The following is a 110,382-nucleotide window of genomic DNA, read 5'->3' on the forward strand; positions in this document are numbered from 1 at the left end:
GCGTGAGCCACTGCGTCCGGCTGCCCAGCTAATTTTTTAACTTTTTGTAGAAACAGAGTCTTACTGTGTTACCCAGGCTGGTCTCAAACTCCTGGGTTCAAGTGATCCTCCCACCTCGGCCTCCTAAAGCGCTGGGATTTCAGGTGTGAGCCACCATGCCCGGCCTGTATAATACAGTTTTCCCCTCTCTCTCTTTTGAAAGGCAGTTGAAAGCAGACATCAGAATGTGGGAAGAGCTTGTTTCCCCCTTTTGAAAACACGTTCTTGCTCATCGGCTCATCCTCTCCTTGGGTCCCCAGAGATGGGCAGGGCAGGTGTTATGACTAATCTCATTATACGGATGAGAAGAAACCTGGGGCCCGGCAGGGAGAGAAACTTCCTGCAGTCCCAGGGCAGGTCAGCAGCAGGGCTGGGACCCAACCCCAGGTCTCCTGTACCCAGGCAGGACTCCCTCTTTGCCTTTTTTTTTTTAATTAAATTAATTAATTAATTTGAGATGGAGTCTCAGTCTGTCACCCAGGCTGGAGTGCAGTGGCACAATCTCGGCTTACTGCAGCTTCTGCCTCTGGGGTTCCAGTGATTCTCCTGTCTCAGCCTCCCAGGTAGCTAGGATTACAGGCACACGCCACCATGCCTGGCTAACTTTTGTATTTTTAGCAGAGACAGGGTTTCACCATGTTGTCCAGGCTGGTCTCAAACTCCTACTTCAGGTGATCCACCTGCCTCAGCCTCCCAAAGTGCTGAGATTACAGGTGTGAGCCACCGCACCCAGCCCCTCGCCTGTTTTCTTTGTTTGTTTGAGACTGAGTCTCACTTTGTCACCCAGGCTGCCGTGCAGTGGTGCCATCGGAGCTCACTGCAATCTGTCTCCTGGGCTAAAACGATGATCCCACCTCAGCCTCCTGAATAGCAGAGACTACAGGTGTGCACCACCATGCCTGTCTCATTTTTAAATTTTTTGTAGAGATGGGGGTCTCACTATGTTGCCCAGGCTGGTCTTGAACTCCTGGGCTCAAGTGATCCTCCTACCTCGGCTTCCTAAAGTGCTGGGATTACAGGTGTGAGCCACTGCACCCGCCCTTGAATGGATCTTAAAAACCCACCTAGGCTGGGCGTGGTGGTGCGGGTTTGTAGTTCCAGTGCTTTGAGAGGCTGAGGCTGGAGGATCACATGAGGCCAGGAGTTTAAGGTTGCAGTGAACCATGATCATACCACTGCACTCCAGCCTGGGTGACAGAGTGAAACCCTGTCTCTAAACTAATAATAACAATAATTTTTGAAAGTGTTAAAATCCACCTAGAATTTATTTTTGGTGTGATGTGTGATTCAAATTATTTTTTTCTCAAGTTAGCCCGTTATTCAAACACTAAAATACTGAAAAATGCATCCTAAGCCGGGTGCAGTGGCTCACACCAGCACTTTGGGAGGCCAACGCGGGCGGATCACCTGAGTTGGGAGTTCAACACCAGCCTGACCAACATGGAGAATAATAATAAGCCGAGGTCGCGCTATTGTACTCCAGCCTGGGCAGCGAGAGTAAAACTCCGTCTCAAAAAAAAGAAAAAAGAAAGAAAGAAAGAAAGAAAAATGTATCCTTTTCCTATTTGAATTGAAATGCCTTTTTTTTTTTTTTTTTTTTTTTGAGACGGAGTCTTGCTCTTTCGCCCAGGCTGGAGTGCAGTGGCGCAATCTCGGCTCACTGCAAGCTCCGCGTCCCGGGTTCACGCCATTCTCCTGCCTCAGCCTCTCCGAGTAGCTGGGACTACAGGCGCCCGCCACCACGCCCGGCTAATTTTTTGTATTTTTTAGTAGAGATGGGGTTTCACCGTGGTCTCGATCTCCTGACCTTGTGATCCGCCCGCCTCGGCCTCCCAAAGTGCTGGGATTACAAGCGTGAGCCACCGCGCCCGGCCACCTTTTTTTTTTTTTTTGAGACGGAGTCAGGATGGGGTGCAGTGGCGCAATTTCGGCTCATTGCAGCCTCCGCCTCCCAAGTTCAAGTGATTCTCCTGCCTCAGCCTCCCAAGTCGCTGGGATTACAGGCACACACCACCAACCTGCATAATTTTTGTATTTTTAGTAGAGATGAATTTTCACCATGTTGGCCAGGCTGGTCTCAAAGTCCTGACCTCATATGATCCACCCACCTCGGCCTCCCAAAGTGCTGGGATGACAGGCGTGAGCCCCTGAGCCTGGCTTGAAATGCCGTTTTTATCATACACTGCAGACTAATGCATCCTCAGTGTCACCTCCCAGCTTGATGTGGGACAAGCCACCAAGGGTGTCCTCAACAGGGCCCCGCTCAGGTCACCAGTTGGCTATGTTTGCCCCTGCCACCCCAGGCACACAGGAGTCCACGAGTCCTCTCTGGCCTTGCCTTTATCCTGGGGCAGCTGCAGGTGACAACCTCTGGAAGAGACGGTAAGAGGAGCCAGGACACAGGCCAGTCTGAGGGACACGCTCCTCCCACAGTCCTGGAGAGGGGCCTGCATGTTTCTGCACCTGGAGGGCTGGGCCAGTGGGGAAGATTGGGGATAGGGGGGAGGCTGGACCCTGCAGGTTCTTGGAGCTGCGGTCAACCGGGAAGCCAAGTCCCTGGTCTGCAGTGAGGCTGCAGCTGCCAGCCCCTCGAATAGGCACAGTAAGCACCTCCCAGCAATGCCACTGTGCAGAAGAGATGCTGACAGTGACAAGGGGGGCCAGGGCGGTCCCCAAACCAGATACCCCACCTTCACCCTCTGCCATTTTCCTTCTCCAGGTCACCCCTGGGGCCCTGGCACAAGCTCAGGAGGGGAGAGAGGCCATGCAAAGTGATCACACTGGACCCTCTGCCCTAAGAGCCGGGGCACTGGGAACCAGATGTACTGTGATTTAGAAAAATGCGGCTGGGTGCTGTGGCTCACAGCTGTAATCCCAGCACTTTGTGAGGCTGAGGCAAGAGGATCGCTTGAGCTCAGGAGTTCGAGACCAGCCTGGGCAATATGGTTAGACCCATCTCTGCTAAAAATACAAAAAATTAGCTGGGCATGGTGGTGCACGCCTGTAGTCCCAGTTACTCATGAGGCTGAGGGTTGAGGAATGAGAATTGCTTGAGCTCAGGGTGGTTGGGGGAGGTTGGGGGGATGGAAGGTAGAGTGGAGGTTGCAATGAGTTGAGCTGGGATAGCGTACCACTGCACTCCAGCCTGAGTGACAGAGTGAGACCCTGTCTCAAAAAAAGAAAAATAAAATGCATCTTATACCTTGAGGGTCATGGAGACTTTCATACCTGCCCGTGTGTGTGTGTGTGTGTGTGTGTGTATTCAGGTCAACTTCTGGAATTTGTTTCATTCCTTGGATCAATCTGTCTGTTCAGGTGTCAGTACCAGACTATTTTAATCCCTGTATGTATGTATGTATGTATTTTGAGATGGAGTTTTGCTCTTGTTGCCCAGGCTAGAGTGCAATGGTGTGGTCTCGGCTCACTGCAACCTCCACCTCCAGGGTTCAAGCGATTCATTCTCCTGCCTCAGCCTCCCAAGTAGCTGGGATTACAGGTGCCCACCACCACGCCTGGCTAATTTTTGTGTTTTTAGTAGAGATGGGGTTTCACCATTTTGGCCAGGCTGGTTGAGAGCTCCTGACCTCAAGTGATCCACCCACCCCTGCCTCCCAAAGTGCTGGGATTACAGGCGTGAGCCACTTCGCCCAGCCAATCGCTGTATTTTTATAATCTGCTTTGTTCTGTAAATGATCCCTCTCGAGTGTAACTCACTAGTGGGCTGTGTCCTTCTTTGGTGAATGCCTCTTTTTCCCATTAAACTGTAACTCTCTAAGGGCAGGGACTGGGTCTGTTTATCTGTTTAGTTCTCCCACTGAATCTCCAATGTTAACCTAGGGGTCTGGCACAATAGTTGTGTCCAATAATTTTTTGTTTTTTTTGAAGCAGGGTTTTGCTGTGTCACTCAGGCTGGAGTGTGCAGTGGTGCGATCAGAGCTCACTGCAGCCTCGAACTCCCAGGCTCAAGTCATCCTCCTACCTCAGCCTCCTTAGTACCTGGGATTACAGGCACATGTCACCACGCCCATCTAACTTTTAAATTTTTTACTTTTTCTTTTTTTTTTTTTCTTTGAGATGGAGTCTAGCTTTGCTGTCCAGGCTGGAGTGCAATGGCATGATCCTAGCTCACTACAACCTCTGCCTCCTGGGTTCAAGCGATTTTCCTGTCTCGGCCTCCCAAGTAGCTAGGATTACAGGTGCCCACCACCATGCCAGGCTAATTTTTGTATTTTTAGTAGAGATGGGGTTTCACTATGTTGGCCAGCCTGGTCTCGAACTCCTGACCTCAAATGATCCACCCGCCTCGGCCTCCCAAAGTGCTGGGATTACAGGCATGAGCCACTGTGCCCAGCCAATTTTTAAATTTTTTCTGGAGATAGGGTGCTCGCTATGTTGCCCAGGCTGGTCTCAAACTCCAGGCCTCAAGCAGTCCTCCTGCCCCGACCTCCCAAAGTACTGAGATTACAGGCATGAGCCACTGTGCTCAGCCCCAACAATTATTTTTGACAGATAATAGGGACATCTCCTTGCTCTCTGTGTCTGGCCAAGTAGCCCCAGGTGACACTCGTTTTTTGTTTGTTTTTGAGACGGAGTTGTGCTCTGTTGCCCAGCCTGGAGTCCAATGCCGTGGTCTCGGCTCACTGCAATCTCTGCCTCCTGGGTTTAAGTGATTCTCCTGCCTCAGCCTCCCGAGGAGCTGGGACTACAGGCATGTGCCACCGCACCTGGCTAATGTTCTTATTTTTAGTAGAGACGGGATTTTGCCATGCTGGCCAGGCTGGTCTCAAACTCCTGACCTCATGATCCACCCGCCTCGGCCTCCTAAAGTGCTGGGATTACAGGTGTGAGCCACCATGCCCGGCCGTGACACTCATTTTATAGCATCAGGCTGGTGACCAGAATGTCACGGCTTCTGGGCAGAGGCCAACTTCCATGCCGTGTCCGGTCTTCCTAGTGCAGATGTCCCACGCTGCAATGAGTACCAGTGTGAGGGAGTGGGCTCCAGACTCCCAGAGGGCCAGAGGGATGGCCACGCCAAGCTCTGGGGAGTAGACGATTCCCTAGCACCTGCCTGCCCATGCACCTTTGGGTGACTCATGAGACAGGGTGGGGCTCCCACCTGCCCTCTCCCAAAAGGCAATCAGCTATAAAGGCTCTCAGAGGCCCACCCAGCCCCAGGTCATCAAACAAGGCCCCAGCTCCATGGTAACCATTATACCCATTCATCAAGGAGGAGTAGAGGGAGGTGCTTCCTGGTTCACCCCACCCTCAGCAGAGACAGACCCCAGATCTGGGCCCAGGACTTTGTGCAGGAAGGGGAAATGCAGGTGACTCAGCCCCTACTCCTCCATCAACTCAGCCTCAGACCTCTTCCCAGACCCTGATAGAGATCTGTCTGTGATAATAATACCAAGAGGAAAAGGCCCCACGTTCATCCACCCCACCCTGGCTCTGACTTTTTTGTTTTGTTTTGTTTTTTGAGATAAAGTCTCGCCCTGTCCCTGAGGCACGATCTTGGCTCACTGCAACCTCTGCCTCCCAGGTTCAAGCGACTGTCACACCTCAGCCTCCTGAGTAGCTGGGATTACAGGCATGCACCACTACACCTGGTTAACTTGTATTTTTGGTAGAGACGAGGTTTCGCCATGTTGGCCACGCTGGTCTCGAACTCCTGGCCTGAAGTGATCGGCCTACCTTGGCCTCTCAAAGTGCTGGGGTTAGAGGTGTGAGCCACTGCACCCGGGCCTTTTTGTTTCTTTCTTTTTTTTATTATTATTTTGTTATTTGATTTTTATTTTTTGAGACGGAATTTCATTCTTGTTGCTCAGACTGGAGTGCAATGGCATGATCTCAGCTCACTGCAACCTCCGCCTCCTGGGTTCTAGTGATTCTCCCACCTCAGCCTCCTGAGTAGCTGGGATTACAGGTGCACATCACCATCCCCAACTAATTTTTTTTTTTTTTAAGACGGAGTTTCGCTCTTGTTGCTCAGGCTGGAGTGCAGTGGCACGATCTTGGCTCACTGTAACCTCCACTTCCCGGGTTCAAGTGATCCTCCTGCCTCAGCCTCCTGAGTAGCTGGGACTACAGGCACATGCCACCATGACTGGCTAATTTTTCTATTTTTAGTAGAGACAAGGTTTCATCATGTTGGCCAGGCTGATCTTGAACTCCTACCCTCAGATGATCTGCCCGCCTCAGCCTCCCAAAGTGCTGGGATTACAGGCATGAGCCACCATGTCCTGCAAATTGTCTCTTGCTGCATAACAAATGCCTCCAAAACTCTGAGGCTTAAAGCAATGTTACCTTATTTCACAAGGTTCTGTAGGTGGGCTGGGCTGGGCTGGACTCAGCTAGGTGGTTCTTCAGCTAGGTACGGCATCGGCATTAGCTGGGGCTACTCATGCAGCTACAGGCAGCTGGGAGCTGGGCTTCACTCACGTGTTTGGGATGGCCGGAACAGCTAAGGACTGGCTGGATATCTTTCTCTCTCTCTCTCCATGAGTCCCTCATTATTCAGTGGTCCAGCCCAAGCTTGTTTACCTGGCAGGAAGAATTCCGAAAGAGCAAAAATGGAAGTTGCCAGCCCTCCAGTCACAAGTCTCAGGTAGACATGAATTTTGAGGGGACACTATTCAACCAAATGCAGGGGGCTAGGGCTTTTGGGGTGCTCAGTGAGGAGGTTCCTGTGGTCGGCCAGGCAACAGAGCAGAGTGGTGGCAGCGAAGACCCTCTCTAACTTCATTTTCCATCCTGGGGCTGTACAGAAGTTCTAGCCTGAGAAAGGGCTCCATGGCTCCACGTTTTCCTGAAGTTCTGATGCCTTCTGTGCTGAAGCTCAATTGGCCAGACACTGGCTAGAGGGATGATCTTAGAGGACAAGCGGTGGATCCCAAGTGCTACCAGGCACTCCTGCCCTGACCCTGGGAGCAGATGGGTCAGGTGTTTGTGGGAGAAGTTGTCCCCCAGGGCCTGGCTTACGTCCCCCTCCCTGCTCTGCCCAGGATCACCCTCCTTGCCACTCACACCGCCTCAGCCACTGAAGATCTTCCTAAACCCAGTCTGCTCATCTTGCTTGGGCATCCACTGCATGGTCCAGCTTCTTGGGGGTGGCATTCAGGGCCTTTCACCCCTTTCCCAGGCCATATCTCCTACCACACCCTCTTGACCTCCCCAGTTCCACATCCCTCACCCCAGCCAGCTGAGCCTTTCCACAAACCCACTGTGATGCCCAGTTCCTAGTTTGTTTGTTTGTTTGTTTTGAGACAGAGGGTCTCGCTCTGTTGCCCAGACTGGAGTGCAGTGGTGCAATCTTGGCTCACTGCAACCTCCGCCTCCTGGGTTCAAGCGATTCTCCTGCCTCAGCCTCCTGAGTAGCTGGGATTACAGGCGTGTGCCACCACGCCTGGCTAACTTTTATATTTTTAGTAGAGACGGGATTCACCACGTTGGCCAAGCTGGTCTTGAACTCCTCGGCTCAAGCAAACTACCCGCCTTGGCCTCTCAAAGTGCTGGGATTACAGTCGTGCGCCACCACGCCTGGCTAATTTTTATATTTTTAGTAGAGACGGGATTCACCACGTTGGCCAAGCTGGTCTTGAACTCCTCGGCTCAAGCAAACTACCCGCCTTGGCCTCTCAAAGTGCTGGGATTACAGGCGTGAGCCACTGTGCCTGGCTGATGGCCAATTATTTATCTCCTTTCCCTCCATCTTCAATAGGGGCTCCAGCTCCAATGCCACCTCCTCCAGGAAGTCCTCCTTGCATCTCTGCCCCCCATTAGGCTGGGCCAGGTGTCTCCCTTGGGCTCCCAGAACTGCCTGTGTTGCCCCCATCATAGCTCCTCTCCCCTGCACCACACTTTCTAGGCCGGGTCCTATCTGGGCCCCCAGTTCTGTCTGGCAGGGGACTCCAAGAGAAAGAAACACCCAGAGACATTTGACAATCTGACCCTGCTCACAACTCCCCACCCCTCCTGCCCAGCTCAGCCTCTCCAGCCCCCAGCCCGAGTGTCCCCTGACCTAGGGCTCTCCCACTGGCCTGAACTCCTGGAATCAGGGCTGAGACAGGGCTCCAGGCACAGGGGTAGGGAGGGCGTAGCTGAGACCAGAGCTGCCATGAAACCCTCTTGGGGACGTTGGCCCCCCTCCCTTGGGGAATGAAAGGTGGGGGCAGAGGAGGGAGGGAGAGGCCAGGATGATTAATAGGACATTTCTCTCTGTCCCTCAGGGGGAGAAGCCAGGGCGAAGAATGGTTGTCAAGGGCAACACATTCTTTCCAGGCTAACTCTCGAGTCACTCACATCACAGGGAGTGGGGTTTCGGGGAGGCTGGACTGCAGCGTGGGCCCAAAGGGAGCTTGGAGATCTTCTAGGTTGAACGCTCATTTTACAGAGGGGAAACTGAGGCCAGGGGAGACAAGTGTGGTGCCCCGGTGGGGCTTACACCAAAAATGAGGCTTAAAAAGGGGCAACCCTGGGCTGGGCGCGGTGGTTCATGGCTGTAATACCAGCACTTTGGGAGGCAAAGGTGGGAGGATCAGTTGAGGTCAGGAGATCAAGACCAGCCTGGCCAACATGGTGAAACCCCATCACTACCAAAAATACAAAAATTAGCTGGCCATGGTGGAGGGCGCCTGTAATCCCTAATCCCAGCTACTTGCGAGGCTGAGGCAGGAGAATCGCTTGAACCCAGGGATGGGCATGAGCCACCACGTCTGGCCAAGCATAGGAATTTTGAAGGAACGCAATTCAGTCTGCAGCAGGGTGGGTGCCTCCCCCATGAGTGGGGCGCTCTCTAAGGACAGAGACTGGACCTGAGCCCTCCGCTGAGCCCATGGGTCTTAGACTGGGTCTAGATCTGTTGTCCTGCCCAACAGTGGCTGCTCCAGGGGATCAGGGGTGGCTGACAAATGAGCAGTCAGGCGTGTCCCTCAGCTCCTGTTTCTTTCTGGCCTCTTCTCAGAAGGTGGTGTCATCCTGCCCTCCACCACAGTCTGGGCAGCTTCCCAGGCTGCTGTGGGCAGAGATCAGAGGGAGATCTGGGGAGGCAGTGGGCTGGGCTATTGGGGGCCACTGCCCTGTGGTGTTGCCAGGAGTGGAGATGCCCGCTCTGTGCCCCAGCTATGACCCTCTATGGACAGTGGGGAGGCCGATCTCTGCAGAGTGACCTTGTGTCCCCAGGCCTGGGGAGGGGATGGGAGGCTCTGAGGTGGCAGCTGTGCATGGTCAAAGTGACAGCTTAGGCTGGATGTGGTAGCTCACACCTGTAATTCCAGCACTTTGGGAAGCTGAGAAGGAAGGATTGCTTGAGCCCAGAAAGTGAAGACCAGGGTGGGCAATGCAGTGAGACCCCGTCTCTATAAAAAATTTTAAAATTAGCTGGATGTGGTGGTGCATGCCTGTAGTCCCAGCTACCTGGGAGGTTGAGGTGGGAGGACCACTTGAGCTCAGAAGTTCGAGGCTGCAGTGAGTGAGCCCTGATGGCACCACTGTACTCCAGCCTGGGGCAACAGAGTGAGACCCTGTCAAAAAAATAAAAATAAAAATAAAAGAAATCAGCAAAACGAGAGGTGAGTAACAAAGCTGAGGAAAGGCAAAGGCCAGGGCATCTTTTTTGTTTGTTTGTTGTTTTTCTTTTTTTGAGACAGAGTCTCACTTTGTCACCCAGACTGGAGTGCAATGGTGCGATCTCGGCTCACTGCATCCTCCACCTCCTGGGTTCAAGCGATCCTCCTGCCTCAGCCTCCCGAGTAGCTGGGATTACAGGTGCATGCCACCACACCTGGCTAATTTCTGTGTTTTCAGTGGACATGGGATTTCACTATGTTGGCCGGGCTAGTCTCCAACTCCTGACCTCAGGTGATCTGCCAGCTTTGGTCTCCTAAAGTGCTGGGATTATAGGCATGAGCCACCATGCCTGGCCAGCAAACCATTTTTTGTTTGTAAAGTTGGGATCTTGCTATGTTACTCAGAGTGGTCTCCAACTCGTGGCCTCAAGTGATCCTCCTGCCTTGGCCTCCCAAAGTGCCGGGATTACAAGCATGAGCCACAACGCCCGGCCAACGCTCACAGTTTTAAATGTCTAATTACAAAATGAAAAACATGCTGTGAAGGAAAAAGAACACAGCTCTCAGAGGGCTGAGAGTTCAGAAAGGGCTTCCCTGAAGAGAGAAAAGGAAAGGGCGAGAGGAAGAGGCGCCTGGTGGAGGAGCTTTTTGTGGACAGGGAAGGACAAGGGCAAAGGCAGGGCATCCTAAACAAGGGTCTGTGTGGCTGGAACAGTGGCAGCAAGAGAAGGCTTATGGGGGGCATCGTGACTGAAATGATGAACTTAGATTATGTTTTTATTTATTTACTTATTTTGAGCAAGGGTCTTGCTCTGTTGCCCAGGCTGGAGTGCAGTGGAGCAATCATAGCTCACTGCAGCCTTGACCTCCCAGGCTCAAGTGATCTTCCTGTCTCAGCCTCCCGAGTAGCTGGGACTACAACTGTGCAACACCATGCCTGGATAATTTTTTTTCCCCGTGACAGAGTCTCACTCCGTTGCTCAGGCTGGAGTGCAGTGGTGCGATCTCAGCTCATTGCAACCTCTGCCTCCTGGGTTCAAGCGATTCTTGTGCCTCAGCTTCCCAAGTAGCTGGGACTACAGGCGTGCGCCAGCATGCTAATTTTTGTATTTTTTCATGGAGATGGGGTTTCGCCATGTTGGTCAGGCTGGTCTCAAACTCATGGCCTCCGGTGATCCACCCACCTAGCCTCCCAAAGTGTTGAGATTACAGGAGTGAGCCACCACACCTAGCCAATGCCTGGAAAACTTTTTTTTTTTTTTGAGACGGAGTCTCGCTCTGCTGCCCAGGCTGGAGTACAGTGGCGTGACCTCGACTCACTGCAAGCTCTGCCTCCTGGCGATTCTCCTGCCTCAGCCTCTGGAGTAGCTGAGACTACAGGTGCTTGCCACCACGCCCGGCTAATTTTTGTATTTTTTTTAGTAGAGATGGGGTTTCATCATGTTGGGCAGGCTGGTCTTGAACTCCTGACCCCAAGTGATCCGCCTGCCTTGGACTCCCAAAGTGCTGGGATTAGGGGCATGAGCCACTGTGCCCGGCTGGATCTCTTTATGTTGCCCAGGCTGGTCTCGAATTCCTGGCCTCCCAAATTGATCCTCCTGCCTTGGCTTCCCAAGGTGCTAGGATTACAGATGTGAGCCACCACACCTGTCTGAACCTAGATTCTGTTCTTGCAGTGTGAAGTTCCTGAATGTTGGGAGCAGAGGTGTGATGTGATCAGGTTTAGAACCTGGTCCTGGCTGGACGCAGTGGCTCACACCTGTAATCCCAGCACTTTGGGAGGCCGAGGTGGGTGGATCACCTGAGGTCAGGAGTTTGAGACCAGCCTGGCCAACATGGTGAAACCCCTTCTACTAAAAATACAAAAAAATTAGCCAGGCATTGTGGCACACGTGTATAGTCTCAGCTACCCGGGAGGCTGAGGCGGGAAAATTGTTTGAACCTGGGAGCTGGAGGTTGCAGTGAGCCGAGATTGCACCACTGCACTCCAGCCTGGGCGACAGAGCGAGACTCTATCTTAAAAAAAAAAAAAAAAAGAAAAGAACAAAAAAGAACCTGGTCTCTCTGGATACTGAGAGGGGAATGGGCAAGGGGCAGGAGTGGACATGGAGAGTTCAGCTAGAGAGGAGCCACGGACATCCCAGCAGGAGACCAAGGTGGCTCTTGCTTAGGGATTGCAGGGATGATGGAGAGAAATGGGTGGTTTGGACACTCCAGGGAGGTAAAGCGATCGCTGGAAGTGACAGCAAGGGAGGGGTGCTTCCTGGCTGCCTGTGCCCACCTGCTGCCATCCGAATTCCTCTGATATTTGGCCTGCTGAGTCATCTGCAAGTCATTACCCCACAACAGTTGCTGTTTTTCCTTTTTAACAACACATTTGTTTCGAACCATTGAGCCATTATGTCCGGGCCAGTGGATTTTGTGGCATTTCCCCAACTATACAGTCCCGGGGAATATTTTAAATGCCATTTAATAAAAAGTTCTGTACAATGCCGTTCCCATGGACATGTGCTGCTCAAAGCCGTCACGAGCTGGTACTCAAGGGGATGGGGTTCGGCTGAGGACCCTCTTGGGTGTGACTCTGCTGGGCAGAACGCCCTGGCACGGCTCCCCAGGGCCTGATGTGACTGTGCCTGTGCTGGGCAGTGCCCTTGGGTTTGTCTTTTTTTTTTTTTCTTCAGAGTCTCGCTGTGTTGCCCAGACTGGAGTGCAGTGGCGTGATCTCGGCTCACTGCAACCTCCGCCTCCCGGATTCAAGTGATTCTCCTGCCTCAGCCTCCTGAGTAGCTGGGACTACAGGCACGAGCCATCGCATCTGGCTGTTTTTTGTATTTTTAGTAGAGACGGGGTTTTGCCATGGTGCCCAGGCTGGTCTCAAACTCATGAGCTCAAGTGATCCACCTGCCTCAGCCACTCAAAGTGCTGGGATTACAGGCGTGAGCTACCATGCCCAGTCTTGTCTTTCAAAAATATTAACGATGTATTAATGTTCTTGTGGAACACACCTGCCGTTAAGATGACATCCCCAGAACCCCTTTTCCTGGGGCCCTGCCGTAAAGCAAACTGGGGTGGTGCACTCACTTGCAAAGCACAGAAGACCCGAATTTTTGCATTCACACCCAGGCCACATCAGAAACTGGGCATGGCCTCTTCCCTCTGCCTCATCTCCCAATTCCTGCAGCCACCTCCTGCATATTTCTGGAATCCAACTCTTCCTCTCCAATCCCCTTTGTCTGCCCTGGTTCAGATCTTGTTCTTCCCAGCCCACAATCCCTGCTGCCACCCCTTGGCCACCATGGGTGCCACTGCAGAGCAGGACCGTATACAACCCTGGTCTCTCTGAGTAGCTCCCTCTCCTCCTCTCTCCTTCTTTTCTCTTTTTAAAAAAATTTTTTAGAAATGGGGTCTTGCTGTATTGCCCAGGCTGGTCTTGAACTCTTAGGCTCAAGAGATCCTCCTGCCTCTGCCTCCTTCTTCCATTTGCCCTTCAAAATTCAGCTCAAGGCTGGGCATGGTGGCTGTCACCTGTAATCCCAGCACTTTGGGAGGCTGAGGTGGGAGGATCCATTGAACTCAGGAGTTTAAGACCAGCCTGGCCAACATGGTGAAACCCTGTCTCTACTAAAAATACAAAAAAATTAGCCAGGCATGATGGCAGGTACCTGTAATCCCAGCTACTCGGGAGGCTCAGGCAGGAGAATCACTTGAACCCGGAAGGCGGAGGTTGCAGTGAGCCAAGATCATGCCACTGCACTCCAGCCTGGGCAACAGAGCATGACTCCGTCTCAAAAGAAAAAAAGAGTCAGCTGAGAAATAACCCCAGGGACCAGGCGTGGTGTCTCATACCTGTAACCCCAGCACTTTGGGAGGCCAAGGCAGATGGATCACCTGAGGTCAGGAGTTTGAGACAAGCCTGGCCAACATGGTGAAATTTCATCTCTACTAAAAATACAAAAATTAGCCAGGTGTAGTGGCAGGCGCCTGTATTCCCAGCTACTCCAGAGGCTGAGGCAGTAGAATTGCTTGAACCCAGGAGGCAGAGTTTGCAGTGACTTGAGATCGCACTGTTGCACTCCAGCCTGGGCGACAACATCAAAACTCGGTCTCAAAAAAAAAAAAAAAAAAAAAAAGAAAGAAAAAGAAAAGAAAGAAAGAAATAACCCCTAGAAAGCCCCCTTGGCTCTCAGTGGGGGCCAGTAGCCTCCCCTGGGCTCCTGGACTATGATTCAGTCTTTACACCCTAGGTTCCAAGATCTGTTTAGAGGGTGTTTCCAAAGTCAAGTTCCAGGCAGCTCCCGAGGGTGACGGCAGCTCCTCAGTGGGCTCAGAGAGGCTGTGCAGAAGGGAGGGGCAGCTGCAGGCTCACACGGGAAGTCCCTGGCGCTGCGCCTGGCATCAGCACGGATTCTGACAGTAAGAACAAACACAGAAGGGCCCCAGGACATGCAAAAGCCTGTGGCCAACATGGCAAAACCCCAACTCTATTGAAAGTACAAAAATTAGCTGGGCGTGGTGGCGGGCACCTGTGATCCCAGCGACTCGGGAGACCAAGGCTCGAGAATCACTTGAACCCAGGAGGTGGAGGTTGCAGTGAACAGAGATCACGCCACAGCACTCCAGCCTGAGCAACAGAGTGAGACTCCATGTTAAAAAAAAAAAAAAAAAAATGTCATGGCTATCCTGCTCCTAGGTAGTCCTTGAACCCTGGGAGGATTCATTCATCTTTTCATCTTTTCACACAGCAAACCCCAATGGCCCCCTCCTTCTCCCTGTCATACCCCTCCGGGGCCGGGCCCCTAGCCGACTGTCTTGGGTCTGGATAGGACAGCGTGAGACAGTCTCTGCTGGGGGTCACTGATAGGGAGGTGGTCTTTTAACTGTCTTTTTTTTTTTTTTTTTTGAGATGGAGTCTCGCTCTGTCGTCCAAGCTGGAGTGCAGTGGCACGATCTCGGCTCACTGCAACCTCCGTTTCCCAGGTTCAAGTGATTCTCTTGCCTCAGCCTGCCAAGTAGCTGGGATTACAGGCACCCACCACCACACCGGGCTAATTTTTGTATTTTTAGCAGAGACAGGGTTTTGCTACATTGGCCAGGCTGGTCTCTAACTCCTGACCTCAAGTGATCTGCCCACCTCAGCCTCCCAAAGTACTGGGATTACAGGTGTGAGCTACGAGCCCGGCCTGTTCGTTCAAGACAGGGTCTCACTCTATTGTCCAGGCTGGAGTGCAGTGGCGCGATCACGGCTCACTGCAGCCTTAAACTCCTGGGCTCAGGTGATCCTCCTGCCTCAGCCTCCCAAGTAGCTGGGACTAGAGGTGCATGTCACCACCCCTGGCTAATCTTTTTTTAATTTTTAGTAGAGATGGAGTCTCACTATGTTGCCCCAGCTAGTCTGGAACTCCTGGACTCAAGTAATCCTTCTGCCTCAGCCTCTCAAAGTGCTAGGATTCCGGGTGTGAGCCATGGCACCCAGCCTATTGCAATAGTGTAACTTAAAGGGGGCTGGCTCCCCTGGCCAGACATCACCTGGGACACCAAGGCATTTGACTGAATCTGTTTCTGTCTATACCTGGAGGGGTTCTGGTGGCTGGTGGGGGTGCAGGCAGCATGGAGGAGAGGCCTCCAGAGATGAGGGGCTCAAAGGCTTGCTTGGGAGGGAGCACTACCCAAACCACATACCTGGCCCTGAAATGCATGTGTGGATTTTCCTAGGAGATGGGGGCACCTCAAAGTACAAGCCAGGACAGCAATCAAGGGACAGGCTCGGGGTAACCCCATGGGACAGAAGCTGAGCAGGGCCCTGGACTCCCGGTATACATTTCCTGTCCCAGCAGGGGCACCATTCAGGCCAGGGTGGGCTCCAGACCGCATTTATTCACCTCCAAAGAGGGCTGCAGACCAAGGGTCACCACCAGGCGACCTCCGCTGGCAGGGCCTGCATGCCGGGAGCCGTGGTCACATTAGAGGGTCCGGGAGCGCGGCCCAAGGGGGCATGTGCAGCGGCCGTGGACAGAGTGCAGCGGACAAGCCACTGAGCCTCAGTTTCTCCATCTAGAAAATCGCTGCGGCTGTGAGGACTGCATGGCACGCAGTGGGCTCTCAGGCGTGACTGCTCATCCCTCTGGCTTGGCAGAGGGAGGCCTAGAGTCCTGACCTCCACCGACCCCGCCACCATGGCATCTGCTACCGCCTCGGAGGCAGAAGGGGCGGCGAATAGGAGCGCGCATGCGCACTGGCCGTGAGGCGGCCTGGCTGCGGCTCACCGGCGACCCCGAGTGGCGACGACGGGAACCACTGGCGTTGTGCACAGATGGGCGCTTGAGGTTCTGCACAGAGGGTCCTTCCAGGTGATGGAGGCTCCTGGGTCCTGAAGAGCCTACTGGGGTGACGGTCTAAAGGCGTGACAGACCCCCGACAGCAACAGGTCACATGTGGACACGTGGTCGTCTCAGGTCTAGAGAAGGCAGCTCCCCAAGGTCAGGACCGGCTATGCCTGAAGCCCCAAGTCTAACACGGTATGTGGCATACAGCAGGTGCTTAATAAATGCTTGAGGGGGTGGATAAGGGCGAGAGCCAGCCATATGTGCAAGAAGGTTGGAGGTGGCGGCCAGAATTGGTAGTCAGATGACCATGGAGAGTCCCACTCTCAGAAAGGTGCTGTGCCCAGAGGCAGTAGAGACGCCTCTGAATCCTCACCCCGCCCAGCCACTGATGGGTGGGACGGGGGACGGAGGGTGGCTCAGGTCTCATAGGCCCCAGGATGGGCCCAGCTCCCTGCATCAGGCAAAGCACATTCCTCTGCAGGCCTCCTCTTGGGGTCTGGAAGCTTGTGGTCAGGGCGGCCTGTGCACACGGTCTCCAGCCTCCCTCGAAGGAGGTCAGGTGAGACAGAGGTGGGGATGGAGGTGGGGACTGGGTGTTCAGCCTGCCCATGGCCCTCCCCTAAACCCTCCTGAGTGCAACTTACAGATGCTTGGAGAGGGAGAGAAACCGGAAAGGCAGAGGCAGGGGGGCTGGTGCTGGGATTCCAGGCAGGGTAGGGGGTATGCTGGTGGAGGGGAAAGGCAAGGAGCCCTGAGGGGGCCTGTGGGTGCAGGAGCTGGGACAGAGCACCATGCACTCGCTCCGTGCGCCCCACCTCCCCCAGCCCCAAGCACAGAGGCCAGGCTAGGGGCTGAGGCTGGGGAGTGGGTCCAGGCCAGGCTCACAGCCCACCGGCAGTGTGGCGGCCTCGCTGGATGGGATGTGGTGGGTCATGTAGCGCTTGCCCATGAAGGAGCCGATCCGCAGCTGCTCCGGGGCCTCCTCTGGCCACCACAGGCTGGAGCTGGGTGGGGAGAGGAGGAGGAAGAGACGTATGTCCCTGCCACATGGGGCACGTGCTGGGTCAGGGCCTGCTCTCCTCCCTCCCAGCTCCCTCATGTGCAGTCTTTCTTTTTTTTTGAGATGGGGTCTGGCTCTGTCACCCAGGCTGGAGTGCGGTGGTGTGATCTAAGCTCACTGCAACCTCTGCCTCCTGGGTTCAAACGATTCTCCTGCCTCAGCCTCCCAAGTAGCTGGGATTACAGGTACCTGCCACCACACCCGGATAATTTTTGCATTTTTAGTGGAGATGGGGTTTCACCATGTTGCTCAGGCTGGTCTTGAACTTTTGGCCTCCAGTGATCCTCCCATCTCAGCCTCCCAAAGTGCTAGGATTACAGGCGTGAGCCACTGCACCCGGCCTCACTTGCAGTCTCTGATCCCTCCTTCCTCCCTTCTAGAACCAATTGGAGGACCACCTCTCCAGGTGGCCACCCTGACTACCCTGGTGTCAGCTTACTAAACCACCAGAGGATCCACAGAGAGCAGGTGAGGCCCAGGAGGAGAAGGGCCTTGGCTGAGGACACACCGAAAGACAGGGCCCGAGTGAGGCGGGCCCTCCCAAACCTGTCCTCAGAGGGGCTGCTGGCCCCCATCACTGACCCCCGAGGTGCGAGATACTCAGGGTGGGAATTCCCTGCACAGGCCCTGGGAGGGGCGCTGCCCAGCTTGAAACCACAGCATGGGGCTGGGCAAGGTGGCTCACGCCTGTAATCCTAACACTTTGGGAGGCCGAGGCAGGAGGATCGCTTGAGCCCAGCAGTTCCAGACCAGTCTGGACAACATAGCAAGTCCCTGTCTCTACCAAAAATAAAATAAACCCCATGGCATGCCTGGAGGGCTTCCAGACACTGGGACCAATTCAACAGAAGGGGTTCTGGGTGGGAGAGGGGCCCAAGGGGGTGTTCCCACTCACAAGCGCGCGGTAGAGGCTGCCAAGAAGGCCAAGAGCAGGAGGCCGGCCAGAGAAGAGAGGATGGAGGTAATGATGATCATGCTGCCACTTCGCCGCCCTGGCCAGGTGTCGATGGATCCGGGGGTCTTCCCTACACACACACCAGCTGCTCAGAGGTGCTGCCCCTCGACCCCAGGGCTGGCTGTCACCTCCTCCCTCGATCCCTCCCCACCCATGCTCGCCTAGCTTCAAGGTCTGGCTTTCTCATATCCCCAGGCACCCCCCTGAGCCCAACCCCCTGTCCCTCTTCCTCGGGACGGCAGTGCTCCGCCAGCCTGGACCACAGCCTCCACCCTGCTCCTACCTTCTAGGCTGCTCCCACCCACGTGCTCATCCACTGCCTGCTCCCTGGAGCCCAGCAGTCAAGGCCTTTAGATGACAAGACTTCCACCCCACACCCCCTGACCCCTGAAGCCGTCTCCCAGGAGACCCCCACCTCCAACACCTGGGCCGAGGCACTCGAAACTTCCTGGGCCTGGTACATTCACGCTGGCCCCTTGGGGTCTGCTCAGAACTCAAGCTGGCTGCCTCCCCAGCCAGCCCCGACCCTGACCCTGACCTCCTCCACACCCTCTTCCTCCCTCCTAGCAGGGGCTGACACAGGCTGACTCCCTATAGGAGGGGGGAGGCTGTGCCCACAATGTGGCTGGAGCCCAAGAGTTGGCAAATGCTTGCAGATGGGCCGAGATGGTGCCCCTGCCGACGGGGCTGGCTCGGTGCCCCACTCCCCTAGCATGAGGTTCTGTTGGGGGCTGGGCCCAACTTGGACATGGCCTCCGGGCCCCCAGCCCTGTGGGAGCAGGGGTGTGGCCAGCTCAGCAGAGGGTGACGAGGTGGCCCAGGGAGATGGGTGAGTCCACTGGGGGCAGCGCCCCTCCTGCCCAGCGCTACCTTGGTGGAGAGTGATGGGGTCTGACCACTTGGTCTCGGCCCTGGGTGATCCCCTGGCGTCCATCAGGAGGAACTTCACCCTGGGGACGGGAAGTGGTGGGGGAGGAGGGGAGAGCTTCAGAGGCCGGGACCGCCCTGGGCAGGGCCAGGCCCCGGGCAGCTCCTCTGGGCCCCTCCCATGGATGTGGAGTGGGGGTGCCTGTCAAGAGCAGCAGCCCGTGGCCTGGCCCTGCTCTGAGAATCCCCTGAGATGTCTCCAGCCTGTGCTACCAGCCCCTATGCCCCTGAGCAGTTGCTCTCCAGACACCAGACCTGGGCTGGGGATGCTGGTTTAGGTGCCCTGGTTCCTAAATGTCACAAGCCAAAAGCGCAGGTGAAGGTGGCTTAGCAGGGCACATGGGGCAGGGGTCCCAGGCCTCCCAGAGGGGCAGCAGTAGCCGGGGGGCAGGGGGCTCAATCACCAGCAGCCTGAGGACCCAGGGCACCAGGAGCCTCACAGAGAGGCTCGGTTTGTGTCTTTGCAGGGCTGGGAGCTCTGGAAGGTCTGGGCAGCAGGGAAGGACCTGGCAGGTTGGCATTGAAAAGAGTGACTGTGGGGGACAGGGCGGGGCATGGAGCTGGAAGCTGAGCCAGGGTGCGGCAGCGGGGAGGGCAGAGGGTGGACTTGGAGAGTGGGTGAGAGGGCAGAAGGGGGCTGGGTGGAGCCGGGTGCTGTTCCAGCCTCACCATGCCCTGCCTTCCCGGCTTCCCCTGGGCCTGGTCTTCCTGAGGCCACCCCACCTCCTCCTGTGTCCGGACAGTCCTGACCTGGACACACTGCCTGCTTCCCCATCCCGGCTCCACCCCGACGTTGGCAGGCCACTTGACCTCCTGTGCCTCAGTTTCCTCATCTGTAAGAGTGGGTGGGAGCCACCTCTCCTGCTCCCTTCCTCATATCCACGAGACTGGGTCTGAAATCGGCCCCCAAGTTTCCTGCCAGATCTGCCCGTGGTGGGGGCCAGGGACCTAGACTTTGGGGAAGCTGCCCCCTCCCACCTTGACTAAGATCTCGCCTCCCCAAAGTGCCCACCCGCTCCTCCTGGGCCTTGCCCAGTCCCAGCTGGGGTAAGCACTGTTGCTGACTCTACAGTGGAAGGAGCCCAGGCTTGCAAAGGGGAGGACGGGGGTCGGGGGACCCCTCCCTGGGAAGATGCTAGAGAGAGCATCCCTGGTCCCAGCAATGCCTCCGCCCCAAGCACAGCCCCAGTCCCAAGGCCCCGGTGGGGACCACCCACCGATAGGGTCCAGGGCCAGGGAGGGGCGCGTTGCAGAAGGGCTGCTGGTGGCAGCCGTGGTCATGGCCCACCCGCAGCACGGGGGCGCCTCCGCTGCCCACCATGGGGTCGTCACAGGGCAGCCAGTCCAGAGACAGGGGCAGCGTCATGTAGTGGCCGTCGGTCAGCAGCTGTGGGGAGGCCGGGATGTCAGCCAGTGTCTCCGGGTTCTGGAAGCCCCTGGAGGCTGCAGGATGAGAGAACAGATGGAGGTGGGAGGGGAGAAAGCAGCTTTGTCCTCGTGAGTGGGGATTCTGTGTTCTCCCAATCTCCAGCCCTGACCCGCCATGCCACCTCCTCCCTCAGGGCCCCCAAAGATAGTTCAGACCCAGTCGACTTTGTTACCCCTGAAGGGGAGCTTCCCTCTGGCCTTCTGTCCCCACCCAGAGCCAGGAGTGGGGAGCAGCGGGCAGTCCCAACCTGCCCAGCCCCAGCCCCATCGCAGTGCACCGGCCCTGCCCCACAGGAGGCCACATCCTCCCAGGTCACAGCCTCGGTTCCCCATCCAAAGGAAGAACTACTTGGATTCAGAGAAAGGCGGCTGCAGAGCCCATGACAGCTGACAAACCTGCCACTTGCACTACTCCAGGGATTTGGTGCTCACTATGTGTGTATTTTTCAATACACATATTACCCCTTGGGATAAAGCCCAATTCATCCACACCTACCCTCCCAAAGGCCCCCACAGGGGCTCAATCATTGAAGGTGCTTGCTAGTGAGGGGCTCCTAGGGCCCACCACTCTCCTTGGCCATCACCCTCACCCAGGCCCCACAGCAGTCCCCGCACCATTGCTGAAGGCCACCACGAGCCAGACGGTGTCGCTGGGGCTGGCATGCCCATCGAAGACACAGCGCGGCTGCTCCAGGGAGAAGGTGGTGGCTGTGACCTTCCCTTCCAGGTCCCAGGCTGTTATCTGAGGCATGTAGGGCACCAGCTCTGTGGCCACGGGGAACAAAAGGTGAGCCACGGAGAAGGGCGTGGGGGTCCCTGGGGCTGCCTCTCCCAACCGGAGGGGGGTGGGCACCCAGGGTCCGATCACTCCAGCAGGGCCCGCAGCCCCTTGGGTCTGGCTGGACACGTCCATCCGGGACCCCCACTCACCCAGGCTCAGGCTGGGCCAGAGACAGTTCAACGCCAGGAGGAGCATCTGCAGCCCTAGGTGAAGCTGCCCCCAGGGTAGCCCCATGACAGCCTCCAACACCCAGGAGGCTCGGGGGCTGGTCTGGCTGCCTCGGGCTGCACCCCACCCCCAACAGCTTGGCCCTGGAGAAGCTGGTTAATCAAGCTGCCCCAGGGGCTGGAAAGACCTGCAAATGTAAGTGCACCCCACCCTCTTCCTCCCAGTCCAGCCCACAGCAGGGAGGAGCTAGGGGGACTCTGGTGGGAGGCAGGCCAGTGTCCAGCCCCACTGCCAGGGCCGAGGGAGAGGGGCCACTGGAACCCCAGATGCCAGCCAGGCCATCCCGGGAGCCTGGATTGGGGCCCCTCCCAGTCTCTCCGCCCTGGGGAGGCGGGTCTGGCTTTTGGAAACAGGCTCAGGACCACATGCCTGAGATTCCTGTGCCCCAGGTGCCAGGAGCCTCCCTCTGCCTTCTGTCCCCACCCAGAGTCAGGAGTGGGGAGTAGCAGGCAGCCCCAACCTGCCCAGCCCCAGCCCCATCACAGCGTGCTGGCCCTGCCCCCCATGAGGCCACATCCTCCCAGGTCGCAGCCTGGGTTCCCAGTCCAAAGGAAGAATAACTTGGATTCAGAGAAAGAGCTGCAGAGCCCTTGACAGCTGACAAGCCCAACACTTAAACACTAATCCCGGGATTTGGCGCTCACTATGTGTGTATTTTTCAAGATATAACTCACATACCTTCACAGCTCAGTGGCTTAAATATATATATATGTCACCCAGGGAGGGCAGTGGTGAGATCACAGCTAACTGGAGCCTCAAACTCCCAGGTTCAGTTAATCCTCCCACCTCAGCCTTCCCAGTAGCTGGAACCACAGGCACGAAACACCATGCCCCGGCTAATTTTTAAAGTTTATTTAATTATTATTTTTTTAACATGGAGTCTCCTCTGTCATCCAGGCTGGAGTGCAGTGGCATGATCTGGGCTCACTGCAACCTCCACCTCCTGGGTTCAAGCGATTCTCCTACCTCAGCCTCCCGAGTAGCTGGGATTACAGGCACATGCCCCACGCTCAGCTAATTTTTGTATTTTTAGTAGAGATGGGGTTTCACCATGTTGGCTTGGCTGGTCTCAAATTCCTGATCTCAAGTGATCCACCCACCTTGGCCTCCCAAAGTGCTGGGATTACAGGCGTGTGCCACCGTGCCTGGCACCCCCGCCAATTTTTGTTTTTTTATTTTTTTGAGACGGAGTTTTCACTCTTGTTGCCCAGGCTGGAGTACAATGGCTCGATCTTGGCTCACCACAACCTCCACCTCCTGGGTTCAAGCAATTCTCCTGCCTCAGCCTCCTGAGTAGCTGGGATTACAGGCATGTGCCACCACACCTGTCTAATTTTGTATTTTTAGTAGAGACAGGGTTTCTCCATGTTGGTCAGGCTGGTCTCGAACTCCCGACCTCAGGTGATCCACCCACCTCAGCCTCCCAAAGCGCTGGGATTGCAGGTGTGAGCCACTGCGCCCGGCTGGCCAATTTTTAAAAATATATTTTTTATAGAAACAGGATCTTGCTATGTTGCCCAGGCTGATCTCTACCTCCTAGGAGGATCAAGCGAACCTCCTGCCTTGGCCTCCTAAAGTATTGGGATTACAGGTGTGAGCCACCGTGCCTGGCTATTTTTTTTTTTTTTTTTTTTTTTTTGAGACGGAGTCTCACCCTGTCGCCCAGGCTGGAGTGCAATGGCATGATCTCTGCTCACTGCAACCTCCACCTCCCGGGTTCTCTTCTGCCTCAGCCTCCCTGTGGCTGGGACTACAGGCACCCACCACCATGCCCAGCTAATTTTTGTATTTTTAGTAGAGACGAGGTTTCACCATCTTGGCCAGGCTGGTCTCGAACGCCTGACCTCGTGATCTACCCGCCTCGGCCTCCCAAAGTGCTGGGATTATAGGCATGAGCTACTGCGCCCAGCTGCTAATTTTTAAAAATATAGTTTTTGAGGCTGGGTGTAGTGACTGTAGTAATCCCAGCACTTTGGGAGGCCAAGGTGGGCAGGTCACTTGAGGTCATGAGTTTGAGACCAGCCTGGCGAACATGGTGAAACCCCGTCTCGACTAAAATTACAAAAATTAGCCGGGTGTGGTGGAACGTGCTTGTAATCCCAAGTACTCGGGAGGCTGAAGCAGAAGAATCACTTGAACCTGGGAGGCGGAGGTTGCAGTGAGCTGAGATCGCACCACCGCACTACAGCGTGGATGACAGAGTGAGACTCTGTCTCAAAAAAATATAATAAAAATATATTTCTTGTAGAGACAGGGCCTCATTGTGTTGCCCAGGCTGGTCTTGAACTCCTGGCTCAAGGGATCCTTCAGCTTCAGCCTCCCAAAGTGCCGAGATTACAGGCATGAGCCACAGCGCCCAACAGCTTTTAGTATATCAACAAGGTTGTGCAACCATCACCAATTCCAGAACCTTCTTACTTCCCCAAAACGAAACACTATACCCATTAAATGGTAACTCTCCATTCTCCGTCCCTAGTAACGACTAAGCTACTTCTTGTTTCCATGGATTTGCCTGTAATGGGCATTTCATAGGATGCAGTCACACAACATGTGACCTTTCATGTCTGGCTTTTTTTAATTTGTCAAGGTTCCTCCTCGACTGTGATTGCTTCATTCCTTTTCACAGTTGAGTAATATTCCATCCTGTGAACGTATCACACTTTATCAGTGGATGCATAATTTGGTTTTTTCCACTGAGGGGCTACTGTAAATAATGCTGCCATGAGCATCTGTGTGCAGGCTTCTGTGGGCACATTTTCAATTCTCTTGAGTATGTACCTAGGAGCAGAACTGTGGGCATATGCTAATGCTCCTTTTTGAGGGTCTGTTTGCCAAAGTGGCTGCATTTTACATTCCCAGTAGCAGTGGATGAGGGTCCCATTTCTCGACATCCTCTCCAACATTGCTTTTTGTTTTAGTATAGTCATCGTAATGGGCATAATATGGCATCTCATGGTTTTGTTTTTATATACATTTTTTGAGACAGAGTCTTGCTCTGTCGCCAGGCTGGAATACAGTGGCGTGATCTCGGCTCACTGCAACCTCCGCCTCTCGGGTTCAAGCAATTCTCCTGCTTCAGCCTCTCGAGTAGCTGGGATTACAGATGCGCACCATCACACCCGGATAACTTTTTGTATTTTTGGTAGAGACAGGGTTTCATGTTGTCCAGGCTGGTCTTGAACTCCTGACCTCAAGTGATCCACCCGCCTCAGCCTCCCAAAGTGCTGGGATAACAGGCGTGATCCACCGTGCCCAGCCTGGCCATTTATCTTCTTTGGAGGAGCATCTATTTGAGTTCTTTGCCCATTTTTAATTTGGGTTGTCTTTTTGTTGTTGAGGTATTTTATTGTTGTTATTTTTGAGATGGAGTCCAGGCTGGAGTGCAGTGGCGCAATCTCGGCTCACTGCAACCTCTGCCTTCCAGGTTCAAGCAATTCTCCTGCCTCAGCCTCCCGAGTAGCTGGAATTATAGGTGCACACCACCACGCCCAGCTAATTTTTGTATTTTTAGTAGAGACAGGGTTTCACCACGTTGGCCAGGCTGGTCTCGAACTCCTGACCTCAGGTGATCCACCCACCTCAGCTTCACAAAGTGCTGGGATTACAGGCATAAGCCACTCTACCCGGCCTATTGCTGAGTTCTACGGGTTCTTTATATATTCTGGATACTAGATCCTTATCAGGTATGCAATTTGAAAATACTTTCTCCCATCCTCATCCTCAGAATCCTTTCAAGGAGAAGCACCCAAGGCTCAGGCGCCCACCCCAACTCCCGCACTCACAGGCAGTGTGAGTACAGAGTCTCAAATGTGGAACCAGGCTGGGCACAGTGGCTCACGCCTGTAATCCCAGCACTTTGGGAGGCTGAGGCGGGAGGATCACCTGAGGTTAGGAGTTCAAGACCAGCCTGGCCAACATGGTGAAACTCTGTCTCTACTAAAAATACAAAAATTAGCTGGACGTGGTGGTGGGTGTCTGTAGTCCCAGCTACTTGGGAGGCTGAGGCAGGAGAATCACTTGAACCTGTGAGGTGGAGGTTGCAGTGAGCTGCGATGGCGCCACCGCACTCCAGCCTGGACGACAGAGCGAGGATCCGTCTCAAAAACAAACAACAACAAATCAAATGTGGAAACAAACAGGTTTGGGGTCCAGCTATGCTGGGGTCTTTTTTTTTTTTTTTTTTTTTGAGACGGAGTCTGCTCTATCACCCAGGCTGCAGTGTTGTAAAATAGATTTTTTAACAGAGAAAGGGGTCACCAAGGCCAAAGTGCCTCTGCTTCCCACAGCCATGAACGAGGTGGCCCTACCATCCCCCTCTGGTCCCAGGCCCAAACTACTCCTCCCGGACAAGCAGCAAGATCTTGACTGGGGATATCTGATCCTCCTTCCAAGAGGAGGAAGAATTAGAACTTTGAGAATGGTGTCAGATCAACCCTGGCCTGGATTCCACCTACCTAGCCAAGCATTCAATCTGTGTCTTTCTATTATTATTTTACAGATGGGATCTTGCTCTGTTGCCCAGGCTGGAGTGCAGTGGTGCAATCATAGTTCACTGCAGCCTTGAACTCCTGGGCTCAAGCAATCCTCCCGCCTCAGCCTCCCGACCGCTGGGACTACAGACAGGTGCCATCATGCCTGGCTTATTTATTATTTTTTTGAGACGGAATCTCACTCTGTGGCTCAGGCTGGAGTGCAGTGGCACGATCTTGGCACACTGCAACCTCCACCTCCCAGGTTCAAACGATTCTCCTGCCTCAGCCTCCTGAGTAGCTGGGATTACAGGGGCATGCCACCACACCTGGCTAATTTTCGTATTTTCAGTAGAGACAATGTTTTGGCATGTTGGCCAAGCTGGTCTCAAATTCCTGACCTCAGGTGATCCACCTGTCTTGGCCTCCCAAAGTGCTAGGATTAGAGGCGTGAGCCACCGCACCTGGCCTAATTTTTTTTTAGAGATGAGGTCTTGCAATTTTGCTCAGGCTCATCTCAAACTTCTGGACTAAAGTGAGCCTCCTGTCTCGACCTTTTGAGCAGCTGGGATAACAGGCATGTGTCACCATGCCTGGTTCAAGTCATTGCACCTTTGGACCTGTTTCCACATCAGTAAAACAGAGATAGCAGCGGCAATCCTAAGTGAGTGGCATTTTGTGAACCACAACCCCAGGGCCACAAAGGTGACAGCTGGTGCTGTGGGGTGACAGCCCCTGGCACGGCAGGGAGATCAGTGTGGGGCATGTGGAGGCCGCACGGCCCAGCACCGTGGGCTCCTCCATGCCTCGCTGTGGCCTGTTCTTCAGTTATCAAATGGGAGCTGATGAGCCCATGCGACCCCTTCTTGCTCTGATGCAGGAAGTGGGGGGGCACACACACACACACACACAAGTGCGCACACACGCATGCATGCACACACTCAGGACCTGCTGGCTTTGGCTATAGAGCATTTATTGCAAACAAAATTGAGGTAAAAGAAGCTGACCCAGAACCCACGCCCATCCAGGCTGGGGAAGTCTCTACTCACCCCACGCCAGGCCCCGAGCACTGCGGGCCCGAAGCAGCCCCCAGAGGACAGACGGGCCCTGCGCACTGAGGTAGCTGCATCTTAAGCCCCCATGAGTACAACTGCCCAGGGCTGCCCAATTCTCGGAGGGGAGGAGGAGAGAGAGGCAGGCAGGGGGAGCCTCGGCTTCAGGTGGGGCACACCCCACACCCTCAACAAACCTCCCAGCCTCTCGGGCTGGGCACTTCCTGCCTGGCCACCCAGCCAGCCATGGCGCAGCGGGGTGGCCACCAGAGGCGGGCGTGCTGGGGTGCAAGGTCACTGCTGCTCCAGGCAGTCCTCGGTCACCCCCTGGGCAGCCAGCTCAGCCAGCACGTTCTGCAGGTAGTTGGGGTCGGGATAGCCGTGGCCCGTAACGTTGCGGTCCATCTCTGTCTTATGGTGGATCTCGTTCCACACCACGGTGTCCGTCTCACCTGTGGTGCTGGACGTGCCCACTGTGAAGATGAGCCGCCTCTTCCAGGCCACCTTCAGGAGCTCTAGGACCTGCCCGGGGAGGAGGAGGGGGAAGAGGAAGGAGGGGACGGGGAGTGAGAGGGGCTCAGTGAGCGGGCACAGGTTGGCACCATGTTCTTCCCATCCCAGCCCCTCCTAGGTGAACTCATCCACTCCCTGGCACTCACCCCATCTGCGGGGACCCCAAAACTGCCCAATGGACAGTACATTAGGATCCCACGTGAGCCTGGGCTCCAGTGCACCTCGCCTCGGTGCCCGGCACTGCCATCCGTTTGGTCCTGATGCCCAGGCACCATGCTCGAGTCCTCCCTGCTTCCACAGCCGGTGCTGGACGAGTGCGCGCCCACCCACCCTCCCTGGTGGAATCCAGGCCTCCCTGCCCTCTCCCGGCCCTCTCCCTGCCTCCAGCTCCGCCACCTCGAGCCCATTTTCACACAGCCAGAGCTTTTTCAAAGCTCCATCAGCAGCTCCACCTCCGTGGCTTTGCTGGGCGCTCAGAACCAGCTGTACCCCTGGGGCTGGGCTGGGGGGCGGCCCTGTCTTCACACCCACACCTCGCGCTCCCACCCTCCTCGCCAGCTGTCCTGCCTTCCTGGAAGGCTCGTCCCCAGCCTTCTCTGCAGCCACAAAGTCCCTATTCATGTCTCAGTGCAGACACAACTGCTCCAGCCTTCCTTGGTCACCTGGTCTAACACGGCCCCCGGTCCCTCCCTGTCATACTCTGACTTTCAGGAGCTCCTGACCCCACCCAGCAGGGTGCTGGAAGGTGATGGCCTCTCCTCCCTCGAGGCTCTGTGAGGTCCAGGCTGCCCTCCCTGTACCTACAGCAGGTCCCCAGAAAAGAGCAGCAGACACTCGGCCTGGCCTCAGCCTCTGTCCTCCGCTGCAGAAGCAGAGTCCAGTGTGGCGCCTGGCCTCCCGCCGCCTGGTCAGGGCCCCGTCCACCCCTGGGGTGCGTGGTGGCACTCACCTTGCGGCCCTGGGCGTTGTCTGGAAGGTAGCACTGGCGGGGAAACCCTCTGGCAGTGAACGGCTTTCCGGGATTGGGGTGCTCAGGGCCCTGCGGGAGGAACAGACACCAGGATAGGGTGCTCTGAGAGCCCGCACAGGGACAGGCCCCTGCAGAGCTCCAACTCCTCCCCAACTCCGAGATGCCAACCCCGAATGTTCCTCAATTTCTCTCTGAGCTGTGGAGAAGTGGAGGGAAACCAGGGGAAAGGCTCATGGTTCAACAAGACAAAGAGACGCCTCCATCCACCACAGGTGGACCTTGGCTGGCAGCCAGTGCCCGCTGCCTGCTGCCCCGTTATCTTCCCACCCTGCCCCGGGCCCTGTGATCCACCTTGGCTCAAGACAGGAGACCGAAAGGGCCAGGGCCCGTCTGAGTCTCCTCTGGGACCCTGGGGCCTTGTGCCTGGGCTCCTGACACCCACACACCTGGCCCTGCCACTCTCAACCCAAGGTTCCTCGACGCACACCCTGCTGTGGCCCCCCTTCTCCAGCCCCTCCACAGGGTTCCTCCCACTGAACTGCCTGCCCTTCTGCCCAGAACAAGTCCGGCTAAGATGGCTCCTCCTCTAGGAAGGCTTCGCTGGTTCGGGAAAGAGTGGAGGGCCAGCTCTTTGCTGCCACAGCCCTAAGAGCTTGCCCTAAGCCCCAGCACTGCCTCCCCATTCCCAGCCCTCCATGGCCCTGGCCTTAGGGGACCTGGGAGCCTGAGCTTGGCGACATGGGCATCCTCAGCCTTGATCCAGGGGCAGACTGCTGGGACGTGGGCGGGGTGGGAAGAGGAGTGGCCAGGAGTGGGGGACTCCAGGAAGGCCCCTCACCTGGATGCCATGGGGTATGTTGTAAACTATGAGGATGGTCCCGCAGTCCTCGTGGCCGGGGAGCGACATCTGGAACCGTAATACCTCCATCTTTCCCTGGGGCTGGGTCCCTGTCTTCTCTCCATAGATGGTTTTGCAGGAGGGACACTGCAGACTTCCATCCTGACAGAGGCAGACGCAACCCACTGAGCTGGTAGTCTGAGAACACCCAAGACCGTCACCTCCACCGTCAGATGGTAAAGGGCCCTGGGAATGGGCCGGCTGCCATCCCAGGGAGTTGCTGGCAGCCTCCTGCCCAGAAACTGGCTTCCAACAGCTTCCCTGAAAAGCTTTGTTTTGCACCAGCAACTCATGCCATTTTCGTTAAAGGGGCATGCTATCAGGAGACAGGTGGCAAGTGGGAAAACTCGGATCCTGGGCAGAAATCTCCATGGGTGAATCGCATTTGCAGTTGGACAGACAGCCTTGCAGTGCCTGATCTGCAGAGCTGGGCCCTGGCTGCCCAGGACAGCAGACACTAGGGAAGGCCAAGCCAGGCTCTGATGCGCCACATGACTCAGCTCTCTAAGCCTCCAAACTATGCCCATCCCGCCTGAAGGCCGATGCAGGGAGAGCAGCTGGGGGTCGGTCTGGGCGCGGCTCTTCATGTGTAGGCTGCCGTGGGGCCCAGGGTCAGCCCTGCCTCGAGGCCTAGCTCCCACCTCCCAGTGGGGTGACCCTGGGCACAGCCCCTGCTCTGGGCCTCTCCCTCATGAGCACTGTGCTCACTGCACAGGGATGCTGTAAGGAAGAAGGCAGACAGTATCTGCGGTGCTTACAAGTGGCCGAGGGGGAGGCGGTGCCCTGAGGCTCAGAGAAGCCCAGAATCTTCTCAGGCCTGGCTGGAGGGGTGGAGGGAACCAGCCACATTGGTCCTCCTTTCTAAAGTGTGGGGCAGACCTAGGAGAGTGGGGCAGACCTAGGAGGGTAGGGCAGGCCTAGGAGAGCTGGCCAGGCCTTTAGAAAGGTCTTCAAGCTGGCCCCATGCCCAGCATCATCTTTTGCAGAGGCCCATTCCTACAGCCACCCCTGGAACCCTCCCGCCCCTGCAGGGGCCAGCTCAGGACTGTGGGGGCAGGCCACCCGCCTTCGGCCCGGGCCAGTAGGGGCACCTTGTTGCCATTGCAGTACATGGCCAGCAGGCACAGCAGGTGGAAGGCGTGGCTGCACTTGGTGAGGCGGCCCACAGCCAGGGGCCCAACTGCCTTGCTGTCAGTCACATCACTGTATCCAGATGCTGCGGATAGCTTCTCCATGCAGATGATGCAGTCCTGGAGGAGACCAAACACGGGTCATGCTCACCAACAGTGGGCTGGGCTGACACGGGCCAGTCTTGGAAAAAGAGGCTTTCATGTGCTGAAATGCTGGAAGTGTGGTCAAAGTCAATTCCAAGGCCAGGCGCAGTGGCTCAGGCCTGTAATCCCAGCACTCTGGGAGGCCGATCACTTGAGGTCGGGAATTTGAGGCCAGCCTGGCCAACATGGGAAAACCCCATCTCTACTAAGAATACAAAAATTAGCTGGGCGTGTTGGTGGGCGCCTATAATCCCAGCTACTCGGGAGGCTGAGGCAAGAGAATTGCTTGAACTCAGGAGGCAGAGGTTGCAGAGCTGAGATTGTGCCACTGCACTCCAGCCTGGGCGACAGAATGAGATTCCGTCTCAGAAAAAAAAAAGAAAAAAGTCCATTCCACAGGCTGGAAACACAGGTGAGTCACTGGGACCTGTGCCCTTGAAGGGCTTACCAGCAGCACAGGCCCGACATGACAGCGGGAGCCACCAAATGGGGAGGACAGACAGGGCAGGATCCTGGGGAAGGCCCTCAGAGTGGGGTCTTACAAGGGAGACAGGAATTGCCAGGTGGACAAGCACAGAGTGGGCACCCAGGAAGAGGGAGGAGGACATTCTGAACGAGGAGCCAACACATGGGCACTAAAGCTGGCAGGGGGTGGGCTGGGAGCAGGAGATGAGACAGGATCACGGAGAGGCGGGCCCTCGGGGCTCTGGCTGCCACACTCAGGGGCTTGGGGCTGTGTGTGAGTTGGGGGTCCTGCTGGGGGTTCCAGGCAGGGAGTGCTCCCATGATCCACGTCGCGTGCTGGCTGTGCAGACGGCAGCTTGGAGAGGAGGAGCCTGGAGTGAAACGGCCTAGTCACACCAGATGGGCACCAGGGCTGAGACAGCTGAGCGCTGGGCAGATGGGAATGTGGCAAGGGCTTGTGGAAGGGGTGGGACACATGAGGAGGACTTTCAGGCTCCTTTCCAAACCTTTACTTACCAGATTTTTCTCATGGACTCAACAGACTGGAGAAAGACAAGTGAAGAGTCCCTGGGTACTGGGGCTCCTGGCCTTCCACCCGCCCCCAAGTATCTGAAGATCTCTGGGTATTGGTACTCCCGGCCTTCCACCCACCCCCAAGTATCTGAAGATCTCTGGGTATTGGTACTCCCGGCCATTCACCCATCCCCCCAACAGTATCTCCAGGGCTCCCCGCTAAAATCAGGGGAAAGTGGTGCTGCAGCCCCCAAAACGTGGCTCAGCAGAGGTTCAGGTTCTATGGAAGCGCAGCAGGACTCTGACTGGTCCCGTTCATTACAGGAGGCCAGGAGGACAGGGCTGCAGTGAGCTGTGATCACGCCACTGCACTGAGCCTGGGCGACAGTGTGTGCCCCTCTCTTTAAGAATAAAAAAATTATAGGAACCTTGACCAGCTCTCCCAACAGGTGGTGGGCAGGACAGCCACCTGGACGAGCCCACCTCACTTCTACACCAGCATCCGCACGGTGGAGAGTGGGGCAGGCTGGCCCATTCCTTGTCTCCAGAACTCCTGCTCCCAGGACGGCCATCAGGCTATGGAGAGGCCAGGGCCGGGAGAGGAGGGGCTTTGCTCAGGACCACAGCTCCTTAAGTGCAAAGTTCAGACCATAACGATGTGGGTCTCGGGAGGCTGGGAGATGAAACCAAAGGGGCTGGAGCAAGGCCCTGGCACCCAGAGGCACCTGGGAAGCACCCTTCAAGCGAGAAGGGGTGGGTGCCCTTTTCCATCTGGAGTTGTTTCCAAACAGAAACAAAGGCAGCCAAGGTCCCAAGACACAAACCTCATCTGGGGGCACTTTCAGCTCTTCCGTGTAGTTTTTTATGACCTGCTCTGGCTCTGGCTTCGGGGTCGCTCCTAGAAGAGAGAAATACATAAGCAGCGTCCTGAGGAGCACAGGCTGGAGAGGAGGCCAGAGGGTGAGGAAGGCAAGTCAGAGGTCCAAGCTGCCAGGAGGAAATGTGAGAGGGGCCCAGACAGGGAGGCCAGTGTGCGGGACGGGAGAGCTCAGCGCCAGGCACAGAGCCCCGAGCTCTGTCGGGCAAAGCCTTCCCCAGTCCCACCGTCCGGGGACCCGGCTCAGCCCCAGGAGCCATGGAGGATGCAGAAGAGCAGAAACAGCAGCACAGTCTCCTGGGAGCCGCATCCCCGCGCACATTCAGTGAGGAAACCGACCCCGGCGCTTCTGAGGCTGCGCGGAAGAGTCAGACAGCAGCTTCCGGCACAAACTACTCCAGGGGGCGTTGTGGCAGCACGATTTGATTCAACTTGCATTACCCTGGCATGTACATTGCAGGGAGAAGGGAGTCTGGGGTCCAGCATGTACAGGCAGCTGCACGCACGCTGACCGCCACACCGACACTGTCCCGGGAAACGCCCGCCACTGACTGGGAAGGTCTGTCATGTGCTGACTAGCTCCTAAGTCCAGCGACTCTCGGGAGGGGCCAAGACGTGGCAGGAGCCCACCCTGACGGCGTCACTCGCTGTCTGTGCACATGTGCACGAAGCTGGAGGGAGAAGGGCTGCATCTCCATAAACACCGAACCCCGCATCCAGTAAAGCCTCTCCTACGGACAAGAAGCTCCCCGAGCTGGTGAGGATCGGCACGGCCCGGGGCTTTCTCTAGGTAGCGGGAGTAGCAGAATCACAGAGGCCAGCAGCCAAGCCGTGCGGGGGTGAAGGAGGGACGAGGAGCCCAGTGCCACCCGTGGAGGCGCTCCTGACAGGGGCTCCACCCCAAGGTCATGGTGGGGCTGCGGTCGTCCCAGACGCCAGGACCAGAAGGGGCTCTGGTTTGAACCCAAGCTCATGGCCATCAGGGGCTGCAGAGAATTCTAAGCCTGAGGGCTCCCAGCTGCACCTGCTGAACTCCCTTTACACCAAAAAGGGCCAAGGAGGGGACAGTTTGGCAGGGAGGTGGCGTGGTGGGGTGGAGGCTGGAGTCGGCATGGTTTGTTTAATTCTGGTTCTCTTGCTGTGACTGAATCATGCCACCTCTGAGCCTCGGTTCCCTGATCTCAAACGGGAAAGACGAATATGTAACCAAGCTGGAATTGCTGTGATGGCATTGGCTGCTGTGACCTGGAGGGAAGCTGCTGGCAAGACCACACCCTCCAACCCCCATCCACACACCCCACACCTCCACCCACACCCCACACCTACAGACACCACACCTACACACACACCACACACCCCAATCCACACCCACACCCCCCCCACACCCCCCACACCTCCACCCACACCCCCACACCTACAGACACCACACCTACACACACACCACATACCCCAATCCACACCCAAACCCTCACACACACCCAACTCCACTCACACCCCCACCACACACCCCACACCTCCACACTCCACACTTCCATGCACCACACACCTCCACACACCCCACACCTCCACCCACATTCCCCACCTACAGACCCCACACCTACACACACACCCCAATCCACATCCACACCCCCCACACACACCCCACACTCTACCCACATACCCCACACCTACACACACCCCACACCTCCACATATCCCACACACACACCCCCAACTCCACCCACACACCCTCACACCTCCACACCCACCTCCACACCCCACACCTCCACACACCACGCACCTCCACATACCCCACACCTCACACACCCCCACACCTGCACACAACACACACCTCCACACACCACTTCCACATACCCCACACCCCACACACCTCCACACACCCCACACCTCCACACACCACGCACCTCCACATACCCCACACCTCACACACCCCCACACCTGCACACAACACACACCTCCACACACCACTTCCACATACCCCACACCCCACACACCTCCACACACCCCACACCTGCACACCTCCACACACCATGCACCCCACACACCCCGCACCTCCACACACCTATACCCCACACCTCCACACACCTATACCCCACACCTCCACACACCCCACACACCACACCTCCACACATCACACACCTCCACACTCCACACCTCCACACACCCCACACCTCTACACACCTCCACACACCCACCTCCACACATCCACCTCCACACCCCACACCTCCACACACCCCACACCTCACACACCCCCCATACCTCACACACCCCACACACCTCACCCCTCCACACACCTCACACCTCCATACACCCCACACACCTCACCCCTCCACACACCTCACACCTCCATACACCCCACACACCCCACACCTCCATACACCTACCTCCACACACCTCCATACACACCCACCTCCACACACCCACCTCCACACACCCCACACACACCCACCTCCATACACCCCACACACACCCACCTCCACACACCCCACACACCTCCACACACCCCACACACAACCCACACACCCCCACGGCCCCCACACCTCCACACACCCATACAGACTGCCTGAACCCACACTCCAGTCACTGTGGCGAGAACGCCAGACCAGAACGATGGCCCCCAGCTCAGGGTGGCCCTCCGTGTGGCTGGAATGCCCTACTCAGGCTGAGGGGGGCCTTTTCCTTTGGAAAAGCCTGCCAACTCCAGAGCCATCTCTGGGTGAGCCTGGGCCTCACCTCTGCCCAGCCCTGGTGAGGCCGGGCACAGCATCCCACCCCCGCCCACCCACCCCAGCCCTTGCAGCTTTTCAGAACAGAAGGGAGCTTTCCATTAGCCACATGTCTCAAAAGGGGCCAATCAGGTGACCCGCCAAGAGCGTGTCCTTCCCAGGCAAACCCGAGTGCCACAGAAGGTTGCCAGCCCGGCCTGCCAAGTCCGGCTCCTCCCCCAGGGCAGGGGAAGGGCAGGGCATGCAGAGCCCTGGGCTGGGGGCAGGAGCTCGAGGCCCACCCCTCCTTGAGCCCACCTCCTCGCCTGTGGCCTGGAGGTCGGACACGATCGGAAGCCACCCTTGCCACATGCCAGGCGCTTCGAGTAATTCCTAGTCCTTGCCAAGCCCCTCTGCTAAGCGGAGGCTCCAAAAGTACCTGCTGAGATGACACAGCCACTGAGAGCCAGCAGGGCCATGGCCACTCTCCCTGCCCGCCACCACGCCCACTCAAGAGCGTCTGGACTGGCCGCAGTCCACACTTCCACAGCCCAGGGGTGGAAGCAGGGCCAGCACCCGCTCGGGAAAGGTTCAGAACTTGACCATCACAGGCTGCTCTGAGCAGGTCTTGCTGTAACTCCCTGGACCTGCTGTGGTCCTAAAGCCCCTTCTTCCATGGCCATGCACGAGCAGGGCAGGGGTCACCGAGGGACCCCTCTCAAGCAGCCCACGTGGCGGCCACACAGGGCTGGGGGCCAGGGCAGCAGACCTGGGCCGCTGTCTGGGGGCCTTTCCCGAGACACATGCTGGCCCTGGTGGAAGGGACGGTTGTCCCCGCATCCTGAGCTGGGCGCCGCCTCTCACCTACAACTTGTTGCTTACAAAAATCACAAAGTCCTCAAGAACAAGCCCCCCTCAGGCCAGCTGTGACTGGAGGAGAGGAGCTGAACTCTGGGGCTGTGGTGGAAAGTCAGCTTCCAGGGGCCGCCTCTGCCGCCAAGCAGGGGCAGGGAGAAGGGCCACTGAGCCCCTTCCCCCAGGAGACAAGGAGCAGAAGAAGGAAGAGGGTCTGTGCAGAAGAGTCAGAGGCAGCGAGGCTGGAAGGAGGCTTAGCAAAGGCCAGAGAGCTTTTGGGAACAAGAACTACCTTTCACGGACATTTTCCTCAATCTCTTAACTGAGCTGTGACTTTTAGAAGCCAGACGGGAGGCGGGAAGGCTGGTGGGCTGGGGTGCGCGGCTAAGACACACGGGGAGTCCAATGGCTGACATCAGAACACTCGTCATGCCTGCACGGGTGTGAGATCAGACACGCAGACAGGGAGAGACATTAGAAGACTCATTTGGCATGTGACGCCAACAAACCCTGCTCAGGCCAAGGACGTGACACCATCAATGGCCACGGGGATGCACAGGTCTCCCTGGGGAATGTGGCCTCTGGGGGCTGCCAGGACTACCCAGGCCAGGAATCAGAGGGTGGGGCAGCCTGGCTCATGGTAGCCCTGGCCCCAGAGCCCACAGGTTTCTATACAAGCAACAGACAAGCCTGTGCCCTCAGTGTGCAGGTGGGGATCAGGGCAGGACCCATGACTTCAGGAGAGCAGAGGGCGGAGGACGCCACTCCAGGAAGCCGCCCAGGGCATGGGGTCTCCTGGGTGGGGCTGGCTCCAAGGGCTCAGCTTCCCCAGGAGGCCCTGGGACCTCCTGGCTTGGGGTTACTAGGCCTCCAGCCTCCACTAGGCGCTGTGTGTGCTCCATGCCCCTCCTGGCTGATCTGGGTGCCACAGCCTTCAGCGACAGTGCTGGGATGGATGGGCAGGAACATGGCCCCTGGGCCTGCTCCCACACTGCAGCATCCCCATCCTGTGAGGGCTAGGCTGCAGCAAAGCCCCAGGCTGTGGCTCTGGTGCCCTCGGGCAAGGGTGGGCCTGTGGCCAGCAGCTATGCTGAGATGGACCGGCCACTCTTTCCAGAGCTCACCGCTGCCCGATGCCTGCAGGGAACCCCACACTTGCCCTGGGGGACTCTCCTCTGACACTGCTTCCTTCGTGCTCCCTGATGACCCAACACTTCCTGGTACCCAGCGTGTCCTGCTGGACGGACCCGTTCCTGCCACACCCTCGGCCTACCCCGCTCTCCATAGTGCCAGCTCCCCGGTCCTCCCTGTCATCGGTCAGTCAGGTCAAAAGCACCTCCTCTCCAGAGAAAGGGGAAGCCCAGAGCTCCTTAGCCATCCCTTAAGGTGGCTTCCAGGGTCTGCAGAACCTGGCTCAGGAGCTGGGCACAGCCGGGGGCCAGGGGAGTTGGTAGAGATCCCAGTCCTCCTGGACCCCACTCCCCATCCAGGAACAGATGGCGTGACTCAGGGGTGAAGGGCAGCCAGGCCAGCCACTGCGCCCCCACTAGAAGAACAAAGCTTCTTGACTCGGCACATGTGCCTGGCTGTGGGGACAGAAGCGGAGGCCAGCCACCAGCCTGGGCGGCAGAGCCGAGGTGGGCAGGGTGAGTTGCAGTGGCCGCTCAGCAGGAGACACCAAAGCGTGCATCAGAGGACAGAGGTTCGAGCCTGGGAGCGCAATGCCCCCAACATCCCAAGCTTGTTCCTGGGCTCAAATGCAGCTCCTGTGGGAACTGAATGTTGGGTGGAGAGAAGGATAAGCGGGCGTGGGTGGCAGAGAGATGGGAGAGGACAGGGACAGGTGCAGTTTTCCTGAAGAGAACCTGGTGCCTCTGCGCTGCCCACATCCTCTGGGAGGACCAAAGGCCAGGACACGTCTCCCTACCCAGTGTTCTCCGGCAGCACTGCCTCGGCGGGCAGGCCTTCCCTGAACACTGCCTGATGGGGCCTGTCCCTCCAAGCCTCCTGCCCTGCCCTGCTGGACTCCTGCTTTGCACTCCCCTCTGTTTCTATGGCCTGTCTTCCCTCAGCACGAGTTCCATGAGGTCCCACCCACAGCTGCATCTCCAGCGCCCCGCCGGGGCAGTGCCTGGTTCCTGGGAGGCCTGCAGCCCTTTGTGTTTGCTGAGGAATTAAGACATCCTTGGGCCGCCACCAGCCCCCAGGAGGCCGCATGAGTGACACATGTCCTTTTCAATGCAGGACCCACTCCCCTGAATTCAAATCACAAACACACAAGTTTCAACCCAGAAGCCTGGAGAGGAGGAGGGCTAGGGATAGCCCCCCAAACTCCTGACAGCCCCCAAATCACCTGAATAACTCAGAGGGCCACAGCCTTTTTCTCCACCCAAATGGGAGGATTCCCACTGTCAGAGCCCCGAAGAGTGAAGCCCCCACTCACTGACTCTTACTTCCAATTTGCAGACACCCCTCCTTCTGACACCCAGGACCAGCGCTGAGATCCAAGCCTCTCTTCTGTGCACTCTGACCTCCCCAGCCTGAGTTCAAGCCCAGTGCCAGCCCTCACCAGCTGAGCAGTCCTGGGCAGGCTGCTGACATCCATCCCTGCCCTGGGCAGCAGTGTGAGCTGTGGATGGACCGCTGCTGTGACCAGGTGAGGGGTTGAGACCCTGGCCCCAGCCTCACAGTCCCTGCCCCCACCCGATAGAGGGAATGGGCTATGCCACAGCCAGGGGAACTGTCACCTGGAGGCACTGTCACCTGGAGGCACTGTCACCTGGAAGCAGTGCCTCCAGCACCCAGTCCTTCCAAAGCATGACCTCCTGGTTATAAACCTCCCTGAAAAACCCTGTGCACAAAGGCTCGTCTCCGCAGCCAGGCCTGGTATAATTCCTCAACCCACAAGCACACCAGGGTGATAGGACGCTGCTCTCCAGCTCTGGCTCCGGGGTGCTGGCCAGGCTCCTCTCATTCCCTGCTCCCCTAGACAATGCTCCCCCAGTAGGTACCAACACTGGGCCTTGAATTGGGGTAGGCAGCAGTCCACACAGCCTCCAGGCTCTCCTATTTCCTTAGGCCTGAACCAGCTTCCCGAATCTGTTTCCCCACAAGTAAAATGAGGTTAAAATACCTGCTTTAGCTCCAGGATTGCTCTGAGAGCCATGGGGACAGAGAACAGGATGGACAATTTGGGATGCAGCCTGGACAGGACCTTCAGCCTCAAGAGCAGAGGAAGGGGGCAGGTGCTAACTCCACACCCAGGGCACTCAGATCTGTGTCATGGCCTCAGAGGTTGCTCACTGTCAGGCCTGGCCACAAAGGCTCGCGAGAGCCCCAGAGCTGGAAGGAGCTGGGCCATGAGGAACCGTGTGGAGGCCCCGTCTGTTTACCCGCAACCTGTCTCCAACGCCACCATGGCCGCACACGCGCACACGCACACACGGTACGCTGTGACTTTCCTAGGGCGCCGCACGGTGACTTCAGTGGGCAGGGACTTCCTGGCCAGTGTGTCTTGCTAATTCTGTCTCCCCTGCCCCACTCCAGCTCCTCTCCCTCCTGCCCCCACCTCTCTCTGGCTGCTCCTTCATTTTCTCTTCAGGCTCCTTTTCCCGGAGTCCCGCCCGCGGTCTCTATGGCGCACACGCTCCCATGAGGGGTCAGGGGCACCCCATTCCAGCCAAGACTGCTCTTCTGAGGCCCACAGCCAAATCCCACTGCCCCAGAACAGCTCCACTGGCCACTCTACAGCCATCGCCCCCTCCAAACCTCACCCCAGACTCAGCACCGAACTGTCATAGGCAAGAAGGCCCGGGGCTGTGTCTTAGCTCTGCCAAAGGCTGGCAGATAACTTTTAAATTCTCCGAGCCTCAGTTTCCTCTAATGAAAACGGGAACAAAAGCCCCCACCTCAGTGATTTAAGGATGAAAGGAATTCACACACACCAAGCCCCAGGCTGCTCCTCAGTCGTGACTGGCTGCGCTCCAGCAGGCCTCAGTCTACCCCCAATCCCCCCTCACAACCCCCCACTTGATGGCTCCTGCCTCTGAATGTTTCAAGCCAAACCTCCTCCTCCACTCCACTGCCTTGAAGCTGGTCAGGCCTTGGCTGGCGCCCCAAGGTCTGAGGTCAGGCTCTGCACTGGCCGCCCTGCCTCCAGGCCTGTCCCCTCTCAGCCACTACGACAGTGACTCCCCTAAAACACCAACTCATTATTGAATTCTGCCACATCACCCTGTGAACAACGACGGCGCCATACACCTCCTTACATACCTCGCACTTTCCAGAAGTTAGAAAATAACCTCAGCTGGGCATGGCAGCTCATGACTGGAATCCCAGTGCTTTGGGAGGCTGAGGCATGAAGATGGCTTGAGCCTGGGAGTTCAAGACCAGCCTGGGCAACATAGTGAGACCCCGTCTCTACAAAAAATAAAAAACGAGCCGGGCATGGTGGCATGTGCCTGTAATCCCAGCTACTCAGGAGGCTGAGGCAGAAGGATCGCTTCAGCCCAGGGGTTGGAGGCTGCAGTGAGCTATGACTGCACCACTGCATACCAGCCTGGGGAACAGAGCAAGATCCTGTCTCTTACAACAAGAAAAAAAAAAAAAAAAGGCCAGGCACGGTGGCTCATGCCTGTAATCCCAGCACTTTGGGAGGCTGAGGCGGGTGGATCACTTGAGGTCAGGAGTTCAAGACCAGCCTGGCCAACATGGCAAAACCCCATCTCTACTAAAAATACAAAAATTGCCCAGGCGTGGTGGCATGCACCTGTAACCCCAGCTACTCAGGAGGCTGAGGCAGGAGAATTGCTTGAACCTGGGAGGCAGAGGTTGCAGTGAGCCGAGATCCCACCACTGCACTCCAGCATGGGTGAGAGAGAGACACTCCATCTCAAAAAAAGAAAAAAGAAAAAAAACCCTGCCACCTGTGGAGCTTCTGAAAACCCTGCTAGCCAGGCTGCTAAAACAGAATGGGCATGGGGGCCAGCAGTAGGTATTTTTAAGGATTCTTAAGGTGAAAGGATTGCTTGAGCCCAGGAGTTCGAGACTTCAGTGAGCTGGGCTAGTGCCACTGCACTCCAGCCTGGGTGACAGAGCGAGACTCTGTCTCACAAAAAACCAAACCAGGCCGGGCGCGGTGGCTCACGCCTGTAATCGCAGCACTTTGGGAGGCCGAGACGGGCGGATCACGAGGTCAGGAGATCGAGACCATCCTGGCTAACACGGTGAAACCCCGTCTCTACTAAAAATATAAAAAATTAGCCGGGCGCGGTGGCGGGCGCCTGTAGTCCCAGCTACTCGGGAGGCTGAGGCAGGAGAATGGCGTGAACCCGGGAGTCGGAGCTTGCAGTGAGCCGAGGTCACGCCACTGCACTCCAGCCTGGGCGACAGAGCGAGACTCCGTCTCAAAAAAAAAAAAAAAAAAAAAAAAAAAACCAAACCAAACCCAAAACAGTTCCAAGATGTAAGATGTACGGTTAAGTACAGCAAAAGATCTGGTTGGACCCAAAAGGTGCCTCTTATTCAAGATGTAAGAGTAACTACAGCTGAAATAGGTCTATTAATTCCCCAGGGGCCCCTTTAAGGAAAGGTTTAAAGCATTTCAGGACAGGAAAGTGACGATTTAAATATAATGCAATTCAATGCAAAAATGTTAAAGGATGTGAAAAGGTCTGCACCGGAGTGCCCACCGTCATCAGGCCCCATGTCGCCAGAGAGCCAAAGGAGGGGCGCCTGGGCTCACCCTGGGGTGACACCATCACCAGAAAGAGGGAATGCTCCCCCAGGGAGCCCCTTTGGCTCTCCCTGAGGATCCAGAGGGTGACAAGGCCCCACATCACAATTTCCTCCCCACCGAGTCCCGCAGGGCACAGACTGCTCTGCAGCCTGAGGGCAGGCACCTACCTGCGAGTGCCTGCTGGACTCTGCTGGGCTTTGGCATCTGCACGGGCACAGTGGCAGGGACGCTCCCTGGGCTGCTCAAGGGACCGCTGGGGAGGGAGGCACTGGGGGAGAAAAGAGCAGAGCTTACGGCACGCCGCTGACTTATTGGAAACGAGAGCGAGAGAAACACTGCATCATGGCCAGGTGGGAGTCACTGAGGTGCCTTTGCGCTTTCACGCTCCTTGGGTGCCTCTGTGTGGAGGCCTTTGGTTTTGTTTTCCTGGGCAATTCAGAGAGACTCAGGAGGGGTGTGGTGGCTCACACCTGTAATCCCAGCACTTTGGGAGGATGAGGTGGGAGGATCACTTCAGGCCAGGAGTTTGAGACCAGCCTGAGCAACATAGTGAGACTCCATCACCAAAAAAAATTTTTAAAGTCTGCCAAGTGTGGTGGTGCGCACCTGTACTTGGGAGGCTGAAGCAGGAGGATGGCTTGAACCCAGGAGGTTGAGGCTGCAGTGAGCCATGATCACATCACTGCAGTCCAGCCTGGGCGACAGAGTAAGACTCTGTCTCAAAAACAAAAACAAACAAAAAAAAGACCCTGAAAACAATCACTTCATACCTGTTGTGAATAAAGAAAATAAAAAGAAAAAAAAGATATTTTACACTCACTAGGTCATCAAAATGCAGGCTTTCAGGCCAGGCGTGGTGGCTCATGCCTGTAATCCCAGCACTTTGGGAGGCCGAGGCAGGTGGATCACAAGGTCAGGAGATTGATACCATCCTAACACAGTGAAACCCCATCTCTACTAAAAATACAAAAAATTAGCTGGGCATGGTGGCACACACCTGTAGTCCCAGCTACTCGGTAGGCTGAGGCAGGAGAATCACTTGAACCCGGGAGGTGGAGGTTGCTGAGATCGTGCCACTGCACTCCAGCCTGGGCAACAGAGCAAGACTCCGTCTCAAAAAAAAAAAAAAAAAAATGGCTGGGTGCAGTGGCTCACGCCTGTAATCTCAGCACTTTGGGAGGCCAAGGTGGGTGGATCACGAGGTCAGGAGTTCAAGACCAGCCTGGCCAAGATAGCAAAATCCTGTCTCTACTAAGACTATAAAAATTAGCCAGGCGTGGTAGCAGGCGCCTGTAATCCCAGCTACTTGGGAGGCTGAAGCAGGAGAATCGCTTGAACCTCGGGCAACAGAGGTTACAGTGAGCCGAGATCACACCACTGCACTCCAGCCTGGGCGACAGAGAGAAACTCTGTCTCAAAAAAAAAAAAAAAGCAGGTTCTCATAGCACCTGTTTAGAGGAGAAAAAACCTGGCAGAAACCACTTTAGCAAATGATCATGACCTTCATCACCAGTAAAAGACAAGTCAATATCATAAACCCCATGATAGGATGCTCTGGGAGGGATGCAACACCATTTTGGGGGGATTTAATGTCAAAAATGCATTATCTAGCCTGGGCAACAATCAAGATCCCATCTCTAAAAAATAAAAAACTAGCCAGGTGTGGTGGCATGCACCTGTGGTCCCAGCTACTTGAGAGGCTGAGGCAGGAGAATCACTTGAGCCTGGGAGTTCAAGGCTGCAGTGAGCTATGATCTCACCACTGTACTCCAGCCCAGACTGGAGACTCTGTCAAAAAAGAAATAATAAAGGGCATTATTTTTGTCCAAACATGGGAAAACAAGACAAACTCAAATTAAGGGACATTCAACAAAGCACCTCTTTGAAAGTAACAAGGTTATGAAAGATAAAGACTGACAAACTATTCCAGCCCAGAGGAGGACGGGGAGAATAAGAACTGGAAGCGAAGTGGGACCCTGGATTGGATCCTGGGACAGAAAGAGGACAGTAGTGGGAAACTGGTGAAAAATCAAGAAAAAAAAAAAAAACTTTAGTTAAGAGTATTATACCAGTGGTAATTTTCTTTTTTGGGGGGGTGAGGGGACAGAGTCTCGCTCTGTTGCCAGGTTGGAGTACAGTGGTGTGATCTTGGCTCACTGCAACCTCTGCCTCCCAGGTTCAAGCGATTCTCCTGCCTCAGCCTCCTGAGTAGCTGGGACTACAGGTGCATGCCACCACACTCGGCTAATTTATATATTTTTAGTAGAGACGGTGTTTCGCCATGTTGCCCAGGATGGTCTTGATCTCTTGACCTCGTGATCTGCCTGCCTTGGCCTCCCAAAGTGCTGGGATTAGAGGAGTGAGCCACTGCACCTGGCCAACCAGTGGTAATTTTCTGGTTCTGACAACTAAACCATGGTTATGAAAGATGTTAATGTCAGAAGCCAGATGAGGGAGATATGGAAACGCAACTATTTTTATTAACTTTTCTGGAAACCTAATTACCATAAAATAAAGGTTCTTTTTTTTTAATATGAGGGTTTTGTTCCCTACAATGATTATGTTCAAGTCACTCATTTGGTCTTTGGATTTATCTTTTTTGAGACAGAGTCTCGCTCTGTGGCCCAGGCTGGATGGAGTGCAGTGGCATGATCTTGGCTCGCTGCAAAATCTGCCTCCCGGGTTCAAGCAATTCTCGTGCCTCAGCCTCCCAAGTAGCTGGGATTACAGGCATGAGCCACCACACCCTGCTAATTTTTGTATTTTTAGTAGAGACAGGGGTTTCGCCATGTTGGCCAGGCTGGTTTCAAACTCCTGACCTCAGATGATCTGCCCACCTCAGCCTCCCAAAGTGCTGGGATTACAGGCATGAGGCACCATACCTGGCCACTCATTTGGTCTTAAATCATCATATTTCTTTTTCTTAGAGGTAGGGTCATGCCGGTAGAGTGACACAGTGGAAGCATGCTGGGCCCATAGAGTTGGGGTCTTGCTCTGTTGCCCAGGCTGGAGGGCAATGGTGCTATCATAGCTCACTGCAGCCTCCACCTCCCAGGCTCAAGTGATCCTCCTGCCTCACCCTCCTGAGTAGCTGGGACTATGGGTGAGCACCACACCTGGCTAATTTTATATATATATATATACAGAGAGAGAGACAGAATCTTGCTATGTTGTCCAGGCTGGCCTGAAACTCCTGGCCTCAAGAGATCCTCCCATCTTGGCCTCCGAAAGCACTGGGATTATAGGCGTGAGCCACCGTGCATGGCCTGTTTGAGTTTGTTTGTTGACTGTTCTCAAACAGGATTGCCTCTGTGGCCATGCTAAGCAAAGAGCAGCTTCTTGCTCTCCTTGCCTACTCCTGATCCAAAGGCAAGGCTGGTAGTGGATCTGGGGGCCCTGATAATGCTAAGAAGGGCAGGGAGTCTGGACACCTGGGTCAAGGTCCTGGCTCTACCTAACACTCAGTTTCATTCATTTGGAGCAAGCCCCTCCCCTTCCTCAGCCTGTTTCAACTCTTCCTCCCACTTTTTTTTTTTTTCTCAGAGTCTCACTCTGTCGCCCAGGCTGGAGTGCAGTGGCGTGATCTCGGCTCACTGCAACCTCTCTGCCTCCCAGGCTCAAGCAATTCTCCTGCCTCAGCCTCCCGAGTAGCTGGGATTACAGGCGCCTGCCACCACGCCCAGCTAAGTTTTGTATTTGTAGTAGAGATGGGGTTTCACCACATTGGTCAGGCTGGTCTTGAACTCCTGAACTCAAGTGATCCACCCACCTCGGCCTCCCAAAGTGCTGGGATTGCAGGTGTGAGCCACCCTGCCCAGCCCTCTTTTCTTTCTTTCTTTTTTTTTTTTTTTAAAGGAAAGTAGATCATCTCTGATGGTCTCTGCAACTCTAAGGTTCCGTAAGTGAAGGCATTCAGGACCCTCTAGGGCAGCACTGAGCTCAAGCCTGTAGTTGGAGCCCAGAAAGCTGAAGTTTGGCACTGCAAGTCTACAAAACAAATGGGCTATGCAGCAGGCTAGGCATCACTGGCCCAGAGGGGCTCTAAGCCCATGGTGCGCCCCCCTCCGCCCCGCCCCCGCCAGAGATGGGGTCCCTGGCTGCTCTATCCCACAGAAAAATCCCAGGAAGTGAGGTCTTCCTTCACCAGGGAGAGGCACATATCTGAATGAGAAGGCTTGCTTCCGTTCTAAGCAAGGACTAGAGAAAGCAGAAGCACAGCGAGGCTTCCAATGCGCGCTCACCCTGTGAACGGAGAGCAAGAACCAGGAGAATGTTCTATAGAAAGCTCTAAAAATGTCACCACTTCCCTCATATAATCACAGTTCCTCCCCGGTGTGTGTCCCTGCTGTGACCTCTAGGAACTGAACCGTACAAGGATTCAGAGGTTCCCAAGATGCGGGTCCCCACGGGTGGACGGAACATCAGAGGTTATCAATCGCCCTCCCCATCCTCAGAGGGCTCGGACCTGCAGAACATTGCCCGATGAGGGCACCAACTGCCCCCTGAAGTGTCCTTCTCTGAGAAGTCCCTATAGTCATGGCCTCAGGCACCCTCCTCCTCTCCCAGACTCCTGGTCCACCTGTTAGGCCCTCCCTGGCTTTCCTGTCTGTGACCATCTCCAGGAGATCCCAGAGTGGGAAACGTGAGACATGAGGACTCCGAGTTTTCTATGCAGGGCGAGGGGCAAAGCCAGGAGGCCAGAGAGGAAGGAGATCCAAACCCCCTCTCCAAGTCCACACCCTCTGGGATTGGGGCTGGCAGCCAGTCCCATGAGCTACAGAGGCTGGAGACAATGCTAGAGGCGTATGCTCCCGCTCAAAGCCATGTGTGCTGGGCATTGGCAAGTCCCCTTCCCGAGCCTCAATTCCTCTACCTATGAGGATGATTCCCAAAGGCCACCAGGGCAGTGGTGAGACCCAGGTCAAATATCCATGGGGTCCAGGCCTTGGAGGAGCAGAGGGAGGTAAAGCCAGGCCCTAAGGGCCACCAGGCATTTTCCTGTAGGGCCCTAACTACATCCTGAAAACCACAGCAACAATAAAGCAGAAGGCAACCTCAGAAACTGACCAGTCCAATCCTCCCTCAGCTCAAAGGAAGAAGAGGCAGAGCACAGTGGCTCACACTTGTAATCCCAGTGCTTTGGGAGGCCAAGAGTTTGGGACCAGCCTGGGCAATATAGTGAGACCTGTCTCTACAAAAAATTTTAAAAATTAGCTGGGCACAGTGGCTGGCACAAGCCTGTAGTCCTGGCCACTCAGGAGGCCGAGGCAGGAGGGTCCCTTGAGCCCAGGAGTTTGAGGCTGCAGTGAGCCATGATCACGCCACTTCACTCTAGCCTGGGTGACAAAGGGAGACCCTGTCTCTTAAACAAAACAAAACAAAAAACAAAGAAAAAGAAAAGAAAAGAAGAAAAAAATAGAGAAGAAAAGAGACCCAGGGCCTATCGTAAGTCAGGAGCAAGGCTCCATCTGGGCCCCATGACTCCAATCCCACAAGCCAAAAGACAGGTGGCAGCAGGAGGAAGAGGAAGTGAGTTCTTTTAGACGCAAGGGCAAGAGCAGCAGCAGCAGCCCACCACAACAGAAAGCCACCAAGAGCTGAGCACCGTTTTGTAGGGCCACTGAGCCATTCAGCACAGAGCAAAACGCCCACAGGCTTCACCTCGTTGAGCTGTGACAGACTGCTGGTCATAACCACCACCCCAAGCCATCCAAGTGCTAAGCAGTGTCACACCCTCTCCATTAAGGGAGACAAGAGCATGCATGACACATTTAGGAAACATTTCCATCCAACATCACTAAAACACAAGTTTTGATGCTTAAAGGGATCAACTTCAGCTACCAGGAAATCTACTGCCACCCAGCAGCTCAGCCCCAGATGACACGCTTTCTTGTATCACGGCCTGTTCCCAGGGGACACGTGGAAGCTGTGCATGAGTTCCAGGAAATTTTTCGATTTCACACGCTCACATGGTATTTCCAGTGGTTGCCAGTAAAAAGTCGGTTCTCGGGCTTCCCCAGCCCATGGCGCTGGCTCTAGACAGGCCCTGCCTGCCTTGCCTGCCCTCTCTCATCCAAGGTAACTTTCACCTGATGCTGTTGACATGCACTTGGCTGTGAGAACCTTGCCGCCTGCTAGGTTAAGAGGTCAGGTATTTACTAAGCCCTATCTGGCTCTACACCCATCAGAGGAAGGTTAACTGCAGGGGGCCTCACTACAAATCAGGCAGGGGAAAAGCCTGTTTATCAGCACATGGATAGGCTCGTGCAGGTGAATTACACCCCTCCCAGCTCCAAGAAAACCAAAGGAATCAGGATGCACCTACACCTACCCCAGGAGGCAGGCCCCTTTGAGGCTGTTTCCACTAACGGAGCCTGCTGGCCTGGTTCCCTCCTGACTTACAATGTGGGGCAAGCCACAGCATGCCCAGCCCAGCACCAAGGGAAGATAGACTGGCCCATCCACCTTCTTTTCTGTAACTTGCCTGGCCCACACCGGTAGGACGCACATCAGCACTTCTGCGGGCCCTCAGGCTGGGGACGGGGACCCCAGAGAAATACTGGGAGAAACGGAAATGGTTTAGGAAAGACCAACGGGGCCCAATACCAGGAGAAAGGAACAAAGCCACATTAAGTGACTTAACTCCAGAATCCCAGCTCTAGCACTACCTAGAAATTTGCCTCAAAATAATTCCTAAGAACTTAAGAAGCTCCAGGAGGCTGGGTGGAACAGAGCTGACAGAAGTCCCAGCACCTCTAAGAATTCTCCTGTGCTGGCAGATAGAGCACACTGTTCTCTGAAACAGGCTGACCCAGATACTCAGGGTGGGAAGTTGGGGGAGCACCTCCCTGAGCCTGGCTTGCCTATGTCTATGTCCTCAGAGAGCCCTGATGACACCTTCCTGTACTCTCAACTCCCAGAAAGATCTCAGATGCACGCGCCTCAACTCCTGGCAGAAGATGCCCAGGAAAACTCTGACTCACCCAAGGCCCATCACCCTCCTGTCTACTGGCCTCCTCCTAGCTCATCCCTCAAGAGGCCTTTTGGGCTAGGTGTGGTGGCTCATGCCTATAATCTCAGCACTTTGGAAGGCTGGGGCAAGAGGATTGCTTGAGGCCAGGAATTCAAGACCAGCCTGGACAACATGGCAAGACCTTGCCTCTACGTGCTCCACATTCTGCCCTCCCTCACACCGTGCTGACAGCCCCCTGCACTAGACTGGGGCTCAGGGGTAAGGGCTGATACTCTGGTCTCTGGGTCTTTAGGGCCTGGCACATGGCGGGAGTCAGTGCACAGGCAGTGACCCGGTGTTCTCGGGCACAATGCTCGCCATGCAGCCCGCAAGCAGAGGCCACAGGCCTTTAACTCTGCTCCATGTGGAGGCCCTTAATCATCGTGAGTGAAAGGACTGTAGATTCTAACCCATGTGGTGACCACCAGGACTCGGGTACAAGGGGTCAGGTAGGCTCTGGACGGCCACGGCACCTCGGCACCCACATGGCACATGCAAATGAGATGCCATGGCAGGGACCAAGGGGCAGGAGCCGCAACTGCAGGAATTGGGGTGAGTCTTCCCAGCTAAGTAAGAGCGGAAACACAGGGCAGACAAAACGAGCGGCCGTTGCTCACGATACCTGACTGCACTGGAGGTGGAGGATCCTGGGGGTAGGTGCTGCGGTCCCAGGTGGGAGAGGCTGAAGCGGTAGAGGGGCTGGCTCCCCAGGGAGGGAGGAGCTGCACCCCAGGGGTTGGTGGTGTTCAGCCGGGGCGCAGACCGGGCCCCAGAGAGTGAGGGTTTGTTGTACGGTGCAAAGGCCTGGTGGGTCCCAAACACAAAAGCGGTCCTGTGTGGGGGGTGCTGGGGGGCGGGGTATGCAGGGAGGTTGGTCATGGAGTGGCGGTAGCGGCCTGACACGGGGCCAGTTCCGCTGCCGCTGAGGCACTGGTGGCAAGAGCAGGCGATGCCTGTGTGGCCTGGCGGAGCGATGATGGTGGTCACCGGGTAAGGCGGCCCTGCTTGGCGCCGCACACTGCGGCAGAAGCTGGAAGTCTTGTTGGTCTGCGTGTGGGTGGCGTAGTTGACAGTGTAGTTGTACCCCAGGGGGGCCAAGTCCACGAGCTGGTTGCCCTTGGCCACCTGCTGCTCCAGATAGTCACAGATGCTGGCTTCGTAGGCGGTCCAGGAGCCATCGTCGCTCAGCCACTCCCAGACGACACCTCGGCCAGGGGCTGAGTGCTGGGGGAACAGGTGTCTCCGCACAGCCCGCATGGTGCCTGTTTTCGAAGGAAAACAAAAGGTTAGTCTGTTAGCACCCCAAAATACAGGGAACATTCAAATTCTTCTTCCAACAGCCAAAATAAACAAATAGGAACACAGTAGGTACACAGTCATGCTGCTATTTGTTTATTTATTTATTTTTAGAGACAGAGTACCCCTTTGTTGCCCAGGCTGCAGTGCAGTGATGTGATCATAGTTCACTGCCACCCTGACCTCATGGGCTCAAGCGATCCTCCTGCCTTAGCCTCCTGAATAACTGGGACTACAGGCACAAGCCACCACACCTAGCTAACTTCAAATCGACCTCTATGACACCTGCCACTTTCATTCCCCGGTTAATACTTCCTGCTCTCTGCCACAATATGCAATTTCCGTGTTATTATTTATCCTGTCTGCTATCTTTCTCAGTTGACTTCGCACACCGCGAAGGTAACGACTTGGGAGCTGACTGACAGCCACAGTTTTCAGAGACTCTACGACACTCCTGAAAACACACAGTTTCCAGGGCTGGGAGTGATGGCTCAACCCTCTAATCCCAACACTTTCGGAGGCCAAGGCGGGAGGATCACTTGACCTCAGGAGTTGAAGACCAGCCTGGGCAACACAGGGAGATGGAGATCCTGTCTCTACAAAAAACAAACAAACAAACAAACAAAAACAGAAAAAAAACCCCATACTTTTAAAAATAAAACTAAAATTAAAATTGAAAAAAAAAAAAAGGAAAAACCACTTTCTCAAGTCTCCGCACTGGTGACACTGTGGACTAATAATTCCTTATTGCAGGGCCAGCCTGGTGGGCTGCATGATGGCGAGCAGCATCCCTGGCCTCCACCCACCAGATGCCAGGAACACCCCCACCTCCCACCCACTCAGCTGTGACAACCAACAATGTCTCCAAACATTGTCAGATGGCCCCGGGGACAAAATCACCCCCAGTGACAACCACCAGATTAGAGGAAGGGATGGCTCCGAGAGGAAACTGGTACTTCATTCTCAATAATACTGATCAAAACACACTGCAGGTCCAGGCGTGGTGGCTCACACTTGTAATCCCAGCACTTTGGAGGCCGAGGCAGGCAGATCACCTAAGGTCAGGAGCTCGAGACCAGCCTGGCCAATGTGGCAAAACTCTGTCTCTACTAAAAATACAAAAATTAGCCAGGTGTGGTGGTGGACACCTATAATCCCAGCTACTCGGGAGGCTGAGGCAGGAGAATCGCTTGAACCCAGGAGGTAGGGGTTGCAGTGAGCTGAGATCGCGCCACTGCACTCCAGCCTGGGCAACAGAGCCAGACTCCGTCTCACAAAAAAAAAAAAAAAAAAAAAAAAATAGATCAAAACACATCGCAGACCAAAAAGTAGAAATGCACACATGCAGAGGGGCGCAGTTGCCTACCCAGGGCACACAGCCACTGAGTGGTGGGGCAGGGCCCTCTGAACTCGCATGACGCACCACCTCCATGCCGGCCTGCCTGCCAAAGAGACCCTCCAACCTCTGCGGTCGGGACAGGCATTTCTGCTTTGCAAGACAGGGGAAGGGCCTCCCACAGTGCCTCTCCCACTGTGAGCTGCATTCAACCTATGTGGATGCTCCCACTCACTGCACCCACCCACCACCACGTGTGCTGCAGGGAGAGAGCAGAAGCTCTGTAAGTCACATCCATCACCCCAACACCTGGCGCAGAGCCTGAGGGAAAGCAGGCACAGCGCCCAGATATGTGCGAGAGGCAGACAGCGTCTTACCGGTGTCCTGGCGGAACTGGGTCCAGCTGGGGAGGTCAATAATGTAAGGGGCCAGCGAGGGGTCTGCCTGGCCCAAGGGAATGCTGTGGGCCAGGCTCCCAAGCCCAAAACGTTGGCCCTTCTGCTGGACAAACTGCTGCTCGATGAAGCTGCAGACGGTGGCACTGTAGGGGTGCCAGGTGCCCAGCCCATCCTGCCATTCCCACACGGCCACAGCCACAGGGCTGGTGTACACCTGTACCAGGGAAGGGCTTGGGGCCATGGCCATCTTCCCAAGGAGTCCCGCTGCTTTCCCAAACAGCTTCAGACCCCTCTGGCCTGGAGTCCCGGGGTCATTGCCCAGCGCCTCCGGCAGATCTGTGAACAGGACAGACACGAGCAGTTACCAATGCACATCAGTAGCCCTGCAGAGTCAGCCTCAGTGCAGGGGAAACACATGATGCTTTTCCGCAACTGATTTTTTTTTTTTTTTTGGATACAGGGTCTCACTCTGTCACCCAGGCTAGAGTGCAGCAGTGCGATCTTGGCTCACGGCAGCCTCAAACTCCTGGGCTCAAGCAATCCTCACAACTCAGCCTCCAGAGCAGCTGGGACAATAGGCATTCGCCACCACACCCAGCTGATTTTTTTTACTTTTTGTAGAGATGATGTCTATGTTGCCCAGGCTGGTCTCAAACTCCTAGCCTCAAGGGATCGACTCGCCTCAGCGTTCCCAAGTGCTGGGATCACAGGTGTGAGCCACCGCGCCTGGTCTCACGCTTGCTTTTCTTCCCCTAACACCTTAAGGGCATCATGAATCAAGAACCTGATCCTGCCTCTTTGCTCTGGCAGCCAGGAAGAATTCAAAGTCAATCCTGCAGCCTACCTACTGCTGCACAGGCCCATGAAGAAAGAGCAGCGTAAATTCCGGGTGCTGGTCACCAGCCCAGCTTCTTTCTTGCTACTGATAATTCCCCTCTGACCCAACTGCTTAGTGAGTTTCATCATGCATGAATTTTTTTTTCTTTGAGATGGAGTTTCACTCTTGTCGCCCAGGCTGGAGTGCAATGGTGTGATCTCGGCTCACTGCAACCTCCGCCTCCCAGGTGGGTTCAAGTGATTCTCCTGCCTCAGCCTCCCGAGTAGCTAGAACTGCAGGCATGCACCACCACGCCCAGCTAATTTTTTGTATTTTTAGTAGAGACAGGGTTTCACCATGTTGGCCAAGCTGGTCTCAAACTCCTGACCTCAGGTGATCCACCCAACTCGGCCTCCCTATTAGCACCCACCGTCCTGAAGATGAGAACCCACCATGTCTTGGAGCAGGGGTTTTGGGACACCCAGGGAGCAGGGGCAGAGCTGGGAACTGCAGCACAGGGTCCAGCTCCTCATGTCTCCAGGGTGCCCTGAAGCATCGCTAACCAAAAAGGAAGCCCTAGATGGGCACTGAATCACCCCTCTCTGGCCTCTCCAAGGCTCTCTGCACCCACTCCCCCACCTGGCCCCTGCTGACCAGCCACCAGGCCCAGGGAGCCCTTCCCCACATCCTGAGCTCCCCACCTCCCGAGACCTTCTCCTTGCAGTCACTCCAGCCCACCCTCTTCCCTTGCGAACACTCCACGTCCTCCAGGCCCAGCTTGCGTTGCTCAGGATGACCCATCACACACCCTCTGCACCCTCCACAGCACCGACCAGAACCCTAGTAACCACATCCACGTGTGGCTGTGACCGCAGTCCTTCTGCTCCTCCCCAGGTGGCAGCAACCCCAAGCCTACCTCATTCACAGCTGCATCGCTGGGACCCAGCAGGGGCGTGCCACGTGGTGAGTGTTCTAGAATGTTCTACACACCACTTCAGAATGACAGAGTGAATGTGGACAATGATTCCACTCAGCACCTGCAGCTGTCTCAATAAGAAGAGGCCTGCAAATGCCCCACCTGATGGCCGCCCCCCAGGGCACCGGCTATTGGAGTGCTGGTCCAGGGTCCAACATTTAGCAACCAATATCAAATGTACTTGTCTCTCCTAAGCCACACAGACTGCCAAGGTGACATTTCTCCCACTTATGGACAAGAAACCAAGGCTGAAAGAGGTCAAGGGGACTGGGTGTGGTGGCTCACACCTGTATTGCCAGTGTTTAGGGAGGCTGCGACAGAAGGGTCATTTGAGCCCAGGAGTTTGAGCCCAGCCTGGGCAACATAGTGAGATCCCATCTCTGCAGAAAATTTAAAAATTAGCCAGGTGCGGAAGTGCATGCCAATAGTCCCAGCTACTCAAGAGGCTGAGGCGGGAGGATGGCTTGAACCCAGGAGTTAGAAGCTGCAGTGAGCTATAATCCCAAGGCACTCCAGCCTCGGTGACAAGAGCTCCCACATCTAAAAAAAAAATCAGAGCTGATGCAGCGTGTGTGTGCACACTGATGCCAGAGCCCAGGCCTGCTTCTTTCCAGGGACTGCTCCAGACCTGTCTCCCTTCCAGGGAAGGTGGTCTTACCCTTCTCATTGAAACCTTGCTGGGGTAGTACAGTCTGGGACCACACCAGAAGCCCAGGGTCCCCGTCTTATCACAAGCCATGCGACTATGAGGACATCACTGTAACTACCTGGGTCTCAGTTTCCTCATTGGCAAAATGGGGATAAAACATGATGTGTATGCTTGGGAATCACCAGATTGTATCAGTGGGGGCCCTACTGGCCAGGGTCCTTCATGGGCGTGTTGTCACAATGAGGGTATATAGTGCTTGAGACACAAGGGTCATTCTCTCCTTTTCTTTTCCCCCTCTTTAAGCAGGGCCTGTAAGTGAAGCCCAAGGTGAAGCTCAGACTGAGCCCTCCTCGCTAAGAAAATGGGCCTTAGAGCCAGACCCCACCTGGGTTTGTTCTCTGTGCTGCCTCTTAGTCGTGTATGTGTGACCTTGGTTGAATAACTCAAGGTCACACATACACTACTTAATAAAAGTGACATTTATTTATTTAGAGTCCGAGTCTCACTCTGTCACCCAGGCTAGAGTGCAGCGGCGCGATCACCACTCACTGCAGCCCCACGGCCTCCTGGGCTAAAGCCATCCTCCTGCCTCCACCTCCGGAGCAGCTGGGACTACAGGCATGTGCCACCATACTCAAGTGATCTCTTAATTTTTTGTAGAGACAGGGGTCTCGCTCTGTCACCCAGCTGAGACTACAGGTACGCGCCACCATGCCTGGCTATCGTATCATCTTGATGGAAGTATCTAAGCTCTCCAAGCTTACTTTCTTTGGGAAAATGGAGTTATCAACATGTATCCTAAGTGCTTTTCATGGGGATAATACAGACGGGTGTGTATAAGGTGCCCACACAGCACTAGGCATACAGCAGAGAGTCAACCCATCTTGGCCCCCCTGCCTCTCCTGGCCCCTCACCCCTAGCACTTGCCCACCCTTTCAGTCTCAAGGAGGAACGGCCGCAAGGGCAGCCCAGAGTACACAGCATGAGAACACAGGTGAGTCAGGCCTGCAACAACTCTGAACACAGGAATTGGCAGCTCTGTGGGTGCCAGGCCCGCCACAGAGCTGCCAATTCGTCCGACAAAAGCCCACAACCCGCCTCGAAGATCAGACCTGGGGTGCCCTCAGGCGGGCGGGCGGGCGGAATGGCTCAGCTCAGTGTCTTCAATTAGAAGTTTCTGCAACCACAATGAGGTACAAATCAGAGGACTGCCTTCCAAGCCAATTACTCCTGGGTGTCACGCATCTCTCGGGCAGCCAGGGCCGCCTCCATCATCGGCACACGGGGTATGTCCCAACATGTCCTCATGGCCCGGATGAACCAACTCTCACAACTCTGCAAAACAGCCTGGGAAATACAGGCGAGGACTTCAACTAAAACTTTCCACGAAGGCACACAGCCTCCCCAATGGAGGGCGCGCCATGGCCCAGGCCCTAGGAGGGTACTGGAGACTCCAGAGGATGACAAGGCACACAAGCCCCTCCATGACCAGCCACTGTTCCTACTCACACCAAGCCCGCCACCTTTCACACCTACATCTAATTCTAGAAAGTTCCAGAACATTCCAGGCTACTTACCACCTTCTAGCAATTGATCCTCCCTCTATACCAGCCCCCAAGCAAACATGCCCATCCTTCCAGACCCAACCATGGTATCCCCTTCTCCTGGGCCCCCTGACCCACAGCTCGCCAGAGGGCTGGCTCCACCTACCCTTGTGTGCATGGCACAGGGCACTTACGCAAACACAGCTGCACTCCCTGGTTTCAGTGGCCTTCTCCCCACCAAAACAGAAACTCCCTGAGGGCAGAGCTGGGGCTGCAGCTCTTCAGGTGCCCAATATCCCAGAGGCTCTGAAACACCAAAGGACGGGTGAGCCTTCTGCTCTGGGGGCGCAGGCACCTTTGAGTCACTGCCCAGAAACGCCCACTGCGTTCCCCTTGAACCCAGCAATTACGCACAATACAGCAGCGTGTCGGTGCACCAGTCTCTGCAGCAGCCTCGGCTTAACCATCACTTAGCTGCAGCTTAAAAACCTAATTTGTTCCAGCTCCTAATGATGCGGGTTCTTCATTATGAAAATTATTAGTATTATAATTGGCCATGGGAAAAAAGCCTCAATTTGGAGGCAGCCTAAACACTTTACAATAAAGGAATTCTTGCACCAATTATGGAACATTCTAATGATGGAATACAAATCAGTCTTAAAAAATGAAAGAAAGGGCCAGGCACGGTGGCTCATGCTTGTAATCCCAGCACTTTGGGAGGCCAAGGCGGGCGGATCGCTTGAGTCCAGGAATACAAGACCAGCATGGGCAACACAGCAAAAGCCTGTCTTTACAAGAAATAGAAAAATTGGCCATGTGTGGTGGTGCGTGCCTGTAGTATCAGCTACTCAGGAGGCTGAGGTGGGAGGATCGCTTGAGCCCTGGAGGTTGAGGCTGCAGTGAACCATGATTGCACCACTGCACTCCAGCCTGGGTGACAGACAGAGACCCTGTCTCATAAAAATAAATTAATTAAAAATTAAAAGTCTGGAAAGAACAACACTAAAATGTCACTGGAATCAAAGAATTATGGGATTTTTTTTTCTTTTTTTTTTGAGAAGGAGTCTTGCTCTGTCGCCAGGCAGGAGTGCAGCGGCGCAATTTTGGCTCACTGCAACCTCCACCTCCCGGGTTCAAGCAGTTCTCCTGCTGCAGCCTCCCAAGTAGTTGGGATTACAGGCATGCACCACTATGCCTGGCTAATTTTTATATTTTCAGTAGAGACAGGGTTTTGCCACATTGGCCAGGTTGGTCTCAAACTCCTGATCCACCCGCCTCAGCCTCCCAAAGTGCTAGGATTACAGGTGTGAGCCACTGCACCTGGGCTATTCTTTCTTTACCTCTTTCTGTACTTGCAAATGTTCTAAAATAGTCATATAACTTTTTAATGGTCAAAGGTTTTTTTTTTGTTTTTTTTTTTGAGACAGAGTTTTATTCTTGTTGCCCAGGCTGGAGTACAATGTCGTGATCTCGGCTCACTGCAACCTCTGCCTCCCGGGTTCAAGCGATTCTCCTGCCTCAGCCTTCCAAGTAGCTGGGATTACAGGCACCCACCACCAAGCCTGGCTAATTTTTTTTTTTTTGTATTTAGTAGAGACGGGGTTTCACCATGTTGGCCAGGCTGGTCTCGAACTCCTGACCTCAGGTGATCTACCTGCCTTGACCTTCCAAAGTGCTGGGATTACAGGCGTGAGCCACCGCACCTGGCCAAAGTTTTTTTTCTTTTTCTTTTAATATTAACAACTTTGACCAGGAAAAACAAATCTTGCTTTTCCTTTACAGTCTCTCGTCAGGTTTTCGCTGCAAATCTCTGTCCAGTGGATCATGGCTGAGGCACCATGGAATGCTGCTGTTTTAGAGACGCAATTTCATCCAAAAGAAAAAGAGAAAAGTATCCAAAAGTCTTTCTAGTCTCTGGGCATCTAGAAAAGCTTTAGAACAAGATCTGCGCTGGCACAGGAATCTGAGTGGAAATCACCCTGCCCAGCTGTGAGCCCCAGGGCGGGTGAGCCACACACTTGGATCTCACTGCAGTTGTGGCCTCTGGGAAGAAGGCTTTGAATGCAGATTTTAAACAGGTACTCAACTCAGACTAAGCCACGGCTCCTAATCGCTACTCAGACCCAGCTACTTTCAACTTAACAATATGTGAGAAACCCCTCATCACTGCAGACCTGCTGAAATCTGTTACAATTAATCCTTCAATCCTCACCAGAATGCTGGCTGTCCTGCTCTGCTGTCCCGAGAGAAGATGAACGCTACTGGGTGGCCACAGGGCAGTTATATCCCCTTCTCTAGGTTCTGTGATTCTGGCAGTTAGAATGGGTTTCCAGACTTTTACAAGCAGAAACCCTTATACATGTGATTATATGCTGTCCGTCAACATGTAAAACAGGCCAAGCATGGTGGCTTACACCTGTAATCTCAGCGTTTTGGGAGGCCAAGGTGGGAGGACCACTTGAGGCCAGGCGTTTGAGACCAGTCTGGGCAACATAGAAAGACCCTATCCCTAAAAAAAAAAAAAAAAAAAAGAAAGAAAGAAAGAAAGAAAGAAAGAAAGAAAAAAAAGTAGGCCGGGCGCAGATCACCTGAGGTTGGGAGTTCCAGACCAGGCAGACCAACATGGAGAAACCCCATCTCTACTAAAAATACAAAATTTGCCTGGCGTGGTGGCACATGCCAGTAATCCCAGCTACTAGGGAGCCTGAGGCAGGAGAATCGCTTGAACCCGGGAGGTGGAGGTTGCAGTGAGCCAAGATGGCGCCATTGCACTCCAGCCTGGGCAACAAGAGCGAAACTCCATCTCAAAAAAAAAAAAAAGTAAAACACAGAAACGTGGGATGTTGTTTTTGACACAGAGGTGGCCTCCATTCCTATTTTTCTTCAAGAGAACCATAAAGCTCCTTTGCCAAATAGGTGAGTTCTTTTCTTTGAGACAGAGTCTCGCTCCATCACCCAGGATAGAGTGCAGTGGTGTGATCTTGGCTCAGTGCAACCTCCGCTTCCCAGGTTCAAGTGATTCTCGTGCCTCAGCCTCCCAAGTAGCCGGAACTACAGGTGTGTACCACACCACACCTGGCTAATTTTTGTATTTTTAGTAGAGATGAAGTTTCGCTATGTTGGTCAGGGCTGGTCTCAAACTCCTGGCCTCAAGTGATCTGCCCACCTCAGTCTCCTAAAGCGCTAGGATTACAGATGTGAACCACTGCACCTGACTGCAAAATGGGAGAGTTCTGAGAAGTGTGGACTGGAAACCAGTGAGAGGAAGTAACTTCTAGAATCTCTTCCCAGCTCTGATTCCACTAACATGGTCTCAACTTTCCAAACTCAACCCACTCCACTGTTGAAGTCCTTATTTTCTTTTTTTTTTTTTTTTTTTTTTTTGAGGCGGAGTCCCGCTCTGCCGCCCAGGCTGGAGTGCAGTGGCGCAATCTCGGCTCACTGCAAGCTCCGCCTCCCAGGTTCACGCCATTCTCCTGCCTCAGCCTCTCCGAGTAGCTGGGACTACAGGCGCCCGCCACCACGCCCGGCTGATTTTTTTATATTTTTAGTAGAGACAGGGTTTCACCGTGGTCTCGATCTCTTGACCTCGTGATCCGCCCGCCTCGGCCTCCCAAAGTGCTGGGATTACAAGCGTGAGCCACCGCGCCCGGCCGAAGTCCTTATTTTCTAAGCTGTTTCTCTTTCGGGCACTTTCCAGGAGGCCTGGGCCTGAAACTCCACACCCCACCAGCTGACACAGTGTGAGTGACCTGGAACTAGAAATGACCTCCTTATAGGGCAGATGGCCATCCACGGGGGATGCCTTGTTAGAAAGCCTCTCCAAAGACCTGGGAGAGTCGAATCCTGACACAAACATATCAAAGAAATGTTCTACTTTACTAGAAATTTTGTTTAAAACATACAAGTTAAAATCAGCGGCTGAGCATGGTGGCTCACACCTATAATCTTGGCTACTCAGGAGGTCAAGGGAAGAGGATCGCTTGAGGCCAGGAGGTCAAGACCAGCCTGGGCAACACAGAGAGACCCCCAACTCTATTTATTTTTTTTAAAAAAAGGGGAAAAGAAAACAATTTGGTAATATATATCAAGAGGTTTAAAAATGTTCACTTCCTTTGATCCAATAATTAAGACCAACTTGAGAAAATTATAGAAGAATTTTGACGTAAAGCTATTCACTATAGCACTATCTCCATTACGTAAAACAGAAGCATAGGGCAAACTCCATAGAAGTCAATAAAATGTTAACAGCTGTCTTTGCGTGGAGAAACGATAGGAGAACTTTCTTTTCTTTCTTTTTTTACTTGCTTCTTTTCTTCTTCATATATAGGAGACATTTTGTTTGACTTCCTTATATATCTGAACTTTTCACATTTTCTAAAGTGAGAAAGTATTACTTCTATTATCAGAAAAAAACTCTCCTGGCCAGGCGCAGTGGCTCATGCCTGTAATCCCAGCACTTTGGAAGGCTGAGGGGGGTGGATCATCTGAGGTCAGGAGTTTGAGACCAGCCTCGCCAACATGGTGAAACCCCGTCTCTACTAAAAATACAAAAATTAGCTGGGCATGGTGGCATGCACCTGTAATCCCAGCTACCTGGGAGGCTGAGGCAGGAGAATCTCTTGAACCCAGGAGGCGGAGGTTGCAGTGAGCCAAGAACTGCACCATTGCACTCCAGCCTGGGCAACATGAGCCTCAAAAAACAAAACAAAAAACAAACCTCTCTTAAAATGCCAAACACTTTTAAAAGGTCATAAATATAAACCAAACCACCACCACCGCTGTGTCTTACCATTATTACTTTAAATGGCTGCTGCTATCCCAGTGTAGTTTCACTAATATCAGGCCCTGTCAACTTTCCATGGCACCTCCCTGACAACAGACACATCCCCCCATCCCTGAGCTCCACAAAAATGGAAGAACAAACCATCCATGTTCCTGACTATGGCAGTAGTCTTGTGAGCACGGCGAGATGGGGCTTTGCTTGAAAAGGGATCACTCAGGCCAGTGCCTCCCACACCTTACTGAAAGATGGCACGAAACTAGCATGTGATTTGTCCCTTGCACCGTGGGTGGCTGGAAGGGAAGTGACAACTCTTCTGGCTGGGGCCTGACGAGCCCTCCAGGGATAGGTCAGAGCAGAACCTTCCAAAGGGCACCCATGGTGCTGGCCCCAGTAACCTACAATTCCCTTGTGGTCAACCAGCTTCTCCAGAACCAAGAACCCGCTGGCTCCTGGGTGGCCAAGAGCAATCTGACCACCTACAGCCAGTCAGAAGGTGGAGCCCTGGTTTACGGGCCTACCCAGAGGGCAAAGTAGGGGAGTAATGGGGACAGCAGTGGATGTGTAACACTAACAGTAATAGCAGGCCTGGTGCGGTGGCTCACAGCTTGTGATCCCAGCACTTTGGCTGGCTGAGGCAGAAGGAATGCTTTGAGCCCAGGGGTTCAAGGTTGCAATGAGCTATGATCGTGCCACTATACTCCAAGCTGGGCAACAGAGCGAGACCTTGTCTCTTTAAAAAATAAATAAATAACAGCGAAGCTGGAACCCGCATCCAGGAACACAGCCCTTTGCTCCTCCCTCAGAATGAATGGAAACCAGGCCGGGCACAGTGGCTCATGCCTGTAATCCCAGCACTTTCGGAGGCCAAGGCGGGCAGATCACGAGGTCAGGAGATCGAGACCATCCTGGCTAACACGGTGAAACCCTGTCTCTACTAAAAATACAAAAAATTAGCCGGGTGCGGTGGCAGGTGCCTGTAGTCCTGGCTACTAGGGAGGCTGAGGCAGGAGAATGGCGTGAACCCAGGAGACGGAGTTTGCAGTGAGCCAAGATCGCACCACTGCACTCCAGCCTGGGTGACAAAGCAAGACTCCATCTCAAAAAAAAAAAAAAAAAAAAAAAAAAAAAAAAAAAAAAAAAAAATGGAAACCAGAAATCAGATGTTTATGCCCAAGAAAAGCAGCATTTCGTTCAGCACTACTCCCAGATCGTTAGGGTGCTGACTGAGGATGAGATGGGGCACCCAGAGACAGGAGATGCTATTGCCCGGCTCAAGGAGGTCCTGGAGTACAATGCCATTGGAGGCAAGTATCACTGAGGTTTGATGGTGCTAGTAGCATTCCGGGAGCTGGTGGAGCCAAGGAAACAGGATGCTGATAAGTCTCCAGCAGGCCCTGACTGTGGGCTGGTATGTAGAACTGCTGCAAGCTTTCTTCCTAGTGGCAGATGACATTATGGATTCATCCCTTACCTGCCAGGGACAGATCTGGTATCAGAAGCCAGGCGTGGGTTTGGATGCCATCAATGATGCTATCCTTCTGGAAGCATGTATCTACTGCCTGCTGAAGCCGTATTGCCGGGAGCAGCCCTATTACCTGAACCTGATGGAGCTCTTCCTGCAGAGTTCCTATCAGACTGAGATTGGGCAGACCCTGGACCTCATCACAGCCCCCCAGGGCAATGTGGATCTCGGCAGATGCACCGAAAAAAGGCACAAATCTATTGTCAAGTACAAGACAGCTTTGTACTCCTTCTACCTTCCTGTAGCTGCAGCCATGTACATGGCAAGAATGGATGATAAGAAGGAGCACGCCAGTGCCAAGAAGATCCTGCTGGAGATGGAAGAGTTCTTTCAGATTCAGGATGATTACCTTGACCTCTTTGGGGACCCCAGTGTGACTGGCAGAGTTGGCACTGACTTCCAGGACAACAAATGCAGCTGGCTGGTGGTTCAGTGTCTGCTACGGGCCACTCCGGAACAGTACCAGATCCTGAAGGAAAATTACAGGCAGAAGGAGGCCGAGAAGATGGCCCGGGTGAAGGCACTATACAAGGAGCTGGATCTGCCGGCTGTGTTCTTGCAGTATGAGGAAGACAGTTACAGCCACGTTATGGGTCTCATCGAATAGTACACAGAGCCCCTGCCCCCAGCCATCTTTCTGGGGCTTGTGCACAAGATCTACAAGTGGAAAAAGTGACCTAGAGACTGCAAGGGCGGGGAGAGAAGGCTCTCAATAAGTAAATTATTGTGTAAAATAAATAAATAAATGAATAACAGCAACGGCTACCAGGTAAAGGTTTACCAGGCACCAGGCATTGTGCTAAGCCCCTCCACCTGACTAGTAATTCTCGGTGGTCCTCACAACTGGGGAAGCGGGATATTTCCATTCCACAACTGAGAAAAGTGAGTCACCAGAAGACATGCACTTGCCCAAGGATATCCAGGGACTGAGAAAACCCAAATCTGTTTCCAGAGTTCCTGTCTTTCCCACCAAGACAGACTGACGCCAGACAAACTGGCCTGTAGATGTGTTTTGCTTGGGCTACCAAGGTTTGGCTTTTAAAAACTGAGGTGATGTTTAAAAATTGGAATATTTGGCCGGGCTCAGTGGCTCACACCTGTAATCCCAGCACTTTGGGAGGCCGAGGCAGGCAGATCACGAGGTCAGGAGATGAAGACCATCCTGGCTAATGCAGTGAAACCCCATCTCTACTAAAAATACAAAAAATTAGCCAGGTGCGGTGGCGGGCGCCTGTAATCCCAGTTACTCAGGAGGCTGAGGCAGGAGAATCGCTTGAACCCAAGAGGCGGAGGTTGCAGTGAGCCGAGATCACGCCACTGCACTCCAGCCTGGGCAACAAGAATAAAACTCTGTCTCAAAAAAAAAAAAAAAAAGAAAAAAAGAAATATTCACAGTAAAAAAAAAAAAAAAAAAAAAATCTAGATTTCAAGTTTCCCTTGAAAATCAGAAAAGATGGCAACATTTGCAGGCTGGACCTAGACCCATGATCTACCTAGCAACACCAGCTAAACTGCAATGGTGGCTGGGACGTCCTCTCTGGGTGGCCACAGCTACCAAGACTCCCTATGGCTGGGGCCAGCATGCTTTTCCTATAAAGGACAGAAAAAGTCTTTGCAACAGCTCTGCCACTAGACCACAAGAACAGCCATAAACAATGTGTAAACAGGAGGGGTTGCATACCAATAAAACTTTATGAACAAAATCAGGCAGTGGGGCTGAACGCAGTGGCTCACGCCTGTAATCCCGGCACTTTGGGAGACTGAGGTGGGTGGATCATTTGAGGCCAGGAGTTTGAGACCAGCCTGGCCAACACAGTGAAACCCCATATCTACCAAAAAAATACAAAGATTGGCCAGGTGTAGTGGCATGCGCCTGTAGTCCCAGCTACTTGGGAGGCTGGGGCAGGAGAATCACTTGAACCCAGGAGGCGGAGGTTGCAGTGAGCCAAGATTGCGCCACCGTACTCCAGCCTGAGCAACAGAGTGAGACCCTGTTTCAAAAAAAAAAAAAAAAAAAAAAAGGCTGCACGTGGTGGCTCACGCCTGTAATCCCAGCACTTTGGGAGGCCAAGGGGGTGGATCACCTGAGGTCAGGAGTTCGAGACCAGCCTGACCAACATGGTGAAACCTTGTCTCTACTAAAAATACAAAAATTGGCCGGGCATGGTGGCGGGTGCCTGTAATCCCAGCTACTCAGGAGGCTGAGGCAGGAGAATTTCTTGAAACTGGGAGGCAGAGGTTGCAGTGAGCTGAGATCGTGCCATTGCACTCCAGCCTGGCAACAGAGAGAGACACCATCTCAAAAAAAAAAAAAAAAAAATTGGCAGTGGGCCAGATTTGGCTGAGGGGCCATCACTTGCAGACCTCTGCCCTGTGGCCTCCGTCCATCTATTACTGTACTTTCACACTCCTACAGTTGAGAAATACTTCTCTGAACTCATGTCTCTATCAAAAAGTGAGAGAGTGCTCTGCCTCTGGCTAGCTTTGCCAGCAACACGCCCTGCCCTCTGTAGACATGTCAGCCTTTGCCCAACACCTAAGGGTGAAATACAGCATCCAACAGCACAGCAGGCAGCATGCCAACAGGACCCGCCCCTGGGAAGCCCCAGGTGCTCCCCAGGGCCACACCGGGCGTTGATAACACTCTCTGCATCTGGGAATCAGGCCCTGGCCTCCCTCTCCCCTCCTCTCTCCATTCCCCCTGGATCCTCAGGATCTGTTCCCATGGCTTCAATATTCCCTTGCATACAGATCACCCAAAGCTGTCCTCATGATGCCCTGCCTGAGCCCCTCAAACCGTCAGCTCCCGCCATCTGGACTTCCCGGCAGTGCCCACGGCAGGTCAGGCTGTTTCATGCCCTTCATCCCCCATTGAGAATGCCCATCGCACTTGTCCACTTATTCATCTCTTAATTCCTAGCTTGAGACTCTGCCCTGTGAGATCTTTCCTACGTTCACTCCCGCTCCACAGGCAGAAGTGGCCACTTCTAACAATCAATGCCCACATGACGTCTGAGTGCAATTATCTGTCTCCTCCACTGGAGAATGCATATACTCCTTAAAGGGAAGGGTTATGTTCAGGAAAAGACTTCAAACCAGACCCAGAAAACTGAGTACTGGGGAAAAAATACATTTGGATATGTTAAAATGAAGAATGGCTGATCAACAGAAGACACCTTAAAGAAAGCGGAATAATAGGTTAAAAGCTGGGAGAAGATATTTGCAATAGACATGAAGGATTAAAATCAGCAATATATAGAGAGCCCTATAGATCAACAAAAAATAAAGCACCAAGAACCCTACTGAAAAACTGTCAAAAGACATGAATATTTCACAGGAAACACATATGCCAATAAACATAAGAAGAGATATTCAGCAACAGGGCTCAGGGACCTAGAAACCAAGTTCCCAAAGATTCCATTTTCTACCCATTCACTTGGCCAACAGCAAATGTTGGTAAGACTGTGGAGCTGCAAGACACAGGACACTGCTGGTAAAGTGGATACTGGTATAAGCACTTCATTCAGGAAGCGGTCTAGCAATAGCTATGAAAGATGAACACTGCCGAGCACGGTGGCTCACGTCTGTCATCCCAGCACTTTGGGAGGCCAAGGCGGGTGAATTGCTTGAGCCCAGGAGTTCAAGACCAGTCTGGGCAACATGGTGAAACCTCGTCTCTATTTAAAGAAACAAACAAAAAAAATTAGCTGGGCGTGGTGGTGTGTGCCTGTGGCCCCAGCTACTTGGGAGGCTAAGATAGGAGGATCACATGGGCCTGGGAGGCAGAGATTGCAGTAAGCTGTGATCGCACCATTGTACTCCAGCCTGGGCAACAGAGCAAGACCTTGTCTCAAAAAAAAAAAAAAAAAAAAAAAAGTTGAACATTTGTTTACCCTATAACCCAGCAAAATACTACTCCTAAGTTTATATTCTTACATATGTACGACAGGAGACATACATGGAAATTTTGGAAGAGGATGCTTATAATACCAACAACCTGGAGGCCAGGCACGGTGGCTCACGCCTGTAATCCCAGTACTTTGAGAGGCTAAAGCAGAAGGATTACTTGAGACCAGGAGTTCAAGACCAGCCTGGGCAACACAGTGAAGCTGCCTCTACACAAACTTTAAAAATTAGCTAAGCATGGTAGCCTGTGCCTGTAGTCCCAGCTATTCTGGAGGCTGAAGGGGATGGATCCCTCGGACCCAGGAGTTTGGGGCCGCAGTGATCCATGATCATGCCACTGCACTCCAGCTGCCTGGGTTACAAGGTGAGACACTGTCTCTAAAAAAAGAAAGAAATAGGCCGGGCGCGGTGTCTCACACCTGTAATCCCAGCACTTTGGGAGGCCAAGGCAGGTGGATCACCTGAGGTCAGGAGTGTGAGACCAGTCTGACCAACATGGAGAAACTCCGTCTCTACTAAAAATACAAAGTTAGCCAGGCATGGTGGCACATGCCTGTAATCCTAGCTACTCAGGAGTCTGAGGCAGGAGAATCGCTTGAACCCGGGAGGCGGAGGTTGCAGTGAGCCGAGATCATGCCATCGCACTCCAGCCTGGGCAGTAAGTGAAACTCTGCCTCAAAAAAAAAAGAGAGAGAGAAATAAAGAAATACACATGTAAGATAAAACTAAGAAAAAAATGAAAGAAAGGAGATAATGATTACCTCAGGGTAAGAACAGAGAACAAGTTCAAACGAAATGATTAGACGTTCTAAGGGGACCTGATAAAGTAGAAAACTTTTTAAAGTTTTTTAAAATTAAAAAAAAAGATTAGAGATATACTTTTGTTTCATGATCCCAGCTTTTGTTTTGGGTGCCTAGATTGCCAGAGCTTACTACATTTATTAAAAATAACTTCCTAAATAAGGAAAAGTAGGTCAGGCATGAACACTGAGGAGTGTGTACTAATCAATCTTGTTCTCAGCTTAGCTGATAAGGCAAACACCAAAGAGACTGCTGAATTCATCTTTGTACCCCAAGTGCCAAGCACAAGCCCCGGCGCACAGAATTTCGGGAGGCATTTGGGGAATGAATCAGGGCTCTTCTCTCTAGCCCATGGCCTCATTTCCTGTTGGCCTCTTAATACCTTCAACACGTCTGAGGCCAAACGCATCTTCCTTCCTCATTCTCCTTTTCCCCCTAGATTTCCCCTAGGCAGCCAAGAGAAAAACCTCAGATTCTCAGTCCTCCTCAGCCTGCTCCCCCAGGCCTAGCAACTGCCTGCCCTGCTCTCTCCTCACCTCTGAAGCCCCCTGCTAACACCTGGCCTTATGTCTCTCAACTTTAATAAGTTATCCCTCCCTGCCGGGCGCAGTGGCTCACGCCTGTAATCCCAGCACTTTGGGAGGCTTCGGTGGGTGGATCACCTGAGGTCAGGAGTTCGACACCAGCCTGGCCAACATAGGGAAACCCCGTCTCTACTAAAAACACAAAAATTAGCCAGGCATGGTGGCAGGTGCTGGTAGTCCTAGCTACTTGGGAAGCTGAGGCAGGAGAATCACTTGAACCCGGGAGGCAGAGGTTGCAGTGAGCCAAGATGGCGCCACTGCACTCCAGCCTGGGTAACAGAGTGAGACTCTGTCTCAAGAAAACAAAACAAAACAAAAAAAACAAATAAGTGCTCCCTCCCAAACAGCTTCTCCAACCCTGCTTTCTAACCCTCTTGTACATCTCAGATGGGGAGAGACAAGATTAAGCTCCTGAACTAACGTTCTGATCCTGTCTTTTACACATCTCCCCTGGATCTCTAGAATGAAATTCAAATTCCTTAGGCTGACAGTCAAAGCCGATCACAATACGGCCCCTCCCTTGCTATCAACAATATTTGCCAGTGCCCTTCCCTTCCATCCCCTCATTTATACCTCCCTCTCCACAATGCCCCTCCAGAGTGTGTGGATCCACTACTCCCATCTGCATCAGGGTGTCTGTCCCCACCCCCATGACTCTGCTCCACCCTGAATCCCACCCACTTGGTCCCCTGTCCTCACCTTACCCACCCTTTTATGGCCCAATTTAAACAGCACTTCCCACGATGCCTGGATGTACCCAGCAGAAAGCAAACACCCTCTAAATTAGCCAGGCGTGATGGTGTGCACCTGTAAGCCCAGCTACTTGGGAAGGTGAGGCACGAGAACCTCTTGAGCCTGGGAGGTGAAGTTGAGCAGTGAGCTGAGATTGCACCACTGCTCTCCAGCCTGGGTGACAGGGTGAGACCCTGTCTCAAAAAGTAAACAAACAAAACAAAACAACAACAACAAAAAGAATGAAAGAAAACACCCTCTTAGCAACTTCCTTTTCAGTTCTCTATGTTTACTTTATCTCTTCAACTAGACTATGAGCAACTGAGGGCAAAACCACTCATTTTCCTCTCCCCACGAAGAAGCTGGCATGGTGTAAGAAGACCGTCACAAAGCGAATAATCCAGTCTAAACCCATTCCACACATTCCAGTGTGCTCCTTTAAAATGTCCCTCACGAGGCCAGGCACGGTGGCTCAGGCCTGTAATCCTAGCACTTTGGGAGGCTGAGATGGGAGGATCCCTTGAGGCCAGGAGTTAGAGACCAGCCTGGACAACGTAGAGAGACACTGTCTCTACATAAAATTAAAATATTAGTCGGGTATGGTGGTAGGCACCTCAGCTACTCCAGAGCCCAGGAATTTGAGGCTGTGGTGAACTATGATCGCTCCACTGCACTCCAGCCTGGGCAGCAGAAGCAGACCCCAACTCAAAAAAATAATAAAATGCCCCTCATGGAAATCTCCAAAAATTCTTCCACTCCCGAGTCTTGGCATGGCCCACATAACCCTCCCCACTCAGAGCCCTCTGCCTGCTTTTCCAGCCTCCTCTACCACATACTAAGCTACTTACAGTAGCCCAGCTGTGTCCCGGTAGCTTCATGACTTTGCAAACGCTGAGTCCTCTCCCAGGCAACTGTGCCCCACTTTCTAAGTCCTGCTCCTCCTTCACAACCCCCCTCAACTACCACCTTCCAGGAGCCTTCCTGACCCTCCCTCTAACCATCCCCTTTCTGGATGTGGGTAGGAGGGCCTTGTGATTTCTCCCAGCTCAGTATGTATCAAACTGACAACACCTTGTCACGGACTCTGGTTTGTCTTTTCCACCAAACAATGCACTCCCAAAAGACAGAGATCTTGTCTGGCACCCAGTAAGGGTTTATGCAACAAAAGAAATGAAAACTGCCAGTTCAAATGCAGAAATCGTGACTTGTGTCTTCTATCCCATAAAGCATGTCTTAAAGTGGAAAGCATCTTCTAAGACTAGTTAGTTAAACAGGAGAAGCAGCTGGCAAGACGCCACTGCAATTTATTTGAGACAGGTGGCAATCAACAGTCAACTCCCAGGGCACACGTTTATCCTGCAGACCTCAAATTCCACCCTCCCCAATCCCCACCTTCTCTGCACCAGATAGAGAAGGCAGCAAGGTCAAGTCCCCATAGCTCTCACCTTTTCTTTCTGGAGAGCTGACACAAACTGTCCCTTCTGGATGAAGACACCAGCTCCTTAGGAGGAATGACTTGTTTGAGTTCCCATCTTGATACAAACCACAAACAACAAAAACCGGGCAAATCTGAAAGGCTTGCTGACTCAGCGACACAAATTCCAAGGCACCTTTGCCAACTAGGAAGAAGATGATCAGGTTTTAAATTAAGAAACAGCAGTTAGTAAAAACAAAGGTACAGATGTTGGATCCGTGTGCTGTGCCTGGGGACTGAAAATCACCAGATTTATTTTCCAAGAGCCTGGGCGGAGCAGAAGGTACAATAGTCTTCCTCCACCCACTTAACAATAAAGGAGATGGTTGAAAAAACAACAAAAAGCAAACAAACAAAAAAACTCTGAGCTCTTTTTAAAATTTTTTATTATTATTAGTTTTTGGAGATGGAGTCTTGCTCTGTCACCCAAGCTGGAGTGCAGTGGCGTGATCTCGGCTCACTGCAGCCTCCACTTCCCAGGTTCAAGCAACTCTCCTGCCTCAGCTTCCTGAGTAGCTGGGATTATAGGCTCGTGTCACCACGCCTGGCTCTGAGCCCTTTTCTTTAAAAAAAAAAAAAAAAAAAAAGTTCGGTTTTTTGTTTGTTTTGTCTTTTGTTTTTTGAGACGGGGTCTCCCTCTGTCGCCCATGCTGCAGTGCAGTGGTGTGATCATAGCTCACTGCAGCCTCCAACTCCTGGGCTCAAGCGATCCTCCTGCCTCAGTCTCCCAAGTAGCTGGGACTACAGGCACCCACCAACACGCCCATCTGATTTTTTATAGAGACAGTGATCTCAGGAATCCTCTTCGTTTCCCAGGCTTGTCTCAAATTCCTGGACTCAAATGATCCTTCCACCTCAGCCTCCCAAAGGGCTGGGATTACAGGCATGAGCCACCGTGCCTGGCCTGAGCCCTTTCACAGAAAACTCTAAAAGGACTTCATAAGCCAGTCTGGCAGCTAAGCATCCAGGAAATCAACACCAGAGAGGGTAAATATTTAAGGTCACAGAGCAACTGAATCAAAGGGCTTGCTATCCGGATGGCTTAAGCCCGGATGGTGGCTACCAGAAAGTCTACCTTCTAGAGCGCAAAAAAAAGTCTACCTTCTAGAGCGCTAGAGGAGCTAGGAGGGCATGCAGAAATATTCTGAGTTTCTCAAGGGTCCAGGCGTCTGTACACATGCTATTTATTTCCATCGCTGTTGGCGCTTAGAGAAGTGGAGCCAGCTTGGAGGAGGAGGGCAGCTGGCTGAGACAGTCGCGATAAAAGCGCAGCTCCAGAAAAGGGAACCGAGTTCTAAATCTTTTTCGGCACCCCTTACGCACCCCAAATAGTGACCCAGGGCACCAGGAACTCCTGGGAAGGCCCCCCACAGGAGAGCAGGGAAGCAGCCTTAGGAAGCAAACTCCTCCAAAGTACAGCCCCCGGCCCAGTGAGTCCCTTCACCTGGGGGTAGACCCCAGCAGGATCAACCCCTCGTCAGGGAGCCGGTGGCAATCTCGTCACCGCCTCCTCCGGGTACTTTGGGAAGGGGTGCGCTCCTCCCGAGCGACCCGGACTCCCGGGGGCCGCGCCCCTCCGCCTGCTAGCCCCTCAGCCTTCATCCGAACGTCCTCTTTCGCACCCGGCACCCTGTCCCGTCCAAAACTGCCGGCGCCTCCCAAGTCCCCCAACTCCCGCCCTCAGGACCTTGATCCCGGAGACCGATCACCCCGACACCCCCGATCTCCCGGGACCCCCGGGTGTCCCCGCCGCCCCAGCCGTCGGCCCCCCTCACACCCACGCCCGCCCCCTTCCGGTCCCAGCTAGGCTCCGGCTCCCCGCGCCCCCCCGCGCCCCCGGGACCGCAGCCCTAGCGACGCGTAGGTGGCCTGCCCGCCCTCTCACCGAGGCTGAGGAGGACAAGGGGACGGGGCTGAGGGCACCACCGCGCTCGGGCTGCAGCTCCGGCTCGGCCTGGGCAGAGCTCTGGCTATGACTCCGACTCTGAGGAGAAGGCAGCCAGAGTGAAACTCGGCGTCGCAGCTTCCGAGCGAGCCGCCGCGCATGCCCGGGGCGTGCGGCCTTCTGGGAAATGTAGTCCCGGTAGGGCCGGGCGGCGGGCAGAAGGCGGGGCTCAGCGGGGAAGGGCTCAACCCAAGGCGCACCTGCTCCAGTCTATGTTTTCTTCCTTCGCCTGCTCACTCATTGACTTATTCCTTCATTAATTACTGACTTAATTTTAACTAGTTTTTACTAGTACATACATGGTGTCAGGTCATGTGCCACTGTGTTTCTCTTTGTTTTTAAAATTAATTTTATTTTTCTTTTTTGTACAGAGGGGGGTTTTGCAATGTTGCAATGTTGCTCAGGCCGATCTCAAACTCCTGGCCTCAAGGGATCCTCTTGCTTCAGCCTCCCAAAGCACTGGGGTTGCAAGTGTGAGCCATCGAGCATAGCCTTTTTAAATTTAAATTTTTGTCTTTTTCTTTCTTTCCTTTTTAAATATTTATTTATTTATTTAGCTACTGTGTAGTGGGAGTGTGAGAGTGAATAGGTGAATCAGAAATGGTTTCTTGGCTGGGCGCAGTGGCTCATGCCTGTAATCCCTGCACTTTGAGAGGCAGAGGCGGGCAGATCACCTGAGGTCGGGAGTTCCAGACCAGCCTGGCCATCATGGCGAAACCCCGTCTCTACTAAAAATACCAAAAAAAAAACTAGCCGGGTGTGGTGGCTCGTGCCTGTAATCCCAGCTACTCGGGAGGCTGAGGCAAGAGAATTGCTTGAACCCGGGAGGCAGAGGCTGTAGTGAGCCAAGATCGCGCCATTGCACTCCAGCCTGGGCCACAGAACAGGAATCCCTCTCAAAAGAAAAAAAAAAAGAAACGAAAAGAAAAAGAAAACGTTTCTCGCCGGGAGCGGTGGCTCACGCCTGTAATCCCAGCACTTTGGGAGGCCCAGGCAGCCAGATCATGAGGTCAAGAGATTGAGACCATCCTGGCCAACATGGTGAAACCCCACCTCTACTAAAAATACAAAAATTAACTGGGTATGGTGGCGCGTGCCTGTAATCCCAGCTACTCAGGAGACTGAGGCAAGAGAATCACTTGAACCCTGGAGGTGGAGGTTGCACTAAGCCAAGATCGTGCCACTGCACTCCAGCCTAGACGACACAGTGGGAATCTGTCTCGAAAAAACAAACAAAAAAGAAAGAAAGAAAGAAAAAAAAAAAGGATTTCTTTTCTGGGAAAGCTTCATATCTAGTTGGAAAGTCCGGCACTTAAACACACAATATTGATATAGTGGGGAAAATGTTTGGATAAAGGAGGGCACAGAAGGGTATGCCTAACTTGGGGGTGGGGAGAAGACATCACAAGACAGATAAAGGCTATGTGGGTTTTTCAGTCCATAGAGAAATTTGCCAGTTGGAGCATAGGGAAGCTCTTGTAAAGCAAGAGAGATGTGAAAGTGCCTCATGCACTCTGGAGGCAGCACAAAGTTCCTGGTGGCCAGGACAGAGGACACATGGAGGGAAGGGAGTGAGGAAGGAGAAAATGCAGTAGGCTATGGCAGGATCTGAGAAGTATGGGGAGAAGCCGGGGTAAGATTATGATGAACTTTAGATGATGTGTTCACACATGTGTGCACATACTACGTATGTTGAATATTATGTATACAGTTTCAGGGAGATCAAGGTCCTCTGAATCTTGGAGGACCAAGTACCCAGTTAAAGATACTTACCTGGAATGACATTATCCTAAGGTCATTGATCCTTTATCAGGGATTTTTATTTTCCTTTTTTTTTTTTGAGACGGAGTTTTGCTCTTGTTGTCCAGGCTGGAGTGAAATGGCACAATCTTGGCTCACTGCAATCTCCGCCTCCCAGGTTCAAGTGATTCTCCTGCCTCACCTCTTGAGTAGCTGGGATTACAGGCATGTGCCACCACACTCAGCTAATTTTTGTGTATATATATATTTTTTGAGACGGAGTCTTGCTCTGTTGCCCAGGCTGGAGTGCAATGGCACAATCTCAGCTCACTGCAAACTCCACCTCCCAGGTTCAAGCAATTCTTCTTCCTCAGCCTCCCGAGTAACTGGGATTACAAGCGCATGCCACCATGCCCCGCTAATTTTTGTATTTTAGTAGAGACAGGGTTTCACCATGTTGGCCAGGCTGGTCTTGAACTCCTGACCTCGTGATCTGCCCGCCTCGGTCTCCCAAAGTACTGGGATTACAGACATGAGCCACCGCATCCGGGCTAATTTTTGTATTTTTAGTACAGACAGAGTTTCACCATGTCAGCCAGGCTGATCTCAAACCCCTGACCTCAGGTAATCTGCCCACTGCAGCCTTCCAAAGTGCTGGGATTACAGGTGAGGGCCACCACATCTGGCCAGAGTTCCATTTTTAAAATCTGAAAAGACAGACTATTTTTATTTGGGAAAAATAAAGAGTTTTGGTTGTGAAAAGAAGTAAAATAGGACAGTATCAAGAGGGAGAGTGGGGCGCATGGACTTTTATATTTTAGACAGGAGAGAGAAGAGTGTGCTGACTTCTGAAATTGCAGCAGGATGTCTGCCCCCTGGGAACCTGGAAATGAGGGAAACAGGCTTGGCCACTTGCAAAGTGAACTTTAAACTAATACACGTAGCAAAGGGCCAGAGACAAAAGAACTGCCTGGCAGGAGGGGGCTGGTTAAATAACCCTGGAACACTAGTAGCCCTAGAAGGAATGAGGAAGACTCACAGTGCCCTAGATCTATTGTTAAACCAAAAAGGAACTTTGAGCCAGGCAAGGTGGCTCATGCCTGTAATCTCAGCACTTTAGGAGGCGGAGGCAGGTGGATCACCTGAGATCAGGAGTTCAAGACCAGTCTGGCTAACATGGTCAAACCCCCTCTCTACTAAAAATACAAAAATTAGCTGGGTACAGTGGTGCGCACCTGTAATCCACCTACTCGGGAGGTTGAGGCAAGAGAATCGTTTGAACCTGGGAGGCAGAGGGTGTAGTGAGCCAAAATTGCACCATTGCACTAGCCTGGGTGACAGACTGAGACTTGGTCTCAAAAAAAAAAAAAAAAAGGAACTTTCAAAATGGAGGGTAGAGAATATGAGAATATGCACCCATTTGTGTTTTTTAAACAATTGCATACAATAAACAGGCTTGCAGACGAAGACATTTTCTGGGAAGAGACCCAAGAAGCCCCCAGAAGGTAGGGGGATAAACTGAAGAATTGTTAAAGATTTTATTTATTTTTTGAGACCGTATCTCCCAGGCTGGAGTACAGTGGCGTGATCATAGCTCGCTGCAGCCTCGACCTCCTGGGTTCAAGTGATCTTCCTGCCTCAGCCTCGTGAGTAGCTGGGACTACAAGCGTGCACCACCATGCCTGGCTGATTTTTGTATTTTTTGTCAAGACAGGGTCTCACCATGTTGCCCAAGCTGGTCTCAAACTCCTGGGCTCACCCATTCCTCTTGCCTCAGCCTCCCAAAGTGCTGAGATTACAGGCATGAGCCACCGCGCCTGACTGAATTTTTAAAGATTTAGAGAGGGCTGTCAGCTGGGCATAGTGGCTCATGCCTCTATTCTCAGCACTTTGGGAGGCCAAGGTGGGAGGATCACGTAAGGTCGGGAGTTTGAGACCAGCCTGGCCAACATGGGGAAACCTCATCTCTACTAAAAATACAAAAATTAGCCAGGCGTGGTGGCATGCGCCTATAATCCCAGCTGCTGGGGAGGCTGAGGGAGGAGAATCTCTTGAACCCAGGGGGCACAGGTTGCAGTGAGCCGAGATCATGCCATTGCACTCCAGCCTGGGCAACAGAGTGAGACTCTGTCTTTAAAATAAAATAAAATAAAATAAATAAAATAAAATAGGGCTCTCTCCTCTCTGGCAGTACCCCTACTCCCCACAACACACACAGTAGGGCAGTTTGCCACTCGCGTTCTTGCATAAATATCCACAGCCTAAGGGGCAGTGGCAGGAGCAGCGGCAGGAAATGTTCCTGGCAGGGGTTATTTGTCTGAAATTTTCTGCCTACAGATTGTGTCTTTTTTTTTTTTTTTAAACTCCTCAAAGGCTGGGGTTTGTTCAACACACCCAAGGGGCCACCAGTGCTCTGAAGCAACTGAAAATGAATGACGTGGCCCAAGAAAGAATGTGACTGTTGGCCACAAAATGGGGAGTGGTGATGAGCAAAGAAATTTAAACTCTAGTACCCATAATCCCAGCACCTGGGGAGGTCCAAGTGGGAGGATCACTTGAGCTCAGGAGTTTAAAACCAGCCTGGGTGACAAGGCAAGACCCCATCTCTACAAAAAATAAAAAAATTAGCTGGGTGTGGTGGGACACCCCTGTGGTCCCAGCTACTTGGGAGACTGAGGCAGGAGGATCACTTGAGCCTAGGGGGTCCAGGCTGCAGTGAGCTATGACGACATCACTGCACTCCAGCCTGGGTGACAGGGTGACATCTTGTCTCTTAAAAAAAAAAAAAAAAAAAAAAAAAAAGGGCCGGGTGCGGTGGTTCACGCCTGTAATCCCAGCACTTTGGGAGGCCGAGGTGGGCAGATCACGAGGTCAGGAGATCAAGACCATACTGGCTAACATGGAGAAACCCCATGTCTACTAAAAATACAAAAATAAAATAAAATAAAATTAGCCGGGCATGGTGGCGGGCGCCTGTAGTCCCAGCTACTCGGGAGGCTGAGGCAAGAGAATGGCGTGAACCCAGGAGGCGGAGCTTGCAGTGAGCCGAGATTGCGCCACTGCACTCCAGCCTGGGCAACAGAGCGAGACTCCGTCTCAAAAAAAAAAAAAAAAAAAAAAGGACAACACGTGGGGTTGGGGTATGGGTAGAGGGTATTTGCGAACTGTTGGAACTTTTCAGATAAATGAATGGTGAGCACATGTACCTTATTTTAGATTTGCCACAAGGGAACCAGTGAAAAGGGTGAGCCTTTTCTTTTGTTTCTGAGATGGAGTTTCACTCTTCTTGCCTAGGCTAGAGTGCAATGGTATGATCCCAGCTCACTGCAACCTCCACCTCCCATATTCCAAGTGATTCTCCTGCCTCAGCCTCCCAAGTAGCTAGGACTACAGGCACGTCCCACCACGCCTGGCTAATTTTTGTATTTTTAGTAGACATGGGGTTTCACCATGTTGGCCAGGCTGGTCTTGAACTTCTGACCTCAGGTGATCTGCCTGCCTCAGCCTCCCAAAGTGCAGGGATTACAGGCGTGAGTCACCGTGCCCAGATGGGTGAGCCCTTTCAAAACATGTTCCAAGGGGCTGGGACTTACATAATTATTTGGGGAAGCCTGGTTTACTCCTCAGGGCTGTAAAGCCATCTTTCTCTCTCTTTTTTTTTTTGAGACAGTTTCTCTGTGTCGCCAAGGCTGGAGTGCAGTGGCATGATCTTGGCTCACTGCAACGTCTGCCTCCTATATTTAAGTGATTCTCCAGCCTCAGCCTCCTGAGTAGCTGGGATTACAGGCGCCCGCCACCACGTCCGGCTAATTTTTTTTTTTTTTTTGTATTTTTAATAGAGATGGGGTTTCACCATGATGGCTGCAAAGCCATCTTTCTTTTCTTTGTTGTGCAGGTCACACCTGGGTCCTGAGCTGGTGCCATCACCGGAGACACCAGGTGATGTCCATTCATCAGAAATAATGAGCAAAGCAGCCGTGGCTTCTAATCAGCCCATCCCTCCAGGGTGTTGGATGGAGGCCAATTAGTGGAGGTACTAGGCAACCAAATTCTGCCTTTCCAAGCAAAACATCAGAAAATGTTCTAGCCCTTAGCATTGATGCTGGAACCCAGTGTCTTGCTTCTGCTTGGGTTTTCCTGATCTTTCCTTGCTCTGGGTGAGCTGGGGGCTGGTTCTAGGATCAGAACCTTCAGAGGCACTAAGAAATGCCACCTGGAGTGAAGAATTTTTTTTTTTTTTTTTTTTAAACTTCTCCTACTATTGTCAGAGGCGGGTGAACCAGAGCAACTCCATCTTGAATAGGGGCTGGATAAAATGAGGCTGAGACCTATTGGGCTGCATTCCCGGATGGTTAAGGCATTCTAAGTCACAGGATGAGATAGGAGGTTGGCACAAGATACAGGTCATAAAGACCTCGCTGATAAAACAGGTTGCAGTGATGGCCGGGCACGGTAGCTCATACCTGTAATCCAGCAGTTTGGGAGGCTGAGGCAGGTGGATCACGAGGTCAGGAGATCAAGACCATCCTGGCTAACATGGTGAAACCCCCGTCTCTACTAAAAATACAAAAAAATTAGCCAGATATGGTGGCAGGCGCCTGTAGTCCCAGCTACTCGGGAGGCTGAGGCAGGGGAATGGCATGAACCCGGGAGGTGGAGCTTGCAGTGAGCCGAGATCACACTACCGCACTCCAGCCTAGGTGACAGAGCGAGACTCCGTTTCAAAAAAATAAATAAATAAATAAAACAGGTTGCAGTGAAGCAGCTGGTTAAAACCAAGACCAACATGGCAATGAGAGTGACCTCTGGTCCTCCTCACTGCTACACTCCTACCAGCGTCATGACAGTTTACAAATACCATGGCAACATCAGGAAGTTACCCTATGTGGTCTAAAAAGGGGAGGCATGAAAAATCCACCCCTTGTTTAGCATATCGTCAAGAAATAATTATAAAAATGGGTAACCAGCCACCCTCGGGGCTGCTCCGTCTATGGAATGGCCATTCTTTTATTCCTCTACTGTCTTAATAAACTTGCCTTCACTTCATGGACTCGCCCTAAATTCTTTCTTGCGTGAGATCCAAGAACCCTCACTTGGGGTCTGGGTAGGGACCCCTTTCCTGTAACACTATCATTCTCAAGTTTTGTTGTTTTAGAGACAAGATCTCATTCTGTTGTCGAGGCTAGAGTGCAGTGATGTGATCATGGCTCACTGCAGGCTGGAACTCCTGAGCTCAAGTGATCTTCCTAACTCAGCCTCTTAGAGTGCTGGGATTATAGGCTTGAGCCAATGCATTCAAACTCAAGCCCTTTCTCTTTTTTAATTTAAATTCCTTTTTTTTTTTTCTTTTTGAGTTGGGGTCTTGCTTTGTTGCCCTGGCCGGAATGCAGTGGCTGGATCATATCTCACTGCAGCCTCCAACTCCTGGGCTCAAGTGATCCTACCGCCTCAGCCTCTGGAGCTGGGAATACAGGCACTCACCACCATGCCTGGCTAATTTTTATATTTTATTCGGTAGAGATGGGGTTGCACTATGTTGGCCAGGTTGGTCTCTAACTCTTGGGCTCAAGAGATCCCTCCACCTCAGCCTCCCAAAGTGCTGGAACTACAGGTGTGAGCCACTGCGCCCAGCCCAAATTGATTGTTTTTTTTTATTTCACTTTTCCCCCTGTGATACAGCCCCAGGAGATCCCCAAATAAATTCTTAAAACAGTCTTATGACTCTAATGTCAGAAATCCTATCGATAGGAACAATGGTATGCAATGGTCAGGAACTAGTGCCACCTGAATTTTAGCAACAAGGAAGTGGGCCAAAATGCAGCCTGATTAATGCTTAATTATAACTCTATTTCTGTCCAGAACCCAGCATGCAGTTCTTATCATTCCTGTGGGGATAGTTTCATTCTCATTGTAAATGAATATTCTGGTGTGTTGGTTTGGGATATATAAGTTGTTCAAGAAAAGGGATCAAGCCTGGTGCGGTGGCTTGTACCTGTAATCCCAACACTTTGGGAGGCTGAGGTGGGTGGATCACCTGAGGTCAGGAGTTTGAGACCAGCCTGGCCAACATGGCAAAACCCCCATCTCTACTAAAAATACAAAAATTAGCCGGGTGTGATGGTACGCACCTGTAATCCCAGCTACTCGGCAGGCTGAGGCAGGAGAATCGCTCAAAACCTGGGAGGTGGAGGTTGCAGCGAGCCAAGATCGCGCCATTTGCACTCCAGCATGGCCGACAGAGCGAGAATCTGCCTCCAAAAAAAAAAAAAGAAAGAAAGAAAGCAAAGCAAAGCACGTTTGGTGACCGTGCTAGGTTTTCTGAGATAAGTTTTTTGTTAAATAAGAGCAATTTTGTTTAACTTGGGGGTTATTTAAAGATTGTTTCAAAATATGGATTTAGGAAGGAAATAGAAACAAGGTGGGAAGAAGGCCAGTAAGTAGGAGAGATGTGAAAAAAAGTTATAAGTATGAAGATGTATTTTTGGTAAAGAAAGTTGAAAAGAGAGTAATTTTTCATTTTGCGTAAGAGAGGACTTTGGTCAAAATCAAGAGGAAAGAAAAGTAAATTTCTGTCCTAAAGTAGATTGCTAATATAAAAAAAGAAGTATAGGACAAAATCAAAGACTTAAGGAAATTGTAGAAGGTTTGTGGAAGATTAACCTCATGAAAGGAATTTGATGTGTGATTAAGCTGGCTGAAATTAAAAGGGGATTATTTATAAGATTTTCGGCCGGGTGTGGCGGCTCATGCCTGTAATCCCAGCACTTTGGGAGGCCAAGGTGAGCTGATCACCTGAGGTCAGGAGTTCGAGACCAGCCTGCCCAACGTGGTGAAACCGCATCTCTACTAAAAATACAAAAAGTTAGCCGGGTGTGGTGACAGGCACCTGTAATCCCAGCTACTCACAAGGCTGAGGCAAGAGAATCGCTTGAACCCAGAAGGTGGAGGTTGCAGTGAGCCGAGATCACGCCACTGCACACCAGCCTGGGTGATAAGAGGGAAACTCTATCTCAAAAAAAAAAAAAAAAAAAAAAAAAAGCTGTAAATGTTTATAAGATTTTCTAAAAATTGAACTTTCTTCTCCTTTATTTATTTTATTTATTTACTTTTTTTGAGACAGTTTCACTCTGTCACCCAGGCTGGAGTGAAATGGCACGATCTCGGCTCACTGCAACTTCCACCTCCCTGGTTCAAGCGATTCTCCTGCCTCAGCCTCCTGAGTAGCTGGGATCACAGGTGTGTGCTACCACACCCGGCTAATTTTTGTATTTTTAGTAGAGACGGGGGTCTCACCATGTTGGTCAGGCTGGTCTCGAACTCCTGACCTTGTGATCTGCCTGCCTGAGTCTCCCAAAGTGCTGGGATTACAGGCGTGAGCCACTGCGCCCGGCCTAAAATTGAAGTTTTTGAGGCAGGGTCTCACTCTGTCACCCAGGCTGGAGTGCAGTGGCATGATCATAACTCACTGTAGCTTTAATCTCCTGGGCTCAAGTGATTCTCCCACTTCAGCCTCCCAAGTAGATAGGACTACAGGTGTGCACCACCACACCTGGCTAATTTTTACTTTTAGTAGCGGTGAGGTCTTCTCATGTTGCCTAGGCTAAAAACTGAGCATTAGTATCAAAAGTACACTGATGGATACAAGGCCGCAATTTGGGCCCCTATGTTGCAACAACAGAGTTTTTGTGTACCATTGATCTACCCTCTACAAGAAAATTGTAAAAGATTTTTCTTTATCTTTTAGGTAACTGGCCTAGGAAACAGAGAATCTGTTTCATCAAGAATATTGGCCAGGGCCAGGCACAGTGGCTCACGCCTGTAATCCCAGCACTTTGGGAGGCCAAGGCGGGCGGATCACGAGGTCAGGAGATCGAGACCATCCTGGCAAACACGGTGAAACCCTGTCTCTACTAAAAATACAAAAAAATTAGCCGGGCATGGTGGCAGGCGCCTGTAGTCCCAGCTACTCGGGAGGCTGAGGCAGGAGAATGGCGTGAACCTGGGGTGAGGAGCTTGCAGTGAGCCAAGATCACGCCAGGGCACTCCAGCTTGGGTGACAGAGCAAGACTCCATCTCAAAAAAAAAAAAAAAAAAAAAAGAATATTGGCCAGGCACGGTGGCTCACGCCTGTAATCCCAGCACTTTGGGAGGCCAAGACCATCAGATCACCTGAGGTCAAGAGTTCAAGACCAGCCTGGCCAACATGGTAAAACTCTGTTTCTCCTTAAAATACAAAAATTAGCCAGTGTGGTGGCAAGCACCTGTAATCCCAGCTTCTTGGGAGGCTGAGGCAGGAGAATTGCTTGAACCCAGGAGGCAGAGGTTGCAGTGAGCTGAGATCACACCACTGCACTCCAGCATGGGCAGCAGAGCAAGACTCCCTCTCAAAAAAAAAGAGTATTTATTGTGTTTTGTGTCTTTGAAATCTTTTCTCATTTTGGTTTTATTTCACAGTGACTTGCGATCTTACTTTGATCAAGCGTTTTAAAACTTTGATATTTGACAAACTTTTCAAAAATCAAAATTAAGGCAGACACAGTGGCACACACCTGTACTCCCAACACTTTGAGAGGCTGAGGCAGGAGGATTGCTTGAGCCCAGGAGTTTGAGACCCACCTGGGCAACATGACAAGATCCCATCTCTACAAAAAATAAACAAAATTAGCTGGACATGGTGGCACATGCCTGTAGACCCAGCTACTCTGGAGGCTAAGATGGGACAATCACTTGCTTCAAGAGTTCGAGACTGCAGTGAGATATGATTGTGTCCGTGCACTCCAGCCAGGGTGACAAGGTAAGACCCTATCTCAAAAAAAAAAAAAAAATCAAAATTAAGTATTTTTGACCTCAAACTAACTTTAGGGTGTTCCAGAGGACCCCTGAACCTCTCAAAGGATCTGCAAAAAAAGAAATATTAAACCAATTGGGCTTATCTATTAAATTATATGAGGCTGGGCACAGTGGCTAATGCCTGTAATCCCAAGAGACGCCAAGGCAGGAGGATTGCTTGAGCCCAGGAGTTTGAGACCAGCTGGGCAAAATATAGAGACTCCCATATCTACGAAAAAATTTTAATTTTTTTTTTTTTTTTTTTTTTGAGACGGAGTGCAGTGGCACCATCTCGGCTCACTACAAGCTCCGTCTCCCAGGTTCAAGTGATTCTCCTGCCTCAGCCTCCTGAGTAGATGGGATTACAGGCGCCCACCACCCTGCCTGGCTAATTTTTGTACTTTTAGTAGAGACAGGGTTTCGCCATGTTGGCCAGGCTGGTCTTGAAGTCCCCACCTCAGGTGATCCACCCCCCTCGGCCTCCCAAAGTGCTGGGATTACAGGAATGAACCACTGCACCCGACCAAAAAATTTAAAAATTTTAAAAATAAAATAAAACACAAGGCCAGGCATGGTGGCTCACGCCTGTAATCCTAGCTCTTTGGGAGGCTGAGGCAGGCGGATCACGAGGTCAGGAGTTTGAGACCATCCTGGCTAACACGGTGAAACCCCATCGCTACTAAAAATACAAAAAATTAGCCGGGCGTCGTGGCAGGCACCTGTAGTCCCAGCTACTCGGAGAGGCTGAGGCAGGAGAATGGCGTGAACCCGGGAGGCGGAGCTTGCAGTGAGCCGAGATCGCGCCACTGCACTCCAGCCTGGGTGACAGAGCAAGACTGCGTCTCAAAAAAAAAAAAATAATAAAATAAATACATAAAATAAATTATAAGGATTGGCAAAATAAGGAATATTTCACCTTGAGATATATTTATATGGATATGTTATTAATATAGTCAAAAATTGTATAACATATCTAAACATCTGATGTGTCTTGGTATAAATGGTATCAGTCAATTTTGGTTCAGAAATAACATTTTTGTCAATTATGTCATCATTACCATGGACTCAGACCAGGTTTTGGCCATGGTCACTTGAAGTCTTCATGTCCACACTTAATTGCTTTAGTCTAATGTCTTTCTGAAAGCTTCTTGCAGGCAATTATAATCCCAGAGAGTTATGTCTTCAAGGAGCTTCATGGAAAGAATGAAGTCTGACAAGTACGGGTTTCTAATAACTTTGAGTTCACACTATTGAACCAAATTTCCAAAACTTGGCCAGGCACAGTGGCTCATGCCTGTAATCCCAGCACTCTGGGAGGCCGAGGTGGGTGGATCACCTGAGGTCAGGAGTTCGAGACCAGCCTGACCAACACGGAGAAAACCCGTCTCTACTAAAAAAAAAAAAAACAACACAAAAAAATTAGCTGGGCGTGGTAGCATATGCCTGTAATCCCAGCTACTCGGGAGTCTGAGGCAGGAGAATCACTTAAACCTGGGAGAGGGAGGTTGCGGTGAGCTGAGATTCTGCCATTACACTCCAGCCTGGGCAACAAGAGCGAAACTCTGTCAAAAAAAAAAAAAAAAAAAAATTCCAAAACTCGAATGAAGAAACTGATGGATTTGTGAAATTGCTAATACAGATCAGAGCAAGAATTAATTACAAGACTGAATGAACTGATGAAAAATAATTATTAATCTTTTTTTTTTTTTGAGACAGAACCTTACTTACTCTGTCGCCTAGACTGGAGTGCAGTGGTGCGATCTCGGCTCACTACAACCTCTGCCTTCCAGGTTCAAGCGATTCCTTTGCCTCAGCCTCCCAAGTAGCTGGGATTACAGGTGCCCGCCACCATGCCCGGTTTGTTTTTTTGTTTTTGAGACAGTTTCATTCTTGTTGCCCAGGTTGGAGTGCAATGGCGCGATCTCGACTCACTGCAACCTCTGCCTCCCAGGTTCAAGCGATTCTCCTGCCTCAGCCTCCCTAGTAGCTGGGATTACAGGCATGTGCCACCACACACGGCTAATTTTATATTTTCAGTAGAGACAGGGTTTCTCCATGTTGGTCAGGCTGGTCTCGAACTCCCGACCTCAGGTGATCTGCCCGCCTCGGCCTCCCAAAGTGCTGGGATGCTGGGATTACAGGTATGAGCCACTGCGCCTGGCCTCATTTTTATATTTTTAGTAGAGATGGGGTTTCACCATGTTGGACAGGCTGGTCTTGAACTCTGACCTCAAGTGATCCACCTGCCTAGGCCTCCCAAAGTGCTGGGATTGCAGGTGTGAGCCACCGAAGTGGGCCTGAATCTTTTTTTTTTTTTTTTTTTTTTAACGGCAGGGTCTTGGCTCTGTCACCCAGGCTGAAGTGCAGTGGTGTGATCATGGCTCACAGTAGCCTTGAATTCCTGAGCTCAATCGATCCTCCTACCTCAGTCTCCCAAAATGCTGTGATTACAGGTGCGAGCCACTAGACCCAGCTGAATTTTGGATTTTTAAGGCTGCTTTACGTCAAACATTGCGGGTTCAATATTGTTTTCCAGATTTAAGGAAACTTTTTTCTTTTAAGCTTTGTATAATTTATAGTAATTTGGTAAACTACTTTTGAAAACAAAAATGAAAACATTTGCTTTTCCTCTCTACCTGAACCCTCCAGAATTTAGAAGCAATTTATGATTACTTTTTTTATTATACTTTAAGTTCTAGGGTACATGTGCACAATGTACAGGTTACATATGTACACATGTGCCATGTTGGTGTGCTGCACCCATTAATTCATCATTTAGCATTAGGTATATCTCCTAATGCTATGCCTCCCGCCTCCCCCCACCCCACAACAGGCCCTAGTGTGTGATGTTCCCCTTCCTGTGTCCATGTGTTCTCATTGTTCAATTCCCACCTATGAGTGAGAACATGCGGTGTTTGGTTTTTTGTCCTTGCGATAGTTTGCTGAGAATGATGGTTTCCAGCTTCATCCATGTCCCTACAAAGGACATGAACTCATCATTTTTTATGGCTGCATAGTATTCCATGGTGTATATGTGCCACATTTTCTTAATCCAATCTATCATTGTTGGACACTTGGGTTGGTTCCAAGTCTTTGCTATTGTGAATAGTGCTGCAATAAACATACGTGTGCATGTGTCTTTATAGCAGCATGATTTATAATCCTTTGGGTATATACCCAGTAATGGGATGGCTGGGTCAAATGGTAATTCTAGTTCTAGATCCCTGAGGAATCGCAACACTGACTTCCACAATGGTTGAACTAGTTTATAGTCCCACCCAACAGTGTAAAAGTGTTCCTATTTCTCCACATCCTCTCCAGCACCTGTTGTTTCCTTTTTAATGATCGCCATTCTAACTGGTGTGAGACGGTATCTCATTGTGGTTTTGATTTGCATTTCTCTGATGGCCAGTGATGATGAGCATTTTTTCATGTGTCTTTTGGCTGCATAACGATTATTCTTATGTTTACAGCAACATGGTTATTTGCATAGGTTCAATAAGAATCTGTTCTCTGGCCAGGCACGGTGGCTCACACCTGTAATCCCAGAACTTTGGGAGGCCGAGGCAGGCGGATCACTTGAGATTAGGAGTTTGAGACCAGCCAGGGCAACATGGTGAAACCCTGTCTCTACTAAAAATACAAAAATTAGCCAGGCGTGGTGGCATGCGCCTGGAATCCCAGCTACTCAGGAGGCTGAGGCAGGAGAATCGCTTGAACCCAGGAGGCGGAGGTTGCTGTGAGCCGAGATTGCACCACTGCATTCCAGCCTGGGTGACAGTGAGATTCTGTCTCACAAAAAAAAAAAAAAGAGGAGGGCCAGGCATGGTGGCTCAGGCCTGTAATCCCAGCACTTTGGGAGGCCAAGGGGGGCGAATCACGAGGTCAAGAGTTCGAGGTGACTATAGGGAGAAAAATTATATTTCAACAGAAAAACAATAGTTTACCTGTTATTATAGTAATGTTCATTGTTTGAGTTATTTACCTGTAGACTGGATTAGATTCTGGATTCTTCTAGTTTTCTCTAATGTCTGGCTACAATCTCCAATGAAGAATGAGAACTGGCTGGGCGCGGTGGCTCATGCCTGTAATCCCAACATCTTGGTAGGCCAAGGCAGGAGGAGCACTTGAGGTCAGGAGTTCAAGACCAGTCTGGCCAACAAGGTGAAACCCTGTCTGTACTAAAAAAATAAAAGTAGCTGGGCATAGTGGCATGCCCCTGTAATCCCAGCTACTTGGGAGGCTGAGGTGGGAGGATGGTTTGAACCAGAGAAGTCGAGGTTGCGTGAGTTATGGTGGTGCCACTGCAATCCAGCCTGGGCAACAGAGTGAGACCCCATCTCAAAAAATAAACCCACACCCAGAGTGTTGGTTTACAGAGGCTTTCCAATGCAATAGGAAGTTTCTGGAAACTTTAGGAAAAGAGGAAGATTAAGCAATGCAGTCAAGAGAACCCTCAGTGGCTTGCCACTGCCTTTCATTTCCAGTCTAGTTCCCCTAGGAAGCAGGCAGGCCGAGCCCTCTGATATTGCTGCTGGAGGCTGTCTCTCCTGGCAAAGGCCTAGGGAAACGATCCTGCTGAGGCCCATCTGGAGCTGGCAGGGAGCTGACAGTCAGGGTCACATCTTAGTCATAACTCCTCCCCTCCCTGACACAGCCACTTCCTCTTTCTGCGGAGGAAAGAAGTTGAAGGACAAGCTCTCAGAACGTTGCAACCCCTAAGAACTTGAGTACAAGGAAGAGATGGGTGTTTATTGCAAGGACCGTTCCCCGGTGTCTCCTGGCTCATAGAACAGCTCCAACAGCACGTGCTTGGATGCCAAGTGTGCCATGAAGACCAATCCTTGCTATAACCCTGATGGAAAGAACTTCCCCATCTGAACAGAGGATGGTGGTAAGTAAATAGATTGTCAGGGGTAGAAGTGCCCGTCGGACCCCAAGCCTGGAGCATTTTGCCAGAGACCTCTTGCATGAGCCATGATTCTACCAAGCGCTCTACTATTCCCCCAAGCAATCACGTCATCCCCTTTTTACAGATGAAGTCACCTGCTAAGCTAGAAGTGGCAGGAAAATGGCAGGTGTGGTTTGTGGCTGCTTGGGAGGCTGAGGCAAGAGGAACGCTTGAGCCCAGGAGTTGGAGTCCAGCCTGGGCAACATAGCAAGACCTCATTTCCAGAAAAAAAAAAAAAAACAAAAAACAGTAGCAGTTGGGACAAGGGCCTGGGGATATGGCTTCAAGGATGTCTCCCAGCCTGCAGGCCACATTCTCTGCCATTCCAGTTGATCATCTTGACAGGGAAAGTCTACGGGCACACGCATGCCTAGATGGGCCAGCATCTCCCTTATCTGGCCCATGAGGCCTCCCTCTCCAGGCCAAGCCCCACTCTTTACTAGGCATTGAGGCCTTCCATGCCCCCAGGGCACAGATTCTCCCCTTTCTCTCCCCTCTTTTTTTGAGATAGTCTCACTCGAACACCTAGGCTGGAATGCAGTGGCACGATCTTGGCTCACTGCAACCTCCATCTCCTGGGTTCAAGTGATTCTCCTGCCTCAGCCTCCCCAGTGGAGGCCACACACCTGGCTAGTTTTTATATTTTTAGTAGAGATGGGGTTTTGCTATGTTGGCCAGGCTGGTCTTGAACTCCTGGTCTTAAGTGATCTACCTGCCTCAGCCTCCCAAAATGCTAAGATTACAGATGTGAGCCACCACACCCACCTCCCCATGGTTGAAGATTTGCTTCTGGATCACCACCTCCAGGAAGCCTACCTCCACAACCCCTGGGCAATTTTGTTCTTTGAGGGGGTCTTGCTCTGTCACTGTGGCTAGAGCACAGCAGGAGGCAGCAAGGCTGGGACCTGGGCAGTGAGTACAGCTCACTGCAGCCTTGAATGCCTGGGCTCAAGTGATCCTCCAGCCTCAGCTTCCTAAGCAGTTGGGACTACAGGCATGTACCACTGTGCTCGGCTAATTTTTGTCTTTTGTAGAGATGGGGTCTCACCACGTTGCTCAGGCTGGTCTTGAGCTCCTAGGCTCAAGCCATCTTCCCACTTCGGTCTCCCAAAGTGCTGGCATTACAGGCCTGAACCACTGTATCTGGCCTTTTTTGAACCCCAGCCTGTTACTCCCCTACAGATCACACTACAACTTGCTTAGGCCACAAGCAGCTCACCCAGAACAATCCCTTTGTGCCACAAGTCCCTGGCTCAGTGCCCTTAACCACTCAAATTATCTGGGTTTGTTTTGTTTTGAGATGGAGTCTTGCTGTTACCCAGGCTGGAGTGCAGTGGGTGATCTCAGCCTCCTGAAACCTCTGCCTCTCCCAGGTTCAGGCAATTCTCCTGCTTCAGCCTCCCAGCTAGCTGGGATTACAGGCACCCACCACGATGCCCAGCTAATTTTTTGTATTTTTAGTAGAGACGGGGTTTCACCATATTGGCCAAGCTGGTCTTGAACTCCTGACCTCAGGTGATCCACCTGCCTTGGCCTCCCAAAGTGCTGGGATTACAGGTGTGAGCCACCATGCCCACCCCACCCTGGGATTTAAGATGCAAATTTCTAGGTCTGGGATGGGGCTTTAAATGATACATTTCCAGCAAATTCTCAGGTGATGCCAACGTTCACAGACCACACTTAGAGTATCAAAGGCCTTCCTGCTCTCAGTAGGTCCAAAGCTACCCAAACCTTGCTCTGAATGCACTATAGACATGTCTATACCCGAGTCAACATGCTGGAGCCCCTGCCCTCAGCCAGACAGGCCAGAGATAAGTGCCATGCCAGTTGCCCCTGAGCATCTTTCAGCTTTCATCAGTTTATGCCTAATCCTGCTCAGTAGGTACCACCCCCATCTTGCCCACGAGGACTGGCAGGCTCACAGCAGGTAGCCAGCCAGGCTGGGATGCCGCAGTGAAAGTGAACTTCCTGGCCTGGCGTGGTGGCTCACGCCTGTAATCCCAGCACTTTGGGAGGCCAAGGCGGGCAGATCACGAGGTCAGGAGATCGAGACCATCCTGGCTAACATGGTGAAACCCCATCTCTACTAAAAATACAAAAAAAAAAAAAAGAAAGTGAACTTCCCCGAGTGAGAATGGCTTGAGTTTGGGGCAAGGTTGGAGCCAGCTACTGAGGGACGTGAAGCCTCCCACAGAGGTATCATGAACACCTTCCCCAGAGAAGGGGGCACAAGCTCCCTGGGTACCCTCCTTGGGGCACCATTCCCCTACTCACTCCTAGGGACTATGGCCAAAACCTGGGGGAGGGAAGCAGCCTATTTAGGGAGAGCAACAAAGGTAGGGGGAGGTTGAGAAGCAGCTCCCCTCAGTGACAGTGAGGCCTCGTGTCTACAATCCCAGTGCTTTTGGAGGCCAAGGGGAGAGATCAAGTGAGGCCAGGAGTTTGAGGCCAGCTTGGAGAACACAGCAAGAACCAGTTCCTACCAAAAATAGAATAAATTGGGTACAGTGGCTCATGCCTGTAGTCCCAGCAACTCAGGAAGTTCAGGCAGGAGGATTGCTGGAGACCAGGAGTTCCAGGTTGCAGTGAGCTATGACTGTACTACTGCACTCCAGCCTGGGCAACAGCGCCAGACCCTTCTCTCAAAAGGGACAGATCAAAACAAACCCAAAACCAAAGCAGGTTCTCAGCTCTCCTGAGGCCTCCCCTACCGCCAAAACAAAAGTATCTACCTCAGAGCCACTTCAGGACCACCGGCTTATGACATGGGGCTGCCTCCTGGAATAACTTGGGAGTGCCAGTCACCCTTGCTACAGCTTCGACAAGTTCATACCAACATGCCCCAAGAATAGCTTCAAGCCCAAGGTGACAGCTAAGACCAGGCAGAAGCAGTGCTCTGATCACTGTCCCACTGGGAGGGCCCAATCACGACTGGCCTTCTGGCCTCTAGCATCTGGACAGAGCTGGCTTCCTGCTTGCCTTGGAGAAGCAGCCCTGGAAGCTCTCTCCTCCCCACTCCCATGTCTAGAGTCAAATCCATGGGGGCCAGAGATATAAGATTCTTTGCTAGCCTAGAAGTAAGGTGAGTCCAGCCAGACTGACCTTCATCTAAGAGTTTCCATGTTGGTTCCCATGGAGGTAATAGATTATAGTTGTCTAAGGACATGAACCCTGCCCTGTTTACAGTAGAGACACAGTAGTGCTTGCTGGACTGTGCTATGTGAGTGCACAGGGCGGGTGGTATACAGTCTTCCCCACCCAATACAGTCAGTACTAATTCTGACCTTCCATCTGACCACCATACCATGACCAGATATTGCTTTCTTCTTTTATTCGGAAGCAGACACAGGGTGGGAGGCAGTGCGACACCTCCTGGTGAGAACCAGGATAACAGCAGTCAGAGTCAGGGACACCACCACAGCCAGGCCTACGCCCAGCAGCATCACTGAGGTGTCAGAAGGCAAGGCCCACTGCTCTACTTCATGGTCACTACTCCTGTCCAGGAAGATCAGTGGCCCCACGGTGACATCTGCTGCTTCTGTCACTGTGGAAGGAGAACACACACCCGAGGGTCATCTTAGTCCCTAACTGGGAACTGGGTTGGAGGTTTTATTCTGCCTCAGTGGGCTAAACTAAGATGTTGTCTTTTTTGTGTGGGCTAAGAAACAGTTTCTAGACAAAAAAAGACAGCTTTCTCGGCCAGGTGTGACGGCTCATGCCGGTAATCCCAGCACTTTGCGGGGGCCGAGGCAGGCAGATCACCTGAGGTCAGGTGTTTGAGACCAGCTTGGCCAACATGGCAAGACCCGTCTCTACTAAAAATAAAGTTAGCTAGGCATGGTGGCACATGCCTGTAGTCTCAGCTACTTGGAAGGCTGAGGCAGGAGAATAGCTTGAACCTGGGAGGCAGAGGTTTCAGTGAGCAGAGATCGTGCCATTGCTCTCCAGCCTGGAGCTAGACACCATCTTGGTGCAGGGGAGGGGGAAGAAAAAAAAAAAAAAAAAAAAAGACAGCTTTCTCATACAGAGAAAGCAGGTCACCCAAGAGGGATTCCCTAGTACATCGTCTTTTTTGTAGAGACAGGGTCTTGCTATGTTGCCCAGGCTGGTCGAGAACTCATGGGCTCAAGCGATTTCCCTGGCCTCAGCCTCCCCAAGTGCTAGGATTATAGGCATAACCCACTGTTCTGGCCAGATTATTATTATTTTTTTTTGAGAGAGAATTTTACTCTTCTTGCCCAGGCTGGAGTGCAATGGTGCAATCTCGGCTCACTGCAACCTCTACCTCCCAGATTCAAGCGATTCTCCTGCCTCAGCCTCCCAAGTAGCTGGGATTACGGGCATGTACCACCACACCTGGCTAATTTTGTATTTTTAGTAGAGGTGGGGTTTCTCTATGTTGGTCAGGCTGGTCTCGAACTCCTGACCTCAGGTGACCTGTCCGCCTTGGCCTCCCAAAGTATTGGGATTACAGGCATAGGCCACTATGCCCAGCCAGATTATCTTAACAGCTGCTATATTTCCCCTACATGCCAAATTATGTCTCAGTAGAAGCCTAGGATGACAGCAGATCTACCCTGGCTGTCACCAAGGTGGAAGGCTGAGAGCCCAAGATTTGTGTTAGGCCTACAGCTACCTTTCCCTAGGTACAAACAGCTTTAATGGAGGACAAGGGAAAAGACCATCACCCTGAAATGACAGCAGGTACCCTCAACTGAGTAGGGGACAGTGAACAGCCTCTTGGCCATCCTGTGACATACCATGCCTGCGGTTACGGGAAGCAGACCTGGACCACTGGCTCACGACATGGGGCTGCCTCCTGGAATGACTTGGAGTGCCACAGTCACCTTTGTTACAGCATTGACAGATGTCAGCCAGGCCTTCCACTGGGAACCAGCTGAGATGAAAGACAAGCAGCTTAGATTTTTGTTGCCTCTGCAGGAAGCAGTTTGCTAATATATTGGGGGAAATAGACAAGGGGTCGCTGATTCAGTTTCTACCCCAGTCATGGAGCACCTGTCCTCCTCACCTGTTGGAAGGCTTGCTGAAGGAACAGGCTTTGTTGAGTTCATCTGGGTCCTGCTCAGCTAGGATGACCTTCAGGTGGCAGGTGATGTATATCTGCAAGGAATAACAGCTATTTCCAGGCAGAGTTCCAGCCTGTGCCTGGGAGTTTAACACACCAGTTCTCATATAACCCTTAACCCTTTAAAGAGTGAGAAGGGGCTGGGTGCAATGGCACACACCTATAATCCCAGCACTTTGGGAGGCCAAGGCGGGTAGATCACCTGAGGTCAGGAGGTCGAGACCAACCTGGCCAACATGGTGAAACCCCATCTCTACTAAAAATACAAAGTTAGCTGGGCATGGTGGTGGGTACCTGTAATCCCAGCTACTTGGAAGGCTGAGGCAGGAGAATCGCTGGAACCTAGGAGGCAGAAGTTGCAGTGAGCCGAGATCATGCCACTGCACTCCAGCCTGGCTGACAGAGACTCTGTCTCATAAAATAAAGAGGGGGAAGGAACAGCCTCATTTCTAAGATGGTCTAAAGGTTCACTTATCTAATGTTAGAGCAAGTAGCAACTAGTTTTAGACTAGAATCTACCACTTATTCCCCTGATCTTTTCCAAACTTACCCAATCATTGAGCATGCTTGACCCTGGGCTTTGGAGACAGGGTCTGTCACCCAGGCTGGAGTACAGTGGTGTGATTATGACTCACTATAGCCTTGACCTCCTGGGCTCAAGGGATCCTCCCACCTCAGCCTCATGAGCAGCTGGAATTATGGGTACAAGCCACCACACCTGGCTAATTTTGGATTTTTTGCAGAGATGAGGTTTTGCCATGTTGCTGAAGCTGGCCTCAAATTCCTGGGCTCAAGTGATCTGTCCGCCTCAGCCTCTCAAAGTACTGGGATTACAGGTGCGAGCTATCAGTGCCCGGCCAATCCCAGGCTTAACTCAGCATTGCTAAACCCCGATCCCATCCCCAGGTGACCGAGGTGAGTGGTAGACACCTTACTAGCCAGCAGCTTAGCTGGGCTCCTGTCTCTGCCATCTGCCACTTGACTAGTTGACAAGCTACTTTTCTTCAGGGATGTAGTCACTGTATTGCCAGCTAAGGCAAGACCAAGTTGTTTCTGTGACCTGAGATCCTTGGGCACATAAAGAAGCCTTTTGGACTTGCTTCTATGGAGTTGCCATTTCAGACTTAGGAGGGTTTTTTTTTTTTTTTTTTTTTTTTTTTTTTTTTTTTGAGGTGGAGTTTCGCTGTTGCCCAGACTGGAGTGCAATGGCACGATCTCAGCCCACTGCAACCTCTGCCTCCTAGGTTCAAGCAATTCTCCTGCCTCAGCCTCCCAAGTAGCTGGGATTACAGGTGCCTGCCATAATGCCTGGCTAATGTTTTTATATTTTTAGTAGAGAGAGGGTTTCACCATCTTGGCCAGGCTGGTCTTGAACCCCTGACCTCGTGATCCACCTGCCTCAGCCTCCCAAGTGCTGGGATTGCAGGTGTGAGCCACTGCACCCGGCCAGACTTAAGAGTTTGATGGCTCACTCCTTGGGCAAGCTTCCCTGGGCTTTTCTTCCTCGCACACACCTCTGCTATTGGTCAAGCCTAGGTCAGCCTCCTTTCACCTGTAAGGGATATGATGACCAGAAGACTCACCAGGCTGATACCCTGACAGTCCTGGCCTCTGGGAAATGTTTACCCACCCTCGTTAGACAAGTACGAGGGAATGAACCCAATATGAGCTCCTGCTGGGAGCTGAAGGACCCCCCCCCAATCCACCCACCCAGGGAATAGTCAACTACCCTGTAAGCGCCACTCCCCACCCTTTTTTTTTTTTGGAGATGGAGTCTCACTTTCTAGCCAAGGCTGGAGTACAGTGCTGCAATCTCAGCTCACTGTAGCCTCTACCTCCTAGGTTTAAGGGATTCTCTTGCCTCAGCCTCCCAAGTAGATGGGATTATAGGCACCCACCACCACACCAGGCTAGTTTTTGTATTTGTAGTAGAGATGGGGTTTCCCCATGCTGGCCAGGCTTGTCTTAAACTCCTGACCTCAAGTGATCCACCTGCCTCGGCCTCACAAAGTGCTAGGATTATTGGCGTGAGCCACCATACCTGGCCAAGCCTTCTCACTTTAGACTGACATTCCATCCTGCCACTGGGGCTAGAGGCCATTTTGACAGAGCCAGGGCTTAGTCTAGCCTTGGCCCGTCCCCAGGTCAGTTTCCTTTCATATTCCAGGCAGGGCTGAAATTCCTCCCTGCTCAACCTCGGGCAGAACGTGGCAATTCTGCCACCTTCCAGCAGAAGCCTCAGAGCCACAAGCCTCAGTCACCACCTAGTGGCCAAGTGCACCAGCAGAGAAACTTGAAACCATGTAAATTCAGACTTTTAGAAACAAGCCAGTTTAGGCCGGGCGCGGTGGCTCATGCCTGTAATCCCAGCACTTTGGGAGGCCGAGGCGGGTGGATCACAAGGTCAGGAGATCGAGACCACGGTGAAACCCCATCTCTACTAAGAATACAAAAAATTAGCCGGGCGCGGTGGCAGGCGCCTGTAGTCCCAGCTACTCCGGAGGCTGAGGCAGGAGAATGGCGTGAACCCGGGAGGCGGAGCTTGCAGTGAGCCAAGATCGCGCCACTGCACTCCAGCCTGGGCAACAGAGCAAGACTCCGTCTCAAAAAAAAAAAAAAAATAAATAAATAAATAAATAAATAAATAAATTAAAAAAAAAAGAAACAAGCCAGTTTAGCAGTTGTCCGGCTGCCCATCTCAGCCACCTGCCCTGCAAGTAAGAAGCTTCCAAGGCCCTGTAGTCTATTCCACAAAGGAAATGTACTTTCATCCTTAGCTTCTTCCTAGTATGTTTTTCTAATGCTAACTGGAGTCTAAGATCCCAGGGTAGTTCCCCTATAGCGGCCTTCTAGAAGCAGGGTCTAGGCCGGGCGCAGTGGCTCATGCCTGTAATCCCAGCACTTTGGGAGGCCGAGGCGGGCGGATCACAAGGTCAGGAGATCAAGACCACGGTGAAACCCCATCTCTACTAAAAATACAAAAAATTAGCTGGGCGTGGTGGCGGGCGCCTGTAGTCCCAGCTACTTGGAGAGGCTGAGGCGGGAGAATGGCGTGAACCCGGGAGGCGGAGCTTGCAGTGAGTCGAGATTGCGCCACTGCACTCCAGCCTGGGTGACACAGCAAGACTGTCTCAAAAAAAAAAAAAAAAAAAAAAGAGGGGGTTGTGATAGCTTACGTCTGTAATCCCAGCACTTGGGGAGGCTGAGGCAGGTGGATCACCTGAGGTCAGGAGTTTAAGACCAGCCTGACCAACATGGTGAAACTCCATCTCCTACTAAAGATACAAAAATTAGCCAGGCATGGTGATGAGTGCCTGTAATTCCAACTACTAGGGAGGCTGAGGCAGGAGAATGGCTTGAATCGGGAGGTGGAGGTTGCAGTGAACCAAGATTGTGCTATTGCCTTCCAGCCTGGGTGACAGAGCGAGACTCTCTCAAAAAAAGTACACAGGGTTGCTCTGTTGAGAGCAATGGCACCATCATAGCTCACTGCAGCCTTAAACACCTGAACTCTGATCCTCCCACCTCAGCCTCCCAAGGTGCTGGGATTACAGATGTGAACCACCGTGCCCAGCCACCCTATTGCTGTGAAATAGGGTTGTTCCTTCTTTGTGCCATGGGACATAGTCTACTGAGGCATCATCAATCCTACCTTTGAAGGGGAGCCCTCCAAGGGCTCAGACTATCTTCCATTAAACAGCACTGTTCTCTGGTCTTCGTCACCCCTCAACCCCCAGAGATTGAGAAACCACCTCAGTCTATACCCATGCTGACCGCTACCACCTCTGTGAAAACTTCTCATCTTCTTCCCAAATGGGCCACACCTGAGGTCAATCTTGACTTCCTCCCACAACCGGAATCCTCTCCCCTAAGGAGCTATCGGTCACTGATCCAAGGGCCAGGACTCTTTTCCCAAATCTGCCCTCCTTTATCCCCAGCCCCATTGAAGCAGGGCCCACCACTGAGAGCTTCAGGCCATGTCATCAATATTAGATGCTTTTCCCTTTTGCTACCCTACTGATCTGTGTGTTGATCTTTCTCTTCCCACAAGGCAGCTGCTGGAGGAGGTGAAGTGGCATCGATGTGATCTTTGCAAAGTTTCTGCTTTGTCCCTTAATGCCACCCTGACGTATGAGCTTCTGCTTCAGAGGTTTTCAAGCCTGGCTGCGTATTAGAGTCACCTAGGAGCTTAAGTGGCTTTTGATGCATTTCCAAGTAGAATAAGGTAGATCACCGTAGATGGAGGATAATAGTAAACTGCTAGTAGGCCGGGTGCAGTGGCTCACACTTGTAATCCCAGCACTTTGGGAGGCCAAGGCGGGTGGATCATTTGAAGTCGGGAATTCAAGACCAGCCTGGCCAATATGGTGAAACCATCTCTACTAAAAATACAAGTTAGGCACGCGGTAGTGGCATGTGCCTATAATCTCAGCTACTTGGGAGGCTAAGGCAGGAGAATCGCTTGAGCCTGGGAGGCGGAGGTTGCAGTGACCTAAGATTGTGCCACCGTACTCCAGCCTGGGTGACAGAGTGAGACCCTCTCAAAAAAAAGTGGGCGTGGTGGTTCACGCCTATAATCCCAGCACTTTGGGAGGCTGAGGTGGTTGAATAATGAGGTCAAGAGTTCAAGACCAGCCTGGCCAAAATGGTGAAACCCTGTCTCTACTAAGAAATACAAGCATTAGCTGGGCATGGTGGCAGGCACCTATAATCCCAGCTACTCAGGAGGCTGAGGCAGGAGAATTGCTTGCACCCTGAGGCAGAGGTTGCAGTGAGCCAAGACTGTACCATTGCATTCCAGCTTGGGTGACACAGTGAGACTGTCTCAAAAAAAAAAAAAAAAAAAAAAAAAAAAAAAAAAAAAAAAAAAAAAAAAAAAAATCCTGGTGGTAGAACCTAGATGGTGTGCACACTGAAGTTCATAGTTTTACAGCAAACACCTATGAAGATTGTGTTAATGTTACAAAATGTGACACCAGGCCCTACCCCAACAGAGTGAAGGTATGAGACTCTCTACAATCAGTATTTTTACAACCTCTCCAGATGATTAGTATAGAGCCAGCATTGGAAACCCCTACTTTAATCACTTCCTAACCACCTATTTCTAAGCTCACAGCCTCACCTCTCATCTCAGTGAGCTTGTTTAAAAACTACTTGAGGCTGGGCATGGTGGCTCATGCCTGTAATCTCAGCACTTTGGGAGGCCGAGGCAGGTGGATCGCGAGGTCAGGAGTTCGAGATGAGCCTGGCCAACATGGTGAAACCCCATCTCTACTAAGAATACAAAAGTTAGCCGGGTGTGATGGCGGACGCCTGTAATTCCCAGCTACTCAGGAGGCTGAGGCAGGAGAATTGCTTGAACCCAGGAGGTGGAGGTTGCAGTGAGACAAGATTGTGCTGTTGCATTCCAGCCTGGACTGCGGAGCGAGACTCCAACTCAAAAACTAAAAGCTACTTGAGGCTGGGCATGGTGGCTCACGCCTTTAATTCCAGTACTTTGGGAGACCGAGGCAGGCGGATCACCTGAGGTCAGGAGTTGGGACCAGCCTGGACAACATGGTAAAACCTTCTCTACTAGAAATACAAAAAAATTAACCTGGCATGGTGGCGGGTACCTGTACTTCCAGCTACTTGGGAGACCAAGGCAGGAGAATCGCTTGAACCTGGGAACCTGGAGTAGCTGGGACTACAGGTGCTCGCCACCATGCCCAGCTAATTTTTTGTATTTTTAGTAGAGAGGGGGTTTCATCGTGTTAACCAGGATGGTCTCAATCTCCTGACCTCGTGATCTGCCCACCTCGGCCTCCCAAAGTGCTGGGATTATGGGTGTGAGCCACCATGCCAGGTGATTTATTTCTAACCACTTACCAGTACTTCCTGGCTAGATGTCGGTCCTTGCACCTGCACTTCCTACCGTATCCCTCCCCACCTCAGCCATCAGAGGCAGTTCCCATCTTCATTCCTTCCTTCTCTTTCCCTCTTAGTGTCAATTTGGGCTGTCTAGTTTAGGTTCTCAAGGGGAGGCCCCAGACCAGCAGAACCAACACTTAAGAATGCAGATTCTAGGCCTCACTCGACCACCTGAATCAAACCCTGGGTTGGGGCCCAGTCAATTTCAACAAGCCCTCCAGGTGAGGATGATGCCTTCAGAATCACTAGCCTAGCCTATGACCAAGTTCAAGAAGCCACCCTGGCTAGGGAGTTCACACTGGCTTTCTTTGCCCCTGCGGAAAGCCTCCAGGAAGGCTAACACCTGCCTTTTTTTTTTTTTTTTTAGGGAGACAGAGTCTCACTGTCACTCAGGCTAGAGGTACAGTGGCACAATCTCTGCTCACTGCAACCTCTGCCTCCCAGGTTCAAGCTATTCTCCTGCCTCAGCCTCCCAGGTAGCTGGGATTACAGGCACCCAACCACCACACTCAGCTAATTTTTTTGTATTTTTAGTAGAGTCAGGGTTTCACCATGTTGGCCAGGCTGGTCTTGAACTCCTGACCTCAAGTGATCCACCCCCCACCTCGGCCTCCCAAAGTATTGGGATTACAAGCATGAGCCACCCGTGCCCGGCCTCTACCTCTTAAGGCTTCATATTGGTTCATCCTTCTGCTTGAAGGCCTCACTAATGCTCATGGCTTTACTTGTAAGTTTGAGTTACTGGGACAGAGCTCTAAGTCATTTGCTTAAGGGTACAGCTAGTGAGTGACCCCATTCAGTAGGATATGAAGGTTGCAAGTTCAGCCTTCTTCCAGGCTGTTAAAGCTCTTACCATGTTTCTGGAGTCATTAGCAAAGTGGAAGACATCCACTGTGAACTGGAGTGTATCTGGCCCGGGTCGAGGAACTTTGAATGCAGAAGAGGCATCAGTGAGACCGTCGACAAGACAGCTTGGAAGAGAACAGAATGGTGTTAACACCAGACAGGTGGGCCGGGCATGGTGGCTCATGCCCATAATCCCAGCACTTTGGGAGGCCAAGGCAGGCGGATCACTTGAGGTCAGGAGTTCGAGACCAGCCTGGCCAACATGGTGAAACCCCATCTCTAGTAAAAATACAGAAATTAGCTGGGCGTGGTGATGGGTGCCTGTAATCCCAGCTACTTGGGAGGCTGAGGCAGGAGAATCACTTAAACCCGGAAGGCAGAGGTTGCAGAGGGCAGAGATTAAGCCTCTATATTCTAGCCTGGGTTACAGAGTGAGACTGTCTCAAAAAGCCAAACAGGTGGCTTTAGGGTCATCTTGCTAGGAAGGTTCTCTAGGCAGGGAGCCCAGTGCTCACCCATGGAAGTCCACGATGGTGTGATAAGGGGAGGCATTCTGGTCTGGTGTCGGTGTGGCCACGCAGTGGTCCACAAACAACCGCAGTGGCACGTGGCTGCCAGTGTGGATTTCTGCCTGGAGGTGGGCTGCATCTCCCAGGTGGAAGGTGGGGGACCTCTTCTCAGCGTTCCAGTTCTCTGAAAGACACAGCCAGCTGGGCATGGTGGCTCACGCCTGTAATCCCAGCACCTTGGGAGGCTGAGGCAGGTGGATCACCTGAGGTCAGGAGTTCGAGATCAGCCTGGCCAACGTGGCAAAACCCCATCTCTACTAAAAATACAAAAGTTAGCTGGGTGTGGTATCACAAGCCTGTAATCCCAGTTACTCAGGAGGCTGAGGCAGGAGAATCGTTTGAACCCCAGGAGGTAGAGACTGCAGTGAGCTGAGAGCGCACCATTGTACTCCAGCCTGGAGTCAGAGCAAGACTCTGTTACCGAACCGAACCCAAAAACAAAAAAAAACCAAAGACACAGCCAAGGGCAGGGGTTTGAGATGGCCCACGTCTTTCTACAGCTGTCCCACCCAGCCTTCTCTTACCCTCCATCAGACGCAGAGAGAAAGTCAGCTTCTCCTCCGAGAACACCGTGGTCCTGAAGGGCAACCAGGTGGGCAGGATGGCCTGGCTGCTCACATTGCCCTGCCTGAGAGAAGAACAGCAGTTGTGCACACCTGCCTCAGGTCACACCCACCTGGGCCCCCACTGATGGGGAGTATCTCACTGCTACCCCACTGCAGGACCCTCAGCTATGGCCCAGCCAGGTAGCTGGTGCAAGATGGCTGAACAGACACCTTGAGCCTGAGGCTGCCCCTGTACCCTCCTGAATTTCTGCACCTGTGAGTTGCCTAACCATCCTAACTGATGCTATGATACTATCTGGGCTGCTGAAGACAGATACAGCTGAACCTAGGAGTTTGGTTTCTATACTGAGAGCTGCTCCCTCTTGAGCCCTGGACCTGAGTGCAGTGGCTCATGCCTGTAATCCCAGCACTTCGGGAGGTGGAGACAGGAGGATTGCCTGAGGCTAGGAGTTTGAGCGCAGCCTGGACATAGCGAGACTATCTCTATAAAAAAGAAAAAAGGCCAGGCACGGTGGCTCAAGCCTATAATCCCAGCACTTTGAGAGGCCGAGGCAGGCGGATCATGAGGTCAGGAGATTGAGACTGTCCTGGCTAACATGGTGAAACCCTGTCTCTACTAAAAATAAAAAAAATTAGCCAGGCATGGTGGCGGGCACCTGTAGTCCCAGCTACTCGGGAGGCTGAGGCAGGAGAATGGCGTGAACCCCAGAGGCGGAGCTTGCAGTGAGCTGATATCATACCACTGCACTCCAGCCTGGGCAACAGAGCAAGACTCCGTCTCCAAAAAAAAAAAAAGGAAGAAAAAAAGATAGCTGGGCATAGTAGTACATACCTGTAGTCCCAGCTACTCAGGAGGCTGAGATGGGAGGATTGCTTAAGCCCAGGAGTTCAAGGCTACAGTGAACTATGATGGCACCCCACTGCATTCCAGCCTGGGCGGCAGAGTAAGACTTTTTTTTTAAAAAACAAAAAACCAAAAGCCACCACACATATTTTAGCCCTAGAGGTTCAGGTTTTGGGTCTGATAGCAGGCCCTGCACAGTACTCCACAGGATGCTTGAGAGGTGAATCAGCTAAGGCCATCTTTTTTTTTTTTTTTTTTTTTTTTTTGGAGACAGAGTCTCACTTTGTTGCCCAGGCTGGAGTGTGGTGGCGCAATCTCAGCTCACTGCAAGCTCCACCTCCCGGGTTCACACCATTCTCCTGCCTTAGCTTCCCAAATAGCTGGGACTACAGGCGCCCGCCACTATGCCTGGCTAATTTTTTGTGTTTTTAGTAGAGACGGGGTTTCACCACATTAGCCAGGATGGTCTCGATCTCCTGACCTCGTGACCCACCCGCCTCAGCCTCCCAAAGTGCTGGGATTACAGGCGTGAGCCACTGCGCTCAGCCAAGGCCATCCTTTAGAGATCAAAGACAGGTCCTTAGGTCTCGAGATGCTACCGGGAGCCTGAACCCATACCAGTGACTGGGAAGTCCATGGAAGCAGGTCTGTGTATCTGCAGATACCTACCCTGCTGACCCCACAGGATCTGCTGGAAGAAGCTACTCCAAGTGATGGATGCATCTATTGATAACCAGACTCAGGTATCTGGAGCCACGTTAAAGCATCCCAGCCTACAACCGGCCTCTCTAGTACTACTTGTAGCCAATGGACCAGGTGAGCCACCATCCTCGGGGGTCAGGCCCAGAGACTAAAGTCAGACTTCCATGGTCACAGGAGGGCTTCAGTCCCTCCCACCGGCTGGGCAGCCTGCCCTTGAGTCCTCCATCCTCCCCCATCTCCCCTACCCCCATAGACACCAAGCTCCTCCAGTTGCTCTTAGCCCCTCCGAATCAGCCTCTACAGTCCCAGCAACCACGGGTCAGCCCTCATGGAATCCCAGTTTTCCAGCCTCCCAGCTGGTTCTCACTAGTTCCCTCTAGTCTTCTGTACCAACCACCAGGTGACCCTGGGCAGAGATTCAGTCCTTACCCATTCCAGAAGGGGCACCTGTGGTGAGGCTGGTAGAGGCTGGTGAGCCCATCTGTCTGGCTCCCACATTACCCTAGTCCCTGGGCTCTAGCCCCCAGGCTGCACCTACTAAGCACACTGCCCTCCCATGGGATGTGTGGCCACGTGGCTCTGCCCAGGCCATCTCAGCCTCAAGGTCCCAGTCCCGGATCCTGTTCTAGGATAACCCCTACCATGACCCCTCCCAGGGGCATGGCTCATCCCTCATGGTGTCCTGACTGGTATCAGCTCCCTATTCACTTCACATTAGCATTTTCTTTTTGAGATGGAGTCTTGCTCTGTTGCCCAGGCTGGAGTGCAATGGCGCCATCTCAGCTCACTGCAACCTCTGCCTCCTGGGTTCAAATGATTCTCCTGCCTCAGCCTCCTGAGTAGCTGGGATTATAGGCATGCACTACCACACTCAGCTAATTTTTTTTTTTATTTTTAGTAGAGATGGGTTTCACCATGTTGGCCAGGCTGGTCCTGAACTCCTTACCTTGTGAGCTGCCCACCTTGGCCTCCCAAAGGGCTGGTATATTACAGGCGTGAGCCACCGTACCTGGTCGCATCATCTTATACCCACTCCCAGACTGGTTCAAGGGCAGGGACAAAGTCCCCTGCACCCCATGCTTAGGCCAGCACAGGACCCAGCATTGTCCTTGGGAGCCATAGTTTCTCCTCCCACTTCAGGGACTGAGTTCACAGGCACGTGCTTGATGCCAGGGGCTTGAGGACCACAGAAGAGTAGGCCGCCACCGCCCAGGTCAGATTCTAGAACCCAGCCTAGCACTATTTTATTATTATTATTTTTTGAGATAGAATATCGCTTTGTTGCCCAGAATGGAGTACAGTGGTGCAATCTCAGCTCACTGCAGCCTCTGATTCCTGGGGTCAAGCAATTCTCCTGCCTCAGCCTCCCAAGTAGCTGGGATTACAAGCACCCAGCTAATTTCTGTGTTTTTAGTAGAGATGGGGTTTCACCTTTCACCATGTTGGCCAGACTGGTCTTGAACTCCTGACCTCAAGTGATCCAAATGTGTCAGCCTCCCAAAGTGCTGGGATTACAGGCATGAGCCACTGCACCTGGCCCCAGCCTAGCACTATTGGAAAGCCATTTCTGAACCCTAAGGAGGGTGGAGGCTGGCACAGTACCACCACTAGGGCTGGGCAGCTCTGCAGCTTCCACTAAGCGGCAGTCGGGCTCCTGTTACTCTTCTGGGACTCGAACTAGACTCAGGCCCCACAATCCCACCCAGTGCAGTAACCACAGCTGCAAACGCTTTGGTAGGTAGTTCTAATAGCCATGCTGCAAGCTGCTGGCCATAGCCAGCCCACTTGCCCACAGCCATACCCAAGGGGTTATTGTACCAGGGATCATGAGTCAGTCCCACACTGACCTGGGGTAGCGGCACTCGATGGGAATCTCTGCGCGGTTAGTCCTCACGATGGATAAGTTTCCCACAGGGCGGGGGTCGTGGAGCAGGAAGGTGCTGTACACCAGGGCATCGTCAGTTACCTAGAGGAAAGGTGAGAAGTTAATGCTGCCGGCCATCACCTGCCCGGGTACTCCCAAGCCATACATGAGTGCTCAGGGAGGGCAGCCCACAAGGAGACAAAGACCACAGGGTCAAGGCCAGGTACAATGACTCATGCCTGTAACCCCAGCACTTTGGGAGGCCAAGGATTGCTTGAGGCCAGGAGTTCGAGACTGGCCTGGGAAACACAGCAAGACCCCATCTCTACAAAAGAGAACACAGGCTCTGCCACTGGTCAGTAAAGAGGCAGGACAGGTACTGTCTTTGTACCTCGGAATCTTTACCTGACACCACCACACGTTGATACCACCACAGGCAGCCTGGATCAACCACATGGCAGATACCATGTAGCACCCAAGCAATAGAGGCATCAGGATACACACTTCCCTTCTGACACTCCCCCTCCACGCCCCCCAGTACATACAGTTTCCTCTTTCAGGAGAGGCCCAGGGCCAAGATAGCCCCCAGGAAGCAGCCAGGAAGTGGCCAGCTGTTAACACTTATCAGCTTCTGGCTGGGCGCTGTGGCTCACGCCCATAATCCCAGCACTTTGGGAGGCTGAGGTAGGCAGATCACCTGAGGTCAGGAGTTCAAGACCAGCCTGACCAACATGGTGAAACCCCATCTCTACTAAAAATACAAAAATTAGCCGGGTGTGGTGGCGTGTGCCTGTAATCCCAGCTACTCAGGAGACTGAGGCAGAAGAATCACTTGAAACCGGGAGGCAGAGGTTGTAGTGAGCCAAGATCATGCCATTACACTCCAGCCTGGGCAACAAGAACAAGAACAAAACTCTCAAAAAAAAAAAAAGAAAAAAAAAAACACACACACAAACCCATATCAGCTTCTAACCTATTCAAACCCATTACACATAAGGTGGGGGAGACTGATTCAGAGGTTTCCCGAGGCAGGAAGAGCACAGGTGAGTGCTACTGGGGAAATTTGCATCGTCCAATAGGGCTGCAGAAGGCAGGGCCTGCCTAGGACAGAGTTTTGCAGCAAACACCTATGTTTGAAGATTTTCCTAGAATATTAGAAAAATGTGACACCAGGCCCTACCCCGATAGAATGAAGGTATGAGATTCTCTTTGAGAATCGGTATTTTTACAACCTTTCCAGGTGATTAGCATAGAGCCAGCACTGGAAACCCCCACTTTAGTCACTTCCTAACCACCTTTTGTTTTTTTGAGATGAAGTCTTGCTCTGTCGCCCAGGCTGGAGTGCAGTGGCACAAACTCGGCTCACTGCAACCTCTGCCTCCCAGGTTCAAGCAATTCTCCTGCTTCAGCCTCTGAGTAGCTGGAATTACAGGCACGTGCCACCATGCCTTTTTTTTTTTTTTTTTTTTTTTTTTTTTAAATAGAGACAGGGTTTCGCCGCCTTAGCCAGGCTGGTCTCAAACTCCTGGCCTCAGGTGATCCACCTGCCTCAGCCTCCCAAAGTGCTCAACCGTGACTCAACCCCTAACCACCTATTCTAAGCTCACTATCCCCACCTCTCATCTCAGGGAGCTTGTTTAAAAACTACTTGAGGGCTGGGTACAGTGGCTCATGCCTGTAATCCCAGCACTTTGGGAGGGAGGAGGATTGCTTGAGGCCAGGAAGTCAAGACCAGCCTGGGCAATAGAGCTAGATCCCCTCTCTACAAAAAGATAACTTGGCTGGGCACAGTGGCATATGCCTGTAGTCCATCCCAGCTATTCAGGAGGCTGAGGCAGGACGATGGCTTGAGCCTAGGAGGTCAAGGTTGCCCAGGAGCTCAGGTGGCTGCCTGGCCCTGACCAAACTCGATCCTCAGGGAATAGTCCTAGACCTTATTAGCAAGTGCCCCAGCACAGACAGAACCAGCATAGCTCGTGGAGCCCCTTATTCCAAAGTTATTACCATTTCAGGGCAGGAGGGCATTCCATTAAGCACTGGGCCCCACAGAACTGCACAGGCTGTATACCTGGGAAACTGGCCATGGCCGTAGGTAATTTTTTTTTTTTTTTTGAGACGGAGTCTCACTCTGTTGCCCAGGCTGGAGTGCAGTGGCACGATCTCAGCTCTCTGCAACCTACGCCTCCCGGGTTCAAGCAATTCTCTGCCTCAGACTCCTGAGTAGCTGGGATTACAGGTGCCCACCACCACACCTGGCTAACTTTTTTGTATTTTTAGTACAGATGGGGTTTCACCATCGTGGCCAGGCTAGTCTTGAACTCCTGACCTCGTGATTCACCTACCTCGGCCTCCCAAGGTGCTGGGATTACAGGCATGAGCCACCGTGACCAGCCAGCCACAGGTGATTCTCACCGGGCAGAACTGGGAAACACCACGCCAGAGGAAGGAGTTTGCAGGCTTTGCTCCTCATTGGAGTCACCTGAGATCCTTATTACCCACAGCTGGTCCCACATCCTTTCTATTTTAGCAGCCTGGACATCAGGATTTTTAGAAGCTCCACAGGTGGGGTTAATAAAAGAGGGTCTTGCCCTGCCTCCCAGGCTGGAATGCAGTGGCACAATCGTAGCTCACTGCAGCCTCTAAATCATGGGTTTAAGCAATCCTCCCACTTCAGCCTCCCAAATAGCTGAGACTAAAGGCAGGCGCCACCACACCCTATTTTGTGTGTGTGTGTTTTGTAGAGAAGGGGTCTCATTATGTTGCCCATGGTGGCCTTAAACTCCTGGGCTCAAGCGAGCCTCCCATCTCAGCCTCCCGAAGTGCTGGGATTATAGGTGCCACTGCACTCCAGCCTGGGCAATAAGAGCAAAACTGTCTCAAAAAAACAAAAAAATACCACTTATCAGCTTCTAACCTATTCAAGCCCATTTCACAGAAGGTGGGGGAGTCAGGCACCTGGCTCCCCAAGTAAATCTAAGACATGTTTGTGAGCCTCTAAACTAGAATAATTCCTCAAGTAACTCCTGCAGCTCTCTGGCCTCCCTTCCCAGGAAAACAAGGGCCTCGAGTTCTCAAAGACAGCCCAGGAGACCACACTTAAGACCAGAGCTCTGGCCAGAGGGCTCCAGGGGCTGGACTTGCCCCCATCCCAGGCAAGCTACTAGGTCTAGGCCCAGGTGAGGAGGAGCCAGGTTCCCCTGAGGCAGGAGAGGACAGGGCCGCAGGAACTTGGTCCAGGGATCAGGGTTTAGCTGGGGAGCTGTCTGGCTGTGTGCCCAGCCCTGCCCTGCTGTAAGGCCTCTCCTTGCAGCCTCTTTCCCCACCGGCTAGGGGAAGGGAAGTCTGGCCTGGATTTCTTGGTCTTTTCCTGCATGTACCACCGGTTAAGCCTCTCCCCCTTGGAGCTGCCCCCGGGGACACACTGATGCTTTTAAGGTCTTCAACACCAAGGTTATGATGCCCCCGCCCCCAGACCACTTATCCATGTGGGGTTTTTTTTTTTTTTTTTTTTTTTTTTGAACCAGAGTCTTGCACTGTTGCCCAGGCTGGAGTGCAGTGGCACAATCTCCGCTCACTGCAACCTTTGCCTCCTGGGTTCAAGCGATTCTCCTGCCTCAGCCTCCTGAGTAGCTGGGATTACAGACACGCACCACCATGCCTGGCTAATTTTTGTATTATTAGTAGAGATGGGGTTTCACTATGTTGGCCAGGCTGGTCTCAAACTCCTCAGCCTCCCAAAGTGCTGGAATTACAGGCGTGAGCCACCACACCAGGCCCCAGTTTTTTTTACAGGCTTTTTAAGAGATAGAGTCTCACTATGTTGCCCAGGCTGGCCTCAAACTCCTAGCCTCAAGTGATCCTCCAGCCTTGGCCTCTCATAGTGCTGGGACTACAGGCATGAGCCACTGCACCCGGCCCACTTGTTGTTTTTAAGATAATGAATATTTTGGGTCTCTTCAGAATGAGTTCCTAATGCCCCAAGCATTAGAAACAGCCCCTTAGGCTACCCACGGCGCTATCCTATCACGCATGCCTGTGTGTGTCACAAACCCACCTGAGTCAGAGTGGCGTGGCTTGGGCCAGCCCAAAGTGCATGGCCACCTCTAGCTCCACCCCACCTACCTAATGTCGGCAGTCAGAGGCAGGAGTGCTCTAGTCTCGGTGCCCTCAGCGCCCAACTTCAGGCCTCAACTGGGCCACCTCCCCACCTACAAGGGAGAGGGATCCACCCAACCCCACTTCCCACCGACTGTGGCCACACTCCCCATCCCCGGCTGCCTCGAACATCCTCCCACCAAAGCCAGGGCCCCCAGCCTCTCTCACCTGCATGCTGTTGCCACACTCATGGAGTCCAACCTCAAACCTGACCACATCTTCTGTGTCCATGGAGACCAGAGGCTCACAGGCCTCTGGGCCCAAGGTGAGGTCAGCAGCCCTTATGAGCTTCCCCGTGCCAAAAAGGTCTTTGCTGACCGTGACCATCAGGGTGGCCTCCCGACACTCCACCAGTACGGGCTGTACAGACGTCTCAGGACGGCTGGCTCCACCCTGCAAGAGCCAGAGGGGTTGGGGGTAGCACAGCTCAGTACTACCCCAGAGCAGGAGGCAGATGAAGAACCTATAGCTCAGCTCCATGGCGCCTGCAGAGCAGCGGGCAGCCGCCTCTGGCCATCTTATACCTGTGGGATGCTGGCTGCTGCCACCTGGGCTCTCAGCTGCCTCCCTTCCCTGGCCAGCTGGGCCCTTGTTGCATAAAGTGGTCCCCATCCAGCAGCATCAGTAACACCTGGGAGCTTGTTAGAACTGCAAACTCTCAGCCCTCACCCCAGCCTGACCACAGCAGAATTTGGTTTTTAGCTTGGAAATCCCCCACGTGTATCCACGTTCAAGTTTTTTTGCTCTGTGTGTGTGTGTGTGTGTGTGTGTGTGTGTGGTTTTTTTGTTTTTGTTGTGTTTTGTTTTGAGACAGAGTCTTGTTCTGTTGCCCAGGCTGGAGTGCAGTGGTGCGATTTCGTTTCACTGCATCCTTCACCTCCCAGCCAGGTTCAAGTGATTCTCCTGCCTCAGCCTCCCCAATAGCTGGGATTACAGGAAGGCATGCACCACCACGCCTGGCTAATTTTTGTATTTTTGGTAGAGACAGGGTTTCACTATGTTGGGCAGGCTGGTCTTGAAGTCCTGACCTCAGGTGATCCTCCTGCCTCGGCCTCCCAAAGTGCTGGGATGACAGGTGTGAGTCACCGCGCCTGCCCTGGCTCACTTGAAAGTTTTTAGCTTGTAAATCCCCAAGTGTATTCATGTTAAAGTTCGCAAAGAGTGTGCTGGCTGCCTGGTGCACCACAATGTATCACAGCTTCCCTCCAATCCCCTGCTGGCCCTGCCCTTAGGACGCTCGCAGCCCGGCAAGGGAGCTGTCCCAGGTCTGTGGAAGACACAGGAGAAAGCCCTTGATTGAAGGGTCAGGGGGATTAGATCTGAGACATAAGGAGCTCATTCCAAGTGTGAGAAAAAGGAGGCAGTACCAATTAGGAGACAGGAGGAATTTCATGGGTCTCTGCCTTATTTTATGGGAGGCCGGGGGGTAGGTCAGTTCAGGCAGAGGCAGCTGTGTGAAGAGAGGTGGAGAAGGGGCCCTGCGTTCTTCATTCCTGGGTGAATCCCCGGGAGTTCATAATGAGACAGAGCAGAAGCGGGGCTTGGCTTCAGCTCACCTTCACCAGGGCATTCTTTTTTTTTTTGAGACAATCTCACTCTGTTGCCCAGGCTGGAGTGTAGTGGCGCAATCTCAGCTCACTGCAGCATCCACCTCCCAGGTTCAAGCAATTCTTGTGCCTTACTCTCCCGAGTAGCTGGGATTACAGGCTTGTTCCACCACGCCCAGCTCCTCCCCACAAGGGATTCGCCAGCCTCAATCTCCCAAAGTGCTGGGATTACAGGCGTGAGCCACTGCACCTGGCCCAACCACGGCATTCTTCCCTGCATTCCCAGTGATCACCAGACCCATACCACGATTTCACTGACGTCATCAAGTGGAAACATGCCTATTACTTAAGAGAATCCCAGGAACTGACCTTAGGAGATCCAAATATCAAACCAAGGCTGTGGAGTGTCCCACCTCAGGGAGGAATGCTGAACTGATTGACAGCCTTGTTGCCACCAGCCAGACGAACAGGTGACCCATTACTCAAGATAACCATGGCAACCAGATAATGCCAACCTGCACGCCCTACCCCAATGTCAATTCCCACGCTTTGCCTAATAAAAAAGCCCTCCTGGCTCTTTTCGGAGAGTCAGATAGAAAAATCTCAATCTCTCTCTCTCTCTCTCCCCCTCTCTCTCCCTTTCTCTCTCATGCTGACTCCTTTATGTCTGGGCATAAGCTCCAATGAAGCCTTGTCTAGGAAAACTCGTTTAGCCTTCTGCCAATTTCTTTTCTTTCTTTCCTTTTTTTTTTTTTTTTTTTTGAGACAGGGTCTCGCTCTGTCGCCCAGGCTGGAGTGCAGTGGTGCTATCTCGGCTCACTGCAACCTCCGCCTCCTGGGTTCAAGTGATTCTCCACCTCAGCCTCCCGAGTAGCTGGGATGACAGGCACCCATCACCATGCCCAGCTAATTTTTGTAGTTTTATTAAAGACGGGATTTCACCATGTTGGCCAGGCTGGTCTCGAACTCTGGACCTCAAGTGATCCTCCCTCCTCGGCCTCCCAAAGTGCTGGGATTACAAATGTGAGCCATTGTGCCTGGCCCTCATGTCAATTTCTTTTCTTTTCTTTCTTTCTTTTTTTCTTTTCTTTTTTTTTTTTTTTGAGACAGAATCTTGCTCTGTCGCCCAGGCTGGAGTGCAGTGGCACGATCTCAGCTCACTGCAACCTCCGCCTCCTGGATTCAAGCAATTCTCCTCCCTCAGCCTCCTGAGTAGCTGGGATTACAGGCGCCCGCCACCAAGCCCAGCTAATTTTTGTGTTTTTAGTAAAGACAGGGTTTCACCATGTTGGTCAGGCTGGTCTCGAACTCCTGACCTCAGGTGACCCGCCTACCTTGGCCTCCCAAAGTGCTGGGATTAC

The 110,382-nt window shown here is 52.6% G+C and overlaps 4 protein-coding genes across 19 annotated transcripts; 1 reads left to right on the plus strand and 3 right to left on the minus strand.

Moving 5' to 3' along the window:
- Nucleotides 1-16,113: 16,113 nt before the first annotated feature.
- Nucleotides 16,114-24,959, minus strand: UPK3B (uroplakin 3B). 4 transcript variants are annotated; one of them, XM_055292754.2, is made up of 6 exons: nucleotides 21,229-24,959; nucleotides 20,914-21,063; nucleotides 20,088-20,313; nucleotides 18,814-18,893; nucleotides 17,884-18,013; nucleotides 16,114-16,932 (listed from the first exon to the last, which is right to left on the minus strand). In XM_055292754.2, the coding sequence occupies exons 1-6, from the start codon at nucleotides 21,311-21,313 to the stop codon at nucleotides 16,773-16,775; spliced, it is 831 nt and encodes a 276-aa protein (XP_055148729.1). In that variant the 5' UTR covers nucleotides 21,314-24,959; the 3' UTR covers nucleotides 16,114-16,772. The 4 variants fall into 4 exon arrangements, with proteins under 4 accessions (XP_055148729.1, XP_055148730.1, XP_055148727.1 ...); XM_055292755.2 differs by lacking the exon at nucleotides 18,814-18,893; XM_055292752.2 differs by having other exon boundaries at nucleotides 20,914-24,959.
- A 1,773-nt stretch (nucleotides 24,960-26,732) lies between these two features.
- On the minus strand, nucleotides 26,733-71,526 carry DTX2 (deltex E3 ubiquitin ligase 2). Of its 13 annotated transcripts, none has more exons than XM_063609512.1 (12): nucleotides 71,353-71,508; nucleotides 69,439-69,612; nucleotides 55,231-55,465; nucleotides 51,656-52,012; nucleotides 49,269-49,908; nucleotides 41,802-41,902; nucleotides 36,190-36,330; nucleotides 32,286-32,359; nucleotides 30,301-30,459; nucleotides 29,150-29,347; nucleotides 28,291-28,380; nucleotides 26,733-27,350 (listed from the first exon to the last, which is right to left on the minus strand). In XM_063609512.1, exons 4-12 carry the CDS (start codon nucleotides 51,921-51,923, stop codon nucleotides 27,123-27,125), a joined length of 1,899 nt encoding a protein of 632 aa, XP_063465582.1. In that variant the 5' UTR covers nucleotides 51,924-52,012; nucleotides 55,231-55,465; nucleotides 69,439-69,612; nucleotides 71,353-71,508; the 3' UTR covers nucleotides 26,733-27,122. The 13 variants fall into 13 exon arrangements, with proteins under 13 accessions (XP_063465582.1, XP_063465585.1, XP_055148722.1 ...); XM_063609515.1 differs by having other exon boundaries at nucleotides 29,150-29,311; nucleotides 71,353-71,488; XM_055292747.2 differs by lacking the exon at nucleotides 55,231-55,465 and having other exon boundaries at nucleotides 29,150-29,311; nucleotides 71,353-71,526.
- Nucleotides 61,464-62,671, plus strand: LOC129489721 (farnesyl pyrophosphate synthase-like). Its single transcript, XM_055292756.2, has one exon. The coding sequence runs from the start codon at nucleotides 61,819-61,821 to the stop codon at nucleotides 62,575-62,577; it is 759 nt and encodes a 252-aa protein (XP_055148731.1). The 5' UTR covers nucleotides 61,464-61,818; the 3' UTR covers nucleotides 62,578-62,671.
- Nucleotides 71,527-90,212: 18,686 nt separating the features above from the next.
- Nucleotides 90,213-108,130, minus strand: ZP3 (zona pellucida glycoprotein 3). Its single transcript, XM_055292757.2, has 8 exons — nucleotides 107,643-108,130; nucleotides 103,303-103,421; nucleotides 99,868-99,971; nucleotides 99,290-99,467; nucleotides 98,782-98,899; nucleotides 91,962-92,053; nucleotides 91,693-91,829; nucleotides 90,213-90,476 (listed from the first exon to the last, which is right to left on the minus strand). Exons 1-8 carry the CDS (start codon nucleotides 108,084-108,086, stop codon nucleotides 90,262-90,264), a joined length of 1,407 nt encoding a protein of 468 aa, XP_055148732.1. The 5' UTR covers nucleotides 108,087-108,130; the 3' UTR covers nucleotides 90,213-90,261.
- Between the last annotated feature and the right edge of the window lie 2,252 nt (nucleotides 108,131-110,382).

This window comes from Symphalangus syndactylus, chromosome 9 (assembly GCF_028878055.3).
Source record: "Symphalangus syndactylus isolate Jambi chromosome 9, NHGRI_mSymSyn1-v2.1_pri, whole genome shotgun sequence".
NCBI lineage: Eukaryota > Metazoa > Chordata > Mammalia > Primates > Hylobatidae > Symphalangus > Symphalangus syndactylus.

Coding starts and splice junctions, on each gene's coding strand:
- UPK3B (XM_055292752.2), bottom strand. CDS start 21,313: ATGGGGCTACCCTGGGGGCAGCTTCACCTAGGGCTGCAGATGCTCCTC. Junction 20,314..20,913: donor CGTGGTGGCCTTCAGCAATG/GTGCGGGGACTG, acceptor CTCATCCTGCAG/CCTCCAGGGGCTTCCAGAAC. Junction 18,894..20,087: donor CCTGGCCCTGGACCCTATCG/GTGGGTGGTCCC, acceptor TCCCGTCCCCAG/GGTGAAGTTCCTCCTGATGG.
- LOC129489721 (XM_055292756.2), top strand. CDS start 61,819: ATGCTGATAAGTCTCCAGCAGGCCCTGACTGTGGGCTGGTATGTAGAA.
- DTX2 (XM_063609511.1), bottom strand. CDS start 51,923: ATGGCCATGGCCCCAAGCCCTTCCCTGGTACAGGTGTACACCAGCCCT. Junction 41,903..49,268: donor TCCACCTCCAGTGCAGTCAG/GTATCGTGAGCA, acceptor TTTCTCCCCCAG/TGCCTCCCTCCCCAGCGGTC. Junction 30,460..32,285: donor TGAAAGTGCCCCCAGATGAG/GTTTGTGTCTTG, acceptor GGTCTCCTCCAG/GACTGCATCATCTGCATGGA.
- ZP3 (XM_055292757.2), bottom strand. CDS start 108,086: ATGGGGACCACTTTATGCAACAAGGGCCCAGCTGGCCAGGGAAGGGAG. Junction 99,972..103,302: donor ATCGAGTGCCGCTACCCCAG/GTCAGTGTGGGA, acceptor TTCTTCTCTCAG/GCAGGGCAATGTGAGCAGCC. Junction 92,054..98,781: donor CTAATGACTCCAGAAACATG/GTAAGAGCTTTA, acceptor TATTCCTTGCAG/ATATACATCACCTGCCACCT.